Raw genomic sequence first — 144,179 nt, 5'->3', positions numbered from 1 at the left:
AATTCTGACAGACATTTGCTCCTTTACAGCACCCGGCTTCCCCCCCCCCCCTTCTTTGCAGAGGAGCACGTTTTTTGCAAAACCCATCCCCACTGTTCCTCCATTTTAGGAGTGATCTCTATGTTCTCTGCCCTTCCACTCAGACAAGACCTTGCGACTGCTCTGACGAGAGGGTCGGCAGAACAGTTGCTGCCAGACTTGTAGAACTCTCTGAGGAAATGCTCTACAGTCTTCTGGTCAGCTTGACTGGCCAACCCATAGAGTGTATCCACCATGCTGTGAGGAACTAGAGTGCCTGGTGAACCCCGGATGGTGTGTTATGACAGAAAGGCCCTGCTAAAGACTCAGCTGCCTGCCAGCAGTGTGTGGAAGCACAGCAGCCCCAGGGGAGAAACAGCCACGGAGGTACCACGAGAGCCTGGGGAGCAGAGACAAGCCTCTGTAGCCACACCCTAACAAATCCAAGTTCCTGACACACAGAACTTCTGATCATGGCAAATGGTGGTTTTGTACCCCTGGACTTTTCAGGCCACTCTGACACCACTAGACGTCTCAGACATTCCTTTAGTATTTCACAACCGTCCTAAGGCTGTGATTCTTTAATACACTTCCTCGTGTTGTGGTGAACCCCCCCCACCATTAAATTCTTTTCATTGCTACTTTATAACTGTAATTTTTCTACTGTTAGAAACTAAAATGTAAATATCTGTGTTTCCCAATGGTCTTAGGTGACCCCTGTAAAAGGGTCATTCAAACTTCAAAAGAATTGAGAAACAGCTGCTTTTGTCCCATCTTCATGCCTTCCGTTGCTTATAGAGATAACTCTGAAGTGCCTGCTGCAGCCTTCTAGGTCCTATGTAACTCGGTACCAGCCTTTGTCACTGTTCATCACCCTGGAGAGGACACATTCCCAGCCCGACTGCTCTAATGGCCTCACCCATATTCCCCATGCGTTCTCCACTCACTCCGCCCTCAGCGATGCCCAGTATCAGAGGGAGTGGCCTCAGAGCAGCTTTGGCAATTCTCCACCCCGGCACCCAAGACTCAAAGTCTAGAAGACTCCTCGGTGAACTTTCCTACCTACCTCAGATGCAGAGCTCTTCTCAGTGACCCTGTCACTTTCTAAAAGAAGATTGGAACCTTTGCTCTTAAAATTGCCTTTAATGATCTGCAGAATGTGCATCTCATGCAGAATTTTGTGGAGACGTTAAAGCAAGCCCATACACTGACATTCTTAAGCCGCAGTCTTCACGGCAAAGTATAAGCTTCCATATCTCAGAGAGTAGCAATCGTCCCTGTACCATTCCACAGATTGGGAAACTGAGGCTTACAAAGACAAAGTCAGTTTCTAACAGCCGAACCCTTGCTGTTTAGTAGGACTATGATGTAAACCTGAATCCTCCAAGCCAGCTCTTAATCACTGTTTCACCATGGGGTTAACTAAGCATGTACTGTCTCGTAGCGTATCTTTGAATTTCACATTTTCATCTTATAAATCAGCCTTGGTTACAAAAGTGGTATATTATTTAAAATTTAAATATTACAAGCAATTTAAAATTACAAATAGCAACAAAAGTATGCTGTAAAAAATTTCAATATAAAAAGGACCAGTGAGATGAATCAAGGGGTAAATGTTCTCATTGCCAAGCCTGACAACCTGAGCCAGAACCCACGGGGTAGGCACACACACACACACACACACACACACACACACACACACACACACACGGGGGGGGGGGCAATGTTTAAAACATGTAAATGTTAATCTCTCTCTGAATCCAACCTTCACTCCCTTTCTCTACAAACAACCATCATTCAGAAATCTTTCAAATGTTTCCAGAAATGCGGTGTACATAGGTTTAAAAGCCTTTTTAAGGGTACAAGTGGTTTATACTACTTACTTTTTTATAGTGTCTCTTGGTAATCAACTCTAAGATCTCTGAGTTCTTTTTTTTTTTTCTTGCCTGCGTAATATTTTATGACAATACTGTATTGTGGTTTATTTATCAAGTTCCCTGTTGCTTGGGGTAGCCAAGAGCTAGAGAAGATCAGAGCAGAGGCCTGAGAGCTCAGATGGAAAACCACTGTAAAATGAGCAGGTATAAAGCTAGGCAAGCGGTGCTGAAACGGGAAGTGCCTAAATTCCCAGGAGAAGTACAAGAAACAAAGAACAGACAGACAGACAGACAGAGACTACTAGGGACAGGTGAGAACAGAGGATGTTCTGAATACATTGTACAAAAAGAAGGGGAAGGGGTTACTGGGCTGGCTCAGGAAGGAAAAACTTTGCCTCTAACCTCTTATCCCATGACTTCTCAATCCCACCCCCCCACACTCGATCCTCTTTCTGCCAATCCGCCGTTTTAAAAATGAACCCCACCTAAAAGAAAACAAACATGTTACTAGTTATTCATGCAGGAAAGACTGCTGGACACAATAGACACCAGCCTCAGCCTAATTGAGTGAAAGGACGGGGAGGTAATTCAAACCATCTCGGGAAAATATAATCTACAGCCGAAGCAAATTCCCACCGTTCAGCAGGCAGGAAAGGAGAGCAGCCTCCCTGCAGGCTCCCAAGCAGAGAGGGCTGAGAAGGGGGCAGCCAGACAAGGGGAGGTCAGTTTCTAACCGCAGTCTCCTCCCCGTGCTCCACCCTGAGCAGCTCACCTGAGCCCATTCACACCCTTGTTAGAGGTGCTCCCTCTCCAGGCTGGACTGTTCCGCTAATTCACCAGTGGGAGAAAAACGAAACAGCTCAGATTCCAGGCTCGGGCAACCAGACGCCCAGTGAAAATCTGGGCTAGGGGGATGCATCTTTCTGCTCTAAACCAAGGAAAGACTATGGGGATGCTCCAAATCAGGCCCTCTAGAATGGACCCATGGGCAGGATCAACCCTCCACTGGCTTTCTCTGAACTTGGAGACTGCAAGAGACAGTGGCCACTGTGAGTGTCCTAATTTGGCTTTTATTGTTGTGAGAAGACACTGACCAAAAGCAACTTGGGGAGGAAGGGGTTTGTTTAGCTATCCCACATACAGGTTACAACCCATCAGAAAGTGAAGCCATGGGAGGAAGTCTAGGTAGAAATCTGGAGACAAACTAAAAGAGAGACCATGGAGGGGTGCTGCTCACTGGCTATTCCTCAAGGCTTGCTCAGTCTGTTCTCTTATCACAACAGGGATAACCCCTCAGGGATGGCATAGCCCCTCCCAATCAATTGTTAATCAAGAAAATGCCCTACACACTTGCAGGCAATCTGACAGATAGTTCCCCAAGTTAACTCTAACTTCTATCAAGTTGACAAAAGTTGCCCAGGACAGTTAGCTGAGGTGCTCTCTGAATTTCACTGAGGACAGTTGAAAGACAAAAAAACAGCTAACCGTAATTTTGCATATTACCCTCCCAACTATGGGGAGTTAGACACACCTAGGTTCAAGGCCCAACAAACTCTAAAAAGCACTAAAGACATGCTAATGTGGATCAAACTCTTTTTGCCTGTTTTGATCTGGCTATTAATTCCTAAAACTGAGAGAATAATCTATCCATACAGAGCTGCTAAGTCCATGGATAGAATTAACTAGTCCTTTCCTCCAAACAAGGCTTTTGCTACCCACCCAGCCTGCCTCTTCCTTCTTTCATGACCCGGTGTAACAGTGGGTGATTGATGGGAACCAGGCAGGCCTCCACCTGCTCCGAACTGTCCCCAGAGCCAGCTGTCTCATGAGTCATTCTTCCGGGTTCTGAGGGCTCTGGGATCTGCTAGCAGCAGTGACTGTCAGTCTTTTTCTGTCAAAGCCACATAGGGCCAGTGTCCTGACCATCTGAAGCCTAGCTGTTCGTTCTGGGAGGTTGGCATGCAGGAAGTTATGGTCTAGTCTCAAGAGCACAGCCAAGGATCAACCTTCACTCTACCCTTTCCAGGGTCAGAGAATAGCCACAGAGGGTGCTTTGATGCCATTACCGTTGACAGCTTCCCCCTCATCTCCTCTCCCCATGGGACACTGAGCCCCTCATCCCTGCTCCCCAAGGGGCACTGCACCCCCCTCATCCCTGCTCCTCATGGAGCACTGCGCCCCCTCATCCCTGCTCCCCAAGGGGCACTGTGCCCCTTCACTTGACCTGGTCTCCAGCCCAAGTTTCCAACCATTGCATCACTTCTTGGCCCATCTCTGGACCTTCCCCAGTTCACCACACAGCATTTTTGCTCCTGCACCATGAGGATGACTGTACTCAGCTGCTCTGTCCGATTCAGATGGGGGAAACAGGGGAGATGGCCCCAGGAGCCCTCTTTGGGAACTATTCTTAGACTCCTCAATCTTGAGTATCTTTGCAGCGCCATATAAAACTCTCCATGACCCTAAAGGTTTTGTCACTGTCACTGTTTTTCGAAAGCACACCAGCAAGAACTAAAGCTACCATCCAGACAGAGTGCACCGGGGGCTTAGAGCTTGAGGCACAAGGTACCTATGACTGTCTATGGGCTCATCCTCACATCGATTTTTCTTCAAGGTGGGGGTAAAGTTAAACTGCTCCTATTTCTATAGATCTTCTTGGAATTTTTTTCCAAGTCCTCTAAAAGAAACTAACTGATACTTCACAGATTATCCTGAAGTATCCAAGGACCCTGAGATAGAGGTGACTCTGATGCCACAGACCTTATAGCCACTCCCCTTCACGCTCCATCCCATTGCCTTTGAGCACTAAGGACTAGGGATGTGACTCAGTGGCAACATGGCTGTGCACCATGCACAGGGCCCAGGGTCCCATCCACAGAGCTGCAGAAATTAAACATGAAGGTGCTTGCTTGCAAATACTCCAGCTTGAGGAACCAGACCCATAACCTCAGCTGAATACTTTCCCTTGCTGGGTGCACTCACCTGAAATCCTGGTGCTTAAGGGGCCATCTGTGTTTACACAGCTAAAGTCTGTCTCAACAACAACAAAGACAACATCAATAATACGCCTGGGTTCTGGGGGAAATTCTTGTACCAACAATATTGCCAAGCACAAGCAAAAACCTTCATCATCGGGGGTAAGGAGAGTGGGGAGAGACCAGAGGTCCAAGATGCCGGGAAACAGGAAGAGCCTACCAATGACACATAGCTTCTGGGGGACCTGTAGGCCCAAGGCTAGAACTTGGCCTCTTTGCAGCCAGGAAAGCAGGCAGGACTCTTGAGATGAAGCCTAGGCACCAAGCAGAACCCATAGCACTGAAGGGTAGACTGGTGCTTCTGTTTGACATTCTCCTTACCTACCCCACCTTTGCCCCGTTCAAATCAACTATGGTCTCCATACCAAAGGCTCCTGTGGTAAGGAGTCCTAATACCCAGACCCACACAGCTCTCTGAATAAAACTCTGAATACCCTCTTTAAGGAGTTTCCTCAGAGCCAAATAACCTGCAGAACAGTCAGACCTTGCTATGGAAACCCCTGTTAGCAGCCAGGGGAGATATAACTGTTCCTCAAACATTTGTAAAGTCTGAGGCACTATGGCAGGAAGCCAAGACAGGCACCAGAAGGTGGTATTGGCCTCTGGGGATGAACCTCTGTGCACACATGAGGTATTCTTCAAGAGTTCAAAACATCTAGAGAGAAAATAGAGGCAGGACTAGGCAGGGTCTACAAAGATAACATTAGTGAGAAAATGGAAAGGGGGACTTTCTACAGCCCCACTTGTTCTGGTCAATGATATTCTAGACATGATGACTGCATGGGTGTGCTTGAAGCTCCTCAGAGATTATGGGCAACTTCACGGCTTCTGTCCAAAGACAGATGGCCTCAACTGGCCTACCAAAGGGAAAAGATAATGGATGGGTAGGTAGAGTAATAGGTGGGGAATAGATAGAGAGAGAGAATTGAAGAAAGGAAGGGAGGGAGGGAGAAGGAAGGAGGGAGGGAAATAAGAAATGACAGATGTGTGGATGGGTACATGGATGGATGGATAAACTGATGGTGGTTGGATAAATGGCTGTTTGGATGGATGATAGATGGATAGATGGTGAATGAGTAGGTGCGTGGGTAAATGGATGGATGACAGACAAATGGTTAGTGAATGAATGAAGGAATACACTCATGCTTATGTAAAGGAGGGGCAGATATATTGGTGAGTGGATAGGCCCGTGGCCTGATAGATGCTGTAAGTGCATAAGTGGTGAGCTGAGTGGATGGATGGATGACATACTTTCCTGTGTAAAAGGAAGGATAGGGAGGTAGAAAGACAGATGGATAAGTGCTATAAATGAGTAGATGAATAAATGACAGTGGATGGATGGATGAATAGATGGACAGACGGATGGACGATCGATGAATGGATGGATGGATGCATGGACGATGGATGGATGGATGATGGATGGATGGATGGATGGATGGATGGATGGATGGATGGATGAGTGAATGGATGGATGGATGAGTGAATGGATGGATGGATGAGTGAATGGATAGATGAGTGAATGGATGGATGGATGGATGAGTGAATGGATGGATGAGTGAATGGATGGATGGATGAGTGAATGGATGGATGGGTGGATGGATGGATGGATGGATGGATGGATGAGTGAATGGATGGATGGATGAGTGAATGGATGGATGAGTGAATGGATGGATGGATGAGTGAATGGATGGATGAGTGAATGGATGGATGGATGAGTGAATGGATGGGTGGGTGGATGGATGGATGGATGATAGATGGGTGGATGAATGGATGGATGGATAGATAGATGGATAGACGATGGATGGATGGATGATGGATGGATGGGGAGCAATCTAAGACAGCTTCTTAAATCCACTATTGTTACTTGCTTTGGTATGCCAGGCACTATATACTGAAAACATAAGCCTTGTTTTTCTTGCCAAGAAGGGTCAAACATGCCTTTCCTTTGAGTAAATGAGAACCATCACTAGGGACCACCAATTTTGCCTTTGGTCTCTAATTAAAAACCATTGGTCAGTTATGTCTACTGCTTCCCATCATCCATCCCTCAGTAAAGAGGGGAGGGCAGGGCAGTCAAAGAGAAAGGGGAGACAGCAGTGAGCAGGACAAGGACTAAGCAGAGAGCAGCCCAGGTGCAGAGAGACACTTCCTCAACTCCGAGAAACAGCGCTCGGCCATATCACTGAGACAACCACTGTGGAACAGAACATGGTTGCAGCGAAGTGCCTTTCATGGGACGTGAGTTCCAGAGCCAGTGTCTCATGAGAACAAGGTGACCTGTTGATTCCCTCCACAGGTGGATGCATCCACCTCCCGCTGGCTCAACAACCTGTTCCAACCCCCAGGGAAGGTGTGAGTGAGAGTATTGTATCTGCTCACACTCAGGCTCGAGCTCCGATCACCCCATGCAGAAACCTAACTTATTCTATCTCTGTTCTGAAGCCCTGTTCTTTTACGTCCATTGTAACTCCACCGCGTGCACCATCTGGCTACCGACTGCGACAAAGCAACTGATGGTTGGAAGTTAAGGCTGTATCCACTGCTCAGGGACAAAAGCAGGGGAGCATGGGGGAAGGACATGAGTGACTGCTGCGTGTTCACTGCTGGAACTGATCTGCAGATAGAAGAGGACAATAAACCACTGAGGAGAAAGCGCTTCCTCTCACTAAGAGTGCTGATGGAAATAAGTAAACAGTGACCATTGGTGCTGCAGGAACCTGGGGATGCTGCCCAGTCATCTCAGAGCCATTTCTCTTCCTCTGGAAGCCTGCCGGACAACTGAAGAGATTAAACAGAACCAAGGCACGAAAGAAGCCCCATTTCTTCATGCCCACATGATAGGAATTTCTTGAGGGGTTATGAGTTGATAAAGTTGAAGAAGCCCTGTTTTAAAGCATAGATTATTTTTTAATGAGATAAAAATTTTTATCTGTTGTAATTCTTAGCTCTTGTGTCTGTCTTTTTGGACATTTTATCTTGCTGTTCCGTCAGCCTAATTGTGGAGGTTCATCTTTAGATCTCAAAAGGCAGAGGAGAGAAAGACAAACCAAAAGAAAGCCAGCAAACTAAAAGGAATAGTAAAACTTTTGTGTCTAGGAAGCATCACAAAGGACAGGAACCTAGGGTGAGCTAGATCTGAGCTCAAATCCCAACTCTTGGGATTTTCTACCAGTCCTGTGGCTTGGAGTGAGTTACTTAAATTTCCTGGTCCTAGTATAATTAATTAATCATCCAATTGATACAGTGTCGAGATGGTAAGGCATGTTGGGAAAAGATAACAAATTCAGAAGGCTAATGGAAACAAGCCAGTCTTTATCATACAATTCTAAAAAAGGGGGGGAAGGGATACAGGCATAGAGGAAAGTTTTTTAAAAGGTGAGGGGTTATTGGGATGCTGATTTGACAGGAGAGGTGGGCGTAGTGTTTGATTTGGTTTGATTTTTTTCTGTTCTGTTTTTGAGACAAGGTCTCACTGTGTGTGTTCCTGGCTGTACTGAAATTTATGCAGGCCAGGTTAGCCTTGAAATCACACAGGTCCACCTGCCTCTTCTTTCTAGGTGCTGGGATAAAAGGCATGGGCCACCGTGTCCAGCCCATGATGGTGTTTTTTTGTTTTTGTTTTTGTTTTTTTTTTTTTTTTCTTTAACTCTCAAATCCCTTTCCCAACTAAGGCTCAGGAAAGTAACAGACTCCCTGAAACTTTCTAAACTCCCGGAGTCTGAGATAAGCAGGCGCCAGCAGACAGCTCGGCTCCTGCAGTCACTCTGATGAACTCTAATCACACCTCATATTGAAAATGGACCACAGCTATCTCTGTCTTACAATGTGCTGCATACAGGTTTGGGGGAGGGCGAAGAAGACTGTGTATGTGGTAGTTCCGAAGAGAAACTGGCACTGAGCAGTCGTGATAACAACTGTAGCTGTTTCCTTCTAGGAACTGAATAAACTCTACATGGTGAGCACTGGTTATCCCCTGCATTGATCGATACCAAGGTGGGAGCCTACATTCAAGAATGTGTGTTTGTATGTGTTACTGCGACTGAAGGTAGGGCTTTCTGAATGCTGGACTCTCACTCCAGACCAAAGCTTCTGATTTTAAAGCTTTGGAATATAAAACATTGTCCTTAAAGAGTCTAATCACAAATGTCCTACAACGTAGAACTCATAGAGTGATGTAATGATTGGATCATCAGTAGCTCAAAAGTGAATAAAAACAAACACCAGGGGAACCGGCCAGTTCACCCAGCCTCTCCATTTTTTAACAACAGAAAAGAGAAGCTACTTGGCCAAGTCACCAAAGGGCTGATTAAGTGTCCCATGTCCTTTGTTTATTAGAATAGGCATCAGTTCTGATACACCTTTGTGAGAGAACATTTCTTTCTCTGCATGAATTACAAATCTAATCAAAATTAGAAAACCATAGGCATTTTATCTTTTGACGATGGTCTGACACTCAGCAAAACAAGCAGGTAAAATATTACTGGTCGGCTCCAGCCCTCTCCTCCCTTTTTATGCATCAAAATCAAAAGATGGTTATTAAAAAGCATCTACACCTGCCTCTGCCCTGGGTTCTGTGCACAGGGAATCCAGACACCCTGACCCCTTACCCCTGACCCCTGACACCAGACAAGCTCAGGCATAGGCTGGCTAAGCTACCTCTAGGCAGCAGGGGAAATGCAGAAGCAGCAGTTAGAGAGAGAGGAAGAGGCAGAGGAAAAAGCCAACACAGAGCAGAGAGTTGGAGACCAACCTACTTTTAAAGAGACAGACAAGCAGCTGCACTAGCTTGGTGCAAGCTAGCAAATTCGTGACCTCTTTCCACGTCTCCTCATTGCTTTAAGCACAGCTTTGCCTTCTAGACCAAAATCACTCTAAACTTGAGTTCACATGGAGCCTGACTTAGGGAGAAATCAATCTAATCCTAAGACTGCTCCATTGATTCCTAGATACTGCTGGTGGTCCAATAAGGTTAAACATTTTGAAACCATCAAAATCAGCTTTCCTTACTAAACCAAAACAAAACCTGTCCACCTCTCCCCAGAAAGGCCCTCCCCCTCCCGCCCCGCCATGGCTTTGCCTAGTGGGGTTTTTTGAAAGCCCCTAACACCAAATACAAAGTGGGAGAAGGACATTCGGGGGCTTTCTTGTGGGTGTGTTTTGCCAGGAGACAGTTGCAACCCCAAGTTCTGTCCTGTTTGTGAGTACAAGGGAACTCGGAACTCCAGGCTGGAAAGATCGAACTGTGCTGTCACAGCAACCCCAGGAGGCACGGGCAGGTTCTCTAGATTTGTTATGTCATTATTTCAACGACAGGGGTATATAACTCATGGATGCTTCTGAGTCCCACTGTGTCCTCCAACGGCTATGATCCTATGTTTCCTAGACAGAAGCCCAGCAACTAAGAAAGACCCGGAGTCCATAGAGGTGCCTAACCCCTTCCCCAGGAAGAGAGGTCTCTGAAATCCAATGGATGTCTGCTCTCTCCTCCTGGCCCAGCCTCACACCCACTCCCCTGGAGAACTAAAACAAACAGCGCTTTAGAAAAGTCCTTGAATGAAAGGGCTGAGTCAGGCCTTCTAGCTTAAGTAGTCTCCACCTGTTCCCCAGCTCTGCCCTACCCTGCCCCCAGCCTCCCACCCTGTCTGTGCCCCCTCCCCCCTTTTCTTTTCCCCTTTGTTGCTCAATTTTTAAAGGGCAGAGTTGACAGCTCTGGCTTGAGCAAAGCCTACCGTGGAGCCAGACAGAATCAGCTTGGAGCTGCTGACCTAAGTATTCCACCCCTCCTCTACCCGTAACCCAGCCTCCCACCCTGGGCTCCACGTGGCTGTGGGAGCGGGGAGGGGAGAGAAAGGGGAAAGAAAGGCAGCCGCACCCTTGGCACCCTTAGGTCACCCTTCTCTGGCTTTCTGGACTCTGCATCTTGCAGGCTGTGGCTGCCTTCTGCCAGACAGAGATCAGGACACCTTGGGAAGGGAGGTAGGGCGCGACAGCACAAAAGAGAACTCACGGAGTCACACAGAGACGCGAGACACCAGATACAAGACACGAGACACGCTCTAAGTGGAAGAAAACCTCTGTGGAGAGCCATCAGCCTGATACCACTCTGCTAAAAATAACTTCGCCAGGGCTTGGGACGTAACTGGGTTCATAGAGTGCTTTCCTCCCACTCCTGAGACCCTGGGTTTAACCCCACTACCTCATCAAAACCCTGCGTGGCAAAGCATGCCTGCAACCCCAACACTCAAGGGAAGGGGGGTGGGGAGCAGGATTAGAAGTCCAAAAAAAAAAAAAAAACCTTCAGGGGCCTAGAGAAAGTGAATTCTTTGCTCACATTCAATGTTTCTCTTCCACCCTCCTTGAACCCACATGGTACAGAATCATTGTTCCAAGACCAGGGATGCCTCCGTAAAACCCAACCTTTTCCGCCTCTAATTACAGTTCGTACTTTGAGCAAAGTGTAGATTTACATGCAGTTGTGGAAGAAATTATAAGCCAGAACCCCTTGTGTTTTTGTCCAGTTTCCTCCCAGTAAGAAGAAGGTCTTTTGAAACAGTGTAGCGGGGTGTCACCGCTGAGATATTGCTGTTTATTGTGATGAGGACTATTTCCAGCTTCTCCCACGGCTACATCCACATTCCTCCCACACACCCACTCCTTCATCTGTAGTCTCTATTTCTATGAGTTGATATTTTGTTACTATAAATAAAATCACATGTGACTTTTGAGGGTGCTCATTTGCTGGGTTGGAATTATCAGTGGAATAGTGTTTGCCTGGCAGGCAGGAGGCCCTGGGTTTAATCTTTATTTCTCTCTTAAAGGAGGGTGCCATTCATTCAGCATAGTTCACTAGAGATTAGCCCAAGTATCTGTTGGTAGCTTATTCTTTTTGATGGCTTAGCAATATTATTCTGCCATATAACGGATGGCAGTCAGGTTAGCCAATCACCTGTTGAAAGACCTCTGTATTGCTTTCAGGTTTAAGGGGGAGGGGGTCCTATCAACCCTTGTTTTGGTATCTAATTGAGTCGGCCTTCCTCTGTGGTAACTGTCCATGAGCAAGTAACTGGGTCCTATAACAATTGTATGTTTAATGAGGCATCTTTAAAACTCTTCTCCAAACCCGATCTTGACATGCCCCTCCCTCGGGTGGCACCTTCCTCATGAAGGAGTCTCAGTCCAACCAGCCCTATCCATTCATACAGATTTAAACTGTAAGTATTCACTAGGGCTGGGGTTCAGAGAGATGAGTGTGGCATGCCCCCCATCTCTGCAAATTCAGACAAGTGGTGGCTCATTAGCCTACCGGTGAGTTGGCATTTTGGTCTCTCTGCTAATGAGCCTAGAGAAAGGTGGGCCCTGATGAGGATGAAAGCAATTCAGAGACGTGATCAAGAGGGCCCCTTCCTGAAGACACAAAGGAGAAGTGACAATTCTCCCAATGGAATGAAACAGAATCCCCCAGAGAATGTTTCCGGTGCTCATAACATATGCATTTCACTCCATCCAGCCTGTCCTAACTCACTAAAGACCACAACCTAGAGAGCTGAGAGATCAGAGCATCAACGTCTTCAATAGGGTTTTGTTGCTGTGGACAGACACCATGACCATAGCAACTCTTATAATGGAAAACATTTAGTTCAGGCTGGCTTACAGTTCAGAGGTTTAGTCCATTATTGTCATGGCAGAAAGCATGGTGGCAGGCAGGCAAACATGGTGCTAGAGAAGAAGCTGAGAGTTCTACATCTGGATCAGCAGGCTGCATGAAGACACGGTGATCCACTATGCCTAGCTTGAGCTTCTGAGACCACCCCAAGTGACACACTTCCTTCAGTGATACCACTCCTACTCCAACCAGACCACACCTACTCCAACAAGGCCACACCTCCTAAAAGTGCCATTCCTATGAGCCTATATTTTCACTCAAACTACCACAATCAGCATCAACATTTTGGTGCACCTATGTGCAAAGACAAGCATGTGAAATACTCCTCCTGTCTGTATGTGTGTACATGAGCGCACACATCTTTTTTTTCATCTATTATCTGACCTCAAGTTAGACTTTGGCATGAAACTATAACTACAACATTTCCTCACTTACAGAATTCTTCTAATGGTCTCCACCAACTAAGTGCCCCTTGCCTTGAAGCAGGATAGAAAGACAAGACTATAGGGGGAAGTTGGGGGTAGGGAGGCTTCTAGGAGATATTAAGACAGGTTCAGGCTATGTAGTCCAAGACGACCTTGAAGCAGTCCTCCTGCTGTGTAACTCTGCTGTTACTAGAATCACTCAGAGAAAATTAAGGGACATAGCAGAAATAGGAACTCTTTGTCCTTGTTAGCTGAGATTTAAAAACAAGACTCATAAAAACCTCAAGTGAATGTTTCTGTTCGAGTCACATGATGCACACCTATGCAGTGAGACTAACTTATGTGGTGTTTGGCTGAAGCAAGAACCATGGGAGAATACGTGTCTGCAGAGAGTATAAACAGACAGTGATGGCATGCTTGTATAGCTAGCTAGGCTTTGTCTTTGTCTTCTCTCGGTTGAGAGACACTCAGCAGGGCACTTGTCCTGGTGTTCCTGCTAGTCTTGGTGGCTCCCACTCACTCAAGCTGATTCGTTGGAGACCCAGCAGTTTCTGCTGGATTTGTGTTAAGTATCCTACTGAACTGAGCTGCTGGTGTCCTGAAAGAGATTGAAACACCCCACTAACTACTTCTAAACAGGTCCACACCTCCTTATCCTATTTACTATGTTTTTTCCCCTGCCTTTGGACAGTGGGCTAGAAGGAGGGTTGAAGTGTTTGAGAACCTTATTAAAGTACGTTTTTTTTTTTTAAATCTAAGCCTACAAAAAACCAACACAGTGGAAGTTTTCTGAGTTTAGGAGAATTAGGAGTTCAAGATTATTTTCACATTCATGTGAATTCAAGACTACTTGACAAGCCACTTCCCCCAAAAAAGGAGACTCTCACAAACAGGAACCATATTCACAATAAAACATATCTTGACTCCTTTAATAAGATCTACATATAACAAGTATTCCATTGGCCTTTGGGATCTGTAGTTTTATCTTATTGGCCTACCATGTACCTCAGAAGCCACCTAGTTATTTTTTTTTTTTACTGAATTAAAAAGTTTCTTAGTAAAAATGATTATGCCCACAAGGAATAGCAGCTTATAGCTGAAATATGAGCTGTTGAAAGTCTGAGGCCGGAACATTGCCTAATGGTCAATGCCAGCCTGGACTAAAGAATAAAGACCCCATTTCATGAAAATAAAAACAGGGTTCAGTCATAGTAATGCACATGTGTAATGGCAGCACTCAGGAGGTAAAAGCTGAAGGATTGAGCGGTGCACGTATGTCTGTGTATATGGAGGGTGGTGCACACGTGTCTGTGTATATGGAGGGTGGTGCACGTATGTCTGTGTATATGGAGGGTGGTGCACGTATGTCTGTGTATATGGAGGGTGGTGCACATATAACTTGGCATACATGTAGAAGTCTGAGTGTAACCTTGGATGTCAGTCCTCACCTCCCATCTACTTTGAGACAGGGTGCCTTTGTTCTGCACAAGCCAAGCTTGCTGTCCCGAAGCATCCAGGGACTCTGTTGTCTGAGGAGCGCCCTAACTCGAAGACTCTTGCTACTGCTACCTGCTTTACATTTGGTCTAAAAACTTGAACTCTGGTTCTGATGCTTTCAAGGCAAGCAGTTCACCCACAGAATTATCTCCCCAGAAAAATTGGTGCAATTAACCAGGATCCCATTTGCTTACCTCTCCAGTTCCTAGGTTACAAACCACACTTCTCTCTATTGTGGTTAGGACTAAGTCCAGTTTGGCACCTAGTTCTCTGTTCCCTATAACAATAGGCCTGAATAAAATCTGTTTGGATGGCTATGGCTCCCTTTCTCTCTCATCTCCTGGGATTTATGCATGCCTTCTCCAGCATGACTTCCATAGCTGTTGGCATCCTGTTATAAAGGGTATATTGTGGTTTATTTAGATTTCCTTGATTATTGACTGTCCATTCATTTCTTTACTTTTTTTATTTTTTAGATTGGATCTCAGATATTTCAGGCTAGCCTTAAACTCACTTTGTAGCTGAAGATGGCCTTGAACTCCTGATGTTCCTGCTCTGTCTCTTGTGAATCAGGGCTTTTGATGCCACAACAGGATCAGCTCCCCACACCCTCATTTTCACTTTAGTCTATTTTTAAGTTCTCAGTGTTTTTGAGCTATCTTCTTAAAATTCATTCTATAACAACTAGGTTATGGTTGTTCCTGACTGTAATCCCTGCACACCAGAGGATAAGGGGGAAGATAAGGAAGTTGAGATCAGTCTGGACCACTGGAAAGAAAGTCTTGTTTCAGAAAAACAACAGCATTACATATTGAAACATTACAGTTCATCCTAAAATGCACTCTTCAGTTAAAGTCTCACAAAAAGAAAGAAAGAAAGAAAGAAAGAAAGAAAGAAAGAAAGAAAGAAAGAAAGGAAGGAAGAAAGAAAGAAAGAAAGAATAAAAGAAAGAGAGGGAGGAGGGAGGGAGGGAGGGAGGAAGGAAGGAAGGAAGGAAGGAAGGAAGGAAGGAAGAAAGAAAGAAAGAAAGGAAGGAAGGAAGGAAGGAAGAAATAGGGGGACAAGAATGCAGGTCAGTTAGTAAAGTGTTTGACTAACATGCATGAAGCTCTGGGTCCAATCCCCATCACCACATGAAACTAATGGTAACACATGTCTGTAATACTGATACTTAAAGGCAGAGCCAAGAGGCTTAGAAGTTGAAGGTCATTTTAGCTACATAGTGAGCAATTGTCCCATGCCATCCTTTGGAAACAGCCTTCATGGTACTCCACAGACCTGAACCTACAGAAGACAGTGTTGCTGGAGAGATGAGTGGCCAAGTGCAGGGCGGGCTCACCCTAGAGCCCTGCCTATATTTAGAACACTTACACCAAATATCTCATGACTCTGATGAACATCCAGCTGAACATCCAGCTGGCCTCCCTGGGGAAAGTGAGCCCGGATTGGCAACACAGTCATTTTACTGGCTTGCCTCTTATCTTAAAATGGTGAGACTCTGGGCTGAGACCAAACCTGAATCATCTTCATCTCCTTAGCTTCCAGAGTTCACCAGCTCGCCCAGCCTGCTGTGTGCTCTGAAAAAAAGAAAGGATTTTCTCCTCCTCAAACACCCACATTCATCTAGAAGCAAAACCCAAGCATACCTTCTTGGAAAGACATTCACTGAGCCCCTAATTTGGAGTTGGAGCCACCAGCCCCAAAGGAATAGGCTGTCCAGTCCCTCTTTGGCTCCTGTACAAAGTCTGTGTAAGCCTGACCGGCTCAGACCAGAACAGACTGGCAGAGACTGAGGCTCAAACAGGTTCCTGGCTTGGTGTTTTATGCCTCTGGGAGGAAAAGCCTCCCTAATTGTCAAGCAAGGTCTTCTGGGACTAGAAACAAAACTTTAACCTTTAAGTCTCACTCCAAACCTTTTTGAAGGGGCGTGGGGATTAGAAAGGAAATTTAATGAGAAAGAAAGAGTTCAAATAGATTCGGCATCTATCTTGCTAAGGAGGCAGATGTAAGAGAATTTCCGAAAGTTTTATCTAGCAAGTTCCAGGCTAGTCAAGCTACACGGTGAGACCCTGTCTCAAAATCCAAAGTAAAAGAAACAAATTTTTAAAATGTTAGCTTCATCCTCTGAAAGCCTGCACCTGGCTGCTTTGTATCAACAGATCTGTCAGCTTTCGGAAGCAGGCTTGGCAGATGTGGCTCTGCACTCTCCAGACCCCTTCTGTGGGTGTCTTTGACATGTCCAGCTGTCAAAGTTTGTTTTGAAACCCGGCTCTAAAAATAAATAAACAAATCAACCTTCCTCGCTATAATAACACACCATGCAAACAGCAGGGCTCTGTTTATGAAGCCCAACAGCTTTTTCAGGAGGAGCTTTGAGATCTGAGAGCCCCCTCCCCCACCCCCCACTGTTTTCTGCTGACCATTAAGAGAACATTTCTAATTCTCTTAGCAGGAAAGAAAAGTGGCTAGAAATGAATCAGTTCTTCGTGTCCAAGGACCCATTCCAATTCAGGAGCTTTACATTCTTGGAGCTTCAAGTCCACTCCCCTGCAAACACTGGAAGTCTGAGCAGCACGCCCCTGTTGAAGGATTTCTCCAGGGCCAGCAAGATGGCCAAGGTCCCTGCAACCAAGTTTGAGAATCTGAGCTTGATCCTTGGAACCTATCTGGTGGGAGGAGAAAATTACCTCCTGTAGCAGGTTGTCCTCTGATTTCCATACACATGCTTTAGTATGGTCATGCTCCACCCCAACACACACACACACACACACACACACACACACACACACACACACACACACACACACACACAAATGTAAAAGGCTTTCACAACTGCCTGAGTACTCTTTGAGATCTGAAGTCACAGCCTAAATACCTTCAATTTTCCAACATCGAGCTCAGTACCTATAATTCTCCACATGTGCTGATAAGTGAAGGAAAGAGATGGGTTTGAGGATGTAATTGTGAGCATCCTAGGATGCTGAGATGGCTGCGTTCATCACCTTCTTATGCATCTTCCTCCACGTGGTCCAGCCACATGTGATGGATGTTTCCATCCTCTCCGAGCCCCACAAAAGCACACATTTACATGCACCTTGGTCCACATAGATAAGTCCATTCCCAAGATGACTTCCCACTAGTAAAGTGTCCTCGTACAATCTGAGAGCTAAAGGAAAACTGCACAGACAAGACAGGAAAGTGGGAAATGAACCAGAACAGGCAAGGCCTAATGCTACCCTCCAAAGACAACCTACAAGCTGCCTCTGCCTCCTCAGGTCTCTGGACAACAACGCCCAGTGTTGTCTGAGTCACATATTAGCAAGCCTATTGGGCACCAGGCCTGTTTTCACCTGATCATCTTTCTCCTTATAGAGCTGCACATGGTGCACAGAAATCTAGGGCTTTATTGTCAGGGGCTGATGATCCCTGCCAATAATGGAGTCTATGGAACGAATGAACAGGTAAGGTGCATTAGGTCATGATATTCATGCAGGTTATGGTCTACAACATTAAAGGTCCAGGTCAGCTTTGTCTTCTGCCACCTTCACTATGTAGGTTTGCTGCAATGCACACACTGTCCCTTCCGGGTCCCTGGGCTGATGGGAATACCCATCAGCTCAGACATTGTTGGTGTTGGTGATAGAACAGAATGGAACAGATATGACAAGCCACACACCTGCTCTTGAACCTTCTAAAAGCAAGTGACAACCATCACTTCCATCCATATCTCGTTATCCAAGGCAGGTCCACCTAAATTCAAGTGGGAAGAGAAAGGTAAGCCTGTCTCTGTGAAGAATGGTGCTGACGGCTGCCACACAGTGTGTCTTCCATAGGGTAGGGAGTCTGACCATTCATCTGTATCTGACAGGGAGGAGAAAGAAAGAAGCATTTGCTTGCCCCTGAGAGCAGGGGTAAATAGAAACCGGCTTGTTCTAAGAAGGAAATGGAGAGTGCAAAGGGACAGCAAAGAAGCATTCAAGTGCTGCTCATAGACCAAAGATGGGCTGGGGTGAAGAGGGTGGGAGTTCCAAGCAGATGGTGGGGCCTTGGACTCTGTGTAGCCCTAGAAAAATAGAAACAGAGCAAAGGGCTGGAGTAGGAAAGAACAAGGTGTTTGGGAGAGACAGAGCAGAGACAGTCCAGAAGCTTTCAGTGGGTGGATACCACTTACCCTCTTCCTGTAGCTCAACCCCCACTGCAAAAACATGACTTGGGGGTCTTCAAAAGTAACAACATGCTGAGGCTGGTATCAGGGCAAGCCAAAGGCAGGATTGGAGGTCGACCAGAAGACCCAATTACTGTCTGCAGGCCAAAAGCAAGGTTTGTTTTATTCTGTTTCCCTCTTCTTGCTTCAGGTATTCTCTCTCTCTTATGTCTCCTCTCTTTTCTCTCTCTCTCTCTCTCTCTCTCTCTCTCTCTCTCTCTCTCTCTCTCTCTCTCTCATTTATTTATTTACTTACTTGTTTCATTTTGGATGTGTGGTGTGAGCAAATGTGCTGTGGCACACAAATAGAAGTCAGATGACAATCAAAGGACAAGTTATAGAAGTTGGTCCTCTCCTTTCATTGTGTGAGTCTGGGAATCAGACTCAGATTCACAAGCTCAGTGGCAGACACATTTACTTGCTGATTCATTTCCCACAGCCAGCTAATGTCTCCTTGTCCTCTGCTATGTCTCCCATCATTCCAAGGGCAGGGGAACTGCTCCTTTGCCTACTGCCTTGGTGCTTACTGTCATCCCCCTTGCTCAACCCTGGCCAAAGCCTCTTCCCACTTCTCCAGCCTCAGAACTCTTCTCATATCACACTACAGCTCTGGGGCCCACCAATCCCCACACTCACTAATATGCTAAGACAAAGCATTCATTCCCCTCTGGACATGGTCTTTATGAAGGAAAGTCACTATACTGTCTCCACTAAAAAACAGTGAGACCCCTTAGATAAGTTCTACTCGGTTTAACCTCTTGATTCCAGCTTCCATGGCAGGATTAAGCAAGACCAAACAACCCTGGTGTCCTTTGCAGTAATGACCGTGACATTCTTTGTGAAGGGTTTGTTTAAACCCTTCCAGTACCACCAGTATTGAGGTGCAGATGGAGAACTGAAAGTCCAGAAAGCAAGTAGCCAATTAACAGAAAAAAAAGCTCTGGTCTGGCTTTGAGCATCAGCATCCTCACTTAGCTCTATGCGTATTGTTAACCTCAGTAGTCAACAAATTCTCTTAAGAACATGTTACAGAAGTCGGTCCTCACTTGGGAGCATACCGCTGAGTGGTAGGGATGACCTTTCCACTCTAAGCTTCCTGACACCGACGACAGTGGTCCAAAATTGAAAGGATCTCTTCTCAAGACCATCTGTTTTAATGGTTCTCAACCTTTCTTACATTTTGATCCTTCTATACAGTTCTTCATGTTGTGGTGACTCCCGACCCCTCATCCATAAAATTTGTGTTGCTGCTTCATAACGGTAACTTTGATACTGCTGTGAATCATAATGTAAATATCTATGTTTTCTGATGGTCTTAGGCAACCCCTGTGAAAGACTTCCAAAGGGTCTCAGCCCACATACTGAAGACTGCTGGTTTAGCTCCCTAACTCTAACTCCCAAGGCCCTACATTTCCAGTTTTCAGTCAGGCATGGCTGTGTGTGCTCCGCATCACTGAGGGATTGTGAGTAGAAGCACAGAGCAGCACCACAGACTAGGCAGGCCATCTACCCAGAGAGTCCTCCCTCCCCTCACCACGCCGTCATTTGAGCACCATTCCAGCAGAGGATTCAGGACTATAGCTGAGTTACTTTTATTATATTTTACAATTTCAAGTATTTTTTGCATGTGACAGATCTGGGGATAGAACCCAGATCATTGAGCATGCCCAGCAAGCACTCTATTGTACTGCAGATCCTACTCACAAGGGCTGTCAACAAAAATACCCAGTAGAGAATTTGTGACAAAGAAATGGGAGTTCTTGGTCCCAATTCCCACCTTTCATCATTCTACCCCTCTTCCTCCAGAGACACAAACAGGAATCAACGGTTATCCTATGACACCACTGAGATTAAGGTGTTGACCTAGCACTTGGCCCATCCTCACTGAACCAGGCCGACTGGATAACTGAGTTGAAAGCAATATTTGGGGCAGCAACAAGATTGCAGGCGCTGTCTTGGGTCATTGGGCCAAGGGAAGGTCACCAAATGTACCCATGGGACTGTATGTCACTGGTCCACTGGGCACAGCACACCTTGAGCCTGCTGACAAAGACATGAGGGATGAGCTGGGCACAGGGCATTGGAAAGCCAAGAGAATACAACCACGATGCTGAGTACCAGTGTGGCAGGAATAGAACAAGAGACTCGGAGTGTGCCTGCAGAGCTCCCCAGGATGGTAGCAGCTGGAAAGGGAAGAGATAGCTTTCTGATGGGCACCCTGGGCAGCCAAGGCTTCATCTGAGGTCTAGCCAAGTCTATTCTCAAGCATCCCCCCGAAACATGAGCCAGCACTGTTTCTTAGCTGCTGGTTCCCACTGTGGCCCACTTTCTCTTTTCTTGGAACTCTCCTCTCCTGTCCCACTCTCCCTCCCCCTCCACCCATTATTTTGGAGACAGGGTCTTCTGTAGCCTAGGCTGATCTCAAATTCAGTATGTAACCAAGGATAACCTTAAAACTCTGAGGTTCTCCTGCCTTAAACCCCTTGAGTGCAGGGAGCACTGGTGTGTACCACAGTACCAGGCTATCCTTACATTAAAGAGAGATGGAGGGTCTCAAGGGGAATGCTTAACCTTGCAGGCAATGTCCCTGCCCTCCTACACACACTGTGCCCTGGGTATTTGCATGTCAATACCCAGAATGCCCTGTTTGTCCAGGCCAGAGCCCTAGACATCACTTGCCATAGTGTGGAGTTGGCAAGCTGGGTGTGCCTCCAGGACAATGTGTTTGCTCTCATGCCAGCTGAAACTGGAAAAGAGTTGCTTTGCTTACAGCCATGATCCCTTTGATGGAGTCCAGCTAGTTTGGGGTGAAAGCTGGCACAGGCAAAAAGAAAGCCAGATGTACTAAGCATCCACGTTTACAGTCATCTGACCAACTCTCAAGGTTCCATTGTGCTCACAAGTCCACCCACCAACTTCATGGTACATTCTTGTTTGACCCAACCTGTAAGCTCAGAGTTCGTATCATTCATAACAACAGGAGAACCTTCTTGGAGCTATGGGTTTTTTTTTTCTTTCATAAATTTGTTTGTACAAAAACATTCTAGCCTTTGTTCTGAAGTCTTGGAGTTCCTCCATGATTGTTTGACAACCCCAGAGAATAAGTTGGGGAAGCCAACTACTCCAAGGCCTGGAGGAAGAAAGAGTCTACTGTGAGTTAGAACTAAGCATCAGAGAAACATCCTTGGGCAGGACCATAGGAATGGTGATGTGTGTACTTGAGAAAAGGATGATGACAGAAACATAAAAGGAAGAAACCCTAAGCAGAGCTCCTGCTCTGTGCTGAGCATCATTCAGCTTCCTTTGTGCAGAGGACTTTAGACAGACCTCCTTCCCCTTTATGCTGGGAACTCTTCCTGACTCAAGCAAGGACTTAACAACCCAGTAAGACAGCCAATCATCCAAGCCTCCTGTGCTTGGAGTTGGGCTTTACACTGGTAACTGGGGACACACAGATGAGCAATATGGCTGCTTCAAGATGGTGGCTTGGTACACCAGCAGGGCTTCCAAGCCCCTTCCTTCCCTGCCATCATGGAGAACTTCTTTCCAGATATATGTTCCCTGTGAGTCATCCCCACTCTCTCAGAACAGTAGTAGCTCCTGAAGTTTAGGGAGGAGGGGTCGCTGGAGTCATATTGCTTGCATTCAGAAGCTTGTTCTTGGCTTAAGGGACCCTATGGGGCAAGAGCATCTCAGCCTCTTCATCTGCAAAATAGCTAATATCTAACTGCCCCTGTGAAGCAGAGTTCAAGGCTGAGTGGGTTAGCACAGGGGATATTCAGACAGTGCCTGATGACTATCAAGTGCTTCATAAATATTAGTTACTGTTGCCATTGCAACTGGCTACACATAGTAACAAAAGTCACTGCCAAGCCCAGGAACAGCAGCCAAGGGCTACAGACCTGAGCAAGGATAGATGGTTTTTGCAAAAGGATCAAGAATCTGGCCACCTTGCTCAGATCACTAAGCACATAAGTACAGGAAACCAGGCATTTAGTATGTCTGTAGGCCAGGGAAAGCCTGACCATTGGAATGACTGGCCGGTAAATAGGACTCAGATATGAGAGAGCATCTCCTACCCCTGAGTTCCAGCCACTACACCGTTGTGGCACTGAGGACAGGTGACACGGTAGGAGTCACAAACAAATTTAGAAATAGGCCCCTGGCCCAGAACCAGGAATGGCAAGGATTCTATTATGAGGTCAGTGTAACTCAACGTCCTGAGCAAGAGTGGTAGCCATGTTGGCTGAGTTTCAAAAAAGTTGATGCCACCTTCTTTAGAAGTCTGCCCACCTGCCCTCCCCTAACAGAACCCTCAGAGTAGAGTCAAAGACAGGAAGGATTTTAGCACTCTCTTTTTTGTTCCCTCTGATTAGATTAGAAGAATAACAAGAGAGCAATTCACCAGTGACTTCTGCAGTTCTCCCATGTCCAGCTCTACAGCTACTGGGTTCCTGGTATCTCAGGTGACTAAAGGAAGGTTGAGGTCACCTGACTGGCCTATAAACAGTGCCTTTGTATTGGTTCCTCAACCCAGAGGCATCACTCTGTCTCATTACAGCCTAAATTAGAAGAGACTAAGTGCGTAGATGTGTGTGTGCCTACTCATGTTTACGTGTATGGGAAAGTGAGAGGTGCCCTGGGAATGTAGCTCAATTGATATAGTGTTTACATAGTATATTATAGAAAGCCCTGGGTTTGCTATTTAACTCTATATAAACTAGGCAAGATAATGCATACCTATAATCCCAGCACTGGAGAAGTAGAGATAGGTAGATCAGAAGTTCGAAGTCATCCTAGGCTACATGACAAGCTCAAGGCTGACCTAAGAAACATGAAATAATTTCTTTTTCAAAAAAGAAAATAATCAGAGGCAAAGGGAATAAGTATGGAGCCAGAGGATCCACCATGAAAGCTCCATTCAGAGGGGGGAAAAAACTGTATAATTCAAGTCTGGGAACGAGAAAGGACACCACCTGCCCTGCTTCCAACAGCCACACTACACAAAGGATTTGGAATCTCCTAAGAAACTGAGGGTAGGATGAGAGTAATTGTATCCCAGGTGGTATTTTCTTGTGTCTCCTCCTGGTCTCATGACCTTATGGTCCACACTTTCTCTAGGACAGCAATGTCTCTTCTCTCCTCTCGAGGCACACATTTCTCCCCATTATACACACTCTTCCTATGCAGGCTTCCTCTAAGACGAAGCCTGATTCACAAACAGAATGTTGAAAACCTTCGATATGATTCATGGGCAGGAAGGGGAGACTAAAGTCACCTGGTTTGAGCTCCGCCGAGGCCACGTCCAAATACAACACAGAAGGCAGCCTTTTCTGTTGCTTTCTGGTCCAAATAAAATAGAAGCAATAAAAACTGAAGCTGTTCGGACATATTTGCTGACTCGTAAGGTAAATTATAAACGACTAAAGTTCCTGGATCTTTCTGTCTGGGGTAAATTATGGTCAATTCTTCCTAGACGCCAAGAGATACATATGCGACTCCTAACAAAAGCACTTAGTGTTTGCCGATACTTAATGAATCTGTCCTTCAAATCCTAATTTCCCCTGTAAAACAAACTCATGGATGTTCCCATGTTCCAGAGCCATACCATACTGTGTCCTGAACATACTCAGTCTCTCTACCTTGCTCTCTGGTCTGGGCATGTTCCAAGTGAGTTGCTCTGAAGGAGTCCTAATTTTTTTTTTTTTTTTTTTTTTTTTCCGATCTTACTTTCTTAAATGCTTGGGAACTTGTAGATGTAACTATTAGCTAGAGTTAGCTATTGTGTTGTTTCTGCCAAGACTCAGCTTCTAGCTTCCTATTCTCTACAGCATGATGCCAGAATAGATCTTGGGTGTAGCGTGTGCAAAAGAGTATGGTGCCTAAATAAGGGAAAGGTGTTCTTGGGTGGGGCAGGTATCGCTTTGTTGAGAGAATGGCTGCTGGAGAGGCGATGGTCAATATTGTAGAGGAGGTCTCTGAGGAGAGAACACTTCCAGCCTGAGACTGGAGGGACAACACATCCTGCCATTTAATACCTTCTTCTATAAGCCTGGGATGAACTTATAAGGACCAAGATGGAGAGAAGTCCCGCCCTTTCTTATTCTCCAGCCTCCATTGAGAAACCACTTCCACCAACTGAATGGCAAAAGAGACATGCCTGCTATAGGGATAAGGACTTGACTCTTTCAACTAATTTCCTCAAAGGTGTGTCATGTGGCTGTATTTAGATGTGCTTTGGCTTCTAGAAATTTACATGCTGGAAGTGTGGTCCAATGATCTCCAATGCTGTGATAAAGATCTGCCAGAACCTTTAAGAATGGAGGCTCCTGGAAGGTAAGTAGGTCACTGGGGATGCCATGCTAAGAAGGGGTTAATCTAGTTCTTTGGGAGCTCAGGTTAGTCCCCTGGATTGTTACATGTGGAGCCATGTTGGTCCCTCCCTGATCCTTGGCTTCCTATTTCCTCATGTCACCATCTGCCATATTTTGATGTAGGAGGAACAGCTTCAGGAGAACCACGTAGATGAGAGTGTCATGCTCTTCGACCTCTAGAACAACGAGATAAATAAAGCATCTGTTGTTGTTGTTGTTGTTGTTGTTTGTAAAGTACCAAGTCTCGGTTGCTTTATAATAGCAGAAGACTGACTACTACATATATTAATAGAAAAAGGGAAAAACAAACCTCAATGACTGTCATAGAAATTGCTCCCTTTTCTGCTAAAAGCACCCAGACTGTCAGCTGACTAACATAACTGGGCAAGTCAAGCCAGAGTTGAGGCTGTAACCACTGTCTGCCGGTTGCTTGGTTGTTTTGTTTTAATGTATGTGGGTGCTCTATCTACATGTACATTCACAGGATAGAAGAAATGCTCAGATACCATTATAGATGGTTGTGAACCACCATATGGATGCTGGAAAAGATCCACCATTGACCTCTGGAAGAGCAGCCAGTGCTTTTAACCACTGAGCCATCTCTCTAGCTCCATGTCCTCTAGTTCTCAATGTCTCTCTCCTCACAATTACATTGTGTGTTGAGCTCCAGGAGCTTTGCCAAGCCATTGCCTCCCCTCACACCCTTCCCCTTGGCATGAGGATTACTTCCTGCAAAGGTTGCCTTGGTTTCAAAGGTAGAGCTGATGCCACATGACAGTACACAGTGGGAGGACTGTGGCAAAAGAGGCCTCTTGGGAGGGAAGCAAATTGTGAGAAAGAAAGGAAAGCCAAGAGTGTTGACACCGTGACAATGTGAGATGTGTGAGCTTTTCTAGATGAATGAAGCTGTGGACAGCCCACCAAGTGTCTGCTGCTGGAAGAACCATAAACGCAAACACTGTCTTGCACTCACCTCCTCCACACACTGTGTCATCAGAGCTGCCTGAAGAAGCCCTCAGACAGGCCCATGATATGGCTCAGCAGGGTAAACCACAAACCCATGTCATTCAAGCCTGCCAATTTGACTGTGACTCCTGGAAGCCAATGGGGAAAGAGAAGGCCCATTCCTGAAGGCATTCCTCTGACTTCCACATGTGTTTCATGCCATACACCACCACTACCACCACTACCACCACTACCACCACCACTACCACCACCACACCAACAACAGTAATAATGAATAGTAATGATATTGATTTTGTTTTTTTAAAGAATGTCTCATAAATTTTACAGGGTGTCAGAACCAGACAGGACCTAAACACAGCATTGCTGAGTCAACCTGGGGAAAAAAACTGATTTTTATTTCTGATACACCTCCAAGCTAAGTAAAACCCATGACAGGAGTCTGGAAGCTCGCTTGCTTTGCAACCTACAAGCTTCAGCTAAAAGGACTGTCACTCAGGAGTCCTCCCCAGATTCTGAATCCCCTCTCAGGCCTAGGTAGGAACGGTCAGGACTTGATCAAATGTTGTTTTTAGCCCTGTGGGGAGATATACACCTATAATCCCAAACAGAAGAAGGATTTCTCTCCATTCCAGGCCAACCTGAGCTACCAAGTGAGATGTCTCAACCAAACAGAACAAAACAATGACACAAATTATTGTTTGAGTCTTTACAGTACACTCTGCTGAGGCTTCACCAGGGACCACCTTCTGGTTTTCCAAAGTGTTTGGAACCATGTTCTCCCAAAAGATCAGTACCACTGTCCGCCAGAGAAAGAAATCTCAATCTCTCCCACCCCCCAAATCCCACTCCTTGGCTACCACCAACCTAACACATCAAGCTGTGGTGAAATGCAAATCTCTATTGAAGAACAAGGAGAAACCAAAAGGGAATGGCTTGTTTGCCTGCTTTGTAATGAGCTTTGAAGATGGCCATCCTACTTTTCCACAAGGGTCATCAGTGCAGAATCACATATTGCATCCCCCGGGGGCGCCTTCCCACAGTAAATTGACAGACTGTGTGGGCTCTCCATCATCATGTGTGCAGCGTAGCCACAACCTGAGTTACTGCTCTAGTCCCTGTGTTCAAATGCCCAATGAGAAACAGCTTAAGGGAGGAAGAATGGGCTGTGGCTCATGGATGGAGAAGATAACGTTCATTGAGACAGGAAAGGCATGGTGGTGAGTAGCTCTCCAAGAGTATATGGCAGCTGCTTGCTTGTATCTCAGTAAACCAGAAGCAGTGAAAAGGGGAGGGATGTCTGACATTCGCTGGAATTGTTCTTTTTCCTCTTTTGTAAAGTATGGGACCCCAGTCCCCAGAGTACCGCCATCTGGGCAGGTCTCTTTCCCCATCGATAAGTCTTTCTGGAGACAACCTCCCAGAGACACCAAAAGGTGAGGTTTACTGGGTGTTTCTTAAACCAATCAACAATGAAGCAGCCTTGCCTCCCCACCAAGTAGCTCAAACTCAGACCACTCACATGCTCTCAGACACCTGTGTCATTATTGCCTCTCTCCATAAGAAACCCTCCTCTCCTTCCCATTCAAATTGGCCTCACTTTCCTAAGTCCATCCTGTTCTCCTGTCTCAGACAGAGTAGCCCATGGAGCCACCACACAACCTCAGACACCAGAAGAAGAAACAGCTCCAGCCCAGTAGCCTGATCCGTGGTTCTCTCTACAACGAGAACTATTCTGAAATGAACCTTCAACAGAGATAATAAAATAACCTACCTTTGTGGCAAATGGGTCCCCAATATTAGACCAGCATTCAACTTCTTTGGCCTTTCTTCTGTGGAGAGCCAGGGCTATACTGGGGCTTATTGCTACTCTGTCTTAACCAAAGGCCAACAAGGATTGATCACCTGCAGATTCCTGAGCGAGCACAGTCTCCTGCTACTCAGTTCTCACTGGGGCAAAGCTGCTGCCAAACAGGATCCTGGTTTCTCTTTCCAGTGCTGATAAGATAATCTGATAAGAAACAACTCAACTCACTAGTGTTTGCCTCACTTTGCCCGTTTTATACAGTTCAGGATGCAGTCAGGGAATGCTACCACCCTGAGTGGGCAGCTCTTCTACCTCAACTGAAATAATCCCCCACAGGCTTGCCCAGAGGCTCATCTAACTGACCATTCTAGATTCTTTCAAGTTGACAGTTGACACTAACTACACAGAGCAATGACCTCAGGTCTCTGATGTGTCACAACTCCCATAGAAATGGAGAACTAGGAGAAGAGGAGAAGGGTTCTACAAAGGCTCTTCTTTGGAGTGCCAATGACAAACAGCACTCCGGGGTGTGAGTTCATAGTTCTACCATAGTTGTCAGTCATAGTAGCAGCATCCTTGAACACTCTACACCTCTGCCCTAGGTTATTCCTCCTGGAAAGTGACAGAGACTACTATATTCAGTCAAGGTGACCAAACCAACCTTCAGAGGTACTGTCCAAGGCCACACTGGGAGCAGTCAGTGAAGGCATGACTCCATCTTTATTTGTCTGAATGCACGTTTCTATCCATCTGCTAAGTCCATGGTCTTGATCCTCCTGAATCTTCAGCCCAGTGAAGAGGTCAACCACACAGCAGTCTGACTCTAAACCCAGCCGGCCTAGTAGCAGCTACCCATCAGTCACAGGTGTGTTCATCTGTTCTTCTATCAAAGTTTAAGGACCAGCAAATGTTGTAGAACCAATTTAAACTTATCCCTGACTAGCTTAAAAATAGATGAGACTCAGAAGGTTATTTTATTTGGCTCTGACAGTTACCAGAGAGCAACCCCTAATCTATTCTTCTAACTGTTGGCCTAACTACCTCCCCAGTGGCGTACCCCAGATATTTGCTGTTTCTCTTGGCCATGTGCTCATGGTCCATCTCATCTCATGGCGGCCTCCTCCTCTCCTCTTGTTCTTCCTCTCAGTTCTCCAACCCCAACAGAGTCACTCCTAACCCATCTACCTCTGATCCCTTCAGTAATTGGTTGTAGCCAATTTAATTTACCAGTAGTTTTAAATTAGGCAACAAAGTTTGCACAACAAAAGCTTGAAACATGAGAAGATAGACCTTCATGTCCAGAATTTAGCATTAAAATACACAGCAACAGACCATACCTTAACAATTAAGGTTTTAAGTAAGGGGACAGCAAGAGTTGGGATATGGGTTAGATTGAAGAGAGGGTGGGAAGACAATGGACCTTCCATCACTCCATGAGCTGGTTAGTTTTCATACTTAGCACAAGCTAGGGTCATTTGAGGGAAAGGAATCTTAATTGGGAAAATGCCTCCTTAGGACTGGCCCATAGGGCATTTTCTTGATTGATGATTGATGGGAGAGGTCCCAGCCCATTGTGAGTGGTGCCACTTCTGGGTAGGAAGTCCTGGCGCTATGAGAAAGCAGGCTGAGAGAGTCATCAGGAGAAAGTGAGTGAGTAGCACTCCTTTATGGACCCTGTTTCAGTTTACTACCTTGAGTCCCTGCTCTGATTTTCCCCAGTGTTGGGTGAGTGGCCTGATCCTTGTAAGACGAATCCTTCCTTTCCTTCCCAAGTTGCTTTTGGTCACGGTGTTTCATCACTAAGATCCGAGTCTGCTGCTTCTGCTTCTGCTGCTGCTGCTGCTTCCCCTTCTTTTTCTCCTTCTTCTTCTCCTTCTTCTTATCCTTCTCCTTCTCCTTCTTTTTTTTCCTTCTCCTCCTTCCTCTTCCTCTTCCTCCTCCCCCTTCCCATCCTTGTCTTTCTCCTCCTCCCCTTTGTCCTCTTTACTCCTCTCTAGAAGTGCTGGAGAGCCTAGAAATGAAGGCAGAGAAAACAATGAAGAGAGAATGAGGGAGGGAGCCCTGGCATGCACTCAGCTCCTGCTCCTGAAACCCCAGCATGGGGCTGCAGCCAAGCCCAGGAGATGGGGTGACCTCTATGCAAACAGAACTTCCCGAGGTGGTGCTTCTGAAAATATAAACACAGTCACCATGTGATGGGTTCAACCAGTTCATGTAAACACCAGAGGAGGGGAAAAAAACAGTGGAAGCAAAAGCTATGCTCTAAAGAGATGAGCAGGGGATGTAGCTTTGAGTCTTTATAAAGAGAAAAGCTCAGCACTGTAGGGTCTGCTGAGCTTTTGGTGCTCTTGCTACGTGCAGAAAGCCTCAACCCCTAATCTCATGGGAATGTTATGTCATTAGCAGCAAATCTACATGAAGTTAGATTTTCCTCTATGTAAGAGAAAGGGCTAACATAGTCTTAAAGCAGAAGATAGCAGTTAGGTATCAGAAGGCCTTTCTGGTCTAAGCTTTGGAAGAGCTGCAGGCTTAGAGGCAGGGGATGGATGGGAAGTGCACCCTGAAGGAAGAGTATAACCCTTCCTGTCCCTACTTCCCCCATTCTTTTGTTTTTTGAAGGCACCCCCCCCCCCCCGTGATCTGTGAGAGTGTCAGCAATCTGGTGGCTTGTTTTGTTTTGTGTTTTGTTGCATTACAAATTATTCTGGCTATACCTATAAGAAGCCAGCCCTCCAGAACCTTTACAAATACCTAGGGCCCCAGAGTTTTCTGAGAACTGTCTCTCCATCTGTCTTTACAAGAGATCCATTTCCCTCAAATACAAAAGCCAAGAAGGGTCCCACTGGACCCTGTGGGGCATCAACAGACCACATACTCTGTGCTGCTGAGGTCTCCCCAGAAGCTTCTTGTGGAAAGCTGTAGCAACCGAGGCTGGCATAGTCCCCATATCTGATCTACACCAGGCAGAGAGGTGATGTTCTCAGCCACATCCCTACCGTGAAATTCATCTAGTCTGCTGAGACTCGTAGGACATCTGAGAGGCCAGCATAGCCCATCTGTGCTGGAAGAGGAACAAGGTAGACAATACCTGGGCAGGTATTATCTAGAGGAGACTAGAAGGGACCCCAGAGCAGGAGACAGAGGGGCCTTAAGGAAAAGCCCTACACACCTTGCGCTCACTACAGATCAGCATTCAAGATGCTCCCAGGACAGCAAATTGGTAACCAGTAATTCTCTGGGTAGCTCAAGAGAGTATGGGAAGCCCATCCCCCATGCACCCCTAGCTCTACCACTTCATGTCTGTGACCTTGCCAAGTAACATGATTTCTCTGAGTCTGTGTTTTTAATGGGATTAATAATAGCGCATATCTCATCACCCAATTATGAGAGTGGAATGAGTTAATATTTGTGAAGCTCTCAGAACACAGCAAGCGTTATTAGCATTTGTTAAACAAACATGAGCCTAAATGAATATGCCTGACATACAATGCCAAAGGCTTCTCTGTCAATTCTACTTTTATGCATTTACTTGTTTACTTAGTAAATATTTACCATGTGCCTGCTATATGTCAAGATCTATGTTTCATACGGCAGCTGTAAAAATGAGGAGGGGGGAAGAAAGTGAACAAAGCCAGCCATGGCTGCCCTTCCCATAGAACTTGGACTCGGAGCACAATCTCTCAACCAACTTTTCCTCCAATCCTTGGACAGGTGAAACCAGCCCAATCCTGATCAAATTGCCTGAGGACACACTCTGACTGCAGAAGCTGTAAAGAAAAATTGACTGGATTTTCAGCTGTCCTTCATGTACAGTACAAGAGAGTGGCTGGGAAGAGGCCCAAGGCTGAGTAGAAATGGCGTAATCAGGCTTAGCTGGGATGACAGGCTGGTCCACTGCCTTGCTCGGCACCTGCTCCAGTTTCATAGGATCCCCCTCCTGAAAACAGCATTGCAACAAAGACTTGGAGTGGGGCTTGGGAGCTAACAATTAAAATTACTGTTCAAGGCTCTGCTTTGAAATGGAATTATGAGGAGAGGGGAAACCATGAAATGCCCACTGAACCTAAAGAGGTGGAGCAGAAGCAGGTAGACCCCTAGCCCTCTGGGACTGCAGCTCCATATTAAGTCAGTAGATGGGCCAGATCTCGTGAGGCTCTGGGCTCCAGAGTAGTGTTTGAATCTTAATCTCCATCCCTTCCAGTTGACCCATGGCATTATATAATCTCCTATTCCTGTGCGTTGGCTGCAGCAGGAAGAACTGAGTGACTCAGCAAGATCAGTGTGATGGAGCCAAGCGCTAAGCCTGCTCTAAAGCCATATTGTCTATGGGCCTAGGAAGGAGAAGACAGTAGTTTCTCCTTTCATCAAGGAGGCCTGAGACCTCAACCAGTTCTTCTCTGACAGTTGTGTCTACAGTGAGTGTCTCATGGTCGTCAGGCAGAGAAAGGGTGTGGAAGATGCACAGGCCACAGAGAAGTGGGAATGAGGAAGAAAAGGGTGAAACAGGACTGTTTTCCTCCCCAACCTCACCTCACCACACAAGGACTTCTTTCAGACACACTCAGTATAGACAAGGATGACATCAAATTCTTGTTTCTATTTCCAAACTAGGATTACAGGTGTGTGCCACTATGCCTGGTTTATGCAATGCTGGGGATAAAACCCAGAGTGTCACACATGCTAGACCAATTGAGCCCCACCCCCATCCTGGGAGGCAACTTCTGCTTCCTTTCTGTGGCCAATCATTTTCTGCATCATTTGTTGATTAGCATATGGATGGATTTGCTTGTGTTAGCCTTTCTGAAATATCAGCTTTTCTAGGCCAGGTGCTCCGCTCTAGACATACTGGGTCCTGCCAGTGTAGATATGCCAGACAAATAGAAGAATGTTTGTTTTTTTCTTTCCTTCTGCATTTGTGACACATAGATTTGCTACATAGCTTTGGCTGGCCTCAGACTTATGAACCTCCTGTTTTGGCCTCCCAGTGTTGAAATACAATTGTATGACCATATCCAACTTTTCCTATAATTCTTTATTCTTTTGTTTGATTTGGTTTTGTTTTTGAGACAAACATATATATATATATATATATAATACAGATAGATAGATAGATAGATAGATAGATAGATAGATAGATAGATAGATAGATAGATAGATAGATAGATATAGGTAGGTGGATAGATAGATATAGATAGATAGATAGATAGATAGATAGATAGATAGATAGATAGATAGATAGAGATTCAGACAGGTGAGCCTAGTCTTGAATGAACAGTCCTCCTGCTGAGCTTATCAAGTGCTGGATCACAGTTGTCTGTGACCAAGAGCAGCTATAACAGAGGCTTCAAACAAATGTATTTACTAACTTGTTCACTGACTTTCATCCTTCAAGCTTCCCTCCCAAAGACAGAAACTCTGACAGCACAGACAGGGAGAGACAATCAAATTTCTGACATGTCTTGAGAGCTTGAGGGGTTCACAGGTTAAAACACAGAGGCCAGTGGCAGGAAAATCCCTTCCCCTGAGAAATTAATAAGTTAAATCAGATAGAAATAAATTCAATCTTCTCCCTCTCCCCTTATTATCCTAATTGGCTTAATTTTGTGGCAACGTCTCAGCATTCTTACAATGAAAAGCAACTTGTGGTGCCCCAGAGGCTGAGAGAGTAATTATCCATGGTTTTCTTCTAATTCACTAACAGACACTTTTTGGCTTCAAGAACCCCTGAGAGCAAAAGAGTAAATAATGAAAATTAGAAAACGTTTTTTACTATTCCCTTGTGACATCTTTAAATTATGATAGAAATAATTTCTCAAGACATTGTTTAAATATGAAAAACACATACAGTGAAATGAAAATAGATGCTGACACCTAAATATGGTCATCACGTTTTCTGCTTTAACTAGCTTCACATATTGCTGAATATAACCTTGGTGTTGCTCCAGAACTGGGAAGATTACATTCTTTTTAATGATCCAAACTTCAATATAAATTCTCTCCAAGGTCTTATCCCAAGCCTAGTCTGGTTTGTGCCATGTTTTGAAAAATTCAAGAGGCTTCTTCTCAATGTTGCTCTTCTTGTAACAAGAGATGCTTTTGTATCTTTTTTGCAATTTGCTAAACAAAAGTCCAGAACCTTTAAGGTTCCTGGATTCATCTCTGCCTATCAAGAAAAAAGAGGGTTTTTTTGTTTTGGTTTGGTTTTGTTTGGTTTGGTTTGGTTTGGTTTGGTTTGGTTTGGTTTGGTTTGGTTTGGTTTGGTTTGGTTTGGTTTGGTTTGGTTTGGTTTGGTTTGGTTTGGTTTGGTTTTGATTTTGGTTTTGGTGTTTTTTTCTTTTGCCTCTGGTTTCCAAGGTAAGGGGCACCTGTAAATGTGCATAATACAGATAACATTGTCAGAGGCCTTGGTGGCAGCCCCTGGACACCAAATTCACTTCCAGAAGAGAAGGAAAAGGATTCAATAGTCAGAAGACTAGTTCTAACAGGCACCAAGGTTTAGCAGGCACCAAGGTACTGTGTTTACATCCACCTCACCCCAGCTCAGTTTACCCACAAGATCCTTTGATAGTTCTGAAACAAAACAGCAAGGCAAAAGGCAACACAATTGTCATCAGAAAGTAAAGGTATCAGGACATGTCCTGTGGGACAAGAAAGGACTCTGTCCATGACACCTCCTTTTGCTTCTCAAGTTGGTCCTGTGAACCTCCGGTATGACAGCTTCTCAGTCCCAGGGCTTTGAAATCAAGTCCCCTTACTTGCCAAGCAAGGAGCAAACCTACCATGAGTTAATCCATCTCAAGACAGTTTGCTATACAAAGGAGATCGCTCTATAACAAACAAGGGTGATGGAAGATGTGGATGGGGGGAGGGGCTGTTACTGATAGGACCCAGTTGCCAGAAGACCAACAAGGCCTAGAGGACTTCAGTGCCCACACTTGCTAATCTGTCTCCCATTCTATCTGCATGATCCATCTCATAGCTGAATGTAGTGAGGCCTCAGTGATACACACTCACTTCCTCCTCTTTGTCATAGGCCCTTTCTTCCTTCCATGTGGTTTTTTGTCCTTGGAGAGGCCTCTGGGGCTCATCTAATATGGTTTATAGATTATACACAGCAGCGAAAATATCCTGCAAAGTTTGGGACCCAACAGAGCCATGCCAATTCTCACTTCCTAAATGTCACATCGGCTAGTGAGCCCCTAAGGGAAGTCGTGAAAATCCAACTCAGCTAGAAGAGCAGAGATGGGGTAACTTCAGATAATGGCACATGGGCAGGCTGGTGATACCTCAATACCCCATAATCATTTCTCTTCCTGATAATGTTAATTACTAGTCTCATCACTGTGACAGAAGACCAGACAGAAACAACCTATGTAAGGAAGGATTTATTTGGGCTCACTGTTTGAGAGGGTCCAATCTTCTGTCCTGGGAGGCCATCACTGGTGTTCTTTCATGTCAACAGACCAAGAAACAAAAAAAAAAAAAAAAAAGAAAGAAAAAAAAAATTCTGGGGCCAACCTGTTATTGTTTAGGTTTTCCCACTGGCTCCATGGTCAAGAGTCAAAACAGTGTCACCAGCTGGAAACTAAGTGCATAAGCCTACAGGGGACATTTCATATTCAAACCATTTAACACCACCCCTTTATCCACTGTGCCCCTGTTAACACTCATGGCTGCAACAGGCCACCATTAGCAATGCTAACTGAAGCTCTCATGTCCACTAAGAGAAAACTCTGCCATGACCGGGAATGGAAATTCTTTCTTAATCTAATCTGACTGATCTAATTTGAGTCACTTACACAGCCAACAGCTGTCACCAAACTAGACTGTGATTGTTAAACTTTTATTTTAAAATTCTAAAAAGTAGCCATGCTTGGTAGTACAGGCATGCATTCCCAGCTACTTTGAAGGCTGAGGCAGAAGTATTACAAATTCAAGGGCAGCCTGGGCTATCCAGACTAGCCAAGTCAATGGATCTCAAAAAAAGTAAAAATGTAGTTAAGAATTACACAGAGGTAATGCACTTGCCTAAAATGCATGAGGCTCTAAAATCCAGTCTCTAGGAACACACGTTTATGAACACATCTAAAACTTACTGGAGAGTCCAAAGAACTTTTATTCGTAATACTGAGAAAGCTTTTACTATTTATCAGTTCATTTCAAATAAATTTTAATGTTATAAGTTAACATATAAGGTTGACTTGACTTGTTACAAAAACTACATTTTTAAAGAATTTAGTGAGAAGTGTGGCATTGTTTCACTTTTTTTTTTTTTTTTTTTTTTTTTTGCAAATTTCCTTTATTTTAGTTTGACAGAAGACAGCTGGGTTTTCATTTCTGCTGCCTCTGTATTCTATCTGTCACAAGACCACATGACCGACAGTGAGACTTGGAAAACTCTAGGGTTGCCTCGGAGAAGAAAGAACATGAATAGGGCAAATGAGGGCTTAGGGTAGAAGGCATGTTGACTTTTGAGATGCTCTGCATGTGCTTAAGGCTGCCTCTGGTGACTGTCAGCTTGGCCTCGTCACCAGGACTTCTCTTGAAGTTGGTGGAACTCTGATAAACATAGTTCCCAGAGCAACTCTCTGGGAAGACAGGATCTGTGAATGATGTAGACGCACAAGAACAACCAAGACTGTAATGGAATCCTGTGTTAGTAGAGAAAGAGTGCAACCAGGTGATCTGATGAAAAACCCAGTGCAGTGTATATACATCCACTGCTTTAAAAATGGAGTCCCTGCCTGGTCCATCTCACTACCACTTAAGAACAGTTCTGTTGTGTGTGATCAATAGATGTTTAATTGATTCCTGAGTGTCCTATTTGTGTCCACTGATAGTTTACAATGAAGGGAAGAGTTAATACTGCCCCAAGGGGGAAGAACAGCCTAAGCCTAAGGAAACCAAACCACAGGGCTCCAGAAGGGCTGTGTTTGCCTCCCCAGAGATAGTTTCCAGCATGATTGACTTCTGCCAGCTGGAAATTCCAGTGACCATCAATGAATCTAGGGATCTTGGCAGAGACAGTTCACCCCCATTAAAAACAAATGTGAAGAAACATTTCTAGGCCCAGTATTGAGTCCCAGCTTACAATGGTTTTAAGAATTTGAGGGTATAATGGAGTTTAGGGGACCATGATCTCTATCCCCAGCCACCTACAAATCATACTGCAATGTCACCATGTGGCATCCTAGCCTCAAGCCTCCTTTGGAGTATACTCAGAACTGGGAAGGCTTACTAGTTCCCCAAACACTTCCCAACACTGCATGCATGAATGTGTGCATGCATGTATGCTTGAATGTGTGTATGTGTTGCAGGATGAATTAATGACTTTGCAAACACTAAGCAATTATTTCATTGTCTAGATACATCTCCTGCCCCTGAAGATTCCATCCTCCTAGTATCATATCGAGAATTGTATGCCTACTATGGTAAGATACTAAGCAAGTAAAAATACCATTCATAAGGAAGATGGATGCACTGAATTATCCCAGAACCTGTTTGATAACGAAGGTTCTACTCCATCCATCCCTCTCTCACATCATCTCTCACAGCCTTTGGTGTTGCAGCCTCATACCCTAGTAACCCAAACTTCCTTCTATGGGGGTTCTTTTGGAATTCTTGATTAGCTTCTGTAAGCAGTAAGGTTCCCAAGTGATACAGAGCTCTGCCAACGTCATGAGCTTCATTAAACATCTAACCTTTCTTAGACCTCCATATTTTCATTTGGAAAATGAGAAAGTTAAAGAATTTCTCACAGAAAGTGATCCGAATATCAATTCCGTGATCCCATGATCTTTCTGGGGAAAGAGAAGACTTTCTATGTTAGAAATAACTCTGGTGATGATCAAAACTGGAACTACGAACAATGCATATCTCTTCACATCAGAGCTAGACCTCTGCTCAAAATTTTTACCTACTCAGAAAGGCCTAAATTCACTTGGGAACATGCTAATCTATGGGAGCAGGGAAGAGCCTGCCCAACAGCTGGTGGGGCTATGAACAGTCCTCACATAACGCAGGGCTACAGAAAGAACTCCCACCTCCACACCATTCTAGGTCTGTAATGAACTGGGCACAGCAAGTGTACATTTGAAGAGAACTTGGCAGGGTATTTTCCCAGTGCGATTAGGAAAGATTTTTCCCAGGGTTTGAGAAAATACAACACAAACCATAACTGAAAGCCATAGAATGACAACTCTGTGCAGTATGGGAATGCCCTAAGATTCTGTATGCCGGGGGGGGGGGAGGGAGGGAAAGAGAGAGCAGGTAAAAATAAGGGTTTATGTTGGGCTCATGCCGATAATCCTAGTACTCAGGAAGTGGAAGCTGAAGAATCTAGAATTTGAAGCCAGCCTGATCTATAGAGAGAGTTCTGGGTGAGCCTGGGTCACATAGGAAAACCCTACCTCAAAGAAAGAAAAGAAAGAGAGAGACAGACAGACAGAAAGAAAGGAAGGAAGGAAGGAAGGAAGGAAGGAAGGAAGGAAGAAATGAAGGAAAGAAAGAAGGACAGATGGAAAGAATAAATAAAGAAAAAAAGAAAGAGAAAGAAAAGACAAAGAAGAAAGAAATAAAGAAGGAAAGAAAGAGAAAGAAAAAACAAAGAAGAAAGAAATAAAGAAGGAAAAAAAGAGAAAAAAGCAAATAAAGGAAAAAAGAAAGGAAGGGAGGAAGGGAGGAAGAAAAAGAGAGAGAAGAGAAGAAAGAAAAAGAAGAGAAGAAGAAGAAGAAGAAGAAGAAGAAGAAGAAGAAGAAGAAGAAGAAGAAGAAGAAGAAGAAGAAGAAGAAAGAGGGGGACAAAGAAGAAAAAAGGGAAGAAGGAAGGTGAACAATTATTTACATATGAAAGATCATCACCACTACCCCAAAAAAAGGTAACTCACTGCTTCAATAGGGTGAGTTTGGCCCCATGATGTTCATACCAAGGACCTGTGCTAACTCAGTACATGCAAAATAAGCAGACTAGAGCTGTGTCTTTGCTGAGAGTGCCTGGCTTCCAGTCCTTACCCACCCTGATTCACAGATGTGTAACTAAGAATCCAAATAGTAACTTTTCTAAGCCCATTTTCCTCATCTCTGTAGTGGACTTAATGATGGTGTCTACCTCCTAAGGTTCTTGGGAGATCAAGGGAGATCGTTTTGATAATGTACTCAGTGAGCCTTCAGTGTGCCAAATAGATGTACAATAATATGGGTGGTGAGGGCAAGAATGCCATTCACTGTTGCCTTAGGCCCTCCTTTGCCATGCCCAGCCCTCTGAAATAACAAGTACCAACTCCTGAGATCATGGGGTTTGGAACAGGTGCTGGAAAGAGAGAAGGCAGAAGAGAAGATTATCCCTCCATAGAAAAATCATTCCCAATAAAATCAAACATTTTGTCTTCTCTGCCCCTCAAACATTTTTTGGCAAAGAGCTTAGGCAAGACAGCAAATGAACCCACAAGTCATGTGGACTTCAACCAGAGCTATATGAACTTGAGGAGACTGACCTCATCCGTGACGGTTCAGGTAACTGTGGCAAAGATACTCAGGAAAATGATACTCTGAGCAGACAGGTGGTAAAGGAATGCTTTGTGGTTGGTTTGAAAAGGGAGTCCATAGTTAATGTGATGTCAAAAATAGAGTCAGCTAAAATGCAGTGCACCAAATTAACATGGCTCTTCAGAACCCCTTTAGCATGAGGACATCTGTGAGAGGAAAGGCAAACTACTGATTCCTGACACTGCCACATGTTAACCAGAAGCGAGGGTATTTCAGATAATCAACCAGTGTAGTGAGAGTCAGAGAGAGGTAGAAAGAACATCACAATGGTATTTAGTTGGTTAATTCTATTTATTTGATCTTGTAGTTAGGCCTTGACATTATCTACTAGAAGAACCCTCCTAAAATCAAACTTTTTTTTAAAAAATCTAATATTTTTTTTAAATAATTGGTTGGGGCTATGGGTGGATGTATTCTTGCCTGGGCACAATTTAAGGACCATAAATTTATATAAGTTTCTTTGATTGGGAGTTTTTGAAAAATGACATTTTGGAGATTTGAGAAAATGAGAGAATAGACAAACCACACAAACATAAGCAAAATATATTTGGGAAATGGACAGGACCTTTTGGGCTGGTATAGATTGTTTTCAATACTAGAAGAAAAACTCTGACGATTGAAAAAAGCTGAATCCAGAGCAGGTCTGGGTATCTGGGAGCAAGAGAAAGACCACTAACCTCAGGAACCCACTCATCCTGCTGATTGCCCTCCACTAAGTTCTGGCAAAGAACACCCACTTGGAGCTCTGATATACCACTTGTATAGGCAAGGACAGGTCATGTTTAATTAGACCATAACCACACTCTTGGGTAATTCTGCCACATGAAACTATAGTAGTGTTTAAATAGTAAAGTATCAAACAAAATACCTTTCTGATTATAATTTACCAAATTGCCATACCACAAGTGGTAGACCAGGTGGCCCAAAGAGAGTTCCGAGTCTCCTTTAGCAATCCTTCTGAAGACTCATTCATAAATCCATTCCTAGGTTGTTTGATGAACACTAACTGGAACTCGAAGAACAAAGTAACATATTTAATTCCTCTTTCTAGACATTTAAGAGTCAACATCTCAGCAGAACCAAATCATTAGGGTGCCTTTCTGTGAGATGGTGAAAAACCATGCTTTCATTTATCACTGTGGTAGTAGGCAAAGCAAAGAGGCTGAGGTATGATGGGATATGCTGTTGGGATAACCAGATTTGGGTATAATGGGCATGTCTAATTTATGTACAGATGTGTTCAGAGCCACAGGTGCATGCATCAAGATAAGCATCTAGATGTGTGAATGTGCTGTAGGCAAACTGCCCTCCTGTTGGAGCACCTGGGATTTCCAGACTTGGAAAAGACTTCCCCACACACACAACTGTCAGCAATGATTGATGCTTGGGTCTTGAGTTGGAGGAAAATCTGAGTTCTGGGCACCTGTTGAAACTTAGTTCTGTTCTCTCCATTCTTGACTCTTAGCGACTGGTAATTCTTTCCAAGACACAGGAGCCATGGCACTTCAGAAATAATAAAGGAGACCCTAGAGATGTGTAGGGATATTTTGATGACGGGAAGAAGAGGAAGGTGTAATAAAGGCAGAGACAATGGAGGAGACCCAGTGGGTTTGCATGTTAGAAAAGGCCTGTGATTTTTCTTTGATACGGTTGTTTGGACCAGTAGGTCTGCTCTCTGTATGTAATACCTATCACACAACTCTTACTTTTCAAAACTTTACAGTCTTTTCACAGCTTTCCCAAACCCCCCTCTCTATCTCTTTCACTTCCCATTCTCTGGTTGCTCACTCGAAACCTCAAAGGCTATCTGCAAATAAGCACCCAAAAATGTTAAAGCCCACAGACACTAAGGTCCCCAAAAGTAAAGATAACCACCAGCAATCCATTTCCATCATAACAGCTTTGACAAGCGTTTTCACATATGCAATCCAAGGAGACTGTCATCAGCCCTATGTAATGGGAAGTACAGGCATATTTAAGGGAGAGAGAGGGGGGGGGGGGGAAGGGAGGGAGGGAGGGAGGGAGGGAGGGAGGGAGAGAGAGAGAGAGAGAGAGAGAGAGAGAGAGAGAGAAAGAGAGAGAGAGAGAAATTAGTCTCAGAGAAATCAAGATGTGTGTTCAAAATGACATAGCTAGTAGGAACAAAGTGGAGAGGTTGGTTCCAATCTTTTTCATGTAATTTCAAGCTCTTTCCATAATACCACACTGACTGAAGTCTGTGCTCTGTGCTGCTCAGTAGGAAAAAGCACAGTTAAGCCTGGATCCGAGGCGGAAGATGGAAACAGAGGTGAAGGAAGTCCATCTGAATGCTCCTCTGGCAGTATATTACTCACTTTTTGTTACTGTGATAAAACACCATGAGCAAAGCACCTTGGGTAAAAAGTGTTTCTTTTGGCTGGTGGTTCCAGAAGAATGTCTGTGATGGCTGTTCTTGGCTGTCAGCTTGACTACATCTGAATTAACTAAATTCACTGGGCACTCCAGGGAAGAATGATTTTTAGTAAACTGGATCCTTTGAGGTGGGAAACCCCACCCTAAATCTGGGCCACACCTTCTGGTTGGCAGCCTATAGAAAGGATTTGGAAGAACGAAGCCTGGCTTTTGCCTGCTTGCCCTCAATAGACTCACTAACATTAGAGCTTTACTCCTGGATTTTGAGGTACAGAGGACCAGCTCAGACACCCAGCTTCATGTACTGAAAAAGATCACTGGACTCTTGAACTTTCCAATGGGAGACAGCTATTGTTGCGATTCGCTGAACCACAACCTGTAAGCCACTTTAATAAATTGCCTTTTATATACAGAGATTCATTCTATCAGTTCTGTTTCTTTTGAGAAATACAGTCTCCAGAATGGCAAGAAATACATGGCAACTGGCTGTCAGGGCAGAAAACTTAGCACAGGAGGCTGAGATGGTGATCAGGAAGTGGGGTGAGGCCATAAACTCTTGAAGCCCATCCCCCAGTTAGCATGCTTCCTCCCTCAAGGTTCCACATTCCAAAGATTCTACCGTTTCCCAAATGGCACCACCTGGGAATGTGTTAAACTGGGAGACCTGTGCTCAAATCCCTGGCAAATGTCTTTTCAGCCAAGCAACTACAGGCAGGGAGAAACTCCCTGATCCATCAACCACCAAAACATGCACAGAGACACAGCAAGGATGAACATCTTGCCTCACTGTCTTTAGCATTGAGCACTTATAGATTGGGTAGAAGGTGGCCTCCCTACAACTCCAAGAGGTGGCTCCAGGTAGTCAAACCAACCAGAAGCTCCCATCAGTTTATCAGAAAAGTTGTTTCAAGAACCAAAAATACCCCTAATTTAAGCCAAACAGCCCAAGGCATTGCCCTGGGAAATGCAATAATGGGGCCAAATCACACCAACCAGAGTAAAGTATATGGGGACAGTCAACGTCACAGGCTGTGACTATTGTAGTCACACATAACCCCAGAAGTTACTAGGGCCATATAATTTAATATTGGGGTTTTAACTGCTTGAAACTCTTCATATTTTTTTTTTAAATAATGGGCCCCTCAAGTTAAATAGCCCATGTTGTAGAGGATAGTGGTTTGTCTTGTCGGTAGACAAGAACAAACAGGCATATAACCATGACTGTCTATATTAAACTATCTTGAATCCATAAGAACAAGTCAAACTGTTCCAAACCCAATGCAGAGAAGAGCTCAGAGAACCAGTGCACTGGAGTCCATGTGAAGACTTTTCCTAAAGATAATCATGCAGTAGGACTTCTGTGGGGCTTTGTTGTTTTGTTGTTCATTGGTTTGTTGGTTTGTTTTAATACCCAGTCTCACTCTGTGCTCAGGCTGCTCTCAGACTTTTAGCAATCCTGTTGCAACCTCCAACATCCTAGCGTTTCAGGAATAAGCCAGCATCCCTGGCTCAGATGGATATCTTGGCTCTACAAACAAATTTCAGGAAAATGTTTTATGAGTTGAAATTAACACATCCCAGCTGATTCCATGATACAATGGCTAAGGGCGGTTCTCAACACAACCCAGTGACTTGGAAAGTTGATTCCTCATCGGTAAGGCAGGTGGCTGTGACCTCAGCACCTTCTCCACATATTCTATACTCCACCTTCTCTCTGCCAGCTCCTATAGGCATTCTCTCCTCATCCTCCTTAGCAGCACCTTAAACAAATAAGCATCCTAAATGACAGTGTCTCAGCCTATAGACCAGGCTGGCCTAGCACTCATTATGTAGACCAGGCTGGCCTCAAGTCCTAGTATTACAAGCATGTGATTGCAGCACATCTGGCCTCAACATCTTTCCAAAAAAACTTTTGGTCATGCTCTATGTTGAGATGGACTGAGTGATGTAGTGCCCTATGGAGTCTTTATACCAAGAGAAATACAAACTACAGTGTTCGGAGATGAATAGGACCTAAAGATTAAGTCCTATATTCCTTGGTTTCCAGATGGAGACAAAGTCTATTAGGGAAGTGAGTTATCTAGGTTCCTCTAGCAATGCAAAGACTGGTTTTCCAACTTCCAGCTCTCTCCATCATATCCAGACTCAGAAGCTTTTCAGATATCTCTAAAGATAAAATAAAGGATTCTCTTTAGTCCCTACTTAAGCTGAAGAAGATACAGTAGCTCTGCTTTATAGTTGCAAGGGGTTTGGTATAAATGGTTACTACTTATTTATTTTTACACTCCATTGGATATTTTACAAATGTTGGAATCTGCCTCATCTAATGATAAAAATTGTTTTTATTCCCCTTAAGATTTAATCATAGGTCTAGAGAGATGGGTCCACAGTAAGAATGCTTGCAGCTCTTGCAAAAGACCTTAGTTTAGTTCCCAGCACCGCATGGTGATTTGTAACCATCTGTAACATCAGTTCCAGGAGATCCAAGATCCTCTTCTGACTTCTTGAGTTAGTGTGTGCATGTGGCATACACACATACATGCAGACAAGGCACAACTCACACATATAAAAAGCAAAGTGAATCGATTTAAATGTTTGATCAAATTATGAAAGATGATCATTTATGTTCTCATATTAAATTATCTGGATTCACACTCTAAATTCCTCTGCCTCTTCCTCTGTGGAGTGGAGCAAGTTTTCAGTGTTTCTATGACTCTGTTTCTTCCTTGGTGGGCCAGAATTGCAGCTTCTCTCATAAGGAAGAAGCACATGATGAAAAGGCTGAGAAAAGATCTCCTGCACATGGCCAACATTTCACAAAAGTAACCAACCTTGCTATTAATATCATGCTAATAATATTAATATTATATCATGATTAGTATCATGATTATACTCTTCTAGAAATACTACGGATTATCGAGGATTTGCTCATGGTTGTTAAGTAGAAAATTTGCTTTGGGGCTTGTCTGTTTTGCCATCTTCCAAAAGCCCGTTCATGACAGGGACTGTGCCATAACTAATCTGTGCACTCTGTTACCTAGGCTGCGTCTCTGTATTAAGGGAACCCTCAGCCAAGAACTGTGGTGTCATTGACTCGCCACACCCTTTCTAACAGCTGGTTTGTAGGAACTGCTTCTCCATCAGCTTTAGGAAAGCCTTCCTTTCTGATTTCCAAGGTGAAACAATTAAATTTTAAAAATTGTCCAGGGGGCAAAAGACCTGGAGTCAGCTCTAAATGAGATATCTATATCAGACCCTTCTCCTCAGGCTTGGGGATCTACATGGAAGAGGATGCAGGAAGGTTGTAAGAGACAGAGGAAACAGCATCTTTCAGACATGCCAGGTCTGATACATATATGAGCTGGGAGAGACTCTGAGAGCAGGCAAAAGAACTACATGACAAAGACCTACAAGCCAGACAAAATCCCAGCCTGGAGAAGGAAACGTGAGAACCAAGCCCCACCCCTAACCAGGAAGGACTCTGTTACTGATAGCCGCTGGGAAAGGGGAAAACCAGTTTTTTCCATGGATTGGTACTGGGTAAATCAACCATATTCAAGGGCAGGCCTTATGTTCAGGAGTAATGCAAAACTGACTCCATTTTTTTGTTTTATTTTTTTTAATATATGTGTGCTTTTTTTGTTATGGTTTGGTTTCTTTTGTCTTTTTGTTTTGTTTTGTTTTTTGTTTTTTTGTTTTTTGTTTTTTTTTTTTTTTTTTTTTTGAGAGAGAGAGTCATTTGGAAGGGGGAGAAAGAGTATAAAGTTGGGTGGGCAGAAAAACAGGTGTGATTTGAGAGGACTTGGGAAAGGGAAAAGAATATGACTTTAAAAAGAATACTGTATAATGTACTCAAAGGGTATGGCTCAGTGGCAGAATATTGTTTGCCATGATCAAGGCTCTGAGTTAAATTCCTCAAGGCATCCATAATACACAAATAGAAGTGTATGTACCCACACAAAATTTGACCAGTTAAAAGGAAATTCCAGACACTCCTTGAAGTAGGAGACATGAGGGTCAGTTCACTTGTTCTCCATGGCAACTAAAAACAGAACCAAAAAGAATCAGGCTCAAGTACAGCTGAAAGAAATTGTGTTAGATATCAAGAACCCTATGTGTCTAGATTAGAGCTTTGGTAAAGTTTCAAAAACAGTTAAGTGTTTTCTTTGTGGGAGATTCCTGGGAATCCTAGAGCCCGCTCGAGTCCTAACATGGATTACATCAAATGAGCAAACAACCATCCTTCCAGTGCAGAGTTGAACTTAGAAACTGGGGCCAGAGACTTGAGTGTGAGCACCTAACAGCCCAGGTCTTATCCCTGGAGCACCATCCACATCACAGGAGCTATGACCAGGGCTGCCTCTTCCTCCATTGGCAGCAGGGATGATCTGGGGAAGAAGGCAGGGGTGAAACTGTAAGAACCTGAAGATGTCCTTCCCCTGATACAGTCTAAACCCCGGAGGGAAAGGGCTGATGTAAAAGGATGCTTCAGGCTTCCTTAAATCACTTTCTCAGCCTCAATGCTCTGAACACAGCCATTTCTAAGAAAATCGAGCCAGAAGCCTCTTGAGAGGTAGGTGGCTTGGGATTGTGTCTGAGTAGTGTAAATTTAGGGTCTTGTCCAGCAGGCCTCCCAGACTTTCTGTCCTCCAAAGAGTCAACTGTCTTCAAGTAGCCAGACACCATTCTGTTTAAACAGGAAATTCCCTAACTCTGACCCCAACATTTCCCTCCTTTTCCTGTCTGATTTGCCCTTTGACCGGAATGTAACAAATATTTAACCTCTTTTATTACCTGAAACCTATCTGTATTTACTCAATTTAGTAGCAATTAGTATTTCAAAAAAAGTGCAAGGCCAAACCAATGTGCCTGATTTTTTTTTTCCACTTGAATTCATCTGGCCTGGTATTTAACTCACATGACTGATCACTGATCCTCTAGCATCCTCCAGAGCTCCCATCTCTCTTGTTTCTGGTCCTTCCTCCTGCTCTTCTCTCTCCTGTTCAACTTTCTGTCTCTCTGTCTCTGTCTCTCTGTCCCTTTCTCTGTCTCTCTCTCTCTCTCTCTCTCTCTCTCTCTCTCTCTCTCTCTCTCTCTCTCTCTCTCTCTCTCTTTGTCTCTCTCTCTGTCTCTCTCTCTCTCTCTCTGTCTCTCTCTCTCTCTCTCTCTCTCTCTCTCTCTCTCTCTCTCTCTCTCTGTTTTCTGAGACAGAGTTGCAAACTCAGAATTCTGTCTGCCTCTGCCTCCTGAGTGCTGAGATTAAAGGTGTGTAATCCCTGGAAATCCATCACCCCTTTTCAGGTTGCACGGGTACTACCTCTTCTGTGTTTTGAGAGGACTATGGGGGAATTTCATTATCACAGCAGGAAATTCTCTGGAACCTTCTGGGACCACCAGTGAAGGTGTCCAAGCTTGTCTCTGAAATCCCTCAGATCAATAGTTGTTTAGTTTGACTCATTCTGAATCTAAATAAAAAGTTGTGCTCAGAAACCAGGTCATGACAACCATGGGCTACAGGTGACTGTCCATGGCCTTAGTTCACAGAAGATAGAACTCAAATTTAGTGGGTCTAGCTTAAATGAGATTAGAAGGTAGAAAAAGTCCTCAACAACACAGGGCTGTGGGGTCTGGAATGCCAGCAACTTCAAGAAAGGAAGATGTTAGGATCCTGAAGAGAAAGAAGAATCCTGTGGAGAGGTGGGCTATCCATTTAGTTAAGACCAATTCCCTCATTCAGCACTTGCAGGTTACATGCCTTCTAGTGTTTTGGTGCTAGGCTAAGGACAAGTCCTTGAATAGAATGACTTGGGAGGCCTCAGACAAGTCTCAAGAGCATCAGCATGTGTCCCTCAAAGAACCTCTTTATAGAATACGCCTGTCACTGGATAGAATGCTGAACATCAAGGGCTCAAAAAACTCAAACTGAGAAAAGCCAAAGATGAGTCACTGAACTGTGTGCTCTGTTTCAGTGGCCTGGGTAACAATTATGCCCTGAACACTGAATCACGAGGGGCTATCTGGGCCCTCCATGTCCCATAGTACCTATCAGCCTGCACTAAGAATAAACACTTCCTTGTCATAAGCAAGTGTGTGTCGCCGATCACCCCATGGCCTTCACAGCCAGTGACCAATCCTCCTTGCACACTTTAAAGGACTGTTTGTTTTCTCAGTACTGGAGATTGAATATGGAACCTTGGATGTTCTACTTTGGTTCTTTTGAAAGTTTGAAAATGTGAGAAGAATCTGAGAAGAGACAAAGGGAGGAAAACCGTGATCATAATATATTGCATAAAAATAACTTTGTCTTCAATATTTTAAAATTTTTGATTAATCACCATGAATAATTTCCTGGATATCTGAGCCCCCTTTTTACCCTTTATGAGTGAATTTATTTAAAAGTTGTGCTGACGGGATGACTCAGTGTTAGACCTCTTCCTTGTCATGCCCAAGACCTTGGGTTTTATGCCCAGTAGTGACAATAAATAAGTATTCATTCTGCACATCATGGTTGGTAGCCATCACACAAAAATGTGTACTTGCTTTAAAGAGATGTACAAATAAAAAAGGTAAGGAAAAATAGTGGGTTCAGAAACAGATGAAGACTGAGAATCTCAACTCTGACCATTGACACATATGAAAATCCTTCTCATCCCAGGTTTCATATCTTAAAATGGGATGAGTAATTCATGTTTCCCCTGTTTCATTGGGTTGTTATGAGGCTCAGTAAAAGTTATAAATGAGCAGGAGCTTTCCGAACTGAAAAATTACATAGAAATGTAAGTCAGATGCAATATGGTGTGGTGGAAAAACACTGAACTCAAAGTTATAAGTTGAGAGGGGGCCCAAGGGCCAAGACTACCATTTGCTCCCCCTTGGCCTTTGAACAAGCCAAACCTTAGTTTCCTTATCTATTTAAACAAAAGGGTCTTGTTCTGAGAACCCAGGAACCACACATAAAAGTGTCAATCATTGATCCTGGTACCAAGCAGAGCCTCACGCTGTATCAGTTTGATAATTTGCCTCAAACGAGAGGAGAGCAAGGAAGACCATGAGCCAAAAGGAGAGTCACTTGGTCTGAGCAGGGTGAAGGCTCTGCCAGACATCATGAGAAATTAAAGTGGGGGAGAGTAGGAGGTGGAGGGGGCACTGTGAGTGGAACAGAGAGAAGAGGAAGGGCCAAGTGAAGAGTTTGGGCTCCAGAGACTCATTTAAGGCCACTAATAATTTCAGAGACAGAGACACAGAGAGACAGAAACAGAGATAGAAAGAAACAGAAACAGAGAGAAAGAAAAAGACAGAGAGGCTGAGAGACAGAAAGAGACAAAGAGAAAGACAGAAGGGGGGATCCTATGTGGGAAGTAGCTTAGGAGTGTGGAAACCTACAGAAGAGTAGGGTGTTCTGCCTCAGGGCAAGAGGCTAACTGGATGGAATGGAATGTGTGTGCAAGAGGGTCAAAACTTGATTAACACTCCCTTAGGCAAAGCCAGAGCTCAGAACAAGCTGTTTAGATTTCTTTGCCTTTGTATCAGTCAACTATAAATACAAAACAGATCGTTTCAATACCTGACAACTAAAAACAAAAATAAACATTTATTATCTCAAGAATAGAAATTGGGAGGTAGCTAGTTGGGAGTCTGGGTAGAGACCAAACTACAAAGTCGGGTGCTGGGTGGTGCTCCAATACCTGAGGGTCTGACTTGGCCTGTGGGGTTTGCTTGCACTAGAGATACACAGAGCTTTGGGGAGAAGATGATGCAGATGGAGAGTGAGGGACCTCAGCTCCTCATGTGACCCTCTCCATGGCTGCTTGAGAAACATGGCACTTTGTCCTCAGAGTATTCAACAGATAACAAGAGAAAAACTGTGAAGTTCCCATCTCAAAAGACTCACCTGCCACTTCCACTTCTCTGACTCATACTAACTACAGCTATTGCCTCTGAATACAAACCCCCCTTCCTGTAGGGAGAAGGGCACATAAGATTTCTGTAACCTACAAGACTCACCAGCCTACCCCCACCCCTGACAGATTTAAATATATATATATATTACTTGCTAGGAAAAAAAGAAACTCTCCTGTAGAGTTCCTTGCAAGTTTCACTAGGGCCATCTTGGAGTCTGGATTACTATGACAGAGAGAATGTGGTGTAGGCACTGCCATTGGTTAAAAGCCAGCCTGGGCTACAATGTGAGAGCTAATGCTCCCCACTGAAGCTCCAGAAAAAACAAACCCCATTGAAATCTTAATTTTAGATGCCTTTCACTTCTGACTTCTAGAAGAATAAGGAGGTGAGTCTGTAGTTAAGAAAAGAGACTTTTGGGATGGATAGATGACTCAGTGGTTAAGAGCACTGACTGCTCTTCCAGAGGTCCTGAGTTCAAATCCCAGCATCCACACTGTGATCTGATGCCCTCTTCTGGTGTGCCTGAAGACAGCGACAGTGTACTCATACATAAAATAAATAGATAAATAGAAGGAGAAAAAGAAGGAGAAAGGGAGTTTGTGGAAGGGGAGCCATACACTTCTCTAAGAATCTCAGCTTGCTCACTCTTTCAAATGACTCAGGGTCAGCTCTCCAGGCCTCAGTTTCTGCATCAATAGGTGAATGCACATGGCATATTCTGTATCACATGCACAAAGCAAGCAAATGATAATGGCACATGGTTTTGTTTTTGTTTTGTTTTGTTTTTTGGTGAGAGCACATTCATTTAATTAAGTCCCCTGAGACCTGGTGCAGAACATTTTTGCAGGTTGAAAATAACTTTCTTGGGGTTCCCAACATGTGCCCTGGGACTCTCAGCAGGAATTTAAATCTTGACAGCCACTCTCAAGTTGGTGTATCTGGAGAGATTGATTAGCAGCCTGATCCAGTCCTTTGTGGCACTAAGCAGCATCCTGAATAAGACATATGCATCCTCATCTTCCATGAATAAAACAGTTTGGACAAGTAACCATCTTCTTAATCCATGATCTCGGCTGTACTGCCATAAAAGCCACATCTAGGTCATGGCCCTCCTAAGCCAGGCAGATGTCCCTGGTCTGGGCTGCCACCCACATGCTGGTGTCTGAGGGCTGTGCAGAACTGGCCCCCACGTGATTTTGTTTTGTTCAGAAGGCAATTACTGGGTGATTCTTTTATATAACGTAGTGAAGATGTTAGATAAATAGGACAGTCTCAGATTTTAATGAGTTTAGAAGACACGGAATCTATGGGACATGTATGTCAGGCAGGTGAGCCATAAGATTATAGGGCTTTCTAATAGTAAACTAAAGGTCACTATTGAAGATGAACTTCACCCATGTGGCCACTTGGTGAGCACTAACTAATCTAAGGACGATAATCAAGGGAAGTCTGGTCCTTCCTTTTCTATACCATGATGCCCCCATCCAAAAGAGAACAATTTTTCTTGACTGATACTAAGATTTCTATAAAATAGGACCCAAGACATGACTCCACAGAAAAGGGCACTTGCTCCAAGCCTGATAGCTTGGGTTTGACCCCTGGGATGCATATGGAAGGAAAGAATCAACTCCAGAAAGCTAGCCTCTAACCTCAATATGGATACCACAGTACATGCATGCCTATGTATGTATACATACATATATACAAATAAATAACTGTAGTAAAATTATTAAGATTTCCGCAAAATAATCCCCATAGAAATGGTTCTATGGAGGTTCCTTTGTTCTTATGAAGAACCCAACTTGTGGAGTTCTGAAGTTCTTCATTCCAGCCCTCCTTGGTGCACTTACAAGCTGTTTCCTCTTAGCTCTGTTACACTATCCCAAAAGCAACATGATATTTCTCACTTGTGGGTTTGCTGTGAAGTCTACAACTATTACAGGAAATGCTGAGGCCTGGTAAACACTCAGGAGAAGAGATGCATTTTCCTTCAGAGAGAAGCCAAGTAACCTGGAAGACCCTCTCTGTTCCTCCCTAACTTCTGCAGCTCCCCTAGCTGACACTACTCTGACCTGGTGATAATGGTGGCAGGTGTGGCTGACTGAAGAAGTAAAAGAGCAGGTCCTGGTCCAGGAGATCTGCCATCCAGACCACCTATGGCATCATCTGCTCACATATCTCATATATGGCCACCTTCAGGCAGTTTTATTTTTCAGGGACCTTACTCTGTTTCGCCACAAAGGCAGTTGCCCCCATTTCCAATTCTCAAAACTGATCTGGAGTCAAAGTCTGTCTACAGTTCAGTTTTGAGTGGGTCAAGAAGGCACATATGTCCTGTCCATCAATACAGTCACAGGGTTTCCCAGAAGAACAAGAGCAACGCAAGTGCCTATGTGTGCTCACCCTGTGCCGGACCTGCAATGAGAGCTTCTCTTAAGGAGTTGGTATCGCTATTCTGCCTGGTTGCTGGATAAGTAAGCAGAGCAACGAAGTAACTACAGAGTTTAGGAGAATCTGAATACAATCGCCTCCCTGGAAGCCCAACTACCCTCCAGGCCATGGAGGCACGTTGCCTTGGAAGACTAAGAGACTCCATGCCTTGGCACATCCATCCAGATTGCAACTGGCCCTACAGGACCCTGGTCCCTTCTTCATTTTTCAGTCCCTTTCCCACTGTTCCCTCAAGGCCTCTGAGAAGCTGGCCCTGAACCAGTGCTGGGGAGAAGCATGGTTCAAGCAAGTCCTTCCCAGAGTCTCCACACCATCCCTGGGGAAGGGCTTCTGGAAGGAGAACAATGAAGTCATTAAACCTCTCACAACCCTTCCTCCTAGGTAAGGAATCCAAACAAGTCAAGAGGAAAAGGGGCCACAGAGAACCATGCTATGCTTCTATGCCAAGTCAGTTTAGAGTCCAGAGGACTGGAGCCCAACAAGTTACAACTCACCAGAAGCCCTCCCTCCGGCTATACCAACCAGTTAATTATGAGAATAAGGCAGGGAAGAGCTCAAACTGTTTATGACGGCGCAATTTTCTCCTGCTCTCTTATTCCCTTCCTTGCCTTCCCATCTTCTTCCTTTCTTCTTTCTCCTCTAGTTTTTGGCAACATACTCCCACAGGAAGGGATGGGTTAGCAGAGTACACTGGGTACACAATCTATAGGCTGTCTGGACCTTCCCAAAGAGTGGAACTTACCTCTTCACACACAATCACTGCTCACATATCATTACCCTCAGAAAATAAAAACAAATGGCATGGGCCTTTCTCTCTTAAGTTACAATCTTTAAAAGTCCCCTTTCTCTCCTTTTGTAAGGAAATGTACACAGGAACAAAGAATACACTATAGAATGTCTATTGTCAGGGCTGGAGAGTGAAGCTCAGTGGTTAGGACAATTTTCTGCTCTTACAGAAATGAGTCTCTAGCACTTGTGTTGGATGACTCCAACTACAGGAGAACTGACACCCTCTTCTGGACTGTATGGGAAAACACCCAGATGTTACACAAACACACACATACATACACACACACACACACACACACACACACAAGCAAATCCTATAAATAAAATGTTATGAATTATCTCAACAACTTGGACCACACACTATGGGTAATTTGGTGATTATTAAACTCCTGTTGTTTCCAACAGTCTTTGTGAATACCCAAATTTAAGGAAATGGAAAAGTCAGAAAAAATCCCAAAAATATTTACAATGAGCCTTTTTTGTTGTTTTTGGTTTGTCTGTTTTGTTGGTACAGATTTTATACTGTAGCCCAAGATGGTTAGAAACTCACTATGTAGTCCTAACATGCCTCAAACTCACAGTTCACCTTAGCCTCCCTCCTAAGCACTAGAATTACAGGTGTGAGCAATGCCCAGGTTTATAAGAGATTCTTAACTCTAGGTCTAATCTCCATTAGCACAGGCTTCAGGAAGGGAATGGTCTAAGTGAGACTTAGTGAATGGTCTGAGTGAGATGGTTATGGTGTGATCCACATTAGAGAAGAGGACCCTGAGACAAAGGGACTCTCTGACTTTGCCAATGTCCTTATCTACAGAGGAGTTGAAGATGTGACAAAGAAGGGAACTGGTTAATGCCCAGATCAGCCAAAAGATGGAGGCACAAAGAAATCAAAAGAAGGCCTTCCAGCTTGACCACACCCATGGACTGAGACAGCTTCTCTTTGGTCCACATGGTCTTTTCCTGGAATATCGTGCCATTACAATTAGAGCTGAGACCTACAAGTCCCCAAATAAGTTAGCAAAGAAAGGGAGGGGAGGTCACTTGTCTGGGTAATGCAGGAACATTTGGTTCCAAAGATGGAGTCCTACCTTACAAACAGGAAGAGCTCACTATAACTGAAAAACTATAGCCAGCCTGCCTCACTCTTGTCCCTTGCTTGACACTATTCAATTCTGGTCAAGTCCTCTGACCACTAGCATCAAAATAGCAGAGGATGTGTCTTAAACAGAAAGATTCAGGTGCCACCATTCCAAGCCAATCAAAGAGCTGCCAACTGTTCAGACTCCATTGCAACTTGTAGGGCTGACCCCTTTCCTCCAAGACTCAGCCAGCAGCTAAAAGGCCTTCTTCCCATGCTCCTTTTCACAACCCAGAGCCAGCTATGCTCCACTCTGTTAGGTCTTCCATCCCTCCTCCTATGAGGACTGACCCTGCCAGACTTCAATAAGTCCCAGCCCAAAACCTTTGCTTTCCGCACTCACGAGGCCATTGCTGGATTGCCCTCTTGCACTGGAGTTGAAACCTCTGAGAAGTGATTTACTTTCCTCCAATTATGCCGAAGTTCTTGAAGCTCTTTCCTCTTATTCTCTCTCCAAAGAAGAGAAAGAGTATGATGAGAGAAGTCTGGAATCAAAAGAAGAATTGGGAGGTGGGGTGCACACTTCTCTAAGACGCTTGCCTTGTACATTTTTCCAAATGACCTAGTGGGGAATTTAATTAAGAGCAATCAGTCAAATTTTGGATGGATATTGGAATTCTCCAACAATCCTCTGGGACTTGAGAAAGGTTTAGAAATACAAAGCTGGTAACTGTACAGTCATTCAAAATAGAAAAACTAGAAACACCAAAATGACCTCTCACCCAGCCTTGGCTTCCCTTCATGACTCAGATGAGCAACTAACACACCCTACCCATCTGCCTCGGTATCTTTCTCCCATGTGCAAGTGTTTGCACATCATCTCCATGGATACCAGAAGATTCCAAGACCCCAGAAAAGGGTGCCACAGTCAACAAACAAAATACAGGATACCTAGTTTGATTTGAAGTTTATATAAACAACAAATAATTTTTATTTAAGTATGTCACAATCATTGAATTAGAGAGACAGGTGTATACTAATATCTGGTTTTTGTCTAAATCTCAAATTTAACTAAGCTTTCCTATCCCTAAGGCATCTTGCTCTAGGTACCTCATATAGGAATTCTCACCTAGACCAACAGAGATGAACACTTTCCTCTAAACATAACCTTGAGCTGTTGAATCTTCCCTGTTTGCACAGTTCTCTGAAATTTACCCCAGCTATCTAAGGAACAAAAGACTCTTTTCAGATCCCCAACCATCTGCCCTGCTGCAGATCTCACTCAGGAATGTGTCCATGACTCAAAGGATAGGGAAGAAGGGATGCTCAAACCCACAAAATGTCAATAACCTTTAGCATCCCAAATGGTTATTATTGTCTTACCCATTCTAAAGTCTTCCTTGCTTCAGTCCTGGGAGAGGAAGTTTGGGTTCGAAAGAGCTGACACTAAGTGGCTCATCTAAGATGTTTAAATCCCAGGTGCTAGGGAAAAAATCAAAGAAATAGTTACAATCTTTTTTCTAGTTTCTAGGGTAACACCACAGAGATTTCCTGTAGAGTGCTGTTCAGTTCTTTCCCAGAGGAGTGTTCTGTGCCTATCACAAATGCCCCCAACCTTGTACTCAGTGCAAACTGATTTCAAAATATCTTGAAACCCTGTTCTCCAAAAACTACTTGGAAGACGTTGCTCCCTTCAGGCTGGTGATCTCTCTCTTGCCTAAATGAAAGACTGCCCAGCCTATTGAGAGGACTTCTAGAAGCATCTTCCTCCAGGCTCCTCCCCTGCTGGGCATGTGTGAACAAGTATCTCTCATGTTTTTTGACTCATTCTGAAATGAACTCTCCTCAGAACTCAGGTGCCTGTGATGCAGTAAGCTTAGAAAGGTAAAGAAAGGACGCATTTCCTCCAAGTCTCCAAAGCTAACTTGTCTTAGTGATTTACCATTGCAGACAGCCTTTGGGGCTTCCATTTCAAGGCGGACAGAATCAATCACTTAATCATTTGGGTATATAAAAGAGATGATGCCTCTGAATGTCTCATGGCTTCTCAAAAGAATAGGATAAAGACCCAAAACATCAGTGTCTTACATGAACAAGATATGGCTTAAAGCTTTTTATGAACACAGGAAGCACAGTTCACTGGTAGAACACTTTTCTGGCATAGCCAAGGCTGTAGGTTCCATCCCAAGCACCATGGGAATACAAATGAGGAGCCCAGTGTATGGCTCAAGGATATATTGTTAAGAGTTTTGCCTAATATGTACGAGGCCCTTGGTTCAACACCCAATACTGAGAAGAAACTGAAATGAAATCAAGTTGGAAGGTCCCCAGGCCTCTCCACTGAAAAGTTCAGAGTCTTCAGAGTCAGGAGGGGAAATGATCTCAGCATTCCTAGAACCCAAGTGATTTAAAGAAAATATATAAAGCCACAAGGTCCCCTGGGGAAGAAAGAAAAATAGAAAGAAGTGTTCAAAATACAGTATGGGTAACAGTGTTTGACACCCTGGGAGATTCCTATAAATGATACATCTTTAACATGGAAACTAACAGGAAAACAAGTACTTAATGTGTGGCCATGAGATAAGTCAATGGGGGAAAGAAGACTTTGTGATATCCAGATACCACTCAAACTTAGAAAATCTAGCAAGATGTTCAAATAAAGTTTCCTTTGGTAACATGGAACAGAAACACAGCTAGTTGAGAGAATACACTAAGAGAGGAAGCATACCACCCATGAAGAACTAGAGCTTTAGGTCAGAACCCCCTATCCACTTACTGTGCTGTATGCAAAGAATCTGACATGTACTATCCTGCTTTGTAAGCCCTCCAAGCCTATACTGTAAGTTAAATTATTCCTGTTTTACAGGTTAATACAATTTTTAAAAAACCTGGAATCCCAAGTAGCATGAAGGTCATTCAGTTTGTAGAGATACTCTGACCCAGCTCTGGCCTCGACTATCTGCTGCCCAATATTGAAGTCAGCTACCGAACAAGGCTTTTCCTTTGCAGACAGAGTCCATAAAATGCGGCCTTAAAGAGCAGTCTACTCTGCAACTCACTCTAATAAAGGAGGAATAGGGAGAGAAAGGAATATCAGAAAATGGAAAAGTACAAGAGAAGAAATCTCACCAATCTGAGAACAGTAGGTGGAAACTCAGGGTGGTACAGCAAAACAGATCCAAGGCCTTAGCAAAGATCACATTAAAGGACTGGGTTTGTCACCTTTGTTCCCATACAGGAAGCACCTGTTAAAGGAAGAATGGAAGGAAGGAAGGAAGAAGAAAGAATGAAGGAAGGGAGGGAGGAAGGAAGGAAGGAAGGAAGAAGAAAGAATGAAGGAAGGGAGGGAGGGAGGAAGGAAGGAAGGAAGGAAAGGAAGAAAGAGAAAAAGAGAAAGAGGGGGAGAAAGGGAGAGGGGAGGAAGGGAGGGAAGATGGAAAGAAAGAAAGAGAGAAGTAAGGAAAGTGAGAAAAAGAAAGGCTCCACAGTTGTTCCAGCAACATACAGAACAAGAACCCTTAGTTCGGAGACTCTCCAGAGCCAGGTGGAGAATGTGTTCAGTTCTCTCATTGCCCCAACATTTTTATTTCCAAGGAAGAGGGACTAAAGCTGGCCCAGACACTTTACACAGAAGACATGGAAACCCAAGTTTCACTTGAACTTTAAGGAAGTTAAAGGCAAGCATGATGAAGCTGACAGCAGGGCCACTGTGGGCTCAGGACAGTCATTCTCAAAGACAGAGAGACAGCAAGAGCTTAAACTCGGGCACTGAAGAGAAATGACAATGAAGAGGAAAAAGATGGAATACCCACACTCTCTCTCACAGAGGCCTAGATACACACACCAAGAGAAAAGGGAGACCAGAGAAAGACTAGAGAGCTGCCCTGTTTTTTCTCATAAGGACATCTGGATTTCTCGGTGAGATCCTGACTTGAGACTCTTCCCCATTTTCCAGCTGGACCCAACCGTGCAGTGCCTGGCCAGAGGTGCCATGAGTCAGCCACAGATTGGAGCTCAGTCCCTTTGCCCCTGTGCTCTGCTTTCTGCCAGACCACACAGCCTCCATCCCCGCCTTGCCAAGCTGGCTTAGCTCCTCATCCAGGTAACACACTTCAAAGGCACCAGGGTAAGCTGGACCGGTCTGGGCCAGCCTCAGGACAAGAACTGATTCCAAAAGGCTCTGGCCCAAACACTCCTCATCAATTTTCCTGAATGTCTTTCCCCACTTGCCTCACTTCCCTCACACTGTGAATAACCCCTGGAAGTCAGAAGTGGAAAACCTAATTTTTCATGAGACCCGTCAAGCCTCTCTTCTGCACCACTGCTCTGAGTGGCTTTATTATTACTGTGAGGTTGACCAGATGTCAGCCAATGTCAACGCACAGTGTACAGAGACAATCTGTACCTTCTTCCCTGAAGTTAGTCATATTCTCTAGGACAGAAGGAAGATCAGGTGAGGGGCCTAAGTGACCAGAGAAATAAAACACTACTCAAAGTGTCATGAGAAGCTCACAAATTGCTCTGATAGCTCAATTTGCATCTCTCTTAGGAGATTCTTCCATAGAAAACAATAGTGTCCTGCAGCCAGATACATCACTCACTTACGTGTCCCAGGTAACACAAAGTAGAGCAAAGTACCTGGTGCCAACATGAACTCAGGAAGAATCTGCTTTCTTTAGTTTGTTTGCTGGTGGCCTCCTCGGGATTTTATGTAACTACAAAACTAGAGAATCATGAAGAACAACTCAGTGTCTCTTTCTTACCAATGTTCTTCCCTCATCTTTGTCTGTGTTTCTGCTTCGTTGTAGTTCATTTTGTAATTGAGATCATCTCTCTTTCAGGTCAGCCTTATTACTTTACTGATGGCCAACCCGAGAATAAAAATGGAGTTGCCCTATTGAGCACTGTGAAAGACAGAACTCTAAAATAACCCCTGAGAACTCAAGCTCTTGTACAATCCCTTCCCCCACGAGTGCTGGTGGGACCTGTAGGCTGCTTCTACCCAGACCATGCCAAGAGACATAGGACACAGCTTCTGAGCTCATGCTGCCTTATACAGCAAAGGTGGTAAGATTCACAAACAAAATGTAAACCCCTGAGCAGTAGATTTTTGAGTTACTCAAAAGGGTTGATGGGTCCTTAGGAAGTATTTTTATGACAAACAAAAGTCAGCAGAAAGATGAAGAAATATAAACAAAAAAATCTGAATATCACTCAAAAACAAAAAAAAAGACAAGTAACCCAGTTTAAAAAGGATAATGAATCAGAATAAATAAAGAAGCAGACTTCTTTCCAAAGAATGTCCAATAAATATGCAAAAAGATTTTTAGCACACAAGTACAAATCAAATCACAGTAAGATGTTATGCCACACCCAATAGGAGGATAATAATAAAAAATAAGATAATGTGTTGGCAAACATGAAAAAATGGAACCCTGGTATATATTGCTTCAGGAAAGACACAGAGGTACCACTTCTGGCAGCAAACCAGTCAGTACAAGGGAAACGACTCCTCAGAGAGCTAAACATAGAATTAGTTACCATATGAACCAGCAATAGGTATATCACTCAAGAGAAATAAAGATGCATATCACACAAGACTTTGCATATAAATGTTTGTAGTAGCATGAGTCTCTCATGGTTTTTCATGTGTTTATTTATTTATTTGTGTGTATAAGTGTTTATGTACCATATGCATTCCTGTTACCAGTGGAGGTCAGAGGAGAGCACCAGTCTCCTGGAACTGGAGATGGTTGTAAGCCACTATGTAGATGCTGAACTGAACCCAGGTCTTCTGTAAGAACAGAAAGTTCTCTTAACTGCTGAGCCATTTCTTCAACCCCATAGCAGCAAAATGACTGAAAGCCAAAAGGCAGAAACAAAAAATAGTGAAATCTTTCCACCATAGGTTGAGATGAGAACTCATTAAGTTGCCCATTGTTGAACTTGAATTCACTCTGGTGAACTCAAGCATGTCTTGAAGTTGAAGTAAGTGTGTGTGTGTGTGTGTGTGTATGTGTGTGTGTGTGTGTTCCTACTATTCCTATATGAGAGAGTGTACTTGTGTCTACAGCTATAAAGATATGTGGGTATGCATATGGAAGTTGGAAAATTATTTTATATACTATTCTTCAGTGTCTTCCATCTTTTGAGCTAGTGTCTATTGATTTGAAACTTCCCTAAGTAGATTAGACTAAATAATGGTCAATGGACTTCCAGGGATCTGCCTGTGCACACTTTCCATTTTGCCATCACTGGGGTTACAAACATGTGCCACAAGACTTACAAAACAAGTGCTTTATCAAGTGAACTATGTCTCTGGTCCTTGTAGTATATATTTTTTCATATAAGTAAATAAATTTCACTTTAACCATAGAAATTATGTATTTTAAATTCATAAATTAATAATGTAGTTTTTGTTTCCAGTTTCAACTTTCTTAAAGTTGAGATGTTTTAACCAAAAAGAACAATGATATTCAAAGTTTAAAGCTCAGGGGAAATTCCACCTTCCTTTTTCCTCTCAGCCTTTCCATCCTTGGATGGATAGATGAATAGACGTCTACAGTTAGTAGGATGGTGTATGATTGGTGGTTAATTGTTTTATTTATCTGTTCTAAGTCTACAGGAGCATAAGTTTCTAGTGAATTACATTTACATTGTGGATAATGCACATTCACCAACAAATTGGTATGTGATATACACATAATGATAGATAGATAGATAGATAGATAGATAGATAGATAGATAGATGATAGATAGATAGATAGATAGATAGATAGATAGATAGATAGATAGATAGATAGATAGACAGTCCATAACAACTCAGGCTAATCATGTTAGACACCTGTGTTGAGTTTGTGGTTTTGTCCACAATGTTTCTCTCAACTGGACAGAGTCCATATCTCAGCTTGGCCATTGAGTCACCTAAAAGGGGCTCCCAGAAAAACAGGTTTAAGACCGTTCAAAAGCTATTCTCTGACTAATTAAGTTGAACATATTCACAGTCCCATCAGTAGGCCAGGAGTTGGAGCCAAAGATCTGTAGATAGGCTTTCTGAAGCTCTAGGAAGTTCAGGGATCTAAGAAATCATGATCCTAACTTTGGGTCTTTCATTCATTATGTTGTTAAAGACAGAGATATTGATGACTATGGACCAAAAACAAAATCACAGAATATGTGCATGCTATCCATCTTGGATAATCAGATTAGTGGCCAAATAAGTAGACTATCATTTCTCAAACTAACATGGTCTACAGCAGTTTCTTTCTTTCCCACCCCCTCACTCAACTTCTCCCAGATCCCCCCCCACCTCCCTGCCCATCCAAATCCGTACTTTTCTTGCTCTCATTTGAAAACAGTCATCTAAATAATTATAATTATAATAATCAATAATACAAACTATACCAGGACAAACTTTAAAAATAGGGGGAGGCAACAAAAGAAAAGGAACAAGAAACACATGCAGATGCAGATACACACATATTCACACACACAGAAATCCCATAGAAAACACAAAATTGGAAACCATGATATATATGCAAAAGACCTGTAAGGTTAAAGAAAAATATCCCAGACAAAGCTGTATGAGGCAATAAACCTCCAAAAATACCATTGAATTTATTTTATGTGGACCATCTACTGCTGTGCATGGGGCCTGCCCTTAAGCAAGGTTTGTATACTCGGCAAAATTCCAATGGAGAAAACTAATTTTTCCTTTATGTGTGGTTATCAATTGGAGATAAATTCTGGGTTAAGAATATGGGCTGTGTCTATTTCCCATCTCAAAGCACAGCAAGGTTTTTTAAACTTTTTTTTTTTTTACTGGTGGCCTCTTTTTGTTCGAGCATATAGGTATGTAAAATAAGTATACAAATCAAATATCTGATAACAAACAATGAGAAAATTATTCTAAAACAAGTATTTGATATGTACATGATTTATCATTTATGAAAGACAAAGTGGGCTTGTGAAATGGCTCAGCAGATAAAGGTGCTTGCTGCCAAGGTGGATGATCTAAATTTCATCTTTTGTACCCACACAGTAAAGAGAACCAATTCCCACAAGTTGTCTTCTGACTCCCACATGTATTCTATGAATTATACACACAAAAGAAAATGTAATAAAAGACAAAAGAAGGGGCTGAGGAGACGGCTCAGGTTAAGAGGACCTGGGGTCAATTCCCAGCACCCTCATGGCAGCCCACAACTGTCTGTATGTAACTCCTGTTCCAGGGGATTTGACACCCTCAGAAAGACATACATGCAGCCAAGTCACCAATGTACATAAAATAATTTTTTAAAAAAGACATAAGAAACTCTACATAGAAATGAGAGAGATGTCACCCCAGAGACACTTTAATACACAACAAAGATATATGCACCACAATGTTCATAGCGGCTCTATTTATAATAGCCAGAAGCTGGAAGGAACCCAGATGTCCTTCAGAAAATGAATGGATACAAAAATTGTGGTACATATACACAATGGAATACTACTCAGCCACCAGAAACAATGACTTAACCAAATTCTTAAGAAAATGGCTGCATCTAGAGAATATCATCCTGAGTGAGATAACCCAGTCACAAAAGAACAGACATAATATGCAGTCACTGATAGTGGGATGCTAACCCCAGAGGCTTGCACTCCCCCAGAAACAACTCACAGACTGTATGAAGTCCAAGAAATAAAGAAAACAAAACAAAGCAAAAAAATATTTACAAAACAAGAAAACTTTAACTATTTCCATGTTACATTTTGTTTTACATGTACTTTAGCTCATTGTAACTATTAAGTTTTCAAGGCATACAACCAAACCTTGAAAAAAATCAAGTACTGACTAAAAAATATATTCATATAGTTTTATATAAAAAGTATGTTAAAATCTGAAAAAAGTACTGACAAAAATGTATAATTTTAAGCAAAAAATGTTTAAAATCTGTACATTTATCATTGTTTTGTAAAATAAAGTTGTTTAAAAATAAAAAGAAATGAGAGAGATGTTTGCTCTTTTTTACATAAAGAATTAAATCTTAGCCCTTGGTACTGAAGGACACTGGACATTTGCAGTATTATTTAAAGTCGATCAATATTTTTACTTTACAATAGTAAATGGTGAGAATACCACTCCATACAAACACATGATAAAAAGTATATTTACAGTCATTTCTGAAACTGATAGAAAAATCTGTCCTAATCCCAACCCAAAACTCACTTAACAAAATTTTAAAGGCAACACAAGCCAAAAGCCTCAGTCATTTTTAAAATAAAACATTCTAACACAACACAATACAATCTGAATATACACTCCTTTGATAAGGAGGAAACATAGTAAGAAAATATTAAAAATCTTTTTTCTCCATAATGAAACCATTCTATTTCTGTAAGAGAAGAAAACTGTGTGTACAATAAAGTCAGCTTAACACTGAGCCGATGTGTTCCATGCAGTGTGCCCTGGTGTGTGTGCCAATATGGTATGTTCAGTGTGATCTTTACATGCTGTATGTTCAGAAGAACTATAGTAAAGTCCCATTATGCAGCGTGGTGAATACCACCCAGACACACGTTGCATTCATTACACACATTTGATTCTGAGTTAATTTTTAATCATTGCCCTTTTGGAAATCTTTTACTATCGCCACACTTTCAAAAGGTCCCTCATTCAGTTCCCTGATACCATGTGTGTGGGGACGGGACGGAGCCCATGGGTGCATTTTTTTTCATTTAGTAAGTGATCTGGAAGAATGAATGCACCTTAGATCACCTTGGATGATCGATCACCTTCTAATCTCACTGTAGAGCATTTTCCTCTAACAAAACATCGAAGCCAAGTCTCACTCACAGCGTCAGTATCCTGCGATAGCTGGGAAAGGGCTCACGTGACCGTTGCGTAACAGAGTCAGGCTGTAAGAACGCCGGTTCTGTTTCTCTCATAACTTAAGGAATTTCCCGGTAGGAATTTTGACTATACCCAGATTTTGCATTGCAAACTTGCTTTAAAACCAACCACTGTGAAACCAGGTAGTGAGAGTGTACACCTTTGATCCCGGAACTCAGGAGTCAGAGGCAGGCAGCTCTCTGAAGTCAAGGGCAGCCTGGTCTACAGTGTAGAGAACCAGTGCAGCGACAGTCCAAAGATGGCGCTTGGGACTCCAGCCTAGTCTTGTGACTAGCACCTGATTTCCTCCTGCTCCCCATTAGCCACTCCCACCGTGCGAACTGCGCAGGCGCACCCATGACGCGAGATCAGGCCAGATGACATGGACTGAGGAGGTGGAGTTGAGAAAGGATAAAAGGGACTGCGCTTGGGGGCAGAGAGAAAGAGATAGAGAAACAGAAAGATAAAGAGGAGACAGAAAGGTTTTCACTTGCATGCTATAAGGTTCCTGAATAAACCGCTTTGAGAAGAGTGCTGTGTCAGAGACAGTAGCGACACTACAGAGCAAGTTTCAGGACAGCCAGGGCTACACAAAGAAACCCTGTCTGGAAAAACACAACAAACACAAAAAACATAAAACTAACCACTGTGTAAGGTAGGGCTCCAGTGTTAGTTAAGGAGTAACAGGAGGATTAAATTATTGATCAGGACATGAACCATTGTGCACTCAAAAACTTTACACTGTAATAGTTAAATTGCAATCACAAATATTGATACATATTTCCCAACAAGACCTCAGCCTAATACCAACCAACATATTAATAAATATCGCCACTCGTTTTGTAGGGTTGGAAGCTTTGACTGACTTTATTTGCATTTCTGATGGACTAGACAGTGTTTAGAATTTAAGGTTAGTGCATTATGAGCTAACTCCACATACATTCTCTTACAGAAGCAAAATGATTTCATCATGACAAAAATCAAAACAACATTTTCCCACCATCTTTCCTTGGCATCAAATGAGGAAATAAAACAAATCTTCAGATTGTATTGTGGTAGGGTGTTTGTTTTTTTTATGGTTGTTTGAGTTGGTGACAAGTTTTCTTTAAGTTGTTAAGTGAATTTTCTTTGGGGATTAAGACTTTTGTGCACATTTAGGGTGTATACAATTTTAAGGCTAACAAGAGTCAGAATTTATTTTATTTTAAGACTTATTTTCATTACAATGGATAAGGGGTGCATATGTTGGCGATGTCTGAAAAGGCCAAAAGAGGGTGCTGGATCCCCTGGAACTGGAGTCACCAGCTATGAGCACTGGGAATCCAACATAGACCCTGTAAACAGCTCATCCTGGTAACTGCTGGGGCATCTGCCCAGTCCCCAGAATTTATGTTTAAGACTCCATGATCTGTTATCTTGTAATGATTTTCTAATAGCATAAAGAAGGCAGCCTGAGAAGGGCCACCTTCCCCTGGCTCCTATCCATTTGTCGTGTGCTGATCTTTCCACATTCTTCCCCTCCCCACTCAACTATGATGAAGACTAGCCTCCACGGGCTCCGTGAGTTTTATTTGGCCTTCTTATTCATGCTCATTAAACTCATCTTAAGCAGCTAACCCTCTGTCTCTCTCCTCTTACTCCGTTTGCCTACCCACTCCTCTCTTTTCCCCCTAGAGCTGGACCTCCCCACCCTGTCTTGGAAATCACAATGGATCACTTTTCCTTGTTAATCTCATTTTCCATAATGAACAGAGCTTCTGAGCTGCCTGTTGTAGAATCATGCCAGGTCCTGTGGTCTGAGAAGAGGGCTCCAGGCCCAAATTGTATTTATGGAGTTCTGCTCTGCCCCTATCTGCCTGGATTGACTCCAGAACCTCCTAAACATTAATTCGTAAAACCATGGACGCATATACTGCTCACATGGGGACACAAATCACTCTGAGTCACAGCTGGCTTCTGCTCTCTCATAACAGTCAGCCTCAGGGTCAATTTCAACTCCAGTTAAGTTGCCCGCTGCAGGGAGCCTCACTTATAAAACTTGAACTTTAAAGCAGTGCATGGTTTGACCCTCGAAATCATCCTCCTTTCTATAAGAAATGTCATATAAAACCCTACGAATCTACTGTGCAAAGGAACACAGAGCCATCTGAGGAGAGTCCACATCTGCCAGAAGACGATGGGAGAGGGCGGAACCCATGAGCTGTTCCCTGCAATACCATGTTATTCTTGAGAAAGTCCCGAGCCACGGTGGCAAGAGGTTCCGAGAAGACAGCTATGTGTCTGGACTGTGTGAGACAGACGAATCAACATTTCAAAACACGTAAAGGGAGACCGTGTTGTGCTCTTTAATCAAGATCGCATCCTAATTGCACATGGGAGAAGTTTTCAGGGCTTGTGCTGATGAAGGAAAAGTCACCATATTCCAAGCTAGGGGAACCGTGTCTTCAGGGTAAATCTTGAGGAGCTGCTTGAAGGACAAGGATGATTTAGTATGGTACTAACACCAGGAAGAGTAGGCAGGCTTGACAGCATAAAAGTGAACCCACGGGGTGTGGGTCACAAGTCTGCCCCTCTGTCAAGCCTGTGTCTCTCCCATGCACCTAACCCCATTGTTAAAACTCTCCTCTGATTCTTCTTCCCCTGCGTGGAAGGTGGAGACACAATTTCAGTGATGTATCTGCTCTGCCACCTAGCCTTCAGTGATGACACTACACCAAAACAGCCTGAGCTGCTCTGCCCTGACCTGGTCCCGCCAAACTTCTTTACTGTGGAAGGACTTGAAGACTGGGTGCCGGTTTGTTGTTGTTTTCTTTTGTTCTGTTTTGTTTTAAGTATCGTAGTGTAGGATCCAGATGAAACGGGGACATTCGTCTGCCCAATGTGCCTTGGTGACATTAATATGCCTGGCATGTCCTGGTCTCTCTGTATGCATGTATCTGGCATGGGGTGGCATGGGAGTCAATGACTAGATCTTAAAAATGAAAAGTCTGATATAAATAAGCCTCTCTTAGACAGTAGTTAGATCTGCTTCTCCAAACCCTGTTACCGGGCACCATTCTTGGCCTAGAAATTATTCTAAAACCTTCGAGAAGCAGCCAGCTTATGGAGACCTGGCAAGCTTCCTGAACTAAGAAGTGCCCTCTGCCCTTTGAACGTTATCCAGATACGTAGCACAATTTTTTTTTCACTTGCTTGCATTTCTTGAAGCTTGGTCCTGATCATCATTAATTCTTGTCAAAGGAAAGAGTGGTCTCAGGGGAGGTGGAACGTGGTTGATGATCCTTAACTTCAAACATCACTAAGAAGATTGTGTCCAAAGGCTTATCAGAGTTCACCTACCCACACACAGGTACGTTCGTGGCAGCGAAGCTAAGCCAGTGGTAAAGGAGGTCTCTGGGAGTGGGACCAGATTTGAATGTGTCCAGAAAAGGTTGGTTATCTCAAAAAAATTGTTGATATCAAGTCCCCTGCCCTCCCATCTTCTAAAGAGTCCCATCTTGTAAAGAGTCCGAAGCTTTTCAAATAGAGGGCAGAAAGAATGGATTCATGGGAAGCCCTTATGCCCCAACACCCGGCACGCTTGTCACTGAACATCACATATAGACTGTTCAGCATAAAATTCACCTCTCCAGTTACCCGATCTTTGGCCAAACAACCTTACAGACAATCCTGAGATTCGGAGGAGTCTTTACTTTCTTATGTGTTCTCAAGAACCTACCCTGTGTCCCTGAACAGTAGTGCCTGTCTGAGTTCCTTCTGCCCTTTTGGAAGTGGAGATCAACATGGTTGCTTAACATAGGCCGTCTTTCACTGATCTCTCCCATGACCCCACCATCACCCTTCAACAGCCCCACACTTTCTCACCTTTCTTCTCTCTCTTCCCCTCTCTTCTCTACGAACCATCTCCTCCTCTTTGACTGGTCCTTACACACTCCATGTATACTTTCCAGCCACAAGAAGTCAGCTCGAAAAAAAAAAATTACTACTACAGGCCATATTTTGAGAGTGCTGGGCAACCTTTGAGGAATGGGGCAGAAGAAGAACCACCTAGTTTTCCCATTTCAAATGCTACACCAGGGTGAGCTGAACCCGTCCCCACACGATGCCCCTTCCTACCACTCTTCCCACCTGAACTTGACTCAAATGTGAAAATAACACTTGCTCTCTTTTCCTTCTAAAATATCACAACCTAACATTAATTTTAAACAGTAATTTGCTCCCTGCTTTCCCAGGCCTTCCAACAGTAGAGACAGGCTCTTGGAACCGACCAGCCCTCCTGTGTTTTGTTTTGTTTTGTTTTGTTTTGTCTTTGGTACATGGGTGCACACAGCTCTCCCCCCCCCCCTCTCCTAGCCACCAACACAATAAAACTGCTCTGGCAATGGGTGTAAAAGCACAACTTGAAACCTTGGGCTTGCTTAAAAATGTGCCTATTGGCAAACAGAGAGCTAAGAATCTGGATCAGGATGGGGGAGTGAGAACAGCACCCGGTAAGAGTCTCCCAAATACAGCCAGTGAAGGAAATATTTTCTCAAAAGCGGTCCTCCAGCAAGAATTCTTATCATAGATAAGGGTGCAGTCTAGTGGCAAAATTCATGAAATGCAGCCCCTTTTTTCTAAAAGAATAGAGCGCCTAGCAAGGGAAGAGGAGACTTGGAGAAAGAGCAGGAGCCATGCCCCAAGAACTCCCCAGAGACCATCATGCCTTGGTCATGTCTTTTTTACCTGTGGTGGGCAGTCTACAGACCACCTAGCACACCAAATTAATTTTCAAAACACACAAACAAAAGTAGCTAAAGTCATCATATTTTTTTCTTTCAAAAATTAGGTTCTCTTTCATTTTCCTAAGGGAAGAATGGGCCCTCGTGCTAACCAGCAATATGGGGTTTCATCTAGCATGATGAAATCCTGGGTGAGGCCCCGTGGTCCTACTGTCTCCTATACCTTTGTACGCATTAACCTCAAAACAAGGTCTCCTGCGGTGATGGACCTGCTCACTCTGCCTACCCCACAGAAATGCCCTGATGTCTACCCCAAGAAAGTTATCACGTTAGTCTACCTTCCTTCCACTTAAAGAAACATCTAAGGTATCCATGAGGACACCAGATAAAACCGACAACCCACAGCATTTCCTCCAGGGTCTCAGTCACTGCTCCCAACAAAGCCGAGGCAGGAGGTGGGGCAGTATCCCTTCTTGAAAGTACACATTACACACACACACACACACACACACACACACACACACACACGTCAGCTATGTAAGTGAAAGAAAATGACCACTGAGTATAACTAAAATCAGTACCCCACCAGAACCACAATGACAAGCCCTTGCCATAATCCCTCTGTCCCGACTTTTGATGGGAGAGGGGTCTACACACACACACCCTCCTTTTCTTCTTTAAATTCATCTCAACGGCCCTCAGCAGCTAATGTATACTACTTGTCCCCTAAACACAAACACACAGACAGACAAACCTTCAGTGGTCACTTAGACACTTTTTTTCCCCTAAAATTGGAATGAACTTGTTGGGCAGGGTATACAGGGGTAATAAGAAAATGTGACTCCTAACAGCCAGTGTCCGGGCTAGTTTGGGGGAACCGACTGGCCCTATTATATTCACCCAGCTCCTGGAGATTACGGTCATCCATTCCTCCCCCCTCTCTGTAGCTCGCCTGTACCCTCAAGCCCTTTCCGTACATTCCGTGGGGAGGAGGGCTCTGTGCAAGGAGCGAAGGGGAGCCCCCGTGTCTAGAAGGCCTCTCCCCACCCCCACCCCGTGTGAGTTTGCGCTGCAAAGCTCCTTGGCATCCTTGCATGGGTTGGGTGTTGGGGAGCTCAAATTGCAGCTACAACTGGCTGGCAGCCAGGGGCCGTCTATTTAAAAGCGCCAGCTCGACCAGAGCCCGCAGTCTCTTTGGAAACTTCTGCCGGGGGTTTTAAAAGAGCTAGGAAAGAGCTGCAAAGCTGTTTGGGCTTTTTCCCCTTTTTTGTTCCTTTTCATTATCCCCCTCCTCGATCTGCACCCTTCTCCGGACTTCACGCACAACCTGCGGGTTTCGAAGAGGTGGTAGCAGAGTAGGAGAAAAGAGGTGTTGGGGTCCAGGTTTGGTGAGGTCTGGATTTTTGCCTTTTTTTTTTTTTTTCCCTCTCTCTTGATTCCAACATTTCCCCGATCTTCTTGGCAGCCGCCGACGCCTCTTACCTGTTCTGCGGCAGCGGCGCGGCTGGCAGCTGAGAGAATTGGGGGTGCGTTTTAGATTTTAAGCAAAGGGAGGAAAATAGGCCAAATCCATTTTTTTTCCTTCACCTTTCCCCTTTTTAAGGCCTCCAAGATCATTATTTCTGTTGCTTTCGGGTGAGCAATTCTGTGGTTCTTTCCACCACCCCTCCAGTTCTGACCGGATCCCGCCTGGGGGTTTCTTCGGTCTCCGCTCACTGCGTGCACCTGGCGCGCCTCTTTTTTTCACCCCCAACCTGTTGCAAGTCTTTAATCCTTGCAATTGGGACTTGCGTGCAGGCACTTGAATTCTCCTTGCATCACATTTTGCAAGTGTTTGGGAGAGAGCACCTGCTCTACCTGCAAGAGATTTAAATATATATATATATATATATATACAAAAATCTCCAGGCTCCCTCTTGGCCCCTTTCTCCATACATTCTCGCTCTCCTGCCCCGCCCCGAGGTAAAGCGAGACTCGGAGAAAATGGTGATCAGCGTGGTCCTCCTGCTCCTGGCCGCCTATGCCGTGCCGGCTCAAAGCCTGGGCTCTTTCGTGCACTGTGAACCCTGCGACGAGAAAGCCCTGTCCATGTGTCCCCCCAGCCCTCTTGGCTGTGAGCTGGTCAAAGAGCCCGGCTGTGGCTGCTGCATGACTTGCGCCCTGGCGGAGGGACAGTCGTGTGGCGTCTACACGGAGCGCTGTGCCCAGGGTTTGCGCTGCCTCCCCCGGCAGGATGAGGAGAAGCCGCTGCACGCCCTGCTGCACGGCCGCGGGGTGTGCCTCAACGAAAAGAGCTACGGCGAGCAAACCAAGATAGGTGAGCGCTACCGGGGTTCCAGTTGCACCACACACTAGCTGGGGAGGGAGGCACTTTGGATGGGTGGGGACCCGGGACGGATTGGGAACCCGCGCGCTTTGCGCACTTAAGTGGCATAGACCCTGGTAGCTCCTTGGAAGTACATGGGGTGGGGTCCTTGCGCCTCAGCCTTGAATCCCTGGCAGAGCCTGCTATCCTAGGCTGCTTTCTATCAGGCTTCTATCAGTTTACACCCCATCTCTTCTCAATCTCCAGCCCAGCCTGACCCTCCCCCAATCCTAACTCGTGGCAATCCAGACTCCGAGCTCCTTCTGAGTCTCAAAGTCCAAATCCCGAGAATCCACTCTGAAAAAGAACCGGTTAAATTATCAACTCCCTTCTCCGCCCAACCCCCGTACTTTTCTCCCTAAACTTTAAAAATTCTTTTTTGTTAAAAGGTCATTTTAATTGGAATCTGGAGTTACTTTATCCACCTTTAGAGCTAATTCTACCTTGATCCCTCCAAGCCTCAACCCCCACCTCAACGCCTTCAGATTTACCCCTCCCTCCATTCCTGCTTGCTCCGGGGCGCGCGTCCGTGCGCGTGCACTCACGCGCACCACATCATTGACAACTACTGTCTTTTGGGTGGAGATACTGAGAGGTCACCCACATATACACTTGCTGCTATTGAATTGATATGACTGATTAGGCTCGATGATAAAATACATTAGACTGTAAAACATCTCCTTTTTTCCTCTCAGGAAGAGAAAGAATACTTCAGGAGTGCCGGGGTAGGGCGTGGGGTATGGGGTGAAAGAGTTTGGTGCTCTGTGCTGGATATTCGTCCATGAATCTAATGCTTTTTTTCCCCTCCTGAATTTAGATTTTACTTAAGATAAAAGATGGACATGGGTTTAAGAGGTGAAGAGGGTTGTGGGATGACGACAACCTCAAGTTCCCACTGGATGCTGGCCCTCTCCATCTCTCCTCCCTTTCTCCCCACTCCACCCCACCCTAGCACCCCCACCCTTCACCAATCACTAAAACCAGAGTAAAACTGAGTGTGGCTAAGCGCGTGAGGGGCCCTGGAAATACAGAATGCACAATTCAATGGGCGGAGACCGAAAGACTACCCTCTGCTTGCCCCGCCCCCTCTTGCCCCGCCTCCAAATTATCTGTGCCTGGAGTCTGTGGTTTAAATGATTGACAGAGCTTCTTGTTCAATCAGAACAGTTTGGCCTCGAGCTAGGTTTCTTTGGGGAGTTACCTGGTTATACATTTTTATTATATTATTTTTATATTTATATATTATATACATTTAAGCTTAACCAGCGATGCACAAAATCTCTCTCCTGGCGGTATTAAGACTTGGCTAAATGTTTATTTGGTGCGGTGCCTTACAAAGATAAAGCCCTTCTCACCACTGCCGTCCTCTGTTACTCCAGCGTGAGGAGGTTTGTAATTTTTTTGAACACAAACTGAAGACCTACGAATTCCACCTCGTAGGAGGGTGCGTGAGCGCCCATCTGTAGTCTGCAGAGCTTCGTGGAGCTCAGCCTCTCTCCTCAGGAACTGCAGATTTGAGCTATCACAAGAAGTTACAACAGGATGGGGATAGGGGGAGTACAAACCGCAGAAGCCCCCCAAAGACCGATTTTCGCGGTTATTTCTATTACATTCCTGCCCACCGAAGCCGTAGGAATCCATTACCTGGCTTGAGACAAAAGGGGTGGCTAGCAATCCCATCACAGCTGGATTGCGCAAGTTATGACTCCACAGTATCCCGGCCCCACTTTTATTTGCCCAACCAAGCAGTAGATAGGGAGAAGCTGAGACAGAAGGTGTGCGTTTAAGGCGCACGCACGGGCCCAAATGCTGGGCCAGCAAAGAAAGAGGCAGAATCCAACTTCCCAAGCGAACCCAGTGCACACGCGCGCGTGCACGCATACATGCACACACTTACGCACGATTTTTTTTTTTTTTGTCCCGTTCCAGTTTGCTATAGAATTCTCTGCAGCCTATTCAACCCGAAGCAACCCCCTCTCCTCGCCCTCACTCCAACCTAGCCCGCCTCAGGCAGGTGCCCAGCGGCATGCAATTGTGCCCTGGCTGCTGTCCGCAGTGGCAAAGGTTAATACCTTCCTCCCAAATGGGAGCGGGCTCTCGGAGAAGAACCTCCAACCCGAGAGCCATTAGTTGAATCCAAAAAAAAAAAAAAAAAAAAAAAAAAAAAAAACCCTAAGGATGACGTCATTCTTCGGAAAAAAATAATGAAGAGAGGAGGTTGTCTTCTGGGTCCTTTAGGAGAAAGTCTTGCTCTCTAGGGCCTCCTTCCCCCACCACTGAAATCTGAGCAGTATGAGCTACAGCCTCTTCTCCCGCGGATGAAAGCTATATAATATACATATACCGTATGCAACCAAAAATATATATTATATATTCATACTATTGTATTATCTAACACGCACACACGCACACACACACACATACACACACACACACACACACACACACACACACACACACACACATACACACCAGTACAGTCAGTTTCTAGATTGAGAAGTGAGGAGCGAAGGAGAGGTGGCTGACAGCCAAAGCTTCGGGAGAGGGAGGTGTTCGCAGGCAGGCGGAGACTGGGGTTTTGCTGGGTGCGTTGCTTGGCAACTGGAGAGAGAGTCGCCTAGATATCGTCCAAGGCTTGGAGCCCGCCTGGCCCTGCATTTTCTTTTGGCCAGTTCAGGGGCCAGCGATAGATATAGAAACAGAGGGCGGTGTGTACGGTGCTAAGGGGACTAGGGAGACAAGGGTTCCAAGGGCCCAGAGCAATAAAGAAAGGTGAGCTTCGGTGGGTCGAGAAAGAGCTAAAATTTGTTGAGAGCACTCTCTAGAAAATGGCCTGTGGTTTCAGCGGTGGGAGCCTAGCATACCAGAGGATCTGGGGAGTTTCTCCGGTGCTCGCAGAGACCTGGAATCTGATGCGGGGAGCAGAGGGTTATGATTATCGTTGATAAATAAGCAACATAAACTGTGCTTCTGGAAAAGCGGGGGTGGGGGAATTATGTAAATGAAATGAGATCAGCCTTTGCTTCTTTGACGGCTTTGGCCTCCATCGGCCTGGTTTCAGCTCCAAGCCCGGTCCAAATGCCACGCAGAAGTTAATCCAGAGTAAGACCTTTTGGCCAAATTTATGTCTGGATTGAACAAGATTATGAAAATCGAAGGAGCCAGATGACTTTCCCACCGCACGCGCTCCCTTTGAAGCAAGTCTATAAGCGAGGGATATTCTAAAGCCAACCAAAACGGGAGTTGGGCGGCAGGGGTGGTGCTTTAACTAGACGTTTCTTGCCTTTGCCCCCATCTTTCTGCTGTGTCAGCAAGGCTTAGAGGGCGTCAGCACAGCTGGCCCAGTGAAGCTGCTTTTCTTTCCAAGTTCCTTCTTTATTCCGCTTCCAGTCCCCTCCCTTCCTCCCTCATGTCCCCGCCCCAACTCTTGAGGCACCCCCTCCCTGAGGGCGGAGTTTTAAATCTGAGCAGCTCTGCCTTTGCCCTCCCTCTTTAAGCAAGCAACCACCTGCAGCTGCACTGGCCAGGCTGTCCCTCCAGCCAGAGTCACTAAGCCGGTTAGAGCCCGAGGTCACCGAAGCAAGATTCCCAGCAGACCCTGTCCTGCTTTCTTAATTCAGGGAGGAGGAGCAAAAGGGAAGGGAAGATTCACCCAAAAACAGTTTTACTTTGTACCTGAACAGACAATGCCTGTGAAACCTTAAGGTATTTAATGTGGAGAAAAAATAGAATCTAAAGAAGGGATTATACACACACACACCATCCCCCAGAGCCACCACATTTAGGAGGTGGAGGGACTCTGTACATAATCAAGTATGAACAAGGAACATTCCTCTGCAGCCGAGAGGGGAGACAGATGGTTACCAGGAGTCACAAGTGGGCTATTGGGAGGGGTTTTGTTCCATTGTGAGTCTACACTTTTGCCCAGTTAGATGAAAACAGAAATTCTCAGAGACTACCCTTAGATTTAAGGCAATAAGATTAATCACATGTCTGCAGAAACTAGCAAATCACCAAGGAATCTAGTGTGTGTGTCTGCTCCCCTCCCCCAGCCGTGATTTTTATTACGAGTCCACATATTTCTTTCTTATAAAGCATAAATCCAGATGAGGAACTAGACATTTTTTTTTTAATATGGAGGCTTTTCCAGCCTAGCCACAGGGCTTATCTGTGTCCTAGCATTTCTCCTGAAATTTTCTGGACAGTACCCAAAGAATCTTGAAGCCGGGAAAAACCCATAGCTACCATCGTGGTCAGATAAAGACACCAGATGGTACAGGAAGCCACTTGCCCAAGACAAGATCTGTGGTGGTCAGGACTTGAACTTGGCTTCTCCCTAGGGGTTGAAGCACTCTGCCCTGCTATTCCTTCGATTTATGGCTCCTTCGGTAGTCACTAGGGCTCTTGACTAGGCCTGGTCTAACTAACCTAGCAACCCAGACCCTTAGCCAACATTGCCAAATGCTACCCTCCAGTGGTAGGTGTTCTGAAAGCAAAATAGAAAACCCTCCACTTAAGGGTCCTCTATTTTGTGGGCCAGAGAAGTAGCCAAGTGGCCCAAAAGTAAGAACTCCAGTACCTTCTTGCTCTCACGGCTTCTTCTGTCCCTTTTTCTGCACAGTCTTACAGACAGCTGGCTCAGGCCAGTGCTTTGTCCAGAGAAAGGGAGCAAGGAGGGTTTGAAGGGATGGCACTCAGCACAGCCTCCATGTCTATGGGCCAAACCTCACTTCCTGAACACAAGGAGTTCTCCTAATGTGGCAGGCAGGCCCTTGCAGGGCTGTGGTTGTCCATTGCTTCCTGTCTCTCTGGAGAACACAGGACTTTAGTCAGTGGTCTACTGCCCATGGTAACCTGCCTCCATGGCACAGGTCTTCCCTGGGGTTGGCAAACTGGATGAGGAGACCTGGGGTAGAATGGGCTGACAGAAGTAACAACAGGGTTTCTACATTAGAAAGAAAGAGAAGAGACCATCGCCAGACAGGCTGATAAAGAAAAACTCATGAGCCACTGGCTTGTGAACAAATGGGAGTATGCCTAGTCTTTTTCAGGCCTGCCTTTGGCTAAGAGGTTGTAGTTGGGGGTTTAGTTTGATCAGAAGCTATGCCAAGATTCACCCTAACCTACCCCACAGTCTGAGGAAGAAAGCAGATAACACAAGCCTATCTTCCCAGTAGGGTCTACCAGCTGAGCCTTTAGGCTCAACCAAATAGGTTTTCTTATACTTTAGCCCTCAGCCTAGACTGTCAGATCAATGGCCTTTCCCTGCCAAATCCAAAGAGCTTCAATGAAAACGTGCTCAGCCCAGGGCCTCATACAGTATCTCTGCCCCATCTGTGAGTTTATATGGGTTCCTGTTGTTTGCTCTAAACTCTCTGTACATTGGGGCTCTAACAGCGCTCCACTCCCCACTGAAGGCGTATCCCCTTCAGGAGTCTTTAGACAGCACATCCAACTGAAATACAGTACAAGCCACATACGTAATGCTTAATTCTCAAGGGACCACAATTTTCATATTTTTTCTGGCAGCTGAAATTTTTAAAGGTTCAGAAGAAGAAATGAATTTTAGCAGTATATTTCAACAGAACATACCAGAAAATTATTATCATCTCAACATATACCCAAAGAAGGATAATGAAATCATTAACTTGCTTTCATTCACTGTCTTTTAAATCCATAGCATCTTTCTATCTTTACAGAAAAAAAATCTCAATTTATACTATATATATATATATATGTATATATATATTACATATGTATATATGTCATAAAATGTATGGTATGTTTTGCCAAACACACTTAAAACATTTTCAGTACACAAATTATCTGTTTCAAAATTTAAAGTTAAGCTTTGTGAGGTTAAATGAGCCCTTCTGGCCCCTCCCCCACCTTAGGATACAGTTGTCTACATTTGTTCTCGTCATGAAAAGTCAGCTCATCATTCTGGTTATTGTTGTTGTTGTTGTTTAATCATTTTTATTGGATATTCTCTGTATTTGCATTTCAAATGTTATCCACCTCCCCTTGCTTCCATGAAGATGCTCCCATTCCCAACCACCCACTCCCACCTCAGCGCCTTGGCATTCCCCTACACTGGAAAAACACGCCTTCACTGGACCAAAGGCCTCTCTTCCCATTGATGCCAGACAATGCTGTCCTCTGCTACATATGCAACTGGAGCCATGGGTCTCTCCATGTGTGCTCTTTGGTTGGTGTTTTAGTCCCTGGAAGCTCCAGGGGGAGTTATCATTCTGGTTGTTAAAATTCCTGGACCCTATAGCTGACCACAGTGGAAAAGAAAATGGTACCTTCAGGAGTAAGCTTGGAGCCAGGCAGATGCTGTTGTGTGCCAACAGGAAGGCCAGGGGAAACTCCACAGTGTCTGCCCAGAGCCCCTCCTCCCTCTCTATATATGCAAATGAAGCCACACAGTACAACTGAGCTAATTAGCATCCATCTGCAGCTGGGAAGCAGCGAGACTTGGGGAGTCTGAAACATGACTTACATTTTAGGGGACAATGAGCAGCCAGCTTCTGATTCTCCCACAAGCCTAGTATTGCAGCAAAGAGCAGGAGGCTGCCTGTTGGCTGGGAAACAAGACAGGACAAGGAATGGGCAGAGCATTTAGCCTGGTTATTTTTGTCCTGATCGCTGTCCTGGGCCAAAGCTATCTAGTAGAGCTTACTGTGATGATGAACGTGTTCTATATCTGCTCTGTCTGGCACAGAGCCAGCCAACAACATGTGGCTGTGGAGAACTAGAAATTAGGACCTCTGGGGGGTTTGTTTGTTTGTTTGTCTGTCTTTGTATTTGCTCGTGTAAATAGCCACGTTGGCTCCTGGATGGCATAGCCTCAGCCAAACAGAACCCTCACGCACCAGGGGCACCTTCTTCAAGCACTGCTTGTCTCTTCACCTCCCTATGCCTTCCTAGAGTAAGGTGATCATGCTCTGAGGCAGGGGCATGACTGAGATGGACTCCCCCGGCATCCATTAAGCTGTAAGTTGCCCCATTTATATTACAGAAACACATCTCCACTCAACTTCTCTTTGCCTTTGGGGCAGATTGTAAGTGGCCTATTGGGCCATGAACTCCAAGCAGAGCTGGTTTTCTGCCGGAAGAGAAGTCATCAAAGCTAGGGCTCCCCAAGACTTCTGTTTCTGAGGTCAAGTCAAACAAGGACCCAATAGTATCCCAGGACCAGGTTATTCATGGTACCAGACAAAAAGCCCAGGTTGGAAAGTAATAGTTCGGGTAGCGACAGGTCCCTCCTGGATTTATCTGTTGGAAGGACTAGGAAGCAAGGTTGAATGGGAAGGCACCCTAAGAACACACATCCCCATCTGTTGGTAAAGAGTCAGAAGTCTGCAGGAAAGCATCTGCTGCCAGACTGTGGACTTAGAGAGGCGGAGCTTCGGTAAGGTGCTGGGCACAATGCTGCCCTCCCTGGGGTATCTTTGCAACCACAAAGCTGTGCCTGCTCCCAGAGAAAGGCTGACGTACCCTGCAGTCCTAGAGTGATGGGAAGGGGAGGGTGAATAGATCATTACTCCTGTGACAAAGTAGGCACATTACAGAGCCAGGGCAGACACAGAACACACAGCAGAGTAAGCGCCAGAATATATCACCCCTGTCTTAGGGTTTTTATTGCTACAATGAAAATCCCTGGCCAAAAAGCACCCCACACTTCTCACTTTCTGCAGAAACCTCTCCAGCGGCATCTAGAGGGTGGAGGGTGTTGGGATGTGTTTCTCTTCTCTTTCCAGTCGCTTGATTAAGAAGCAACTTAACTGAGACACAACTGAGACTTACCTCCACAGTCCTCCACTTCTCCCTCTTGTCCCCCCCAACCTTCTTAATGCATGCCAGAAGCACACAAAGACGGGGGGAAGGACTGATGGCAATTCTCAAACTAGTGGGGGGGGGGGGGAACATCCAAGTGCCAGATTTTATCTTCGCATCGTCCCTGGGAATGTGCACGAACTGAGCGCCTTTGGTCTCCTGCGCTACCTGCTGGTCACATGGAGGTATAGCCCTGCTTGTTTCTAAAAACCTTGGTGTTCCGGACCTGGGGACCTGGAGTATCAGCGGCTTCCACTCACTTTCTTTTGGGGAAATGACTCAAGGGTATCCAGGGTACTTGTGGCCTCTTGTTTTACCTAAAGGCCAAACCTTCTAAAGACTGAAATCCTGTTTATGATTCGGCCACAAAGTAGCTGAACGGGGTTAGCTGGTATTCTGGTTCAAGCGAGGCCTGCTTTCCAGCTCTTAAATCTTCCTGCCCTGGCTCACCTCCGAGGTCCCACTGTCTCTCTGAAGTCTACAGATGACCACAAGTCCTTGATTAGTATCTCTGATACTCGACTCTGAGTCTAAGTAATGGGTTTCTAGCTTTCACAGTGGTGAAGCAACACCAAGAATTGGGGAGCACATCAAAATTGTAAACCTGTCCTTCACAAGCAAGAGGCCTGCAAATTAGGGGAGAGGAGGCACCCCAGAAGCCTAGACTTTGCTTAGTGAGCCCAGAGTTTTCAAAAAAAATCCTTAAAGAAAACTATCAGATTCTAACATTCTATCTGCACAGAACCCCTAAACTAGACATCCCTCCCCCTCTGTCCTCCCCTCCAAGTCCATAGCCAAGAAGTTTGACTCAGGGAGAGCGGCCCCAGAACTGACATGTACTCCTGCCCCCTCCCTTTCCAGTACTTGTTCCTCTTCCTCTCCTGTGGATGTACACCCAAATCCATTACCCGTCGAGATCAATGAAACCGGCCCCAGAGGCTTCGTCCCGAGTGGAAACCAACCAGTAACTCGTTAAGCTTAACAAGCCCTAGAGGAACATATGCTTGGGTGTTTGGTGCCGTTTGCTTTTCTAACCAGGTTAGGCCTGTGCTCACTCACACGGGATCCTCATTTGGGCTGGGAGCTTGGAGACATTCCACCAAGTATCTCTTTCCTTACAAACCGCCCCTCATCTCAACCTCTTCGAATCCTCCCCCCCCCCTTATCTCTCACATCTGAGACACGAAGCCACCGCCATATCTAGGCATCTGAGAGGGATGGTGGGTTTTCCTTCATCCTGATCAATTAATGTTGGGTATCCCAAGGCCAGCCCCCCTTTTGAGTGTTTGAACAGGAAGTGATGGAATCTGGCCCTCTGCCTCTAACTCTACATCTGGTCCTGATGTGGGTCATCTGAAGCGCACCACGTGGAAATAGCAATCTAAGGTCTCCCCACTCATAATCTATTGAGGTTGCAAGGTCGGGGGCTGAGAGGAGACCTGTGAGAAAAGAACTTACTAGAAATAAATACTGATAGAGGCTAGGCAGGTGGCATTAACGGACTAACAGACACATGAACAAAGTCCTACTTCTTTTTTCTAAAGGTCAAAAGTCAGCTAAGTATAGACTGTCACCAACTTGCTCCTATATATAACTGGTCTGGCCCCAGCCAGCTGTTGGCCCCTCTCAGAGCTGAGTAACGTCCAGTCTCCTAGGGTCCAGAGCACAGCACAGAGCCAGTTGGGAGCTAGTGCAGAAGGATAAGGCCCCTCTCTTCCATCTGCTTTGTTCCTCGCCAGGGCCTACATTTCTGCCTCTCCTATCTCCCAGCCCTCACCATGGTCCCTACCCTCTACTGCTCCTGTCCCTGAATACCCAGGTCTAAGCATCTCTTACCCTTCGGCCCAGCTGTTCTGAAAGTACAAAGACCTCTTTAAGAGGACAGACACACTCGGCTGTTCTTGCCTACATCTGGACTGTGCCCTGTTTTCTTCCCTTGGCCTAACTCTCTAGGTTTCTGTCTCCAGCCATTTCATCTCCTGAGCCATGCCACTGGCCAGAAAACTGTTTTTACCTAATCTTCACCTACTTTGGGCCTTGTGCTGTCTTCTTTTCTAGCCTTCCTTCCCACGTGCACTAGTGAGGCACTGTCAAGACTATCCCCCGCCTCCCTCTTGATTTCTTAGACCTCATTGGATCTCTCTGAGCATCCGTAACTCCTCCCATCCCACTCCTCCCAGTTCAGGTCTCTAGACACTGTTCTCTGGCCTCAGAAGCTGATTCTCATCCTCCTTCTCCCCGCAGAGAGAGACTCTCAAGAGCATGAAGAACCCACCACCTCTGAGATGGCTGAAGAGACCTACTCCCCCAAGGTCTTCCGGCCCAAGCACACTCGCATTTCCGAGCTGAAGGCTGAGGCTGTGAAGAAGGACCGCAGAAAGAAGCTGACCCAGTCTAAGTTTGTGGGGGGTGCAGAGAACACTGCCCACCCCAGAGTCATCCCTGCACCTGAGATGAGACAGGACTCTGAGCAAGTGAGTCTCAGGAGCTCTTCCCCCTCCTCCTCCCCCGCCCTTGCCACCATCCCAGTCTGGTTTCCCCTGCATCTTGCTTGACTGTCTTTGACCACTGAGGATTCCCAGGCTGGACCTGTCAAAGAATGTATTGCTTATGGTGGCTCAGCTGAGGATTAGGAAGGATGCTTTTGAGACCCTGAGTTTATCTATCTGGACTGAGGGCTGATCCCTGTTAGTGGAAACAGAGGAAGTTCTCCTTCAAAGAAGGTGCCTATTATAACCGAAATCACACACCACGTATGTGACCCCTAGAGCTGTGGCCAGTCCCCGGAACAGGCCGAACACTGTCCTAGCATAGCTAGAGAATGAAACCTATGTGTCTTCATTGCTTGGAAGAGTAGAAAAGCTGAGGACAAGTGACTGTCAGGACAGCAGACAGGTGATGGAGAGAAAAGAGATCCTAAGTAGAGTCTGATAAAGGTGATAGATTTTTCTCCCGGGTCCCTTTGGACACCACACATGAACCATCCGAGTGCACCACCGAGTGTTCCACCTGGGTCATGCCTCTCATCCCTCTTGTTTTCACAGGGCCCCTGCCGCAGACACATGGAAGCTTCCCTCCAGGAGTTCAAAGCCAGCGCACGCATGGTGCCCCGTGCCGTCTACCTGCCCAACTGTGACCGCAAAGGATTCTACAAGAGAAAGCAGGTATGTGCTCCTGTGCCAGGCTTCACCTCTAGGGCTTCTGATTGGCAGGTCTGGAGTAGACTCCAAGTGTCTTACATTTCTAATTGGGTGACTATGACGGTACCTATAAGGGATCCCTAATCTTAGTTAACAGTTAAAAGCTAGAGCCCCTTGGGGTGTATCTTGACCCTGACATTTCTAGCTGTGTAACCCTTGGCCCAGTTACTCAAAGGCCCCATGCCTTTGGTTTGTCGTGTAAAATGGGGACTGGCAGTGTCCACCACACCGATGGGAAGAAGTATGTGTTTATCTTGGCAAAACAGTCCGAACAGCTCCTCCCACATGGCCCAGGTTAAACTGACACATGATGGAGCCACAGAGTAATGTTTTGACGACCAAGGTCTTCTCTGGAGGATCCCTGGGGAATGTAAGATTGGTAGTCCCAAAGTGAAAGGGACATCGCAGGACCTACCCCAGGGCAGAATGCCTGAACTGTTTTCTTTGGGTCCTCTAATGAGATGTAGTCAGCAAAACCACAAGGGTTGGCTAAAGGCGCACCCCCTTCCAACCCTCAAGCACAGGAGGAGGAAAGTCAGGCAAGAAGAGAGACTCAGGGTACAACTGTCTCACTGGCCCTTACCTCTTTCCCAGTGCAAGCCTTCTCGTGGCCGCAAACGTGGCATCTGCTGGTGTGTGGACAAGTATGGGATGAAGCTGCCGGGCATGGAGTACATTGTCGGAGACTTCCAGTGCCATGCCTTTGACAGCAGCAACGTTGAGTGATGCGGCCCCTCCCTTCCTCCCCCTTTCCTACCCCCAGCCCCAACTCCAGCCAGCGCCTCCCTCCACCCCAGGACGCCGCTCACTACATCTCATTTAGGGGAAATATATATCCATATATATTTGAGGAAACTGAGGACCTCGGAATCTCAAGCAAGGGCTAAGGAGACACTCCCCACCCCGATCCCAGAAATGTATTCCTTTTTGAAGCAAGTTGAACGGACAGAGGAGGGAAGGAGAGAAGGAGCAAGAGAGAGATGGAGAGAAAGCAGTGGGGTAGAGGAGAAGAAGGAAGAGCAGATAGGGTTACAGAGAGAAGAGAGAAACAGCAAGGCAGAAAGGGTTCCACATCCAAGGCTGGATCTGTCCTTTGCTTCCAGCTCTAGCCTGGGGTCAGAGAAAGGTTGGGACACTCCAAAGTGTGGCATTCGGTGACACCCAGTTTAGTTTAGTCAAGGGTAGAAAAGAAACAAGGCATGTCAGTGTTTCTCTTGGGTCTGTTGCTTCCTGTGGCCAGCAGTGTGGATGGCTGGACCCCTCACCCTCCTCTCCTCTTACCCAAGTGCAGGGTGCTTTCATCCCCAAATTCATAAAGACTAAAATGCATCCCATCCCTCTGAAAACAAAGGAAACTGAGTGACCGAAGATAGGTTTTCCCTGAGAAGAGTGAACTCAGAATGTGTACAAACATTACTCTTGTTGGAGATTTTTTTTTAAGAAACCAGTATGCACCCCAACACTGGAAAGACTTGATTTTCCAGGGTGACAAGCGTTCAGAAGCATGTGGCTTTGGCCCTTGATTTCACTAGACTCAAAGCTGGCCCAGCAGCCTCTGTGGAGGAAGATGATAGGCAGAGAAAACCAAGGGGCTTGTACTTAACCTACAAGGCTCCATGTAGACTTATATAGGCATATAAATCTATTTCCTTTACTTTTTTTTTCCCTTTTCCCTTTCTTTCAAAGTTTTGCATTACCTCTTTGAAGTAGTTTTTTTTTTTTTAAGACACTGAAGATCTTCCTCATTCTGGGAAAATCCATATGTCACTTGACCTGCTTCTGGGCAGCCTTTCCCATGAGCTACAAATGTGGCTCTTTTGTGGGGGCACCGATTGGGATCTTCTCATGATTCCCAGCCTGTGTTTAAATGTATTCACCAAGCCAGGTAGCTGCCAGTAGCTGAGAGCGCATCAACTGCCCAGCCCAGGTCTTCCCATTTCAGCCTTCCGACCTTCGAAAAGTGACTGTCTCACACCACACCACATAAACCCACCGATCCATCTTCAACCCACTGGCCTGCCCAGGCCTTCTTTTCTATCTGCATTTTTTTTTTGAACTGCATTTTGAAAGCCTCCCTCAGATGCCAGGCTGACAAATCAGAGAGAAGCTGCCATGAGAAATGATAAAGGAGGAAGAAGTGGAGGGTGGGGAGAGCCTTACACAGAGAGACATCTAAGATGGAGAGGAGATGGAGTCTGGGGAGGGGGCCACAAGAAAGAGACAGAGAGAGGGAAATACCAATAGAATTTCCCTTGGTGTCTCCCAGCTTAAAAAAAAAAAAAAAACTCTCTGGGATTTGAGAGGAAATGAGAGGAAGGGGCTCTGAGGTAGACATGGGCTCAATTCAAGTCACAGAGCCCAGATGGTGGGTAACTGAGGCAGGACCCAGACAGGCACAGTTGGAAACGGATCAATAGCCTGATTGGGTGTTGAAGGGTGAAGAGAATGCCTTCAAAAGACAGCACAACTTCAGTTCAACTTCAGCCCCCCAAGGAGGGACTGAGGCCAAGGAATCTTTCAAGCGCATCATTGACTCTCCAACTCCAGCCTCCTCCCTGGGATGGAGGATGGGAGCTGAAGCCCAGGACAACTCAGGCCTAGATCTGCATGGCTGTTGTCATTTGCCAGCCTGATTTTGATCCAAGAGAAAAATCTCATTGCCCACTGTCTTCTTCAACAAAGAGGTGTTTCACGAGGGCTTAGGACTCTTTGAAGACTGAAATTAGCCTGCCGGGAGAAGGGACTAGGACATTGGAACAGGAGGGCCCCTTTTTGCTGTGGACACAGATCTTTTGCTCTCTCTTGATAGCATGGTGTAGTAGAGGCCTCCTCCAACATGGAACATGAAGCAACAAAAAGGGACAGAAAAGAAACAAATGTATGTCAGCTCACAGGACATGGATGACCACAGAGCTGGGGGGGGGGTCTTCTATTGCCTGGACAGGACAAGATGGCTGGGAATAAAAGAGGCAGTTGATCTTCATAAGACAAAGGGCTTGATGGGATGGCAATATAAGGACTTACCAGACCTGCAGGGTCAGTGTACCCATCACCCCGCACAATATCCCCAGCTCTCAACTCAAAACTTCAGTGTATCTTAGGCCAGTATCCTAAATCTTCTCCATGAGTCTCTTCTTTCTGCCATTATTTCTCTGGATCTTGAGCAGTCATTTGACTGGGATTTGCCAAGTGGATACTGGGGTACCGTTGCCCCCAAGAAAAGACTGAGCCAGGAACTGCCTACTCACTACTCCTCCCAGGCCTGGAGCTAACTCCTGTGAGGGGTGCTCTCTTCACCCCACTACTTGATGGACCTTGAATGAACTTCTGCCCCTTACGTGGCCTCTTGGTTGTGAGCCACAGATGGAGGACATTGTAGTCACTTAGCCTTCCCCAGTTCAGCCTACCTCCCCCAGAATTGTGTGTCTCCCCACTGCTTATATGGAGAAGCATGCCTAAGACAGCAAGTCTCTCCCTAGAGGAAACTTGCCTTTAACAGACAGATGGAACTAAACCTTCCAAACAGGAGGTCAGGCTGAACCCAGGATACAGAGACCATGGAAACGGCGTCATCAAGAGAAGAGGGATGCCCTTGTCCATGTTACGGGGAGAGAAGGCAGGCCTGCAATGGTCCCATCATGCCCTGGGCAAGACGCTTCTTGGCTCCAGGCTAGACTTTAGCTCCATCAGAGGCCTCTATGGTAGGTTTATCCACAGCCATAGGTCTAAGTGTTGCCTGTCCCCACCTTCACTCTCTCATGGAAGGATTCTTCCCACCCTTTTTGACAAATGCCTCTCTCAAGCAGTGGAAAAGAAAGCTCTCTTCCCCCTCTACTGCCAGGTAGCTGAGAGAGGCCTAACCAGGACCTATTCTCCACCCCAGCCAGTCTTGACCAGCCAGAACAAAGCAGGGAACCTGGAGAATAAGCGACTCTATGTTCCTCTGACGGCCAGGCCTAAACAGACAAGGCTTGGGAACATCTACCCCACAGGAGAATGAGGAGGCCATCTGTGCTCCCTCCTCTTCTCTTTCCAAGACCCTCTTCCTATCATGAGTTATCGCCATGGTAACATCCTCACCATCCTTCTCCCAACCACCAAGGGTTGCCATGGCAACCCCCAAACCACCTGCCCATCCCAGACAGGGCAGCAGTCCTTCTGCACAGAACCCTAGAAGACACTAGGTGAAAAATTACAGCTTGAGAGAGGAGCGAGCCAAGGAGAAGAGACCTTGTAGCCCTCTGGCTTTCGAGAGAAAGGAGGCTACGATTTAAAACACAGAAGGGAAGGGAAAGAGGTTTCATAGGCCTCCACCAAGGAGCCTAGGGGTTGTACTGTCTTTATTTCTAAACCACTAAAGTGCAATGTTTCCTGCACTCCTGTTACTGCCCCCTCTCTTCCCTGTTAGGTTTTCGATTCTTTGAGCAGACTTTCTTGGTTTTAACAAGAGTATAGATTCTCACTACTTCACAGACTCTGGCCTCCTCTCTAAGTCTTTCTGGATGGGGAAAGAGAAGGTAAAGGGCCGGAGGGAAAGGGGTCCCTCATCACCCCACTTCTCTGGTCCCAAGTCACCAGCCTCAGTCCCCATCTTCGACACCATCACTATCTGTCACACAGTAGCCTGTCACACGGATAGCACAGTTCAGACAAGACTCCTTCAGATTCCGAGATGCCTACCGGTTGTTTTTGGTTTTTGTTTTCTTTTTGTCTGTTTGTTTGTTTGTTTTTTACAACAGCAATAACCACAGCACATATTACTGTAGCTCTTTGTAGTGTTACGTTCAGACACCATAGCTCTGTTCTCTCCTCTTTTTCGTTTTTGACTTTAAAAAAAAAAAATGCTTATACTTTTTACTGGTGAAACAGATTGAAAAAAAATTAAACAACAAACCAGTTTGTGAAAAAACAAAACAAAACATGGGGAAAAAAATCACCCCAATGTGGAAGAGCTCTGCTCCTCTTTAGCATTTTGTACTTAAGGAAATAAAAAAGAAAAACCTGGAAGATCTCACATTTTATTACAAAGCGAAGATTGCTGCATTCTATTTATTCAACTCATAATTTATGTTACTCCTTGATCTTTGTCTTGTGTCGTGACAAAGCATTTATTTAATAAAAGCATGCGTTCGGCTGGCTTGCATGGCCTTCCTCCTGGGGCAGAGGGCTCTGTGAGCACCCAGGCTGCCAACAGGAGAGGCAGGAGAGAGATCAAACCAGTGTCCTGCAGGAGGTCCTGACAGGAGGAAGGCCACCAGCGTCCCCCAACTCCAGAATACCCTTCACTCATCCCAGGTTGCCACCTCCTTGAACTTTCTGTATCCCTGCACCATGGCCTCAGCCCTACAGAGCTGCTGAAAGACTCCAGAGACCAAAATCACACAGAAAGCACACAGAACCGTGAGCGCACGCGTGTTCTACCGTCGCTAAAATTTAGTCCCTCCCACTGTCAGTGAACAAAGTAGTCCAACCCGCCCTTAGACAAATCATGAGTCTCTTCTTCTTGGAGGGGATGCTAAGCAAGACCTTTCTAGAGTGTTCCTTAGTCCTTTACAAGGTCTTAACGCATGGAAACCTCTGGCCCTGGGGGAATCCTACTTCCCGCCCCTCCCAGGCACCTCTACCTCTGTTTATGCCCAGGGAACTGCAGAGCTCTGGATATGACTGCTCAAGTTCAACCACACCCACTGCCTTGGTTTCCCTGTGGCCTTCCTTTCTGGGTTCTTGCAGCCCTTGGGCTCTCTGCTTAGTTCTCTAAGACCCATGTTTGTTCTCAAACTCTGCCCCTTACGTCTGTCACCCCATACACACACACTACAGGGCTAGCAGTCCCACACAGCCGGGGAGATAAAGGTGATGGATCATCCGTTCTGCCCACGGCTCAATGCTGAGACTCTCAGGAGAGCTAGTGTCCAGACCTTGCAGTCACGTGGTCGGTAGGGGACCTTGTTTCTCACTGTCCACTGGTCCTCTGGGAGCCATCAAACGTCTTCCCTGAGGCTTCTCAGCCCCCCAGGTCACAGAGCCAGAGACCCAAACACCATGTTTTAGGACAAAATAAAGCGTGGAAGGGTGCAGGCAGCGCTGCAGAGAGGGAACGGGTGCTTTGAACCGGGGCAGGGTGAGCAGAGAACACGTGGGTGGCTTGCCATATTAGGACACCTGGAAGAGTCTTCTGGCTTCTCCAGCAGAAACTGCTCATCCTATGTTTACCACAACCTGTACAGTGTCTAAAGGGAGTAAGAGCCAGGGTTTCCCTCTCAGCCGTTTGTCCCTCGGGCTCATCTCCCCGGAGCCACATGAACCCAGCCCGCTCCACATTCCTCCTGGCTCCACAGATCTTTACATGACCCTTTTAAGCCTCGTTGTCTAACTCCTGCTCACAACCAACGGCCATTCTGCCTCTTGGCTACTCTGCACAGTCCATGACCCTGAGGCATAGCCCACGTGGCACATTCAGATCACGTAGCCTGCCCAGACACTTACAGACTGAACTGGTACTGGGACCCATTCTCTCTCCCATTCTCAGCGTGTGGCAGGCAGCTGATCCAAAGCCACGTGGCTGATGCCCTATTCAGTTCTTCCTTCTGCCTCAATCCACTTGAGCCACACTCTGAATCTCAGAACTTCCTTGTCTCCGATGATGTCATCACATCCTGCCAAATCCCTGGGTATCAGTCCGGACTCCCCCACTTAGCTCTCCATCCAAGGCTCCCAGAAGTCAGTTGCTCGGTGATAACTCTCTCTATCCTCCCTCGTCCTCGTTTGGATCAAGTTCGGTTCCACCTGATGGATTCAGCTCCACCCCTCCTCTCTATGCCCCTTTCTCTCAGGTGGACTTCTCAACCACAGTTTGATTTCCAAACACATATCTAGTCTTACCACTCTTGGCCTAAATTATTTTACCCTGCAGCTTGCAGCCCAAAGTTCAAATCCCTCAGCAAAGCATCCACATCCCTCTAGATAGGTCCCCCTGACAACGTTCCTCTTTGGCTCTGCCCCTGCCACCTGCACCCTATGAATGACACACACGTCCTCAGCCATGTACAGGACTCCAGGCTCAGGGTGCAGCTTAGGCTTGAAGGCCTTCCATGTGCTGCTCCCCCTTTCTGAACCCAACTCCTTAGAAAACACCCGTGCACGTGTGCACATGCATGTACACATACGTCTTTTCTTTCATTTTTATTTCTTCATCACAACTCTCCATTACTGACCCAAGATGCCTCCCACGGCAGCACACATGGCTGGCCATCATTGCACCCCAGCTGCTGGAGGACGTGTCTCTGTCACATCATGCCGTTAGATGGTCAAGCATTGACTGTGGAGCCGTTTGCGACACTGAAATGTACTCGCTGCAGGACAACAGCCACCATCTCTTTCAACTCCGAGTGCAAACACTGCATGGGTCAGCTTAGGAAACAGCCATTTCTACATTTAACCAACACTGTATGACAGAAATTATTTTCTACCCTGCAACTGTCCTTTCAGTTAGATGTTATCCCAGTTCTTAAAGGTGAAGTTTGAAAGGGTGTGTAGAAGTTAGAGGGGGCTGGAGAGATGGCTCAGCAGTTAAGAGCATCGACTGCTCTTCCAGAGGTCCTGAGTTCAATTCCCAGCAACTGTATGGTGGCTCACAACCATCTGTAAGGAAATCTGATGTCCCCTTCTGGTATGTCTGAAGAGAGTGACAGTGTACTCATACACATAAATAAATTTTTTTCAAAAAGAAGTTAGGAATATGCACAAAGTCATACAACTCATAATCAGGGACAAGCCAGTTCTTCCCAGTGTTTCTAGAACATTGTAGTTACAAAGACACCCTTAGCAGATCTGTCAGCTACAGCGGGTGTCTGCAAGTCCAGAGGGCACAGAGAAAGGCCAGACTCACGGACATGTATCTATGATGTCACCCGGAGCTCCAAGCTTTGGTGCACTGTCTTTGGTTCACTTTCTTATTACTGCCTTGAGTTCTTAGTAAGAGCAAGAGGCCTCGTGTATGTGATAGTCCCAGGCCCTGCAAATTCGGTCACCATTCTTCCCTACAAATCATACAAGAGGTATACGTAAAGATTTTTCAGTTCCTGCCCCCCCACATCCCCTAATTCTGAGAGTCTGTGGGAGAGCTTGAGAATCCTTCCTATGAGGAAGCACCTCCTTTTGACTTATTCTGGGTTCCTCCTGGGCCTCTCTCCCTTTAACTACCAAGGGCCAAAATGAGTTTGGCTGCAGTTCCTCATGCTGCCACACGGGGACAGTATTGCCTCAGTGTTTAACGATGGTCGGGCTTAAACTTCTGAGGTCTGGGTTTCTAGTGATTAGGGGACACAGTCAATAATGGCCCCACCCCGCCAGCCCTCTCCTTCAACGAAAGGGGCACTAGCAACGAGCAGAGCAGGTTGTGGCAGCCTCGAGAGCCTTCCATAAAATGATTTTGGAAAGAACCTAAGTGAGGTGGCTCTCTGAGGGCCTGTAGCCCAAGGGTGTATCCCTCGGATACAATGCTTCCCAGCAGCCTCCCCGGGATATGACCTGTTCCTGCACCCAAAGGGCATGCTTAACCCAGGGATGGGCAGCAACTGCTCATCTGTAAAATGAGATTGGTGGCATCGTGGGACTTATGTTCCATCATGACCCTCTGTTCCATCCACCCTGAAGGAGCTCTTTTCCTGACAGGGGGTGTAGGGGGTGTTCTCTCGGAACCTAATGTTCTGGCACCTGCCCAATGTCCCAGGTGTCCCTCACCACCTCTGGATGGGTGTGCTAGGTGTGTCAGATGGGACTCCCTGTGGCCCACGGCCATGTGAGGAGTCCCTGGACTTCACTGGGGCTTCCGGTACAAACAAAACATTAAGAGTTAAGAGTCCTGCTACACACTGCTTAAAAATGGCTCCCCCACCCTGCACCCTGACTCAGTTTCCAGTCTCCCGGCCCAAATTCTGTTCTTTTCTTTTTCAAGACAGAGCCAAGGTGTCACCCTGACTGTCTTGGAACTTGTTCTGTAGGCCAGGCTGGCCCCAAACTCGAGATCTGCCTGAAATGTGCACAACCACAGCCCATCCTCAGTCCACCACCTTTATCCATACCCCTCTGTAGCTGGCTGACTTGTTAATATGGGGCCAATCACTCAGGCCCCTACAAGAGCGGCTTCTGAAAGCTCAGGGGTGATCTTTCTGAACAAGGTCACCATCCTTACTTTGGGGGTCTAAGTGAAATTCCTTGTCCTGGGCTGGGGTGGTGGTTTGAATGAAATGCTTATAGGGAACCACAGGGAGCTGCACTGTTAGGAGGCGTGGCCTTGTTGGAGTGGGTGTGGCTTTGTTGGAGGAAGTGTGTCACTAGGGGTGGGCTTTGAGGTTTCAGATGTTCAAGCCACACCTAGATCTCGCTCTCTTCCTGCTGACTCTGAATCCCTATGTCGAACTCAACTACCTCTCTAGCACCACGTCTGCCTGCCTACAAACGCCAAGCTTCCCCACCATAATAAGACTAAACCTCTGAGTTGTGGTCACTCTGTCTCTTTACAGCAATGGGAACCCCCAAGACAGCTGAAAACCCTTTATTTCGGGGGTAAGAGAATCCCAATTTCAATGTTTCCCATCTCCCATTGCAATGTCATCTGAGGTTTTTTACTTATGTTGCTTTGTGTGGGTGTTTATATGCTGTGTAGCCCAGGCTAGACTAGATTCTCGATCTTACTACTTCAGCCTCCTGAGTGCTAGGACTTCCTAGCGTGCATCCAGTGTCCAGTGTCTGCTGGATGTTTCTCGGAGGAAGACAGACCTGTGCTCTCTCTCACCCTTACCACATCTTCCTACAGAGTCAGCTAGAGGTGCAGGGCATTAGAAACTTTCCTCAGTACAGCAGAAGCCTGGGTTCCACCACAGGCCTGGGTCTGGGTGCAGAAGCATTTTTCTTGTCCCCATGCATGATGGGACGCAGTGACTTGCCTGTGTTTCCAGGTATTAGGGACAAAGTGGACTTGAGGCCCAGTAGGCCTCCAAGTTCTTTCCCAGGGATGCTCCAAAGACTCATAAGACACACACATCTTTTTCCTTCCTTTAATCTTAAGTAAAAGAGACACAGGGGTTCAAAAATAAAAATTTCTTTCCCCATTCCCAAGCCTGTACCCAGTACCCCCAGTGCACCACCATTCCCCTAATAGAAGCAGGAACGGAGTTACAGGTTAACTGCCACTGGGGGTGAGGGAGGATTCTGAGCTCAGTGCTGGTCTCTTTCCAAATATAAATACAGGTGTCAAAACTGGGAAATCCTCCACGCCCACCACCTCGATGCCCTCCACTTCTGCTGGTGTTTGGGGTGGGGAAGCCAGGCACCGACTGGCTGTGGTTTACTGCACCCTTTGGGCATGAGCCGCACCAGTCTCCTGCTGTTCGTTGTAGAAGAGATGGCACTCGGGGTCTCCCCGGATGGTGGGAGCTCCCTGGATCGGCTTCCCGGTATTGGGGTTCACACACCAGCACTCCCCGCGTTGTCCATTCAGAGACATCTTGCACTGAAAGGTAAGAAGAAGAAACCATGAAGAGTCCCCCTGAGACACCTCAGCTTCTCCCTTACGCAGCCTAGGGCTGAATGCAGATCCCAGGTGCTGGGGTTTCGTACTGAGGCCTGTCCCAACCGTTAACTGAGCACTTGGCGGCTCAGAATGCAGACTCCTGTAAGGTGGCCCTAAACTTCTGCCTGGTCAACAAGCAGCAGAGGGATGCGGATACCGTAGGCCAAGAGGCTGTGCCCATCACCAGTGTTGTTAGAGACAAAGACCAAGAAATGGCTAAGCTCCTGAATAGAGTCTGCCATGGTCTACGAGGAAAACCCTCACATCACCACAGACCGTGTGCCAGGCGCTGGGAGAGCAAGACCTTCCAGCCATTCACTGGCATGAGTCTCATTATAATCACATAACACACACGGCCACTTTGTGTATTAGGAACCATTAGTGTTCCCATTCCACGGCTGGGTAACTGAAGCAAAAACCGCTTAGGTGACTTGCAACTGTGTAAGTGCCCAGGCTGACCTCGAACTCACGGAGATCCGCCCGCCTCTGCCTGCTAGGATTAAAGGCATGCACCAAGGCTTACAGTTTGCATTTCTAAGAAGCTCTCATGTGTTGCTAATGAATGGTCTATGCTCTGCCTTCTTGGAATCAATTTAGCTATTGACCAAGTAGCCAAGTTATACAGCTTGGATGGAAGGAGAGAGGTGAAATCCAACCCCAGGTGTTGCCGCCCAGGGTCCCTGAACTTGTTATCACACAACTGCAGTAGTAACTAGTATAAACAGGTACGGTGGCTCATGAGGATCATACACCCATTGTTCATTAGACACAACAATTATTCCACCTGAAATAATTGCCTTGCACTTGGGGGAAAAGACAGACAAACAGCTTTTTAAAAAAAAATATTTATTTATATGAGTACACTGCAGCTGTCTTCATGCACACCAGAAAAGGACACAGATCCAATTACTGATGGTTGTGAGCCACTATTTGGTTGCTGGGATTCGAACCCAGGACCTCTAGGATGAGCAGTCAGTACTCTTACCCACTGAGCCATCTCTCCGGCCCTCCAACAGACAGCCTGGCATCATACCATGTGAGCTAGAAGCCTGCCTGATAAAGCAGTTGAAGACCAAAGAATGCATAGTAGTACTGTCTAATACCCAAGCCCCCGGCTCCACACATCCGGTCTTTAAGTCAACCCTCACTGGCCTTTAGGATTACCGGGAGAATTCTGTAAAATACCCCATACCCAAAAGATCCAAGTCTCCCATGAAAACCCGGCATCTAAATTTGCTATAGCTCCCCAGAGCATCCTGTGTGCTCTCAGCTCTAAGGTGAGTGAGATCCTGCTTACTAACCAATATGACAGTCCAGTCCCCAGCCCCCCCACACCACCACCCCACCCCGCCAACAATGTCCCCTACTCCATCCTTTCTCCTCCCTCTTAAAGGAAATACAGTTTCTTCTTACCCTGTTTCTTCCCCTTTAAGAGGTTGTGAGGTGGGTGGGACACATAAAAGGACGTATACATATGGAGAAGCAGGAGGGCAAAGACGCCTAGGAGTTTACTTAAATGTCCTTAACCCTTGCTACTGAGGACTATGCTTAGAAAAAAAAAAAATATATATATATATATACATACACACACACACACACACATATGTATGTTCAGTATTTAATCTTCAATCTTCCATCTCTTGAGATACCTGGACACCAGAGAGGCTACTTGACCAATGATTAATTTGGTTGATTCCAAGAATACAGTTCATGGACCATTAGCAATACATGTGAGAGGCTTAGAAATGCAAACTGTAAACCAGATAGTGGTGGTGCACATCTTTAGTCCCAGCACGTGGGAAGCAGAGGCAGGTGGAGCTCTGTAGAGGGACAGCCAGGGCAGTTATGAGGGGAGGGAAGGGAGGGGAAGGGAGAAGGGAGGGCAGAGGAGGGAAGGGGGAATTGCAAACTGTAGATCGCTACCAAACCTATTAAGTTGACAGTCTCCGGAGGAGGGCCCAGGGCTCAGTTCTCAGGTAAAGCAGAGATGTACTGGTTTGGGTTCTAACCTACTTCTACAGTAGCTACATCCAAACCTCTGGAAAAGCTGAGCTGCAGGGAGGGGCTTAAACCCACTTCTCTCAGATCTCCAGGGCACTCCTTCCTGACAGACAGACAGCACAGAGTAGCCAGCTGAGAGAGAGGTGTCAGACCTGACCTGCTTGAGGCCAAGCAGAGAGGCCTCCCAGAGCTCACGTGCCTATCACCCTGGTTACAGAAGCCTGTATCCACGCTCGGCTCTTAGCTTCCAAGGATGACCCAGGCAGGAGCAACACAGACAAGGTACAACAAGGCTCAGGGGTGAGGAAGGGCTCCCTAGCCCAGGCTGGCACCCACGCTCACCTGTTTAAGGTTGTACAGGCCATGTTTGTCACAGTTGGGGATATGGAGGGAGTAGAGATGCTCCAGGGGACCCCTGTCATCCGGCAGGCGCATGGTAGAGATGCGCTCCAGGACTTGGTCCAGCTCCTGCTGGCAAGGGGTCTGAAGAGAAAAGAAGATCGCCTAGCATGAGATAAAGGAGCCCACAAAACGCTGGTACTCGACAAGGCCCCACAAACTGCCATATCCGTGGGGAAGAGACTCCCTCAACACCAAGCGGCTAGAAGGACAGCACCCGTGGCAACTAACCCCACTGTGCTCACCGCCCCCTCCCCCATCTCTCTAGAAAGTCACATGACTGTCAATATCTACTGCTCTCTTCTAACTCTGACAACAGCCAAAAAGAATCGAAGCAGGCTCTACTTAAAAGACCAGAATTTATATCTAAAGCCATGGCCCAAGCCAACTCAGACACTGTTCCTAGAATCTATACCTTAACTCAATCCAAATGCTGCGCCTGAAGTTACGCTAGCCAGTGGCCGACCCAAGCTCCATTCCCTTATAAAGAGCTGAGCTGGGGACAAGCTCACCCCAAAGGGGAGCAGGATTCATTTGCGCTTCTGGGTTTTTCTCTGCCAGTGCCCCAAAGTCAAATTTCAAAAAACCGTGTTCAACCCATTTTAGTGCCATGTAGGTCAAAGATCATCAGATATGTCAATGACATGGTTAGGTTGTTTGTTTGTTGGTAGCGGGCATGGTGTGAGGCTCTCTTTCCACACCCTCCTCCCTCCATCAGACCCCATCTCCTCCACGGACCCTGGCAGGAGGTGGGCGCAGCTTCTTGGGCTCCTCCAGGCTGAGGTGTTTGGCACCTTTGCCCATCTGCCGGTGCTGTTCGTTGACCTTCTCCCGGAACACAGCCAGCTCCTTCATGCCTGATTTGAGGGGCTTCCGGCCAGCATTGCCGCCACCTCCCAACATGTTCATGGTTCCGTCCACATGGTTCTCCACCAGGCCTCCCTCAGAGTGGTCGTCATCACTCTCTGCAGAGAAAAAAAAAGAGACACTCCAGATTCAGCTTCCTTGAGGGGGGTGGGGCTGCTGTAATAAAGGAAGCTATTGGCTAAAGCGTGACAGCCATGCGCCGAGGCGCATGCTCCGCAACTCTGTAGGTGGTATCGTAAGTTGAACGTAAAAAACTTTCTCCACAGTCTCGCGTGCTTGAACCCTTGCCCCCCGAGTGGTGGCGCTGTTTAGGAAGGCTATGGAGCCCGGCTGGCAGAGGGGAGACGCGGCAGGAGCTTTAAGGGTCGTGGATCCTGCTTTGGGATCCCGGTCTGTTTTCTGGTTCGGACCATGATCCGAAGCCTCCCTTTTGATGGTGGATGAAGTCTGGATACTAACCCCCAAACTAAAGCATCCCTCCCCTGAAGCTTCCATGGGGCATCTGAGCACAGGGATAAATACTCGGGTTCCGCTCGAATCCCCTTGTCTTTCACAGAGAAACTGAAGCTCACGGAAGCCGGTTGCTTGAGCAAGATCACACCCTGTTAGGTGATGGGTCGGGAGCTGAACTCAAGCTGTGTGACTGCAGAGAAATGGAAGAGCCAAATCCAGTTCTCCCTCGCCCTACAAACTGCCACAAGGCCCTCAACTGGGAATGGAAGCAGGTCATGCCTGGATCCATCAAAAAATACCATGCTCGGGCTGGAGCGATGGCTCAGCGGTTAAGGTCCTGAGTTCAAATCCCAGCAAACACGTGGTGGCTCATAACCATCTGTCACAGGATCTGATGCCCTCTTCTGGTGTGTCTGAAGACAACTACAGTGTACTTATATATAATAAATACATCTTTAAAAAGAAGATTTATTCAAAGAAAAGACCATGCTCACCCACAACTAATCCCAAGTTTAAGTTCTTCATTTAAGGTCTGATCATGGCAGACTAGTTGAGATTTTAAAAACTACTACCACAAGACCCCTGGTCTGAGGCACAGCTGTAAAGGGAAAAGGTGGACAGCCACCTGCCGGTGAGAATCAGCCTCCAGTCACTTAGTTTGTTCATCCCTCCCTGATGAAAATGTCTTAGTCTTTTGCCCTAGGCTGCTACAGTACTAATCACACTGATTTTTACTTGTGTTGAAGTCTGCCTGTATGTTGCAACCCACATAACAATGGGAGGCCCCAATACAGCAACTGTGTGTGACTTCTTTACCTCTGTAGATTTTTAGCTTCTCACAGGGCATGAAACCTGATCGAGCTGTCTGCTATAGAACAGTCATTCAGTCTCCTCAGACTGTCTTAGAACCTACTGTGTGCAGCAGAATCTAAAAGCAGCCCCTAGTTCCCAGTCTCGGCATGGCTGACTCAAGTCTCTCCAGGGTAGGGTGACAGATTGGGAATTGTGTGGCCAGTCTGCGACCAGGGGGACAGGAGAATCCTCAGAACTTATGGGTGCACACATAAGTAAGTGATAACCAGAAGTCATACCTCAAAGACTGACACCCAAAGTTAGTCTATGACCTCCACAGGTACACTGTGACATATGTCTGCACCCCATACAGGAACACACACACACACACTATTTCATACACATTTTTTAATTAAAATGAATATGTGAACAGTGTCAGGATCATTAAAAGGTTGGGGACAAAACCGGGTGTCATGTCACATGCCTATAATCCCAAAATAGAAGCCAGAGGCTCAGAAGTTCAAGGTCACTCTAGGCTATATGTGAGTTCAAGGTCAGCCTGGGGTACAGGCAATGCCATCTTGAGGGAAATAGGAAGGTAGAGAATGAATAAATTAATTCTTGGGGTAGATCGGGCATGGCAAACAAGTCCACATCCACTAGCAGCCCTTAAGGACATCTGTTTTATAGCCTAAAGAACTATACTGAGTATGCTGACCTTGGGGCTTCACAAAAGGGAAGGGGTCAGGTATGCAGCATTAAAGACAAAAATCTGACCAAAGCTATTAAAGATGAGCTATTTATATAAACTACCTGAAACCTGAATAATTATTTCTTCTAGAAAGGTTAACTCACCAGGGCTCCTGGGTAGCATGGGCTTCACCCTAACTTGAGCAAAACTGAGCTCCACCCCAGCCCTGGCATCAGCCACAGTGGAAGTTAACGAGTTCACCTTCGCATCAGAGCAGGAGAGGACTTCTGTCCTCCCTGGGTTCAGTCAGACCCAGGAACTAGACCCCCCAAACTCCTCCCACATCCCCTTCTCCCTTTACTGTTCTGGGATAAGGGAAGAGGAGAAAGCCAAAGGCTCCAGACATAGGTTCAGCTGCCTGTCTGATTCCTCAGAGGCTGGAAACTGAGTCACCATATTTGCTGCAGATTTTCTCTGTAGTATCAGGTCCTTGCAGAGCCATCCTCTGGGACTGGTGGTGCAGCTGGGAACCATCACGACCACAAACACAGAGCTCGACCAAACCTTAGCAAACAAACCTGAGACCACAAATACTGACAGCTCCCCTAAACCTCTCAAGCTGATAGTTGAAACATCATGACGCTGTTTGTCCAATCCTTACACCAAGGGCCAGGAGCTCCCTGCAGCCCAGTGCAGTAACAACTAAGCTTCACACAGTGCACATCATGTTCTCCTGCAATAGCTTTATCCATGAAACAGGGCACAGGGTCTTCCCAGGGCATCTGAGGACTCGGCTTGAGGATCTATGGTCTCCAAGCCTTCCTGGACACTTAAACCATAGACAGTAGCCAAAGAAGAATCCTTTGGCTTAGTGTTCAAGGTCACCTCAAGGTCACTTCAACCCTGAATGCTCAGAACACCCTCTCCCAACTCTGGAGACACATCTGCAAAGACACGGGCACTCAGATGACACGTGCTCAGGCCTGGAGTTCTACAGGCAGGGCTAACCTGTCCATTAGACACAGCAGACATAGCAGATAGGGGTCTGCAAAGTGCTTTTGTTCAGAAGAACAAAGGCCAGAAGAAATAAATTTGGTCTTTTAAGTAAAGTCTTAACATTTAATACTGATACACTTGCATTTATAAAGCCAGATATTATCATTTTACAATGTTTTTTTTTTTTAATAAAAGGGCCCTCAAAGGTGGAAAAGCCTAAGATTCACGTGGCCTCCTGTCACTGATGGATCCCCAAGAGACTGGGGTCACCTGAGCAGTTCTCTCCTGGGAGACTACTTGGCTTCCTGTCTGTGATAGCTTCTATATGTTTGGCCCAGGGAGTGGCACTATTAGGAGGTGTGGACATGTTGGAGTGGGTGTGTCACTGTTTAAGATCCTCACCCTAGTTGCCTGGAAATCCGTTTTTCACCAACAGTCTTCATATAAAGATGTAGAACTCTCAGCTCCGCCTGTACCATGCCTGGCTGGACACTGCCATGCTCCCACCTTGATGATAATGGACTGAACCTCTGAACCTGTAAGCTAGCCTCAATTAAGTCTTGTGTTTTATAAAACTTGCCTTGGTCATGGTGTCTGCTCACAGCAGTAAAACCCTAATTAAAACACGGTCTATCTGTCCTAAGAGGCTCCCAGTCTACCTAAGGTAAAGGTCCTGGATCCAAGGATAGGTTTCATTCTCTTCCTTTATTGATCTCACCACTACCAGCAAACATGCCAATAAGACAGGGAACCCCACAGCAGGACCAGCTGACTTGCAGGTTCCTGTTAAAGGCAGCAGGACATCCATTTCTTTCTCTGGAACAGATTGCAAGACCCAAGTAAATGAATGCATCGTAAAGCAGGCACCCAGGAAAATGCTGGCCAGGGAGAAAGCAATCGGCTGAAAAACAGCCCTGTACATGACTACTAATCCCTGGCCAAAGGGTTCGAGACCAACCAAAGTCTGACTAAATCTCCAGCCCAGCTTCTCCACTCAGCTTCAAAGCCCTGAACAAATAAATTAATTAAGCTCTCTGTGCCTCTGATGCTCATCCATAAAAGAGCCAATGGCATCCAGCTTCTGGGTCCTGCTAGAAGGAGGGTCCCAAGAGCTGTTCGTGGTGTGTATGGAATGAAACGCAGTGGGAGCATCTGAGTGAGCTCACAGATGCTTCTACTTCTCCATATTGGTCCCACTTCACCTGGATAAGCATCACTCTCCCCACCATACATTTTCTTATAGCTACAGAGGCAAGCCACAGGAGAAAACATTCCAAATAGAGAACCCCAGCTAGAGATGGAACTGTCACCCAGAACAAAAATACCAAGCTGCGTTCTTTTCTCCCTGAAAGAGTTAAGATTCAGAATAGTGTCTGTTAAGCAACTACTTGGACGTGCAGCTAAGCAGGCTCTGTACAGAGGTCACTTCAGGAGACGTTTCTTAAATCACCTCCCCGAGATTTAGGTAGAAAAGGCTTCAGACTTCGAGGAACCAGTAGGGACTTGCAAGGCCCCTGAAGGGACTTGAGACTCCTCCCCACAGTTGATAAGCATTAGCCATTCTCCCCAGCATAGCAAGTTGAGGAATGGGTCAACGCTGAAGTGTGGGATCTCACAATTCTATCAACATACATAAGGCAAAATTTCCAGGAGGCAATGAAACCAGAGCCCTGAATGGAAGGTCTGCAGCACATGGGGAAGTCCCTTCCCTGATCTTGCTGTATTACCACGTCATCATTAAGACATGTGGAAAAAAAGAAAGAAAGCAGCTGAGATTAAAGGAAATGGGTGGCTTGCACTGTTTTAGAACTGGCAAACCTAAGACCCATGTCCATCCGGGTCTACAGGAGCAATCATGGTCACTGTCATCATAGAAGCTTTGTCCTTTGACCCACCCATACCAACCTGGCCAGGGAGCCCAGCTGAAGGCTGACATGAGAAAATGGCCACATGTCCACTTCATACATTCATACATTGACTTAATATCCTTCTCTCGGGTGACCCTGTTTCATTGCAGCATCGAGGACCTTAATTCAAGAAACCAAAATCTCCATGTTCCATAGAGCCCTGCTTTCTTTCAGGGCCAGAGCTACACTTAGAACTCCAGGATCTGTGGCTCAGTCTAAAGCACTATTAGGAAAACCAATCCCCAAGAGCCTAAAAGGAATCCTTCCACTCTTTGTTCTGAGTATTTGGCACGGGTCTTTATCTAGGTATAGGAAGAAAATGAGCCCTTACACCTCCAAGTCACCTCCATTTTCCTAGAAGAACAATAGGGCTTCCCCTGTCCTCCTATTGGTTGTAAAACAATAAGTATTTCCTAGCCTCCCCTCTCATGATGATCTCAAACTGTGGAAGCCCAGGCGCCAGTGAGGTAAAGACTCACGATCTCTAATGGGTGCTGGCTTTCCAGACCCCATTCAAGACAGCTTTGGAGCATCAGACCACAAGAACCAGTGCTGGGTGCTTTCTTAATTCTGCCCTGGGTGGGCAGAGGCCTCACCTGGCCCCTCTGTTGTCACCTAACCTGGATGGACATGCTTCAGCCCTCTTTCTCCTCAGATAACTTCTCTACCAATATCCATTGCAACGGACAACTAATTCTCGAACTCAAGTGGGTAAAGTACCCCAAGAACCAATTAAGTTCCAGACTCAAGGTATCATCCTTCCATTGTTTTAGACAGACCCTTTCATTCTTCTGATCTCTTAAGCCTAGAGAGTGGAAATTATGAGTGCTTTTTAAACATTTCTTGTTACTATCCTCATTTAGACTTTTATTCTGGTGGGGGGAGGGGGAAATCAAGTTTCACACACACACACACACACACACACACACACACACACACACACAGGGATTCCCAGCATATATGGGCAAATGCCCAAAACACAGAGGAAACAGACCGTGTCAGTGAAAATTTGAAGCCACTGCCTTTCTATGGTAGATAGCTATTCCTTAGCACATGCGCAGGGAGGAAGCCAGAAGAGAGAAGGGGTCCTACTTGTTTGTTTAGTTAACAATTAACCTGAAGACCTAAATTCTGAACAACGCAAAGTGTGCCTGAATTCCAATTGATGTACGGTATGCTTGAATCTTTAAAGGAGGACAGGGGTTTCTCATGGGATAAGCTAGCCCCAGAACACAGTCCAGTTTAGTTACTGAGTGATCCCTCTGGGTTGGTAGGTCCATCAATTCTTTGCTAACATCCAGCTTCTTCTGCCCTAACTCATCCTTTGCTCCCAGAAAAGAACCCAGTCAAGCAATACCTGGCATCTCTCAGATACCACCACCACTGCCACGTTCTAGAAGAATTTCCCCTCGTCCATCAGACCAGCTCCTCCACAACAGACAGCTCTCCTCTCAGAATCAGGCTTGAAGATGGAAATGGTTTTGTCCGTATCTCTACTCTAGATCCACCAGCCTCTTGCGCCATCCTGTAGCCTGACTCAGTTCTATCTAGTGCGAATGGATGAGCAAGCAGTGCTGTGGACCGAGGTTCTGACCCTGAATTTGCCACCTCTGGTGCCATGGGCGATGCCAGGCTGAGTGCTAAGCAGGATTTGGTATGAGTGAGCGGTTCATCCTTAAGTTGTGGAGTTCAACTAGGTCACCGTTTCCAAATGAAACTACACACAAAGGGTCATCTGAAATCTCTAAGAATAGCCCTGGATCCAAGCCCGAGGATCCTGTATTTTAAACAAGAGCCCTCAAACACTGGCAGCCCCAGGATTCCACCCTCCCCTGGTTCTTCTCTTCTGTAGGCTATCCCGAATGACTCACTTGGTAAAGAGAAAAAGAGACCTCTTCGATTGGAACAAGGGAGCCTCGGATAAATACTCAAGCTTTCTCCCCATTGGCTCCCGGGTTTGTGCTGACACTTATGAATGCTTACACACATGTGTCCTTGGCCTGGCACCATGGGGAATCTCTCGAGCATGCCCTTACACTGCTGCCTCATCGAAGGCTCCCCCGAGTGAGCACAGCCCCTCTGGAGCCTCCCTGCCTGTGCTCACTCAAAAAAGGGCTGCTTTATAAACACTAGGTTCATTCCTAGAATCGCAAAGACCTGCCGCGGGTCAGGGCTGAGGCAGACGGTTTGAGAAAACAAAAACAAGCTCAAATTCAGTCCAAGTCCTCTGGGATTCTGCAAGCCCAGTTGCCCTTGAAGAGCCAGAGAAATTGATATCAAGATGGCAAACAGCCCTATTAGTTTTCACTTCTTCCCATGAGCCCTAAATATTTTCCCCTCCAACTCACACACACCATCCAGGAAGCTGGCAAAGTGACTTAGTGGCCAAAGGCCCAAGTGAGGAGGTGGGCCAGAAACTACAGGGACAAAATCCAGTATCTAATCCTCAGATTCTACTTGTACATAAAGTAAATGTCTAAAAAAACTCCTTCCAACTATCTATAGTTGGTACTGCAACTGGTAAATAAAGACACAAAATGAACAGGTTGTCGAGATGGGACAACACAGGACAGTCATAAGGACAAGCACTGTTTGTCAACAGATTGACATAGAAATTCAATTTACTCTTTTTCTGTCCCAGTCCCAGTACCTGTCCCTGTCTGTCTGTCTCTGTCTCTCCATTTTCCATTTTGTTTTTCAAGACAGGGCTTCTCTGTATAGTCCTGGTTGTCTTGAAATGCACTCTGTAGACCAGGCTGGCCTCGAACTCAAGAGATCCACCTGCCTCTGCCTCCCAAGTGCTGGGATTAAAGGTGTGCAGCAACGGGGCAAGATTTTCCAGTTTGCTTTTAGAGAATTTGAACAATATCGATCATCCATCATGCACACATTTGCATACATGCAAAACTATGACACCAGCCATTCATCATACGTGTACAATTTTCTTTAAATTAAAAAAAAAAAAGGTGCTATTTAAAATACTACATGCTAGTAGACAAAATATTAAGCATCCACAGTTCTGGTATTTGTTTCTAGACTTTTCTTTAAAAAGAAAAAAAGTCATCTCTCTGGGCCAGGGATGTATGTAGCTCTGCGGTAGAGGGCTTGCTCAGCATATACAAGGTCCTGAGTTCCATCCCCAGCACTGCAAAAATAAATAAATATAAGATGCTTCACCCTCTGTTCTGGCCAGTTTTATATCAACTCGACATAAGTTAGAGGCATCTAAGAGCCTAAACTGAGAAAATGCCTCAAGATCAGCCTGTAGGGCATTTTCTTATTAATTGATGAAGGAGGGCCTTGCCCACTGTGGGTGGGAATTACCTCTGGGCTAATGATTCTGTAAGAAAGCAGGCTGAGGAAACCATGAGGTCTAACCCAGTAAGCAGCACCCCTCCAAAGCCTCTGCATCTGCTCCTGCCTCCTGGTTCCTGCCCTGTCTTGAGTTCCTGCCTTGGATCCCCTCAGTGGGCTGTGTGATTCGGGGATTTATCTATCTTTTCGGTACACCCCTCTGCTCCCCAAGTTGCTTTCGGGTCACAGTGTTTCATCACAGCAATGTAACTCTAGGACAACCACAATCCGCCCCTCACCGATCTTGTCAAATAGAGTATGAATAAACTTGGAAAGCCCTAGAGCATTACAGACGAGACAAGGTCCTAACAAGGCCACCTTCACGGGATGATGCGACATCGTCAGTACGGCTTTGCCCATCAATAGTTCTCAACATGGAGTCCTCACCGTTCCTCTGTGACATGCAGAAATGGAAAGTGAGTCAGGAAAAGACCCAGAAACAGTGGCCGACAGACAGTTCATGATTCAAGAAAGACAAAATGAAGAAAAGAAGACAGCTCAGCCCAGAGAACTGGATGTCAGGCGTACCATGGTGTAGCGCGGATCATCAGTGGTACGGGCTCCAAGCTGATGCAGAGGCAGAGATGTCCAAGGGGCAGTAAGGAGACAGCTGTTCTGAGTCCCCAAAAAACAAGCAAGGGGAGAGATCCAGGCGGCTACCTAACTTGGGATTTCGCAAGAATAAAAGCAAGCGACAAACAGCAGGTAGGAAAAAATAAAAAGTGGAAAACCACACATCTCTTCCAGGAGGGGCCTCTGAGGGGGTAAAGAGGATGGAAGTATGGCTACCAAGGGTGCATAGCCACTTGACTTTGAGGTGCTGAAAGGCACTCCTGGACAAAAACATCCTGGAAATTCAACTCTACTTCTCTGGTCTCTGGGTCTGAATGCTTCCTCGCTGGCTGGTAGGGCTGTAGAGAAAAGTGTTATTGGTGTGGACTCTGATCACTCTGCTTTCTCTGCTTCGTGCTTGTAGTTCAAAATGTGATTCTCAGATGTCTGCCTCTTCCCTGTCATGAGGACTCTGGTCGGTCTGTGTGGTGTGTTACCACAGCAACAGGAAAGTAGCTCATACAAGGACTCACACGAGCTGACCTCTGACTGGCACATACATATGAAATCAATGAGTGTAATTAAAACAAAAATCGCTGAGTCCCTGGCTTAACTCCTCCTCTGAAGGATGGGAGTCTCCCCCACCTCCCCTATTTTTAAGATTTATTTACTTTATATATGAGTACACTTGCTGTCTTCAGACACACCAGAAGAGGGCATCAGATCTCATTACAGATGGTTGTGAGCCACCATGTGGTTGCTGGGATTTGAACTCAGCACCTCTGGAAGAGCAGTCAGTGCTCTTAACCACTAAGACATCTCTCCAGCCCAGGACAGAAGCCCCTTAAAGACACTAGCTTAGAGCCTTGGCTTCCACAAAGAAGTATCCTTCATAAAGTGTCCTTCATAAAAAGGGACCACTGTGGGAGAAAGAGAGCCACAGAGAGGGGAACAGCAGGATGCAGCTGATCTGAAGGGGAAATGGGAGTCTCTGATTAGGGACGAGGAAAGAAATGAAAGCAGATGAAAGTGGGTAAAATAGCAGTAAGGGTGTGTGGCAAAGTCATAAGGAATCATATTAAGTACCTAAAAATACGTATAACACACAGAAAAGTAGGTCTGTGAATATACATACAAACTTAAAGTGAAATTCTACATCTGGCGTGGAAGGGAAACTTATGAGGCTTCAAACCTGGACCAAGAACCACAGGCAAATAAGGAATGCTAAGAGCAGGAGAAACAATCTTCCCCAGGGAAGAGCGCACCAACTGGTTACCCAATACCAAACGGCCAGTCCTGAAAATGTACATACCAGTAACATTATATAGTCTGAGCAGGTTGTATTTATGTACTTAAGAATGTATATATATATATTTGTATGTGCCTATTTGTATGTATAAGTATATAAGTATGTGTATGTATGCATGTATGTATGTATCTCATAACAATTAAGAAAGGGGCAATGAATTTGAAAGAGAGCAAGTGTCAAGGGTGGTGGTGGCAACAGTGAGGTTTTAAGGGATGAGAAGGGAGAAATGATAAAATTATAACCTCAATAAATAAATAAATATTTTGATTTATTTATTAAATAAAATGGTCTCATGGTCTGCCCCAGCGCACCTCCCTAATTCACTGTTTTCTTGTGAACACCCCATCCATTATAATTTAGGCTTCATGACAGCAAGAATGAGAGGTGAGAGATAAAAGAAAAGCAGCGAGCAACAAAAGCTCTCGATGGGAGGAACACGTGCTTCTACTGGGGCCTCCATCCAAGCCACTGCCCCATGATTCTGAGGATGTGATCCCAGGGTCCCATGCCAGGAAAATGATACCTACTGACCTTTCCAAGCACTCCTCCACCACCGTCCCCTCCTGCGGTGTTCCTCTGCCTCCACAACACCCCTCCCAGATGCTCCACACTGACACACTGAACCCAGAGGAAGCAAAAAGCACTGTAAAACCTGCACGGATGTCTGTCCAGGCTTGCCAACCACACTCTCAAACCAGCACACCAGTGTCCTGAATATAAATAAGTGTCTTTAAATAGGTCACCGTGCATTTCTCTTGCCTCGACTAAAAGTTCACTGATTTGTGACTGATCTAATGCTACATCACAATCCCATCGATGTCCTTGACTGTGCCCTCTTGGTATAAGGAGCAGCAAGCCAAACTAGAGACAAAGGGCGTGACCTTAAGCAAGAATTCTCAAGTCTGGGCTGGTGAGATGGCTCAGTGGGTGAAGGTACTTGCTGGGTAACCATGGTATCTTGAATTTCATCCCCAGAGTCCACATCAAGGTAGGAAATGACTCTACAAACGTGTTCTCTGGACTCCACATGTCCTCTGTGGCATACAAAAACTCTCGAGACAGACAGAGACAGACACACCCCAAAATAATAATAAAGTAACATATTAAAAAGAATCCTCATTTCTGGGATATAAATGGGCAGTCGAGCTATCAAAAGAAACATAGATGGGGGAATCTCAATGGTCATGACTACCCAGAGGAACCCCTCAAACAGACTCAACGCTCTGGAGTCACTTTGCCAAGCAAAGGGGAGCTATGCAATTAACATCCTTGACAGAATTTCCCTTTTCCGGGCTGGAGAGATGGCTCAGCAGTTAAGAGCACTGACTGCTCCTCCAGAGGTCCTGAGTTCAAGTCCCAACAACCACATGGTGGCTCACAGCCATCTGTAATGGGATCCGTTGTCCTCTTATGGTGTGTCTGAAGACAGCTACAGTGTACTCACATACATGAAATAAACATTAAAAAAAAAAAAAAAAAAAAAAAGAATTTCCCTTTTCCCTTGTGTGTGTGTGTGTGTGTGTGTGTGTGTGTGTGTGTGTGTGTGTGTGTGCGCGCGCGCGCGCGCCAGGCACCCTCCTCTGTCTCATTTCCTTGAGATAGATTCCTTCATGGGACCTGAAGCTTGGTGGATTTCAACTAAGCTCGCTGACCAACAAGCCACAGTGGGTGACCCTCTTGTCTCTGTCCCCTCCCCTCCACTATATGCACTTTGTGGCTGCTTTGAGCCTGATTTATTTATATATTTTTAACACGTGGGTGTTGGGGATCTAAACTCAAGACCCCATAGCAAGTGCTTTTTACCTACTGAGCCAGCTCCCCAGCCCCACCCTCCCCCGTCAGAATTCTTAAGATGACCAATCAGACTTCATCTAAACAAACACTGGCTCCCTCCTGCTCTCTGCTGAGACACAGAGAGATCAGAGTATGAATGACCTCATTTGGCTATTTGAGTTTCTGTGTTAACCATTTGTACACATAACTCCGTTTATTACACAGTCACAAGAGGTTGGTGATTTCTTACCCACCTATCACATTCGATAAGAGCTCCAGAGTTTGAAGGCCAGCTGCACAAAGTCACCTTATCAAAGGCAGGGCCCAAACCAAACCCAGGTTGCCAGGCTACACAGCTCTCAGCCGACAGAATGCCTTCTGATCGTTAGATCACTTAAAGGGTGACCAAGACATTTCAATCCCCAGGGAAGGGGGTTACCAGTTAATATGTCAGGTGGTCCCATCCAACCACAAAAGCCTTTGTAACCAACCCAGTGAACCCAGACCACTTGACCCCTTTAGCCTGCCTGGCACAACTCCCACCACTGTGGATAGAAAACCAGTCAGCGGTATCTTACAGGGGAAGATCCCAGGACACAAGGGAACTGCTATTCTCAGTCTCTTCTTGGCCTTGGGCAGTTCAGAAAGCAAGCTCATCATCCAGAGGAGACCGGGCATCTCAGTCCAGAAGTAAAGACAATAGTCCCAAAGGAAACTTCCTGGGGTGTTGCATAAAGGAACATTTTTGAGAAGTTATGCCTCCCTTACTGCCAGTCAGGAAAGAACTTTTCCAGGAAGCAATATGTACCCCACTGCGTTTGTGCATGCAGGAACTCCGGTGAAGCAGGACACAGGACTGGGAATCCAGGGCCACGGGTTAGCCTTGGCACTTGTCCCAGAATGCAGCCTTCATTTCTTCCTTTGACTCTGAGCTGCGAGGTAGAAAATGCCTGAAGCAAGGCATTTCCAACTGCCGTTTCGATAGTACCTTGGCTTACAGCTACCAACTTTCTCCCACCGACAGTCTAACTTACACCCCACCAGTTGGAAGCCAACCCCCCACACCCCAATCTTTTCAACCCACCAGGATGAACACATGATCCAACAACCTGCCAGTGCCTTCAGTCCCCGGCCCTCTTCCCTCCTCGACATCCTGGCTCTGTTTAATTCCTTGAATGAACACAGGCTAGAACACCTAAAGCCATCTACTAATTAGAAACCTCCCCAGGCTTCGCTCCCAGCCAATTCCACCAGGGTCTGTGGGCTAATTTTTCTGCCCAGCACCTGGAGGTATGCCAGCCCCTGTCCCCCCCCCAACCCCGCTCCAACCCCCCAATCTTCACTTCTGCCCTGCTTCCCAACAGCCAGGAAGGGATATGAGGCAGACAGCCAGAAGGACTTCAAGGCTTCCAGGGGCCTACCCTCGGCAAAAAAAAAAAAAAAAAAAGAGAGAGAGAGAGAGAAATTCCTGACTGTAGTGGACTGTCCTCCTCTCAGAGAAAGCCAGCTTTCTGAGCAAGGTCTCCCTCTGAACTGACTGACACCCAAGCTGAGCCAGCCCAGATCTCCTTGGCTTTATTGTTAAGGAACAGAAGGGGAGGAGCTAGGAGCCAAGAAAGATGGAGTGGGGGATGGGAGATGGCCCCTTCTCCCCCTCAAGTCGGCTCCTAATGGGGGGAGTGGCTTCCAAGTCTTTCTCTGGGCTCACAATTCAAATCAAAGGGCTTTTCTCTTCCATCTCTCAGAATCTAATCCACTCCAGATTCCTCAGGGACCCTGAAAACTGACAAGCAGTATCCCCTCTCAGCCACGAGGTCAGCTCTGGAGACCGAGTAGCAAGAAGACATCAATTTGAACAGAACATCCAAATTCTTGGCCAGAATCACCTTCAAATTCCTGACCCCCTAGGCTCAGAGACACCATAGAACCTGAAAATCCCTATTTTCCTGAAACAAAGAGGTGGAATCTCGGGGGTCTTCCCTGGGTTTGACCACTGCATGCCCATGAGTACACCATGCATGTTAAGTATATGCAGCAGCTGTGTTAATACATGCCCCTACTGTTCTGAAGTCTATGTCCAGCCAGCATCCTTTAAGGAACACCAATAGAGGAAGGGCATCCCACCACAACCATCTTGCCCCAGGAACACCTCAGAGGTTCTCCAGCCTTACAGGCTGACAGCCGGAAGCCTAGGTCCCATGTTGTCTGGCCAGGTAAAGGCAGGACTAACCCTTTGTTATTAGCTAAGTGAGCATAAAAGCTGTCACAAGAACCTAAGAGTTCAAGCTCGAGGGTTATCTCTGTCCCTCTGGGCACCCTCAAGTGTGAACCACAGCCCTAGACCGGTCAGTCCCAGAAAGTTGGACATGGGCCCCAAAAAGCACTCAAAAAAGCCTAACTCACCCGTAAGAAATGCAAACCATTTATTCTCAGCTGGTTTTATATTGCATTAAAGTGCAGTCTCATTACCCCTTCAACAAAAGAACTCCCTAAGCCCAATGAAATATAGGTCAGAGAGATGAACTTATTCCCTTCAGAGGTGAAGAACTAGAAATCAAGTGACATCACCACCAGACCAAGTACTGAGCATCAGTATTATCTGCTTTTTGTTGCTGTTATTCTTGATTTGTCTTGTTTTGTGTAATCACTAATCTGATTTGTCAATCAATGAGAAAGTCTAGAATCAAATGAGATGATGTGCTCCCAGGTGAGCCTGAGGATTGTCTCAAGCAACTTAATTACGATGGAAAAAAACCCGCCCACCGTGGGCGGCACCATCCCCTAGGCTGGGATCCTTGACTGTGTAACAGGAGAAAAGTGAGCGGAGAGGAAAAGCATTCATCCCTCTATGCTTCCTGAATGTAGCTATGTTAACTCCTGCTGCTAGGACTTTTCTTCCATGATGGACTACATCCTTGTGCTAAGTGCCAAAATAAATTCTGCCTTCCTTCAGTTGCTTTTTGTCAAGAAATTTCATCACAACAATTAGAAAGGTAATGAAAACATTTTATTTTGAGACCTTAAATCCATGACATATCTACTTCAGCTTCCCTGGGACCATAAGCATTATGTCTGTCTGCATTATCTCCTTTGACACAGACCCATACAAATGTAACTCAATAGTCATGAACACCACCAATTTCTGACTTATATATACATAAGGAGAGGTTCAAAGAGACTAAACCTCTTACATCTGGATATACAGTTGACATGTCAGATTAGGTCCTACAGAAACGGGCAGTCTACCTGTCTTATCTAATCTGGCCTTTATTTTAAGGGCCAGTTAACAAAATAGCAAAAATGACACTGGTCAAGGTTAAGTCAGCTAATGTGTTTGACAACTGATTGTGGGAAAGTTCCCATGGTCACTTGTGACTTCCCATGGTCACAACTAGTCTAATATGCATACACACCCTGGAGGAAATAGAAAATTACCCCTACTTTACCAAACCAGTTTTCTGAGGTGTTGGAACTCACAATGAAGGCCAGTCTGTTCTCTAAGTCTTGATCCAACCTGCCTGTCTTCCAAGTGTTGAGACCCAGCTTTGCACCATCAAACACTGTCACCATGCAGGCTGTACTGCATGGTTGTCTGCACTGGGACCCAGTTAGTGTGAAAGCAAAGCCAGGCTACTTCCCCACAGCTGTCTACCCACTCCTTTCTCCTCAGGGACCCTGTGCCCCTCTGGCTTCACATCTTCCTTCCACTCATACATGGCCCTTAGGTGTCCTCTCCTCACTAAAGCTGGCAAGGGCACACTATGTCCTACCTGTCATGTACACACAACAGGTATCCAGGAACAAAACCTCTGCCCCACAGACTCAAAAGCCAATACTTCAATTCTGATGTAACCAGAGGCAGAGGGCTTCAGCAGCTTGAAGCCAGTAAAAATCTTAGCCCTTCAACATCATGGTGACTCTACTGAGACCACATGGACATCTAAGATGGAAGTATGAAAAACTCTCCCCAAGAGGGATGGAGGAAAACTGGATCAAAAGGAAGCAGTTGTTTCAGAATAGAAAAAGGACACTAGAGAGGCTGACCCATCTTCTGATGGCTGTCTGCCACCTCAGGAAGATTCGGGCCAGAGATAACAGAAAGAAGCAGAGGGGTCTGGAACATCTGCCAGCCAGATCTCTGGTTCCCTAGTGAAGCATTTGTAACTCCCTCCTTTGTCCATTTTAGCAAAAGCTGCACTGCTAGCCCCGTTCGAGCACAGTGCCACGTCCCTTGTCCACGGAAGTTCCGTCTCTTCTGTTCTGTTCAACATCCCACCTTCTAGTCCTCCCTGATTGGTGCTGAAAAGGCCCAATAGATTACCAGGCTACTTTTTCTGAACACTGTCCATCTACTTACCACATAGTCAAGTATTCCAACCAGACCAGCAATGAAAGAAGCACAGGAAGAGACAGCCATATGTGTGTTGCGGGGTAGGGAGGGGGGTGCAGCGGGGTAGGGGATTTGGGCTAAAAAGACTTCAAGGATAGGACAAAGGCAGAGAAGAGCTAGAAACAGAGAAGGCAAACACTGGGCAAGGTGGTAGAGGGTTGCATCATGAGATCCAAGCAAGTCCTCCTTCAATTGGCAGGCCCACCCCTACCTTCTGGGAGTGAGTTACCCCCTTCTCCATTCCACTGGCAGTATTAAGAACTTTCTATCAGCTCTAATAGCAACTAGTCTGATGTTTTGCAGCAGAGAAGGACCAGGCTGGGAACCAACCAGCTCATCTGACGGTGAGGCCTCTGGGTAAGCCATCTGATGTCTGACACTGTGTGGATGGGTGGACTCCTGCTTCCAAGCAATCCAAGGTATTTATTATTGTAAAGATTTATTTGCTTCGAATTAAAACTCTGAACCTCTGGAAGGGCAGTCAGTGCTCTTAACCACTGAGCCATCTCTCCAGCCCAATACTACTACTATGATGGTGTGTGTGTGTGTGTGTGTGTGTGTGTGTGTGTAAAAAAGAGAGGGGAGATACGTGTGTGTACATGCCACTACATGCCTCTAGAGGGAAATTTGAAAGAATTGGTTTTCTCCTTCCACTGTAGGTTCTGGGGATTGAGCTCAAGTCCTGAGGCTTGTGTGGCAAGTGCTTTTATCAACAGACCCAAAGTGCCTACAGGGTTAATTTCCAGGAGTTGCCCCACCCTCGGAAATACTTTGCCTGGACACTGGAACACCGGTGTTAAGGACTGACAGCCATCCAAGCATCCCTCTTCCTTTGGCTCATTAGCGAACTCAGTAGCCCAAGCGGACTAAGTTGCTTCATAGAGAAGCCTCACCAACACAACCAGTGGATTCCTACTCCCAACACCAGCTCCTGTTCTAACTCAAATCACCCTTAGTCCTAGTTTGTTTTAGGATTTTTATTTATTATGTCTTTAGTATTATTGCACAAGTTTGGTTTTTGTTTGTTTGCTTGTTTGAGTTGTTTTTGTTTTATTTTGGGGGAGGGGTAAAGAGTTTCACTGTGTAGCCCTGGCTCACTCTATAGGCCAAGCTGGCCTCAAAACTCAAAGATCCACATGCCTCTCCCTCTCAAGTGCTGGGATTAAAGATGTGTGTCACTATCACCCAGCCAAGTTTTTTTGTTTAAAAAAAAATTAGTTATTTATTATTGTGTATGTGGGAAGGTGGACCCACATGCCATGGCACATGTGTGAAGTTCAGAGGATAAACTCATGGAGCAGGACCTCTCATTCCACCTTTACACGGGTTCCAGGGATCAAGCTCAGGTTGCCTTCACTACCCACTGGGCAACCTCTGCCTACCCGATCTGTCCTTCTCCAGCAAGCTTCCTTCCCTCTTTTAAGGAACTGGGTCATCATAGCCACACAAAAGAAGCTCTGCAGAAAACTTTTCTGACACTTGGAAAAGGTGAAAAGTAAACGCAGAGCAGGAACAAAGGCTTGGCCTTGAGGCAGATTCCAGTTCTAGCCCCTGGGCTAACACAGGCCAAGGAAGCAGTTATCTGCCTTCATGGTCTCTCCACTACCCAGACTCTGAAACCGGGGTGCACAGAGCCACACCCTACTCAGTTTATGAGCCAACCAACTCCAAGGATCCCCCTGATGTCCTGGAGCAGTCGCCCCTACTTAGCATATGCCTCACCCTTCCACGGCCCTAAGCAAAGGACAAAAAAAAAAAAAAAAAGGGTAGCCAGACTAGTTCAAGTTCCGTCCAGAAGCAGGGCCAGGTGGTGGTGCTGAGAAGGTGGTGTTAAGAAACTGCAGAGACAGTGGGTTCTACTCATTCCAGGGTCTATTTTACCATTTTGAACTCGGTATGCAAATTTATGCAAGACAAGATGCAAAGCAGTACTCTGAGCCAGAAGTCCCGTCGTCTCCCCCTTAATCTTGAAGCCTAAGTGAACCACTGTAAATCAGGGCCTGCCTCTCCCCCGCCCCCCCTTCCCCAGGCCTTTAGATACAGGCCTCCCCCCACTCAACACCCATAAGCAAGCCAGCCCTTGTCAGCTCTGAGACTTTGACTGAACATTTCTATAACACCTTTATATGTGCTAAGGGCCAGAAGGCCACTTGGGCAACCCGCCTCTCTGCATAATCCCTGCATTGTGTAAAACAGGGGGGAGAATGGTGGGCAAAAGACTGGGAAGATGCTGATGGAATCAGCCTAAATTCTGAAAGGGTCTGGACCAAGCCCCTACCCTACCCCCTCAACTCCCTGACACCCCCACCTCCTTTTTTTTTTTTTTTTTGGTACCTTTGCCCACTTCCACATCCTTACAAAGCATGGACTTGTGACAGTTCTCAGAGTTCCTTTTTTTCCAAGTCTTGCCAGTCTGATTTCTGTTTCTATGAACCAAAAAGCCTAGCCCATCACCCCTTGGGATGTAGGATCACCAACAGCCACTTCTACCCACTGATGTGCCCACCCCCACCCCCCTGCCTTCCTGCTATCCCCAGGAAGCCAGCAATACAGTCCCAGAGTCCCTGGGAACAAAGACAATAGAGCTAACAGCAAAGCCGGAACTGCTGGGGTGTGCTGCTGGGGTGTGCTGCGTGGAAATAAGAGGGAATGTTTAAAATTCTCAAAAGCAACCTGCTCAAAGAGAAATGCTGGTTGGGGGAGGGGGGGGTCAGCCTTCAGAGAAGGGAAGAGATGGGCAAAAGACAGTGGAGAGCGGCCTCCCTCATTGCTAAGATCTGTCCGGACCATGTATATATAACATCTCCCTCTTCATACAGTCTCTAGAATCCTTGTCCCAACCCAAAACAGCCTCAGCACATGGGCCTAGAAGCCTGACTTTGCCTCTCACCAACCTTGCAAAACCAGGCTCCATCCCAAACGACCCTTTTGACAGCCCGTGCTTCAGAAGTGTACCTACTCAGCTTCCAACTCCCACCCCCAACCCCACCCCCTACCTTGGTTAAAGTCCCCTCTTCCAGATAGGAACACAAGGGGGAAATGTGGGAGGCATCTGGACCTTGGGAGAAGGTTGAGGTGGCCACTGGAATGAACCAGCAGAAGTAGCCAGACAGAAAATCCAGAGTGACATTCTTCCCATGAACTCACCCATTGTCCCCTGGCTCCCCTGACAACCCCCCTCACCGCACCCCCACCCCTGCAGCCAGTAAGGAAAAATGACCCAGGGAACCTGCCACATCTGTTGCCTGCAGAAGCCTCCAGCCTATTTAAGAGTTTGGGGAAGCAGAAAAGCTGAATTTCAGGCTTAGAATGAAAGCAGGAGGGGCGGGGAGGAAAAAAAAATTAAAACCAAGAGAGGAAAAGTACACCGTGGTTTAGAGAAATGGTCAAAATCCAAAGGGTTCTGCGAAGCCTTGCATCAACCTGCTGAAGAAAATTCTTCTGGGGCCCCAGAGGTAATAAGGGAGGAGGGGCATGAGGAGAGGACTTCTGTTGCTTTTTATTACTTAGAAACAAGAGGCAAGGATTAATACCAAGGCTGAGAGAGGAGAAAGAAACCCTGAGACTACCATCCGAGGACGCCCCACCTTGCTCTTTAGTCAAGGTCAAAATTGCTTCCAAGAACTCCAAGACTTCAAACTTGACCTCTAACTCCTTTGGGACCGAAACAATAGCAGAGCCAGGGAAAGAGGGGCGTACAAAGAAATTGAAAAGCAGGAAGGATATTTACTTCTCTCTCTCTCAATCTCTCTCTTCCCTCCCACCCTCCATCTCTCCCCCTCCTCCCTCCCTCTCCCTCCCTCCCTCTCTCCCTCCCTCCCTCCCTCCCTCCTTCCCTCCCTCCTTCCCTCTCTTTCCTCTCTCTCTCTTCTATCTCTCCAGGCTACCCCAGTCTGAGAAACATGGTAAAAGCCTCCCTTTTAAACATTAGCGATTAGGGAACAAAATTCAGCACTGTCCCCAAGACGAAATATAACAATTACAGCTTTCTCCAGATCAAAGAGGGGGAAAAAAAGTGAGCTCCTCGCAGTCAGCTTGTGTCTCTTAACTTTTTCTTTTCCGGAAGAAGGGCTCCTAAACAAAGAACCCCACCTTTCCCACCCCGAGGGACAGGAAGAGTTCAGGCGGTCCCAGCACTCAGACTGGAGGCCCAGACGCTTAGCCACACAGCCGGGGTGCCGGAATGCAGTGGCTTAAGTTACACAGATGGGGCCCGCTCCATTCTCCACGTGCATCCTTACCCTTCTCCTCACCTCCCAACGCCAGAAGAAAGGATCTTTTCTCACCCGAGGTCTGCGGTGTCACCTGCGCTCGGTGGCCAAGCAGCATTCCCACCGGGGAACATTCGGCCGGTGGTCACTGACTCAAGTTTTGTTTCAAATGACTTTCAAGTTCACACAGGCTCCCAAACTCCCCAACCCCCCCCCCCCCAATCCCCGCAGTCCTAGATCAGACCACTTTCCTCCCGGCTAAATCCTATTAAGGAAGACCGTGGTGACAAGGTGTATTTCCTCTGCTCCTTTACTCTATCAAATCCCGCTTGCTCCACCCCCAGCCTCCCTCCCCGGATTGTCTTTCGGGTTCCGTCTTTCAAGGGTCCCCCAGGATCTCATCAAGGTCTGGGCTCTTTCTAGTCTACAACAGTCCCAGGGTCCCGTCGGATTCTCCTAACCCCACGTGAGGGCTGCCAGCCAGGAGTCGCCCGCTGGTACGAGTTTCTCCCAACCCCAAAACTAACGCTCACCGTCCGCATTACCTGCAACCTGCTGTGGGGTGGCGCCCACGCGTCTCTTTTCACAGGTACCCGCGCCGGTGACCAGAGCCTTCAGGGGCAGCTCGGAGCCGGGGTTGGGGTAGCAGCGTAGCGACTGGGCGCAGCGCGGGATGTAGACGCCGCACGCTTCGCCCTCCTGCCGTGCGCACACGGAGCAGCAGCCGCAGCCGGGCTCTCGCACCAGCTCCTTGCAGGGCGCGTCGGGCGGGGGTCCGCAGGCGGCCAGACGCTCGGGCGTGCAGGGTGGGCAGCGGAACAGCACCTCGGCGCGCACCCCGGGGCCACAGCCGCCCGCGCCCAACAGCAGCAGCAGGAGCAGCGACGGCAGGAGCAGCGGCAGCGCGGGGCCGCCCAGTCTCGGCAGCATGTTGGCTTGTGGGCGACGGTAGTGCGGCGAGCTAGCGGGCAGGTGGCACGGCCCTGGCGAGCGCGGGAGACGCCTCCTTGCCTTCTTTCTCCTCCCTCGCCTCTGCCGGGTCCTAAAAAGCCTGCTTCTCCCCGCCCCCCTTGCCTTCTCCCCTCCCCCTTTTGGAGACCACTCCCTTCCCCCCCCCCCAGGCACTCCTGCGTGAGGGCACGTGCTTGCGCACACGCCCACTCGCCCACCCTACGTTACTAGGGGGATCCAGCGGGTCCACCCCTACTCTTCCCGGACCAGGACTTTGCTCCCTTCAGCCTGCGCTCGCCCGCTCCGGGAAAGTAAGAATAACTTGCAAGCGTGGGTAGAATCCGCGTGGAGTGGGAAAGAGTCCGTGCTTTTGTCTCCTGTCTTTTAGTTGAGCTCGATTTGGAAGGACTTAGTTTGCTCACTTCCCACGTGGCCGGCTGTGAACTGACTGCTGGGCAAACACAAAAGCCGTCTTGACCTTAAAGATTTCGGAGCTCACACCGACTCCCCACAGCCCCCGTGTTGCTAGGAACAATGACCTTGAGTGAGTCCCCAGGAAGTTCAGCCCTAGACCAGGCTTGCCCCAAACTGCACCTCCTAGCAACAACTTCAGTTTCCCAAACCAGAGCTCATGGCTACAACAGATGAAACCTGGTGTGTTTCCTGGTGCCTCACAAACCTCCGCCCCACAAGTCCTCTAATCCCCTGGAGACTCCGGTCACCATCCACAAACCCTGTTGTATTTGCCCATCCCAACACACACTCTCCCCGCCTCCCGCCCCACGAAGTCTGAAGACACACCCACTTGAAGGGATCTAAAAAGGGTCAGATTAGACACCCCTCCCCCCCCCCCAAGTATAAGAGAAAACCCTAGCGCTTGACTGATAGAGCTCGCCCAGGTACGCAAATTGTGTAAAAGTGTGAAAAGTGTGACTGCCTCTATTGTTTCGAATGAGTCCCCCAGTCTAGCTGCCCCCAACCTCCATGACTCCAGCCTGGACAGGACCTTAGTTATTGACTCATTTGTCAGGGTTGTGACCTTAACAAAGACCTTCGCTCAGTGAGGAGTCTCCCTTTCCCCACAAGACTTCTTTCTCCAAGCCACGCGGTCTATCTTTTGGGCTCAGGGTCTATCACAGTTCAGCGGCTCATATGTCTACGTTAGTTTTATGCCTCCTAGAAGACAAATCTTTAATCTTAAGAAACCAGGAGAGGAAGCGTTATGGAGGAGAGTTTGGACGTCGCAGAAACCTCTAGAAACCGTAGTAACCGTAGTGAAAGATGACTATCCAGATGGAAGAGAAGGGGGACGGGTGTGAAATTAAAGCCTGGAGGTTTCGTAGAGGGAAACGGGGCGTTCGCACTGGAGCATTCTCAACACAAGGGCCAGCAGAAATAAGGATGCAAAGACTGGAAGAGAGATACTGAAACTGGAAAGTCAATTCGGACAGAGATCAAAACCCCCGGGGAGATGGGGGACCTAGCAGGGAAATCAGCTGATTGTGCTGAGATGTGGCTTAATCTGGGGCGTGTAATGGACACAGCATCAGAGTTTGAGCCAATAGCAGGAGCTATACAGAACGGCGACCTTACAAAAAAGGAAATTGACAAAGGCTGGTGGGGGCTCCAGTTCACATCTCCTGATGTCTGTCCCTGCCTTGTAATATGTGCCATCTGACACCATGGTGCCGTAAACATCCATTGCAAACTACAAGTGAGAGCCACATTGCTACCTGCATTCCCTAGTAGCCACATTAAAACACAGTCAAGAGCCAGGTGTGGTGGTGAGCCTTTAATCCTGGCACTTGGACAGCAGAAGTCTGGCCAGCCTGGTCTGTGGAGCAAGTTCCAGGACAGCCAGGGTTACAAAGAGAAACCTGGTCTCAGAAAAAAAAAAGGGGGGAGGGGGTAAGTGGAATCTGTTTTAATAATATACTTGAATTTTATTTATTCAAAATAGTATCATTTAATCAGCAATAAATATTAAAATTATAAAGGCAAGACGATTCATGCACATCCCAAGATGACCTTGGACTCACAATCCTCCTGCCTTGTTCTCCAGAGTGTTAAGTTCACAAGCATGAGCCACTGTGAATTTCTAAAATTTCTCTGGTAAGTCTAATCACTGCAGATTCCTTTCCCTCCATCCCCAGTCACTAGCCAATTAATACAGCTTTACCCTGTACAACACCAGATACACACACCCCAGGAGTAACCTTGTCTCAGTCCTTCCCTAACCGAATAACCTCCGAGTCCTACTCAAGAAAAGCCTTCAAACACAGGCTCTGATGCAGACACCTTCTGTAAAACACAAGGGAAATTCATGAGGCAGAATTCACATAAGTTTTTGTTTGTTTGTTTGTTTGTTTGTTTGTTTTTAAAAAGGAGCAGCCCCTGTGAAAACAAGACATGGGGTATTCTGGTGCAATCCTTGATTTCTAGACCTTGGAAGCTAAAGCAGGAAGATCCCAAGTTCAAGATCAACCTGCACTACCTAACAAGATCCAATCCAAAAGAAAAAAGGAAAGGAAAGGAAAAAGGAAGGAAGGAAAGAGGAAGGAAGGGAGGGAAGGAAAGGGAGGAGAAGGCAAAGGGGATAGGAAGAGAAGAAGGAGCCAAGGCTGAGGAACAGGACTTATCTGCACATCTTAAGCTGCTGTTGAGGAAAGTGACCTTTGGTGATCCTCAGCTGATGTGTGGAATGGACACACAGTAGCACCATGAGCTAAGGTAGAGGAAGCAGCTGAGGACCCGTTCTGTGTGCACTAAGTGTACACGTTCTTGCCTTTATCTTCTGTGGTCAGGAGTAGTGTTCATGGGCCGGTCACCGTCACACTTGGGATCGCAGCCTCCGTTCTCTCAAGATTCAGAATTCAATGTAAGCACAGACTTGTCTGCTTCCCCTGAAGACTGACTCAGCCCTGTGAACTGGAGCTATAGCGCCACCCCTGCAAACGTTTATCACTTTTGCATTTCGGTTGAGCTATGTTTGAATCCACTGAAACCTAGAGAACCAGAGAGGCTTGACTAGGGTCTTAACTTACTAACTCTTCTGGGTCCTGACCACTTTGCCCGAGGCCCAGGACCTACCCCAGTGCCTAACACGCACAGACTCAATAATCATGTTTATTGAGTGAACCGAAAGTCTAGAGATTCCTACACTCTTGCTTTGATCATTGTTTCTGAAATATTTCTTGCTTTAAATTTTTCACAAAGACTCTAGAGACGAGGAGTTCTTCAGTTTGACAGCTTCTCTTGGTTGGGCAGTGGATTGGTTGAGATAGAAACAAGCTGAAACTGGCTTTCTCCTTCTAATCCCTGCTTTCTTTCCATTAAACACTATTGTACAAGCTCCACCCTCTCATGGTTTACCGTAACCATCTGCACCATTACTTACATAACTTTTAATGTAAGTTAATTTGCTTTTTCATAACTCGAGGCTATTTAAAATAGTGAAACTCTATATCATTACCATAAATGGAAACTCAATAAAGCTAGCCATATACAGATGGTAACCATAAAAATAAAGACAATAAAACAATCCTGGCTGGATACTGTTCCTTGCTGAAGCCTCCAATCCTGGAACACGCTCCTTTGGGCGAGCCAGTATGAGATGTACTAAGGGCCAGCCAGACCCACACTGAGATTTTATTTTCACCAAGTGATCAGGAAGGTAGGAAATAATATTTCTATATATTTTATTGGAATATAATACGCAAGCCAAGAACACATATCATAAACTTGATATATATTTACAAAGTGCTAAGCTAGCTATCAAGCATCAGATTAAGAAAAGTAACATTAGCGAGCATTCTCCATGTTCTCTTCAGTTATCATCTCCATTATCCACCCGGATAAACATTACCTGCTCTTTGATGGAACTGGATGCAGTTTTGACTCTTCTGATTTTTACTTCTTCATATGTGAAAACGTTCAGTGCACTGTATCTCTGTCTTTAGTTGTTTTTTGTTTGTTTGGTTGGTTGATTGGTTGGTTTTGGTTTTTTGTTTGTTTGTCTTCTTTTTTCTTCCTTTTTCTTTTTTTTTTTTTTTTTTTTTTTTTTGTCTTTTCTCAGTAGTATGTGTGAGGTTAACCCATATTCTAGCATATTGCTACACACCATTCTTTCTCATTAGTGGGTAGTGTTTTACGGTTTTGCTACCACCAAAACGTACTTATCCATTCTGCCATTGATGAGTAGGTAGCTCGTTTCCACTTTGTTACTATTAAGAAAGATGGTTCAGCAGTTAAGAGCACTTACAGCTATTTCAGAGGACCAGAATTCAGTTCCTAGTACCATGATGAGAAAGAAGCTTGCTCCTTTGGGTGAGCCACTATGAGATGTGCTAAGGGCCAACCAGACCCACACTGAGAACCCAGTTCCAAGAACTCTGACACCTTCTTCTGGCCTCCATAGGCAGGTACCAGCACACACAGATACACAGACAGTTAAAAAGCAAATAACAAACTAACAAAATCTTCCTAGAACATGTCATATTCCTAAAACATGATATATGTTATTTGTTGAACATGTGAATCTACCCTGTTGAATCTTGTAGCTTATTGTAAAATGTTTCTTATAGACTCCTGTGTTTGAACACTTGGTCCTCAGCTGGTGGCTCTGTTTTGGAAGACTTCGGAGGTAGAGAGTTACAGGAGGAAGTGGGTCACTGTGGGCAGGCTTTGGGGTTTTCCAGCCGGGATCCACTTCCTGTCATCTCTCTGCTTCATCCCACTGCCTTCCCCTTCATGATGGAGTGTACCCCTTTAAACTGTAAGCCAAAAGCAGCCCTTCTTCCCAAGCTGTTTCCTGTGGGTATACGGTCATGGCAGTGAGAGAAGTAACTCAGATAAGTCTACACCTGGATATGGGATTCCTGAGTCACAGTCCAGTGTTAGTGGGAATGGCCAAGAAGCGTCACCGAGTAAGCATATGAACGCATACGCTTGTTGGCAATTCCTTGTTGCCGTTTGGTATTTCAGTCTCTTCTCTCCTTCCCTGTTCTGGTGAGTGCACAATTGTATCTCAATTAGGAGATTATTCTGATGGTCAATGAAGCTGCTGGGCCTTCTATTTTTTATATGATAGAATTAAAATAGGGAGGGATTGTATGAGGGAATCTATCTTTGGGGACACATGAAATTTACCTAGTCTGCGAGTTGCACACTGGCTCTTACTACGTGGAGTTGTTCTAACCTGAGCGTTACTGTTTTAGGAGCGGAGACACAAAGGATAAGTGTTGTAACCCGCCATTGGAGCCTGGCCTTATTTTTCATTCCCCCACTTGTTTGCTAAAGAACTCTTCCCTTGTATCCGTTGTGGTTCTTAACCACGCCCCAGAACGTTCCATCCGAGCTGTCTTTACCTTGAAAACATCCTGTTTTGTACACTCGAGACTGCACCTGTCCTCCCCAGGCTTTGTTGTTCATCCCATATAAAAGGAGTCCCGAGTAAAGCCTGGGTGGCATTGACCCATTATTCAGTGACCCGTGTGTGTGTGTGTGTGTGTGTGTGTGTGTGTGTGTGTGTGTGTGTGTGTGTGTGTTTCTTTTTCAATCCCCCAGGCCTCTGTTCAAGGCTCAGTCACAGTGGCGGTGTGGGTGTCGTCAGATGAGGGCATGCCTTGAATGAGAAGGGTCCTGTGTCCCCTCTATCATCCTGTAGAAATTGGTCACAAACTAATGCCACCACCTTTTGTGACCACTAAAACTAATGAACAACTCTCATACTTGATTGGGAATTCCATAATGGATGCAGAACCTCACTGCGGGGAAGGCTAAGAAGGAAAACTGTGCTAAGGTCGGGGCCACATGCTTGATGGGAACTTTATTAGCAAGCTTCAAGTGCCAGGCCAAACACTTAATCTGGGGACTATCCTTGTCATTCTTGGAAAATCTTCCCAGATGTTACAACAGATTCTGGTGTGGCTCTGGGAGCTCCGGAATCAGGGTGGATGCTCCTAAAAGGACTAGCTAGAAAGATGAAAAGGAAGAGAGGGGGAGGGGAAATGTGCGCCCTAGGTTCTGGAGCCACACTGCTCAAGCCTTGGGCCTAACTCCTGTAGTTAGGAAAGGGCTTCAGGTCGTTTCTATTAAACTTTGAGCCTCTGTTTTCTTCTCTGTGATCAGGGTGATAATTCTACAACTTGTTTTCAAGGAGCACTGCAAAGGATAAACAAAATAAACAAGATAAAGCAGGCATGTGGCCTCGAACTCAGTTGTTCTCAACCTTCCCAATCTCGCAACCCTTGAGTACAGTTTTCACGTTGTGGTGACCCCCAACCATAAATATTATTTCTGTTACTACTTCATAACTGTGATTTTGCTACTGGTATGAATCATGATCTAAATATCTGATATACAAGATATCTAATATGTGACTCCTGGGGGGAGGGGTTGAGACCCACAGGTTGAGAATCACTGCTCTAGCTGAAGCTAACTGCAATTCATATCACATTATGTATATGAGGAAAGACCAGAGACCTTCACACACATGCAAGAGTGGAACATGAGATTGGCAGCTCCCCAAAGTGAAATTTTTAAAAAGGCTAGCATTGCTCTCTCTCTCTCTCTCTCTCTCTCATAAAGCTGGGAAGAGCTTTGCAAAGGCAGCAGGAGTTAAGGGCACTGCCCAGTAAAAGGGTAAAAATCGTCCTCCAGTGTGTTGGGAGGTGTAGAAATTCCATAAAATGTGTAAAGGATGACAGGGCTGTGACCCTGTGCAAGGAAGCTGGACCTGTAAAGCCTTCTGTCTACTGTAAATCGAAGACCTGGTGGATCTGTACCTCAGAGTAATAATGAAGTGCAGCGATGAAAGTGGGGTGAAGAGGACTAATACTATACCCTGACACTGAAAGTCTATAAATCACTTAGGCCTCATATTCTAAGTTTCAATGTTTCCAGTTGTTAGGATAAAGTGGAGGAAGGTACAGGTAGGTACCTTTGGTGGGTTGGGGGCCAAGATGTGATGCTAAGATGTACTTACCACACAACACAACTAACACAAGGGGTTTACTGGGTGGAAGGGAAAGTGAAAACCCTCTTAGGATGTGAAGAGAGATGGTGACAGACAGAGAGACTGGGAAACACAGAGAAGGAACAGGACAGAGAGAGTGCAACGTGCAGTGACTGGAAATGCGCTGTACCTGGCAGCTGGTGGGGGGGTTAGCTGAGAGGCAGCAACTGTGCATTTCAACTAAAAGCCACATGCATGAGAGGTCTTAGTGTGTACCAGTGCCTCTTAGTCTGGGGGCTGCAACTGCTTTGGGGATGACATATCAAATAAAGATATCTTGCATATCAAATGCTTACATTACAACTCATAACAGTAGTGAAATTGCAGTTATGAAGTAGAAACAGAAATAAACTTATGGTTGCGGAGGGTCACCACAATATGAGGGACTGCATTAAAGTACTGCACATTAGGAAGGCTGAGATTCACTGGTTTATTCACTGATCTTGCCATTGGCTTCTTCAATAATGCTGACATGGTCTCTTCAACTCCATTGTGCCTGCAATTTCTTATCTTTGATGTGGACAGTTGTTAACCTCATGGGGAAGTGTGAGGATTCTCAAACACTTAAACACTTAAAACTATACAGGACTCAGAAAAGATTCTTTCTTTTTTTAAATATATGTGTGTGTGTGTGTGTGTGTGTGTGTGTGTGTGTGTGTGTGTGCACTGTAGCTGTCTTCAGACATACCAGAAAAGGGCATCAGATTCCATTAGAGATGGTTGTAAGTCACCATGTGTTTACCACAAGAATTGAACTCAGGACCCCAGGAAGAACAGTTAGTGCTCTTAACCACTGAGCCATCTCTCCAGCTCTCAAAAAAAATCTCTTCTTGATTGACACTTAGTAGGTAGGGAGTTGGAGATGGTTCTCTCCCAAAACAAGATGATGCCAGAAACCCATAAATTCCACCTAAAAGAAGCCTTCCAGAACAACGGGATTCACCCCAGAATGACCACTGTCGTTCATTCACTGGTCACAGCCACACTGTCACTACCCGTGTTCTTTTGGTCATGTGTCACTGGATGATAAACTAGGCTGATGGATCCATGGATTAACTCAAACTCATCTTTCCCCTTTAGGCAAGATCTCACGATGTAGCACTGGTTGGCTTAGAACTCGATATGTAGACCAAGCTGGTCTCAAACACGCTCTATACCCAAGAACAACCTTGAACCTGAAATTCTGACCCTCTCATCTTGACCAAACTCAGAGCTTCATTCATCCTAGACAAGCATTTCCCCAACTGAGGTACATCGAAGTTCGAGTTTTAAACCACTGCTACTTTGTAACTCCAGGATTGATTAAGACCAACGAGGTAGTTTTCACACCATTACAGTAGACAGGGTCCAGGGTTAGAGTCATGGAAGATCTACAGAACCATCACATAAGAGAGTGGCTCACCCTCTTGGCTGGCAGCTCATATAGACTTCTGGCTGTGAGTTGAGCCGAGTGGTCAATAGCAGATCCTCCACATGGCTTCTCTCCATGTGGCTTGGGCTTCTCAGAGCATGGTGGCTGGGTGTCGAGCAGTAGTGTGCTAAAAGTAAGTGCTACAAGGGGCCAGATGGATGTTACAAGGCATCTTAGTATCCAGAGGTTGCCTTGCCTCACTTCTGCATCTGTACTGGCTGGTTTTGTGTGTCAACACAAGCTGGAGTTATCACAGAGAAAGGAGCCTCCCTTGAGGACGTGTCTCCATAAGGCATTTTCTCAACTAGTGATTGTTAGGGGAAGGATGAAGAGAGTGGGGGGCATATGGCCCATGGAGGTGCGGCAAGGCCTGGGGGTAAAGGGGATGCCTCTGGGGGATCCATGTTGGGAATCCCTTCCCCCTGAGGGACCAGCCACACAATGGTATAGTACAAAATAGAGTTTATTCAGGTCATGGGAGAGTTAAGAGGGTGGTAGAGGCAGAGGGGAGGGAGGGGAATAAAGGAGTAGAGGCCGGCCATGAGCACGTGGAGGGAGAGGGGTGAAGGGAAGGGGAAGAGGAGGGGTAGGGGTGGAAGAGCAAGGCAGCAAGAGCACAAAAGCAAGAGAGAGAGGAGGGATCAAGCAGCTCCTTTTATAGTGTCAGGTCACTGGGGCGGAGCATACCTGGCTACTGCTGGGTAATTGAGGGGTGGGGTATACCTGGTTGTTGCTAGGTAACTGAGGGGTGGGGTTTACAGAATCCCAACAGTGATGAAAGGTGAGAGGGCCCATTGTGGGTGATGCCATCCCTGGGCTAGTAGACCTGGGTTCTATAAGAAAGCAGGCTGAGCAAGCCAGGGGAAGCAAGCCAGTAAGTAACATCCCTCCATGGCCTCTGCATCAGCTCCTGCTTCCTGATCTGCTTGAATTCCAGTCCTGACTTCCTCTGGTGATGAACAGCAATATGAAAGTGTAAGCTGAATAAAACCTTTCCTCCCCAACTTGCTTCTCGGTCACGATGCTTTGTGCAGGAATAGAGACCCTAAGACAGTCTTTTACTGCTCACATAGTCACAAGAGTGGCCCATGTTAAGGGAGGTGAAGAAATAGCTTGTGGTACTGAGGATACCTCGAGGCTGTCTTTAAAAGAGTCTGTGGAAGGCTTTTCATGCCCTCCTAACAGTTGAGAACATCTGTACACAGGCCGGGTCTTGTCCTGAAGAGCTGAACAGCTACTCAAACTGCTGTCCATATCATGAGGAGCCAAGAACAACCACTGCTCTGACTATGAGTCAGGCTCCCTCTAGGCCTACCACTGCCTCCCAGCTCCAGGACTCACAGTCTTTAAAAATCAGGGCAGAGCTTCAAGTCTAAGGTAGACTGTTAACCCATGAAGCTAATTAGTTTGCCCTCCCCATTTGGAAGGTTGTTACCGTCAGATGAAAATTCTCTGTGGTGTTGGGGCCATAGGGCCCGTTTCATTAGAGGAAAGTGTGTCTGAGTAAAGCTTTTCTCAGCCAGAATTCTCTAGATGAGGAGTTGGCAAACTTTTTCTGTGAAGGGCCCTGATAAGTATGTCAAGCTTCACAAGGCTTCGTGGGGTCCGTGTTACAGCCACTCAGCTCTGCCATTGTACTGCAGGAGCAGCCAAGTACAATATTCCGACAAACGAGCATGGCTGTGTTCCAATAAAATTCTATTTACAAGAACAGATGGAGGTCAGAATTGGCCCATGGACTATAATGTGCCGACCCCTGCTCTGGGACCACCTCAGCTCTAGAGAACTAACGTAGAAGACTCCTGTGTCTAGGAGAATCTTGCTGTGCCTGTAGTATTGTTTCCCAGCCTGCATCCGTACCCTCAGGGGATCAAGAGTATCAGTAAGGTGAGGAAGGCAACTCAGTCAGTCAATAACTACTTCTACATGGGGGGGGGGGTGGTGGATATTGGTGGGAGGGACGGGGAGGGGTAGAAGTGGGTGGCCTGGGGGAAGGTAGAGGCTATTCCACTTTTGGTCCTTACTCCCTCCCAGAATCCCACAGCAAGGTGTTCTGAGTCCTCAGCATCACAACAGCAAAATCTTAATCAAACCAGAGAACTAACTGGCCAGGCCCTGGAGGATCCTGTGTGTTCATCTAACACAGGATGAGCGTGCAAGAAAAAACATTCCCTGTAACATCTGGGAGAAAAAAAAGGCAAGACAGATGCCGAGATCAGCGCCAGAGAGAACCAGCTTCCAGGACAGGCTTGTGGAAGGACAGAACATAAAGAAGGTAAAGACAGCAGGGTGGCTGCCTGTGAGAACAGAGCCTGCTGCTCCTCCAGTCATCGAGATTTTCTTTAAAGAAACAAGTCTACAGATATTTGGGGACACTCATTCTGCAACCACTAGTGAAACCTTTCAGACGGTACAAATAAGCCAATCTTATTCTACCGGGGGAGCTCCTATAACTAAATTTCTTAATTCAAAATCTGTCTGCTGGTTCCTCATCCTCCTCTCTGCCACTGGAATCCCTGGCCCCTAACCCAGAGAGAGCATCGCTGAGACCTGGAGGCTGTTCACTCCCAGAGACCCTCGGTTTCAGTCTTCACATTTGCTTTGAGCACTGTGCTGGTTTTCTCTGTCCCTTTCTTCTCAATGGGGTGAGGGGGGTTTCTCTGTCTCTCCTTCCTGCCTTGCCCAGAGTCTCAGCCACACAATACTGTCTGAGCAAACTTGTTCAGGCCCCTACAATTATCTGATCTCCCTGTTATCCCTCCACCCCACCCCCCTACCCCCACCTCGTTCTGAGGCCACTAGAAGGCAAAGCTAAACAAACAAAGAAGGGAAGCAGCCCAGGCATTCTAAGGCTCTGGCCATGGGAAATTGCAAGCTTGCAGCTCAGCTGGCCTCGGGTTCCCCACAGAACTGGCCTCCCCAATTCACTCTCTCTCTCTCTGTCTCTCTCTCTCTCTCTCTCTCTGTCTCTCTCTCTCTCTCTCTCTCTCTCTCTCTCTCTCTCTCTCTGTCTGTCTCTCTCTCTCCTTCCCTCCCTCCCTCCCTCTCTCTTCTCTCTGTCTCTCTCTCTCCCTCCCTCCCTCCCTCCCTCTCTCTTCTCTCTGTCTCTGTCTCTCTGTCTCTCTGTCTCTCTCTCTCTCTCTCTCTCTCTCTCTCTCACATACACACACACACACACACACACACACACACACACACACACACACACACTGCTGAGCCCCTCTACAGCTGGAACCTAAACCACTACAGAGTCAGGCTCCAAGGCAGACACAGAGCATCTGTGTGTCCAGCTGTGTGTGCACACTGCTCCTCTTTCCTCAACCAGGCAGAGTCTCTTAACCCTGAGGCTTCTTTCTGGGCCAGTCTCTTGCCTCAGCAGAGAGCCAGGGGAAACAAAACGCTGCTCCGAGCACTTTGATCTGACGTCGTTTCTACCTGGTAATGGTGAGAAATGAGTTTGAGTTCACTCTTCCACAGCCCTGCCTAGAAGAGTGCAAGATGTGAGCGTGTGTTACAATCTTACTCAGCAATCACTCCTCCAATCAGGAGTCAGCCAGTGAGACTGCCATTGCTCAGTCCACCAGGAGTGAGGGACAAGAGGACACTGGGTGACCAAAGGCAATGATGGGATAGCCCAGCTTGGAATTAAACTGTGGAGGTTGGGGTGAATAGGTGGTGTTTGGTTTCAGACCAAAGGGACTGAGGTGCATTTTTTACATAAAAAAGAAGACCTGGCCTCCAGGTTCTCCCAGCATCCTTCAGTCCCTACTTGGCATACTTTGTCCCCAACCCTGAACTTTCCAATCTAGGGGATGGCCGTCCTCCCTATATAGTCCAGACATATATTCTCTCTCTCTCCCTCCGTCCCTCCCTCCCTCTGTCCCTCCCTCCCTCCCTCCCTCCTCCTTCTCTCTCCCTCTCCCTCTCTCTCTCCGCCCCCCTTTTCTTCTCTCTCTGCAAGCGCAATCCTATCCTCTCCTTCCCCCCTACCCTATGGTGACTCCCCTGGCCTCAATCCCTCGGGCCAGTGAACTCACCCAAGTGCAGATTCCCAATAAACCTGCCTTGTATATAATCTGGCTTGAACTGGTTCATTTCACCAGCCGAGAAATAACCTATCAGGTGGGCGTGGGGAAGATTTCTAGGCCACTTTGAGGATCAGGAACATTCTTAGTGGGACACTTATGTCCTGAGATTCAGCCTTTAGTAGACATTGTTCTTGAAGAGGAGATGAATCTCTTCTTGGCCCACTTTGTTTCATCAGAATCAGAGACCCTCCTGAAACTGTTTAAAGTCTGTGTTTTCATTTTGTATTTCCTGTTCTACTCTGCCTCTGCCCACCAACCACTCAATAGCACTGAAACTTGGGTGAGAGCAGGCACTAGGTATTTCTGATTTTTCTCTGCCCCTATCCCCTCAGCTTCTACCACAAGCCTTCAGCCCAACGCTACTCATACACAGAGCTAGAGCTCCTCTCTCTTCTCAGCGTTTGTGAAGGAACAAGCTTTCTCTTTAGTTGGAAAAGAAGTTCCAGACTCTTTTCTCTCCCACATCTCAATTCCACTTCCTCCTTGGTTTCAACCATGTACAACAAATGACACCGTTTTTCTAAAGTTACTGGTGGCTGTTGGCAAGGGAGCAAGGTTATGCGAGGCAGCTGAGCTGTGTCTCTGAGGAGTCACCCAGCAGTAAGAATCTCTTGGTGAAACCTCTATCCCCTCCTCTTCCTTTTTAATGATTTACTTCTTTATTTTATGTATGACTACACTGTCACTGTCTTCAGACACACCAGAAGAGAGCAGCAGATTCCCTTACAGATGGTTGTGAGCCACCATGTGGTTGCTGGGAATTGAACTCAGGACCTCTGGAAGAGCAGCCAGCGCTCTTAACCACTGAGCCATCTCCAGCCCCTCTTCTTTTTGTTTTTTTTAAATAGAATATCTTTCATTTATTCCTTACCAATTTCATACATTTAAATAAGACATTTAGATCACATGTACTCTAACTCCTCCCTCCTCCTCCCCCCCATGAACCCCAGCTTCCCTCTCCCACTCCTCCTGGGCACCCCAATTTCTCCCTCCTCCATTCTCCTCCCCCTTCATGTTCGCTGCTCTCTTCAGTTAACACACAGGAGTTCAGTAAGTGCTGTCTATTAGGAGGTTGATTGATCAAGCTGACTTGATCTTGTAGGGGGGGGGATCATAGCTACAATGAGGTCACAGTTGCAGTCACTATGTCTTGTCCCAAAACTTGACCTTTCACAGCACGTCTCCATACCCTCTGGCTCTTCTCGTCTCAACCCCCCTCCCTGTAAAACCCCCGAGGCCTTGGTAGAATGGATGTTGCTATAAGATGTCCTATTTGGGCTGAGTGCTCAGTAGATACCTATTCTCAGCACTGTTGCCATCCACGAGTCTCTGAATCTGCTGACCGTGGCAGAGGATTGAGGAAAGAGTATGACCATGAATATTTAGAGGGCAGTGTAACAATATGTCAGTTAGTAAACCAACAGGAGTAGGTTTCTTCTCCCAAGGCCCTGTGAGCTTGTAAGTCATGAGCTTGACCAGGTTTACATTACCAGGCCTGGAACTTCTTCCTGTGGAACCGGCTTCAAATTTAATACAGAAGCAGTTGGTTACACCCTAACTTCTGTGCCACTATTGCTCCAGAGGGCATATCTTACCTAATGGGTTGGTACTGTAGCATTCAGAGTTGGCGACAAGAATAACATTGACACCTTTTCTCTGTACCCCCCGCCCTGCCCCAGTATCCTACATAACATCTCAGGCACTGTGGAAGCTAGCCATCAGGGAGAAAAAAATCACATTAATTCCAGTTCAATATCTTTTTGCTATGTCCTAAGACCAACACGTGACAACCTGCCTTCTTTCCCCCATAGTCTCTGCGTGTATGGCATCTTCGCCCTTGAGTTCCCTCTGATATCACCTCCATAAAACCTTCTTTTCTTCTGTGTAAACTGTTCTCTCTACACCAGCTCACAGCACAAACTATTAATATTTACCTTATTTTGTCTGGTATCTTTGTGATGGGTTTTTCTGTACTGTCCAGGTTGGCCTTAAACTCGACAGCAATCCTCAAGCCTCAGGCTCCTGTGTCCCGCGATTATGGTCTGCACCATCAGTCCCAGGTTACTTTGTTGATCTCTGGCACACTGTGCTCACTCACAGGAGGCTGTCTTAGTTTCTCTCTCGTTTTTCTGCCTTCCCACAATCGCTGATGACCCCTTTTACCCTCCATGACTACCTTACAGCTTCTCTTCCCTGCTCATGACTGAAGACTTTCTGTGCTCTAGCCCTTGTTATTGGTAAAGGAGAGGCTTAACTCTGCTATATTATAGTGCTCCTCATTGGCTGAGAGACTCCTGGGAAGCTGTCATTGTGGGCAGAAGGGAAATCTACTACTACTATCCTCATCCAACACCCTTATCCCCAGCACATGGTTAGGGTACTGGGCACCTTGCCAACACTTTCTTGCTTCCTGACCAAGATCCAGAATGGAGAATCAATAATTATTTCCATCCATACCTTTCACAAAATAATAACCAGTCCAAAGCTCAGCCAAGTCAATGACCTCAGCCTTTGTCCAGAATCCTGCTCTTTGAACGTTCGGTGTGTAATGGGCCATTTGAGTTGTACCACAAAAGAACTCTAAGCTTGCCATGACCCAAAAAAGCACAGCACACTTCAGAGGCAGTTGTTGGACGGTCCCAACCCCAACTGTCTTAGGTAAGTCACCAAATTGCTTAGAGCCCCGGTTTCCTTGTCTGCAAAATACCTGACTGACTCTGAGTACTTTTGTCAGACCTTCTGAAGTGTCTAGTCCAAAGGGAGGGTCTCTTCAGTGTGTGTTAGACCTGATGATGGGCCTGTTGGAGCCATCACCTGATTTTGAAAACTGTGGCCCACAATATGATTTGTCTGGCAATCTCTAAGACCACGTCATGGCACCTGAATCCTGTTCTGACTAACAAATCCTAAGGAGGACACCAAGCCAAAGCGACATCCATAGGTGGAGGGCTTCATATTCCGGGTGTATGTTCCATCACTCCCTGCCATCTAGATAGGTCCCAGCTGCCTGGAACAGAACCTTCTCTCGGGGGAAAATATTGTTGTTTTTCTTACTACTCGTTTGATCCGCTGGAGTCAATATTTGCAGAGATAAGCACGGTGTGACGAAGTCATACACTGGGGTTCGCTTATGACTCTGACCCCAGCCATTGCCACCTGGTCTCTTTCTGGCCAAAGAGGGAGGTGAGTGGGTGTGTTTTAACAGAAGGTCCTGCTACTCACCCAACTTGCCGTGGGGTACTGTGTGTGGTAGGGCCTGGGCCAGCCAGCTCATGACTTACGGGGTATGCTCTCAGTGCTGCTGTAAATGCCAAACAGAAAGTTACCATGGCATTCCAATGGAGTTGGCAGCCTGGACCCCTGTCCCCACTCCCAGGCCTTCCCAGTGACTCTTCCCAGAATGGCTCGGTGAAGTCTTCCTTTATTCAACAGCATCAATGATGACAACAGCAATAATAACACACTTCCTGTTTTCGCTTACCATAAAATTACATAGGTTTTCCAACCCAGTTTGGAGGGCTTATTTCAAGTGATCTGACCTAAAGTATAAGCTAGGATTGTGCAAAGTTTTCTTCGAAGTGGTATACAGGGGGAGGCGCTTCTTTCCAACATAGAATGATGAATACCCACAAAATCCATCAGAAGACCTGAGTGACATGGAGTTAGAGAGACATACTGTCCATCCTAAGCTGTGGAGGACAGAAAAAAGGAAGGCTCGAACAGAGATGCCCAAAAACCAAGTCCAAAGCTGTGACCAAGCTGCTTTGCACATGGACAGACCCGTTTCTTTGTCAGAGAGTTGTTTTCTCAGTTTCCTATCACTATAGCAAACTCCCAGTAAAATTCACTTATGTTTGGGCTCACAGTTCTGGATAGTATAGTCCTTGATCAACTGGCCCCATTGGTTTGGGTCTCTGGGGAAGACAGCACACAGCTGAACACCAGTGACTGAGCAAATGTGTTCAGAAAACAAAAAGAGGTACTTTTTGGAACATTTTCCCCAATGACCTAACAGGCTTCCTACTATGTCCACTCCTTTAAATTCTTTGTTTATTATTGTATTGTGTGTGTGCTATGTGTATGTGGGTCTGTATGCCACAGCAGGAGTGGGTACATGTTCAAAGGACAACTTTGTGGAGTCTAACATATGGATTGGTTCTAATGCTATTTGTGTTAATTTGGCTGTCAACGTCACATGAAAATCTGCACATCTGTGCTGTGGGTCCCTGTACCCAGTTGACTCTGATTGGGAAATAAAATTGCTAGTGGCTAATGGCTGGGGAGAGAGACACAGGCAGAACTTTTAGGATTACCAGGCAAGAAACACAAGAACTAGGTCCTGTCTACAACCCTCAAAGACATGCACCCCCCCCCATGACCCTCCTCAATAAGGAAGAAAGAAAGGAAGAGATAGAGGGAAGGAAAAGGAGGAAGGAAGGAAGGGATGGAGGGGAGGGATGAAGGAAGAGATGGAGGGAAGGGAGGAAGGAAGGAAGAGATGGAGGGAAGGTAGGAGAGAGGAGGAGGGAAGGGAGGAAGGAAGGAAGAGATGGAGGGAAGGGAGGAAGGAAGGGAGGAAGGGATGGAGGGAAAGTGGGAGGGGGAGGAGGGAAGGGGGGTCCAATATAGTGAACAGAGGGACGTTTACTCATAAGAAGAGAGAATGTGAAGAAAGTATCAATGAGGAGAAAACTCAGTCTGATCTTTTGTTGCCAGCTGGTAAACACAGAGCAAGTTCCAAAGCCAGGAAGAATTATGGAGACATCTACCCAGTGTTTCCAGATTTTCATCCCTATCGAAGAAAGGACCCAGAGATGAGCAAAGGAAAGAATCCGAAAGAAGTCTGTTTCAGAGCAGAAAGTAGACACTGAAACTGTGAGTGTAGGTTCCTCGAGAGAATGCCATGACCCAAGACAGGATAGCTTGTGAAAGGCAAAACTGAATGGATGTAAGGATTCTTCTGGAGCTAAGGGAAGAAGTCCAGGAGCTGCAGGGACAGGTCCAGAAATTTCCATATAGGGTTTCCAAATAGGGTCAGCTCCCTATTTTTTGTCCTTTTATGGGATTTTTTCATATGTGTCATTGCTTTAGACACAAGGGAAATAACTCTTCCTGTAGGGCAAATGGTAAGAACACTAATCTATTTACTTTATTTATTTATTTATTTATTTATTTATTTATTTATTTCGGTGAGCCTTATTGACCCAGACTTGGATGGTCCTGCATCTTTAGTGTTTGAGAGGTCACACGATGTCCACCATAAAACAGCTCTGATTTTGCATTAGCCTTCGGCCACTGTTCCACCCCTCCCCCCATTGTCTCTCTACCTTCTCAATGTTGCAACCCCTTTAATACAGATGATTTTGTCACTACATAGCTACAATATTGCTACTGTTAGGAATTTAACCTAAACATCTGATATATATATATATATATATATATATATATAATATCTGATACGCAACCCTCAATGGGGCCACAACCCACAAGTTCAAAACAACTGCTCTAGGTCATCTAGCCTAATGTGTGTGTGTGTGTGTCTGTGTGTGTGTGTGTAATTTTATATGCAGTTATAGGAACTGAATTCAGAGCCTTGCATGAACTAGGTGAATACTGTGAGATACTTGTCCCCACTTCTAAGTTATTTCCTAAGATTAAAGCACGGAAGAGTTTCGTATGCTCAGTTTTAGATCTTGCCATTTTGATTGACTGCTGCCAACCCTTGATTTGTGGAAGGAAAAAAATTGTTTGAAGGTGTAGTTTGGTTCCTTAGCATCTAGAGAGAGAGAGAGAGAGAGAGAGAGAGAGAGAAAGAGAGAGAGAGAGAGAGAGAGATTCCCATGTAGTGTGGATGTAGTCTATTAAAACCTCATAAGAGCTAAACTCAAAACTTAAGAGGATAGCCTCCCATCGACTCTGTCTAACTCAGAGCACTCCACTGTGCCCAACGGAGGGGATTTGAAGACCAGCTGCTGTGGTGCTACCAAACAGGGACTACCTGTGAGAAAAAGCTATGACATCAGAGACCCTCCTAAAAGAAGCAAGGACCAGCAAGGCCGATGAAGTGTCGGTTGACAGTGATCTTAGAGGTCAAGACTGGACTAAAGGTTAGTTTAGAGGCTAGACTAAAGTCAGCTGAAACCAAGAAGTATCCATGACTGATCATTAGTTCTCTGCACGTTCCATGCCGGTGCGAAGACATGGCAGCGTCCAGTGTTTAATAATACCATTATGTAGGAGCCACAATGATGCCCCTCCCCCACAGACAGCTTGGCTGTCGTGAAACTCTGTAGACCAGGCTGGCCTCGAACTCAAACATCTGCTTGATTCTGCCTCCTGAGTGCTGGGATTAAAGGCATTCATGACCTGTCTGGCTTAATTACACCCATTTTAAAGAGGACATTTCTCTTTGCAAACCAGCTGGAGAATATGGGTTCTAAAACACTGCTTTTAAAATAGCTTCTGGCAAAGGGCCAGCTTGCTCCGAATTCATCACAGGCCTTAGCTTTTTATTAAACACAGTCCTAAAACAAATTACTGGGACATCCATTCGGCTTCGGAGGTACAAGAATGTCAAACTGGCCTAGAAGCTTCTGCGTGCTTGATCCTCTTCCGTACTTACTTATAGAAACCTAATGAAGAAGACCCGACTCAGGTTCTGAGCACAGGATGGAACAGTGAGTTTCCTGCCTTTAAAAGAGCTCTCCGGTCTGGATTTCAGCAGCTGAACTGTTAGGCTCACCTCTGGAGCGGCCTTAAGGATTCACTACAGCCGCTCTCGCTGTTACTGGCTTGGTTGGTTTAGGGAGAGAGATGATCCTGTGCTCCAGCACCGTCTCAGGACGCAGCAAAGAGTTAGTTTGCTCCCCACCACCCCCAACCCCCCCCCCCCGCCCCCGCCCAACAGGCTAAGCTCCGGCCTCATCTCAACGTTGCCCAGCTCAGCAGGAATGCTTGCAGGACCAGCTGTTTTAGTTCATACATTCATTACTAAAGGTACTGAAAGCGGCGTGAGCCACCCCTTTCTTTCTTTTGTCTCGTCTGAAAGAGGGCAGGGAGGGGGCTGGAGAGCCCCAGCAGACACCGGGGACGTGCCAGACGTGCCGCGGGAAGGACTTCGCAAGAGGAGGAGCTGTGAGGAGGGAGAGCAGGTGGGTGGAGGGGAGGGGTGGCGTGAGTGGAGGGGACCTATGACCAGAGGGGCAGACTGACGTGTGGAACCAATCCTGAGGAGTGGGGGGGCTACACCTGAGAATTAAAAAAAAAAAAAAAAAAAAAAAAAACGACACCTGGCCTGGAACAGGGAGGATTAAGGGCTGATGACAGGGAATTGGGGACCAACCCAGGGGCTTTGATTTCTGGTCCTCTTGGTAACTGAAGAATTTTTTTTTCATTGTCTTTGTCAGTCTTCATCCAAGGCCCAGTCAGGGAATTCTGAGAAAGACCTGTAGGTAATTTTTGGTCAGGAGGGGGCTGCGGATCAACCCCAGGGCCACGTCTGTGATAAGCAAGTGTTTTCCAGCTGAGCTGAACCCCTGGCCACAGATCTCTTACCAAGGTGCCTGAAAGGAACCACAGAAAAGGCATCCTCTTTACCACGGCTACAAAGATGGAGCTTTCCAGGGAAGCTGCTGCCTAGTGCAGAGTGAGCTAGCCAAACAGGAATCACACATGCATAGTACTCTCCGAAGCACGGGGCTGGCTACTCAGCTCAGAGGGAAAAGTTCATTTAGCATGCACAAGGTTAAAAACCAAAAAAAGATAGAGTGTATTAAATGCCACAAAATTTTCTTTCTGAAAGTAAGATTGGTCAAGATTTATATTAAGTTTATGTTGTCTTACCATGACCAAATTTTAATATATTAAGAAGTGTTAGTTTATCTGCAGTCCCCGTTTCTTGTGTCCTGCCCTTGAGCTATCAAATCTGCCCCCCCCCCCCCCCGTTGCCCCCAGCTACCCAGCAGGAAGGCTGAGACTGCTGGGACTGAGCTGGGGCCACAGAAGAGTCACAGCTGCTGTCACAAACCACGGGAAGAAGGAATGGGGGAGGAGCCGCTCTTTCTGCTGAAGCCTTCCTATAGTCTATCCGGGCAGCATTACTTAGAAGCCAGCGGGCTGAGGAACCCCAGAATTGCAGGATCAGGAAGAGGGTCTGCGACCCACCCCACCCCCACTCCCAGCTGCAGTCCTGGTTAACGATCACGGCAGTCTTCTAAGGTCTGCTCTCTGTCCCAGTCTGTGGCCGGGAGTTACTACCTGCTGAAAAGGAAGCAGACAGAGAAACACGGTTGAAGACATAGTCTATGCGCAAAGCTTCCAGAGGCAGGAAGCCAGGAGGAGTGTGTGCTGGGCAGGTTAGGCTATCATCTCTAAGTCTGGTCAGTCACTCATTCAGGGTCTATTTACTAGATGAGCCTGATCCATGGCAATAAAGTATATTTGAAAATAAAATACAATAGACACCCCATATTCTCCACACTCCAGCCACATGCCGTGGCCCTAATTGGTTGGGAAGATATCAAATCTCATGAGTATTACCTTAAATGCAAGAAGCACATGGCAAATACAAGAAAGAAAAAAATAAGCAGAGAAATGACCAAGAGAGATGGCAATGAAAAGAAATGGGGACAATGATGCCACAGCTTGTACCCAGTACCTGTTGGTACCAAATGCCAATGGACAGGAGCAGGGCAGGTGGTCCCTTTACTTACCAGGAGCTCACGATGCCACTCAACGGAATTTCCAGAAAGTAATGGCAAATATTTGTACTGCCAACATAGCCCCATAGAGACCCTTGGAGAAGAAAGTAGACTCAGTTACCCAGAGAACGTGGGTTCCTGCCAAGCTTAGCCTCTGGCCCTGTGAGTGTGGGGGCTTCAGTGTCCTGTCAGAAAGTGCAGGCCAGCCTCTGGTGACCTCTCCCTGGCTCTGAGATTCCTCAGGACCTGGCAGAGTTGCAGTGCTCTGGTCCATGGTTTCTCCTTTGTGACTTCTGTCAGCCATCCAAGAAGAGACGGGAGCTTCATCTGGTCACCTGTATCTCAGGTGTACTGAATTCAAGGTTCTGAATGCAGAACTGAGAGGGAAAGTGTGGGTGACCCTGGGGAGAAGCACCCGGACACCGGAACATGATGGCCAGTGTGATGTCCCGGTTCTGCTGCTCAGCAGCTTTAGCAGAAGTGGATACAGAGCTTCCTTCGCATCCTCTGAAAAACGCACATGGAAACAGTATCTCACAGATGTGCAAGTCTCAAACAGCGGATGTAAAAGTGGGCATCGCTGTGCTGGGCCCCAGCATTGTTTATTATCTATCATTCATCCTCCTTAGATTTAGAGAACAATAACCATCAATTCACTCCCAATCACCAATATTCAAGTGGTTGCTTTTCAGTCTGAGTTATGGCCCACAAGAGGGCTGTTGAATCGCTTTGGCAAGACTAATATTATACATATTCAGTAATAGTTATAATCTGCAGCAAAACGGCAAGCAAAACACAAAACCAAAACAAAACCAAAAAAAAAAAAAAATGTATAGCAGAAATCATAGCAGAATAAGTTTGTGCAAAGTGACATACGAAGAGGGGGCCTTATGGGGACAAGACATAGGTTATCACACCCTTAACTCATACCAGAAAGATAAGAGCATGGCTTTTCCCTCCCTGTCAACATCAGAACTATGTCTTCATTATCCTGTTCTTATCCCAGGGACAAAACTCTCATCAGATGTGGGGTGACATTAAGATATCCTCAAAGATGAACTACTGGTTTGTACTTTGCCTTTAGAAAAATCTCCTTAAACTATGAAGGAAAGATTTCTATAAAGTTCTGTCCTTGAGCTAGAAAGATGGATCAGTGGGTAGAAACACTTGTCGCACAAACAAGAGTTTGAATCTCCAGAACTCACACAATTGTTGGATATGGGGTCTGAGTGTCTAAAATCCCAACAGGGAAATAGAAGCAGGGACAGGAGAACCCCAAGACACCCCACAGGCAAGCTCACTTTGAATACACAGAAAAATTATAAAAAAGACTGCCTCAGTGCAAGATGGAAGGCAATAGCTGATGAAAAAGGTTGTCTTCTGACCACCGTGCATGCACTGTAGCACTCGCACACTCGCATTCACACATGGACACACACACACACACACACACACACACACACACATACCACATTCTCTCTGTCTTCCATTCACACACTTACACATGCACAGTGCTGTGCTCATGACTACTGGAAAGTTTCCAGACCCCGGATCACTCTAGCAATGTGGTAAAAGGGCCTATTCCTCCTCCAATCTGTGGCAGACTGATATCCCTGTCCCTGCTGTCACCTGTGCCCCATGTCTTCATGTCTTGGGAAAATGTCTCCATTAAAGCTTTGAGTGAGCTCATTCTCCCTATAGCCCCGTTTTTCTTTCTATTACTACTAAGAAGAAGGTTCCCACACCTGTTGTGTGAGTGTGTGTATGTGTGTGTGTGTGTGTGTGTGTGTGTGTGTGTGTGTGTGTGTTCGCCCATCTGTCCAGGTGGAGTGCAATACACTGACCTGTAATGCGAAATGCATTTCTTACTGGGATCCAAAATCATAGATGACCTTGCTTTATGTTAAGTCCCTCTGCCTATGACAGAGATTCTTGGTGTGGCCAGACTGAAGTGTGATTCCTGAGCCCTCTCCTAGACCCATCTGTGTCACATCCCGTGTAGCAAAGACTCACCAACTCTTCACCAGGAATCAATGGCTTCAACAGCTCATACCATCCACTGTCCTTCAGTGGTGCCACATCCCCCTGGCCTGTCTTGAGTAAGATTCCTGTTGGGTCTGCTTAGCCAGAGTCCTCCCCAGCCCCTGATGGTTCTTAGTGGTTTCCCATGCCCTGACCCCGACACTATCTTGTCCATACTCAAAGTATGAGCAAAGATTTGAGCCCAATCTCTCTCCTGAGTAAAGGTCCCCCCGTGGTAATTCCTGTAGCTCTCATAGTAGTTCTGAATAAAGTCCTTCTTGCTGTGTGGTGGGAAATCTTGTCTGGTTGGTTAGCTGTAATTATGAGGGTATCCTAGAGACAAGTAGATCAGGGCCTTCTGCCCTACACCATGGTTTCGTTCACTGATGAACATAAAATTTGAATTGTCTACCAGCAGGTAATAGAACTGTGGAAGGCAGAACTTAGCTCAGAAATTAGTTTCCAGGAGTCATGCTTTGAAAAGGTACATCTGGACTTTGGTCCCCTCCTGTGACTATTCTCTGTGCCCTGGCCATCATAAGAACAGATCTTGCCACATGCTCCACCATGATTATCTGTCTTCACTTGAATCTAAAGCAGAGTCCAGCTGAGCGGGAACCGAACCCTCTGAAACTCTGAGCCAAAATAAACCCTTCCTCCTCCAAACTGTTTCTCTCAGGGGTCTCCACACAGCAGTGGGACGTCCAGAACACTGTTTAGACAAGTGTCTTAAAATAATTGTTTTCCTTTAACATCCACAACTCTGCTCTTTATATTTAAAATATATTAAATTATTTTTTTTCATAAGGATGTTTTGCCTTCATAAATGTCTATGCACCATGTGCATGCCGGGTGCCCAAGGAGGTTGGAAGAGGGCATCAGATCCCTTGGTGATACAGGTGATTGTGAGCTATGAAACCGGGTCCTCTGCAAGAACAGCAAGTGCTCTTAGCCACTGAGCCAACTCTCCAGCCCTCCCTTTATACTTTCTAAAACTCTGGTTCTCTCTCACCTCAAGCAAACATTATTCCCTGTCCTCTCCCTACTAGCAATTACCCCTTCTTCCTTCCCTCCCTCCTTCCTCTGCATTGCAGAGTTTGCTCTTCTTCCCCTTCCCTGATGCCCATGTGTCCAGTCCTCTCAATTCCCACCCCCAACTACAGAATAGCGCAGAGATGCTTTGGCATTGTCTCCACGTGCTGGTGTTCACTCCAGTGTCGTAAAGCAGGAGCCACGAGGGAAGGCTTGACATTTAGAGAGCACAGAGAGGGACCGGAAAGGAACAAGCTTCCAGGGAAGAGAGAAAGTAAAGGTGGCCTTGTGGTTAATTTTGAAGACTTTCTGGAGCAGCATGCAGAGGCATTAAGCTGTCAGGAGGATGAAGGAGAGAGAAGGCCATGGAAGATATGGTGCAGAAAAATGACTGGAAGGGCAGGTAAATAGAGAACTGGAGAGTTGGGAATGTTTGGGTAGCACCCTTCAGGGGCTTATCTTCTGGGATCTGCCTCTCACCTTGAAGAGTCCTCCACCACCTCCTGCTCTCTCCTTCCATCCATCCAATCATCCATCCATCCCCCCTCTTCTTGGTCTTCCCACTCCCTCCTCTTTCCTGAGCCCTAGGAAGCACTCTAAACTAGACAACTGGGATGGCTCAAATTTAAACACACTTAGCAGTGACCACTAGTCACATAGTAGTTTTAGCCTTGCATTCTTCTCCAGGCATTTGTGAAGCCTGACCTCAGGGCCCATTGTTTGTACAGCCCCTTGAAAACCAACAGATCCACCTCTACTAACTTGCCCGCTTTCTCCTTATGCTGAAACAGCAAGGACAAAGGAATGTAGTCTTTTTTTAAAAAATGTTTATTTCATGTATGTGAGTACACTGTCCCTTCAGACACACCAGAAGAGGGCATCAGATCCCATTACAGATGATTGTGAGCCACCACGTGGTTGCTGGGAATTGAACTCAGGACCTCTAGAAGAGCAACCAGTGCTCTTAACCACTGAACTATCTCTCCAGCCCCAGGAATGTAGTCTCAAGCCATCCTAGACAGCATCTCAGTGACTTATTACTGGGGTCCTGTACAGACGTGGCAATGTGAAGGCACCAAGTGGCTCTAATTCTGAGTCCATTTCCCCACCTCAACTCCCCCTAGAGTAGATCATGGGGCCACATTGCCTTGGATTTTTTGAGGACTGGGACATGTTAGACAATCATACCTCCTCATCTCCAGTGATGCAACACCTTTATCGAGACTAGAAAGGGCTCCTATTGGATGATTGCTAGCAGCCGTTGTCGAAAAACTATACTAGAACCGTCAATGCTTGGTCAAGGATAGCATTGTCTGGCATCAATGGGAGGAAAGGCCTTTGGTTCAGTAAAGGCTTCTTTGCCCAGTGTAGGGGAATGCCAAGGCGCTGAGGTGGAGAGGGTGGCTTGGACAGGGAACACCTTCATGGAAGTAAGTTGAGGGGGAGGAGAATGGGAATAGGGGGAAAGATGATAACATTTGAAATGTAAATACAGAGAATATCCAATAAAATAAATAATTAAAAAAAAAAAGATCAGCTCCTATTCCACTCCAGTTAGCAAGCCCCTAGAAAGCTAAGATCTCCCAAACTGTAAATGTTGTTGCCTGATGTCAGATTTCTAACTACCACACAGGCAAAGCTATGACTCGGGCTATGAGTACCAGGCTACTGACTCATCCAGGTGGTTTTGAAATGTAAGTGGATTTCAGAATGACTTTACTTAAAAAAAAAAGACTGAAGCCTTAGAGTATAGTTCAGGGCTAGAACACTTGCCTAGCATCCATGTGTTCTTACACAATCCCCAGCATTAAAATAAATAAATAAAAATAAAAACTATCTTAGGATCTCTATTTCTGTGAAGAGACACCATGACCATGGCAACTCTTATAAAGGAAAGCATCTAATTGGGGTTGGCTTATAGTTCAGAGGTTTAGTCCATTACTGTCTTGGCAGAAACATGGTAGCATGCAGGCTGACTTGGTGCTGGAAAGGCAGCTTAAAGTCTTACATCTGGATCGGCAGGCAGCAGGAAGAGTGAGCCACTGGACCTGGCTTCAACATTTGAAATCTCAAAGCCCACTCCTAGGGAGACACCTTCTCTGACAAAGTCACACCTACTCTGAAAAGGCCACACCCACTCTGACAAGGCCACACCTACTCTGAAAAGGCCACACCTCCTAATGCCACTCCCTGTGAGTCTAGGGGGACCGTTTGCATTCAAACCACCACAATCATAAGAGTCAGGTATGATAGTACATGCCTATAACCCACAAACCAGGTCAGCCTGAGCTACACAGAGAAATTGTTTCAAAACAAACAGTAACAACAAACGCCCATGAGTCAAAAAAAAAAAAAAAAAAAAAAAAAAAGCATAGATTGCTGGCCTCATTTGTTTCTGATGCTACAGGTACAGGACTGTAGTTTCTCAACCTGTGGGTCTCGGCCCTTTTGGGAGTCCCGTATCAGATATCCTGTATAATAAATATTTATATTACTATTTGTAACAGTAGCAAAATTCCAGTTATGAGGTGACGACGAAATAATTTTGGAGGCCACCACAACATGAAGAACTGCACTAAAGGGACGCAGCATTAGGCAGGCTGAGGCCTGCTGCTATACAGCCTCATGTAACTCCCACCTGCTGCCCTTGCCGCTGGCCTAGGAAAAGATACT

General features: G+C 46.1%; 2 protein-coding genes across 2 annotated transcripts; one reads left to right on the top strand and one right to left on the bottom strand.

Moving 5' to 3' along the window:
• The first annotated feature begins 69,817 nt into the window (after nucleotides 1–69,817).
• IGFBP5 (insulin like growth factor binding protein 5) lies at nucleotides 69,818–87,027 on the top strand. Its single transcript, XM_080933023.1, has 4 exons — nucleotides 69,818–70,930; nucleotides 81,065–81,294; nucleotides 81,865–81,984; nucleotides 82,615–87,027. The coding sequence occupies exons 1-4, from the start codon at nucleotides 70,597–70,599 to the stop codon at nucleotides 82,744–82,746; spliced, it is 816 nt and encodes a 271-aa protein (XP_080789149.1). The 5' UTR covers nucleotides 69,818–70,596; the 3' UTR covers nucleotides 82,747–87,027.
• Nucleotides 87,028–92,082: 5,055 nt separating this feature from the next.
• Nucleotides 92,083–117,288, bottom strand: IGFBP2 (insulin like growth factor binding protein 2). Its single transcript, XM_080932809.1, has 4 exons — nucleotides 116,834–117,288; nucleotides 95,732–95,958; nucleotides 94,937–95,077; nucleotides 92,083–92,533 (listed from the first exon to the last, which is right to left on the bottom strand). Exons 1-4 carry the CDS (start codon nucleotides 117,216–117,218, stop codon nucleotides 92,369–92,371), a joined length of 918 nt encoding a protein of 305 aa, XP_080788935.1. The 5' UTR covers nucleotides 117,219–117,288; the 3' UTR covers nucleotides 92,083–92,368.
• Between the last annotated feature and the right edge of the window lie 26,891 nt (nucleotides 117,289–144,179).

Source organism: Micromys minutus (genome assembly GCF_963924665.1).
Source record: "Micromys minutus genome assembly, chromosome: 19".
Lineage (NCBI taxonomy): Eukaryota > Metazoa > Chordata > Mammalia > Rodentia > Muridae > Micromys > Micromys minutus.
This window is presented reverse-complemented; position numbering and strand designations above follow the sequence as displayed.

Excerpts from the sequence above, each read along its gene's own strand:
- IGFBP5 (XM_080933023.1), top strand. The coding sequence starts at position 70,597 with ATGGTGATCAGCGTGGTCCTCCTGCTCCTGGCCGCCTATGCCGTGCCG. Across the intron at positions 70,931-81,064 it reads CGGCGAGCAAACCAAGATAG|AGAGAGACTCTCAAGAGCAT; the intron begins GTGAGCGCTACC and ends TTCTCCCCGCAG. Across the intron at positions 81,295-81,864 it reads TGAGACAGGACTCTGAGCAA|GGCCCCTGCCGCAGACACAT; the intron begins GTGAGTCTCAGG and ends TTGTTTTCACAG.
- IGFBP2 (XM_080932809.1), bottom strand. The coding sequence starts at position 117,218 with ATGCTGCCGAGACTGGGCGGCCCCGCGCTGCCGCTGCTCCTGCCGTCG. Across the intron at positions 95,959-116,833 it reads CACCCCACAGCAGGTTGCAG|AGAGTGATGACGACCACTCT; the intron begins GTAATGCGGACG and ends TTTTCTCTGCAG. Across the intron at positions 92,534-94,936 it reads GCCTGTACAACCTTAAACAG|TGCAAGATGTCTCTGAATGG; the intron begins GTGAGCGTGGGT and ends CTTACCTTTCAG.